Source organism: Pelodiscus sinensis, chromosome 8 (genome assembly GCF_052426305.1).
Source record: "Pelodiscus sinensis isolate ZL-2025 chromosome 8, ASM5242630v1, whole genome shotgun sequence".
In the NCBI taxonomy this organism is placed as follows: Eukaryota; Metazoa; Chordata; order Testudines; family Trionychidae; genus Pelodiscus; species Pelodiscus sinensis.
Window position 1 is genome coordinate 38,744,815 of NC_143059.1, and position 111,054 is coordinate 38,855,868.

Below are 111,054 nucleotides of genomic sequence, written 5' to 3' on the forward strand. Positions count from 1 at the left end.
ATTTTTATTTCGAAATAGGGTATTTCGAAATAGCAGCTGGATGCGATTACGCAAATGAAGCACGGGAAATTCAAATTCACGCTTCATTTGCTATTTCGCCTGTCTGTATTTGCATTCCTCTCTCGGAAGAGGAATGCAATGTAGACATACCCTGAATTTACTAAAATCTGCCTTCCTGAAATCCACTGTCTCTATTTTGCTATTCTCCCTTCTACCATTCCTTGGAATCATGAACTCTATGATTTCATGGTCACTTTCACCCAAGATGCCTTCCACTTTCAAATTTTCAACGAGTTCCTCCCTATTTTTTAAAATCAAATCAAGAACAGCTTCCCCCCAAAAGCTCTCAACCTTCTGAAATAAAAAATTGTCTCCAATGCAGTCCAAGAACTTATTGGATAATCTGTGCCCTGTGGTGTTAGTTTTTCAACAGATGTCTGGATAGTTGACGTCAGAGAGTAGTTATTAATGGTTCACAATCCTGCTGGAAAGGCATAACAAGTGGGGTTCCGCAGGGGTCTGTTTTGGGACCGGCTCTGTTCAATATCTTCATCAACGATTTAGATATTGGTATAGAAAGTATGCTTATTAAGTTTGCAGATGATACCAAGCTGGGAGGGGTTGTGACTAATCTGAAGGATAGGGTCATAATTCAAAATGACCTGGACAAATTGGAGAAATGGTCTAAGGTAAATAGGATGAAGTTTAATAAAGACAAATGCAAAGTGCTCCACTTAAGAAGGAACAATCAGTTTCATACATACAGAATGGGAAGCGACTGTCTGGGAAAGAGTACAGCAGAAAGGGATCTAGGGGTTATAGTGGACTACAAGTTGAATATGAGTCAGCAGTGTGATGCTGTTGCAAAGAAAGCAAACATGATTCTGGGATGCATTAACAGGTGTGTTGTGAGCAAGCCATGAAAAGTCATTCTTCCGCTCTACTTTGCGCTGATTAGGCCTCAATAGGAGTATTGTGTTCAGTTCTGGGCACCGCATTTCAAGAAAGATGTGGAGAAATTGGAGAGGGTCCAGAGAAGTGCAATGAGTATGATTAAAGGTCTAGAGAACATGATCTATGAGGGAAGACTGAAGGAACTGGGTTTGTTTAGTTTAGAAAAGAGAAGATTGAAGGGGGACATGGTAGCAGTTTTCAGATATCTAAAAGGGTGTCATAAGGAGGAGAGAGAAAACTAGTTCATCTTAGCCTCTGAGGATAGAACAAGAAGCAATGGGCTTAAACTGCAGCAAGTGAGGTTTAGGTTGGACATTAGGAAAAAGTTCCTAACTGTCAGGGTAGTCAAACACTGGAATAAATTGCCCAGGGAGGTTGTGGAATCTCTATCTCTGGAGATATTTAAGAGTAGGTTAGATAAATGTCTATCAGGGATGGTCTAGACAGTATTTGGTCCTGCCATGAGGGCAGGGGACTGGACTCAATGATCTCTTGAGGTCACTTCCAGTCCTAGTATTCTATGATTCTAAGTCCCCCATCACCACCAAATCCTGTATTTTGGATGATTTTGTTGTTTTAAAAAAGCCTCATCCACCTCTTGTGCGTGGGTAGGTGGTCTGTAGTAGATCCCTAGCATGACTTCACCCTTGTTTTTTACCCCTTTTAACTTAACCCAGAGACTCTTGACAAGTTTGTCTTCTATGTCCATCTCCACCTCATCCAATTGCATTCATTTTTAATATATAAGGCAACACCTGCTTCCTGTTTTCCCCACCTATTCTTGAGCAAGCTGTACCCTTCTATACCAATATTTCAATCGTGCGTATTATCCTACCAAGTCTCTGTGATACCAACTATGTCAAAGTTGGGTTGCTTTATTAACTCTTCAAGTTCTTCCTGCTTATTCCCCATACTTCTTGCATTTGTATGCCTGTATACTCATTTGATTTTGCCACCCTGTTCTGCCTTGTCCCTTCTCTATGTCTGCTATTATTGCCCATGCTCCCTCCCATTCTGACCCATCTCCCAGGTCTCCATGTTTTTCACTTACCTGTGGGCTTTGGTCACCTGTCCCTGTCAAACCTAGGTTAAAGCCCTCCTCACTAGGTTAGTGAGTCTGAATCCAAATACTCTCTTCACCTTTCTCGGAAGGTGAACCCCATCCCTGCTTAGCAGCCCTTCTTGGAACAGCATCCCGTGGTCGAGGAAGCCAAAGCCCTTCTGGTGACACCATCGTTGCAGCCAGGTATTCATCTCCAGAATGCACCTGTCTCTTCCTGGGTCCCTACCTTGGATAGGAAAGACTGAAGAGAACACCACCTGCACTCCAAATGACTTTACCCGTACCCCCAAAGCCTTGTAGTCACTCTTGATCCGCTCAAGGTCATATCATTTGTGCCCACATGGATGAGTAGCATGGGGTAGGAGACAGAGGACTAGATAATCCTTGACAATGCCTTTAACATCTCAGTTATGGGCTCCTGGCAGGCAGCATATCTCCCAAGATGTCATGTCAGGGCAATAGATGGGTGCCTCCATCCCCCTCAGAAGAGAGTCTTCAACTACTACTACTATACGTGTCATCCATGTAGCGGTGGCTGCAGACCTCCCAGCCTTGGGAATACAAGGCTTCTCCTCTTCTGCTTTGGTGGGTGATTCCTTATCTCCCGTATCCAGAACAGCATAACAGTTCGACAGTACCACGGTGGGAGGGTTGGGAGCAGGGGTGGAACACTGCCTGCTGCCAGAAGTGACCAGCTGCTAGTGTTCCACCTGTGACCAAGCCATCTCCTCCTCCATTAGTGGTGTGTCAGCAGTGTTTTGTGAAGAGACAGCTTCATCATCCACAGCTGTGTCCACATGAATACTCTCAAGGAATTCCTCATGGATTCGGATGTTCCTCAGCCTAGCTACCGCCTCTCGTAGCTCTCCACCTGCTTCCTGAGAGGTTCCACCAGCAGGCACCTTTCACATCAGATGGTCTCCCCATCCTGGATTTCCATAAGTGCTAATTGCAAGCCACAGTCCCTGCAAAACCACACCAGGATCTGTGTAGAGCCGTGGTCCCCAACACGGTGCCCGCGGGCGCCATGGCGCCCGCGGGGGCATTTGAATGTGCCCGCCAGGTGCTCGGGGCTGGCCTGGCCCCGGGCACATGGCGCACGGGCGCTTGTGGGGGGCGGGCGCGCGGTGCTTACGGGGGGAGCACCAGCCCCGCGCGTGTGGCGCTCTGAGGGGGGGAGCGCCAGGCGCGCGGCGCTCGGCAGGGGGGGTGCCGGCCCCGGGCGCGCGGCGCTTGAGGGTGGGGGCCCCGCCACCGGGCGCACACATGTCCCTGCCCCTTGGTGCCCAGCGGGCGAATGGCCACGCCCCCTGGCGCCCGACAACCTGAAAAGGTTGGGGACCACTGGTGTAGAGGCATCCATAGTCAGGTGGTCTGTCTGGCTACAGGCAGAGGCAACAGAAGCAGTGCTGGCACAGGTGTGGCAGGTCTTCCTTAACCATATTGGGACTCCCTCTGTCAAACTCCCTTTCAGACTCCCCCGTCTACAGCCCCCTGTCCACTTCGCTTCCCTGGTCACTCTGCATCTGACTTTTAAAGCCTGCTCACCTAGATTAGGCTTAACCCTTGTTAGCCACACAGGGAGGCTAATCCTGAGGCTGATCAAAAATAATCAATGGAATAGAAGATCAGACACTTACAGTCCCACAATCCCAACTGGCATAAGTAACAAATCACCTGCCACAGAAGTGAAACAGAAACAAAATGCAAACAAACAGCCTAGCAAACTCTCTAAGGCTATGTCTGGACTGCAAGCTTCTTTAGGAATAAGCTTTTCTGGAAGAAAAGCTTATTTTGAAAGAGAGCATGCAGACGCAAAAAATGCAACAAAATAACACTTGTATCCCTTCCCATGGGGGAAGACAGGGATAGGGGGTGGGGGTGAGTGGCAGATGCTCCTGTGCCTTGCCATAATGTCTCCAGGAATGGATGCTGCCCCAAGAGGGCAGGAATGCCCATGTATGACACTGCTGACGGTGTGAGTGTGTCTGTGTGTCCATGTCCCCAGCCTCCTTCTAGTGGTGGCTTGTGGAGGGAGGGTGTCCCACCCCAGTGTCATGAGTATGGCAGGCCTCTCCAGACACCCTGTGGCCAATAGCACAAGGGTCCTCTGGTGCAGCTTGTTGGGGCCGTCCCCCCTGGACTGTCATTCCACATGCACAGGCTTCTGTGCAATCCCCAGACTGCAAAGGTTGAGCAAGGACTGCACCCAGCCCTTCGCCTCCCGCTCCCTGCGTGCATATGGAACATGATGGCACTCACCTGATGTGGATTCCCCAGCATCAGATGATGCCTGGGACACATCCAGAGCACAGGGTGGCTCTTCCTCTTGTCTGGCTCTTCCTCTTCCTCTTCCTCTTCCTCCTCCTCATCTCTGTTTCCCGGCAGGGCCGGATGGAGTCATGGGTAAGCCAGGGCGCCAACCGATGAGGCGCGCCTGATGGCAGCTGTAAGGGGTGCGCAGCATCCCTTACAGCTGCCATCGGGAGCCTCGCACCCGGCTCCCTCAGCACCAGCCCGCCCGCATCCCCACGGCGCCGGCCAGCAGCGCCCTTCCCCCCACGGCTGTGGGGCCCTTCATGGCCCGACGCGCGCACCAGCAGCACTGACCAGGACAGGCTGGGCAGCGCATGTGCCATGAGCCCCGGGGGCAGGCCCGGGGATGTGCGCCAGCAGCCGTGGCCGGTGGGTGCATGCGCCGTGCACCCCCGGGGGCAGGCCAGCACTCCACAGGTGGGCCTGCGCATGCACCCTGCGCCCGGAGGCAATGCCACACACCCCGGGCCCAGGGCGCCAAAAGGGCTCGGGCCAGCCCTGTTCCCCGGGAGGGCGATGATGGGAGTCTCAAGCCCCCAGTCCACTTCCAGGGGGGAGGAGAGGGACTGCCCTGCCCCCCAGGATGCAGTCCAAGTCCGTGTAATAGGGGCAGGTGTGGGGTTCTGCCCCAGAGCAGGAGCTGTGCTCTCAGGTCCAGGTATATGCCTGGTGGAGCTCCTTCACTTTCATCTGCAGCCAGCCAGGCTCTCAACCATCCGGCCATAGATATCTGCATTCCTGTGTCTGGTTTGCCTCCTCGCCCCAGACCTCAATGAGGTCCAGGATCTCTGCACCAGACCAGGAAGGTGCACGCCTCTTTTGGGCCCCGCCAGGCTCCTGGGAGCATTGGAGGGATGGTGGGGATCGGCAGACCAGCTCAGATTTTGTCAAAATCCAGGCAGTGGCAGCTGCTGTGCGGCTCAGGGCTGTCAGGGCTTCCTGTGTGCCACAAACCCTTTCCCCTGAGGCTGCAGCTTTAAGGGCTCCAGGGGGAGAGGGAACTACAGCATTTGGCTGAGTGTAAAGAGAGCAGCCAGGAGGGCACCTTGGAGAGGGCTGGAGGCCCCTTATTTCAAAATAACTGCTGCTGCCCTATCTACACTTCCCCTATTTTGAAAAAGCTGTTTCGAAAGAGGCATAGAATGAGGTTTACCAATGCCAAAATAAGCCATCCGTTATTTCAAAATAATTTCGAAATAATGCTATTTTGAAATAACAGCTGTTATTCCTAATTAATTTTGCTGTGTAATCATACCTTTAGGCTCCTAATGGTTGGGATTCACACATTTATGTAAGTGTCAAGCTCCCATTGAAATCAAAAGGAGTTAAGTTCTTAAATACCTTTATGAATCCTACCCTAAGTTCTTCAGTCACTTGTGAAAATATAACTTAATTGCCCAAGTCACTCAGGACTTCCAACATTGAGCAAAGCAACTCATACATTCTTTCAAAATATGAACCTAAGTGACTTGTCGAAAGTGACACAAAGCCCTAGGAATAGAAACTGACTCCCAGTCCCTCCCACTGAGCCTTGTGTCTGTTTGATCCACTAGCTGCACATTTTTCCTCCATCTGTGCACTAATGGTTATATTTTAAACAAAGGGGAAACTTAAATTCTTTTATATTAGGAAGGGCAACCAGAACACTCTGAGCTATTACTGCCTTAGTCTGTAGCAGTTAAATCAATGGCATGAAAACAAATGCGAACAGTAGAAACAGATCCAAGTTCCTTAAGTTTCAGTTTCCCTGGCAGCGATTAGTTCAGCTTTACTTGTTTATATTGTTCAGAGAACAGAGCATAGGTTTCATTTTCTAGTTTCCATTTACTTCACTAAACTGCTGAGGAACAGCCCTGATCACATGATGCTAGAATGCATATAAAAAGGAAAGAAACAACAGCCACCATCAGCATCCCAGGCTAGTAAGAAAAAAAGACCAGGCTACATTATAACAGCTGACCAGCGAAGCAAGGCCATGAGGTAAGTAAACAACAGCAACTCTGAACTGCATCTATTTCATTGCAATCATAGAAATGTAGAGATAGAAAGAACATTAAGGTCATCCAATCATCTAGGAGTTCTCAATTAGGAATATGCATACTCCTGTGGGTACACAGTGGTGTGGAGGTATGTCAATTTATTTAGCTATTTCCCTCATATTGCAGCAGGATCCATAAAAAAGCACTAGTGAATTAATATAAACAAAACTTCGTACAGACAATGAGTTGTTTATACTGTTTTATCTATATGCTGAAATGTAAGAACAATATTTATATTCCAATTGATCTATTTTATATTTAAATGGTAAAAAGAGAAGTAAGCAGGTTTTTTTCAGTAATTTCTAATTCTTATGTTTGATTCTGTAAGTAAGTAGTTGTTAAGTGATGTGTAACTTGGGGTAAACAAGACAAATCAGACTCCTGAATGGGGTACAGTAATCTGTAAACCCTGAGACCCACTCTTCTAGTCCATCTGCCTGGGCTGAGGATTTGTGTTTTTCCTTCATATGAAAATTCTAAACTAGAATTTGAGTTTAAGTAACTAAGCAGGTATGGTACCAAATGCACTTAATTGTTTTACATGTTAATTCAAATGAGGTCTAGATTAAAGTGAGAGAATTGTTGTAAATTTAATTCTGTTATTTCCAGATGGTCAAGCCTCAGGCCCTCTACATTTTCATGGGTGGAATTTACATCCCCAAAACTTGTGCCTACAGTGTTCACTGTTGCTACAAGTACTTTAGGGCAGGGGTGGAGAACCAGCAGCCTGGGGGCCAGATCCAGCACCTGAGGCTGCCCTACCCAGCATCCGGGAGCTGGCACTGGCGATCCAGCCCTGTGGCCTGCCCCTTCCCCTCCCCCCTCCCCCCATGGAATGCCAGCACTGGCTCCCAGTTGCAAGGAGAGGGGGAGCTCTGAGCCTTGCAGACCAGAGTCAGGTACGCCAGGGCTGAATCTGACCCACAGGCTCCACTTGGTGGGGGGAAGGAAGCAGCTCCATATGCTTCTACTCCCTCCCCCCCCCCCCCCCATTCCTCCCAAGCTGGGGATACAGCAGTGTAGGAAATCACCACCAGGAGGCATTTCCTCTGCCTCCTGATTGTCTGTAATCATTGCCAATAGGAACAGCCAGGGGTGGTGCCTGGGAGCAATGGGGGATATGGAGCCATGTGCATTCCTGGGGAGCTGTGCCAGGAAAGTGCCTCCCCATCACCCAGACCTTGAACTCCCACCTGCTCCTGCAGCCCCTTCAACCAACTTCTGGGTATTTAAAGGCTTAAGGGAATTTCAGAGCTTTTTTTTTCCATTAATATTTTTAAAGACCAAACTCCAGACTTGCAATGAATCTGAAAGTAACGTTTAATGCTCAGAGAAAGGATCCAGGGACAGATAGGTGCAATATGAGAAAGCAAATAGTGAGGAGCAGAAACAAGGCACTGTGTGTGCCAGGATAAATTATCAGGCAGGAGTACTGACTAGTGCCAACTTGTTGAGAGTAAACCAATTTGTTCTTTTTCAAGTGATCTTCCCACATCTACTACTTATGAAATAAAGATAAGGAATGGAAAAGAAAGATCATTCATAGAAATGTATCCTCTTTTTCACATTTATCCATTGTTGTTGCTGGTTGTTAATACTTTTGACAATCTATTTCCTTGTCTATATATGGATTTAGGAGCGTACATTTTGGCACCTATTTTTAAAAATATTGGTCCCAACTTCCAGTTCTTTCATAAATCATTACCCTCTATCCACTCCCAGTATTCTCCTACCTTGGATGGCCCCCTTTCCCTTATCCCCAGAAAAAGGAAGATCTGAGCAGAGTGTCATGTAGTAGAAACTAGAGGCTCAGGCAAAGTAGTTTGGTATAATCTCCAGAGTATTCTTCAATGTTTATCCCTTTTCCCAGATCATTTATGAATATATTGAACAGCACTTGTCCTAGAACAGATCCCTCAGGGACACCACTGTTTACCTTTCTCCATTCTGAAAACTGACCATTTATTCCTTCCCTTTGTTCTCTATTTTAAACCAATTACTGATCCAGGAGAGGACCTCCCCTCTTATTCCATGACGTCTTATTTTACTTAATAGCCTCTAGTAAGGGGCCTTGTTAAAGAATTTCTGGAGATCTTGCCAGAGGAGGATGTGAAGACTAGGAATTTAACAGGGTTCAAAAGAGAGCTAGATAAATTCATGGAGGTTGGGTCCTTCGATGGCTATTAGCCAGGATGGGTAGGAATGGTGTCCCTAGCCTCCGTTTGTCAGAGGCTAGAAATGGATGACAGAAGAGGGATTCGCATGATGATTACATGTTCTGTTTACTTCCTCTGGGACATTTGGCATTGGCCACTGTTGGAAGGCAGGATACTGGACTATATAGGCCTTTGGCCTAACCCAGTATGGTCGTTCTTATGTTCTTAGCTAAATATATTATATCTACTGCATCACCCTTACCCACATGCTTGCTGATTTTCTCAAAGAATTCTAATAGATTAGTGAGGAATTATATTCCTTTACAAAACCCATGTTGATTGTTCCCCAATAAATCATGTTTAACTATGTGTCAGATAGCTCTGTTCTTTATAATTTCAACCAATTTGCCCAGTACTGAAAGTAAGCTTACCAGCCAATAATTGCTAGGATCACCTCTGGCAAATGGTTTATCCACTCCCCAAACTTGTCTGGAAAACACATTCAAGCTGTAACTTCAGCTTATGTTTAAAACTGTACATGGGGGCTACATCTAGACTGGCCCCTAATTCCGGAAAAGTCATGCAAAGCAGGTAAGTCAGAACAGGGAAATCCACGGGGGATTTAAATATCCCCTGCGGGATTTAAATAAACATGGCCACCGCTTTTTTTCCGGCTTGGGGAAAAGCCGGAAAAGAGCATCTAGACTGGCGCGATCCTCTGGAATAAAGCCCTTTTCTGAAGGATCTCTTATTCCGGCTTTTCCCCAAGCCGGAAAAAAAGCGGCGGCCATGTTTATTTAAATCCCGCAGGGATATTTAAATCCCCCGCAGATTTCCCTATTCTGACTTGCCTGCTTTGCATCCCTATTCCATAATAGGGGCCAGTCTAGACGTAGCCAGAGAGTAAAAACAATCCAATATGGACAAGAAAAAGCCATAAAGGAGAAACAATGTAAAACAGAATATCAACACTGGAAACATGAAATTAATATTATTATACTGTCAGATAAAAGTGATGTGAAACTGGAGATACAATGGAAAGAACATTATAAAGCAATATAATCATTCCCCAAAGAAGTATGGCAAACCCAGGAAATTCAGAGTTCCTTACGGAAGAAATCCAAATATGTTAAAATACGGAAATTCACATGTAAGGTACCTGAACTCTCTGTAATTTTTTGACATTTTTGTTTGATTGTCTTTTTTAGGCAAACACTGGCATTTGTTTACAAGCCCCAATATTATGTTGGCTTTTTTGTGTAATCTGACACTTTCATGAACTCCCTACATCTTTAATACTTGACATGGATTAACAGTAATGGAGTTAATATGCATAACCAATGGTGTTCAAATCTTCAGACCAGTGAGCTCCAGACCTTTGACTTCTCAAAGTATTGCTCTCTGGTTAGTGCCACTTGTGATGCATCCATTCTCTGAAGCACCGGTAGTGTTGTCATGATTGCTTCCTCTCTAGTTAAGATTGGCAATATTGCAAATTAAAAACAGAGCTGCAGAAAAGCAGAACAGAAAATAGATAAATTGTCCTTGGCGTACACATAGTTTTTATTTGAATCTCTTCTTCTCAAAGATTTAAACATGCTTCTATTTTTTCCCCTCTAGCAATATTTCCAAGAATTCTCTAAAAACTGTCTTGCTGCAACTTGAATGTCATTTTACGTGGACTTTGCTGAAGGATGATGTTGATCTTGATGATTTAGAGGAAACAATTTGTGCTCAGATTGAGTTTCTAATCACAAAATCCAAAATCACAAATTATAATCTCCTCTCTTATGTGAAACACATGAAAGGCAACAGCAAGGAAGCCCTGGAAAGTCTACAAAAAGCTGAAGAAGAAGTTCAAACAACTTATGGAGATGAGGTTGACAGGAAAAGTCTTGTTACCTGGGGGAACTATGCATGGGTCTATTACCATATGAACCAATTTCAAGAAGCTCAATCCTACATAGACAAAGTAGAAAGCAGCTGCAAAAAGTTGTCAAGTGCATCTCGTTATAAGATTCAGCTCCCTGAGATCTACTGTGAACAAGGGTGGGCACTATTAAAGTTTGGAGGAAAGTATTATGAAAGAGCAAAGAAATGCTTTGAGAAGGCACTGGAAGAAGAACCCAACCATCCAGAATTTAATTGTGGATATGCAATTGCTGTGTATCGCCTGGAAGATTTTTTTGCAAAAGGCTCTTCTGGTGAGGACTCCTCATTGGAACCTTTAAGACGTGCAGTAAGTCTGAATCCAAATGACACTTTTGTTATGGCACTGCTTGCACTGAAACTTCAGGACATAGACCAAGTTGAAGAAGGGGAAAAGTATATCAAAGAGGCATTGCAAAAAACCCCAAATCTTCCCTATTTATTGCGATATGCTGCAAAGTTTTACAGAAGAAAGGGACTAGTGGATAAATCTCTGGAGTATTTGAAAAAGGCATTGGAATTTACACCAACCTCTGGTTTCCTACATCATCAGATAGGTCTTTGCTACAGAACACAATTGTACCAAATGAAAAAGGCTACAAAATATCCACCTAAAGAACAGATGGAGCAATTGATTCGATTATGCATTTTTCATTTTAAAATGGTAGTGGAACAAAAATCTAAGTTTATGTATGCCCATATTGACCTTGCAATGATGTATGCAGAAAGAAATGAGTATCAAGAAGCGGAAGACATCTTTCAGAAAGTATTTAAGATGGAGAAACTTACTTGTGAAGAGAAGCAACAACTCCACTACCGCTATGGACGCTTCCAAGAATTTTACAAAAAATCTGACTCTGAGGCCATTAAACAATATACAAAAGGACTGAAAATTGAGAGAGACTCTCATGAAAGAAGCCTATGTAAATATGTTTTGAAAAAATTAATAGAACGGAGAATTCAGAAAGGCTGCGCAGATGCTCAGAATTTTGGTATTCTTGGATTCATTCACCAGCTGAATGGGGAGAAGCCTCAAGCAATTGAGTGTTATGAGAAAGCCCTGGCATTGGATCCTGATAATGAAGAATACTTGAGCGCTCTCTGTGAGATACGACTTTCCATCTAAAACTTTAACAGCCAGCAGAGAATCCATCTCTGTAGCTACCCAATATTTGTATTTTAAAAATTCTGTATAACTTCCTGCATTATTTTTATGGTAGCCTGAATTCCTCACTTATACAATACTTGCATTGGGACTAGGCCTATTGTTTGGACATTACTTGCTATCATGTTGGGAAGAATTTGTAATCCTACTTTACATCCTCTCTCACACCTGTGAGCTATATTTATGCTGATAACCAAGAAGTATCCTGCAGTGCATGAGGTGAAAGTTGGTAGCATCACTTGCTAGTGATCATGTAAAACCTGGAAAATGATGTTTTCTAACTTGCATATCGCCAAGTATTATGATTGAAGAAAGCCATCGACATAAACACGCAGTCCTGGGAAGACCTCGCAGCAGACCGCCCAAAGTGGAGGAGCACCCTGACCACACAGCTCAAGTCAGGCGAAACGAACATGATGCGTGCATCAGAAGAAAAGCGAGCCCGCAGGAAGTTACGCAACAACAACAGCCAGGGAACCACCTATAGCTGCAACTTCTGCGGCAAAGAATGCCTGTCCCGGATTGGCCTTTTCAGCCACCAACGACGCTGTCCCCGACGCTGTCCCAGACAATTCGACACGAACCAAGACGAGAACTAGGATACGTCATCCATGGTCAACTGACCGACGGAGGCCAACTTATGATTGAAGAAAACATATAATAGTAAATCTGTCTTTTGGTTCAATTTAAGATTTCTGTAGAGGTCTGTTTTTGTTTTCATTTATGCTCTTAGATACATAGCTTCAGCCTGACTCCTCAGAACATGTAGCACACTGGGGAAAAACAGGAGGGTTACAATTTATCAAGTGTATGTGAGTTGTGAGTTCACACTGTTTCAAGACATCGGATAATTCCAGCCTATAAGGGCAGGAAATAATAATGATATGCACTGGATATTACCAATGGGTTTTATAGTTTTGGACAAAGTGAATTTATATTGTTATTAAAATGCATACTTTGGAGCTATATTCAGAACTCAGTAAAGGTTGTGGATTTTTTGTGAGTTTGGGGAGGCTATAAACTTGCTTAATTGACTGTGTTTGTGGTAATTGTTTAACTGTGAAGAAAGAAGAGTCCTGCTTATATCTTTTTCCAATTAGACTCTGATAAACCATGTACTACTTTCACTTTGCTGCATTTTTGTAAATTATTAAACTGCATTGCATCAATTAAATCTTGATATAAAGGAGTTAAAGGAGAAGCTCGTACCTGATTGCCTAGTAACTAATAGCTAGTTTTAGTAGTTTTACTAAACTACTGAACTGTGCATAGAGAGCGTCTTTCTAGTTCCACTACATCCTACAATCTTGGGCATGTGCACATGGATAGAAGGTTGAGAGTCATGCACGGAGGAGGGGGTGACAGAGCACAGGGCCCATGCAAATGGGGACGGGCTGACAGCACATGGCACGGATGCATGAGAAGGGCAGTGACCAAACACGGGACATGCTCTAGAGCTATGGTCACCAACCCATTGATCGCGATCGACCGGTCAATCTTGGGGGCCCAACCAGTCGATCTCGAGGCTTTCGGGGGCCCTTCCTCACTGCCCTCCACCCCCAAGATGAATACCGCACTGATGCTACCTCCAGGGACAATGGAGGTAGCGTGGGCTTCCTGTGGGGTGGGGGGGAGTTCTTCAGCTGCGCGCCAGGTCCCGGAAGCGTGCAAGCCACTCTTCCTCCCCCCACAACAGCCGGCGCAGTACCTAAAACACTGGTCCATCATGCACTGGGGACTTTGTTCCCCTGCTGCCTTCCTGCGCGTGGGAGAGGGGGTGGTGGTCCGGGATTGCGCCTGCTCGGGCAGTGTGCGCTGCTGTGGGGAGTGGAGGAGCAAGGCATGTGCCGCCTGAGCAATTGGAGATGGCATGGTCTGGGACTCCTCCTCCGCTCCCACACGCAGGGAGGCAGCAGGGGAACAAAGTCCCCAGCATGCCAGCTCCAGGTGCTTGGGCAGCACACACTGCCTTGGGGAGCAGAGGAGCAATTGGGGCTGGTGTGGTCCGAGATTCCCCTTTCCCCCGCACCTCCCCCTGCAGGAAGGCATCAGGCATACAACAGACCAGCATTTCAGGTACCGCGCTGCTCTTTGGGGGACGGGGGAGCAGCCCATGCACTTTCTGGGCCTTGGAGCACAACTGCAGGATCCCCAGGTACCGGTCCCTGTCCCCTCCCCCTGCCCAGACCCCCACAAGTTCCCTGCCCCAGCACCCACCAGCACCCTGTCCCAACACTCCGACCCCTGCCCCAGCCCCAGCACCCACTGGCACCCTGTCCTCTGCCCCAGGCCACTGCCCTGGCACCCAGTCCCCTGCCCTGGCACCCTGCCCCCTGCCCTGGCACCCTGCCCTCTGCCCCAGGAACTACTGGCACTCTATCCCCTGCCCCAGTCCCCTGCCCTGGAATCTACAAGCACCCTGTCCCTACCAGCACAGTTGGGGCCACATTAGTGAGGCTTGAGGGGCTTGGAGGGGTTGTGTTTTTGTATCTCACTTGTGTGGCCCCAACTGACTTGTCTGTGGGTCAGTGACTCCAATTCAAAACAGGTTCCCCACCCCTCTCATTAATAAAGACAATGCTGAAAACTTTTGTGTTTGACATAATATTTTATTTCAAAATGAAGCCTGGCCAACAAGTCCCCAATTGGGGCCAAGCCCTCATCTGGCCACAGCATCATAACACTCCTGTACCCCCCACCCTGACCCCAAATCTGAGTCTATCATTCACTGAAACCCCCTGTCCTGAGTCTCTCACATTCCCAAACTCCTGTATCCCCACTTCCTCAGTCTTCTGCCACAACACTCCTGCACTATTCACACACTGCAGATCTGTGTCCTGAGCCCATCATACTCCCAACCTCCCTGCCCTGAGTCCCTCACACACCCCAACCCAAACTCCTGCACCCTCACAGCCACAACCCTGTGGCTTGCTCAGCACCCCAACCCTTGACCTGAACCCAACACTCCCCAGCCTGGAGCCCCCTCCCTGAGCCAGCATCCCCTTCTCCACATCCTCCTGCATCCAAATTCCCTCCCAGAGCTTGCACCTCTCACCCTTTCCCACACCTAAATCCCTCATTCCTACCCCAGAGCCCACACATCCTGTCTCAACCCAGTGAGGCTAGATTGCAGGAGTTTTTCTGGCAAACATGTTCTTTTGGCAGCCCCCGTATTCCTTGTTCCACAAGGAATGAGGGGGCTTCCAAAAGAAGGGGTTTTTCCAACAGTTGGCCCAGGCTAGACGGGCTAAATGTTGGAAAATTTCTTCCAACAGAAGGATCAAAAAAAAAAAAGCAGCAGGGTAACCATACCCTGAGAGTGTATAAGGGCCAGAGATAGCAAGTGATGGAGAGAAGGGGAACAGAGAGGGCGGGGCCTCAAGGAAGGGGTGGGGTTTTGGGAAGGGATGGGGTAGATCTTCGCTTGTCCTGACATTGAAAAGGTGATCTTGGGTGTAAAAGGGTTGGAGACCACTGCTCTAAAGAGACGGGAGTGACAGAAGACAGGTTGCTAAAAAAATGAAGATGTGGAATGTATTTCATCTTGTGATTGCAAAAAAGAACCTAATTGTTTTAAGTCTGATGGCCAAGGGGCAAAGCTTGTACAGTGTGACACTTATACATTCCACTACTGTGTCTTGGCCAATGGGATGACATGTGATGCTCCATATATAGAGCCCTGCACAGATACAAAATTTGTGTCCACATCTACAAAAATTAGCTACGGATATCTGCAGCCACAAATACAGGTACCTACAAATATAAAGTGGATATCCATGGATTTGTAGGGCTCTATCCATATAGATAACTGTAACGGGGTGGCGCCCCGCCACCTCCGTTCGTCCCTCAGTGTTCCCTGCTGCCTCTGCAGCGCTGACACAGCTGCGATTTCAATCCCCCATAGCCGGGGGGCTGGGATAGGGGGGTCCGGGCCCTCCCTCTCTCCCGGACCCCAGCCCAGGGCCCTAGGGTCAGGATCAGTTCGTCCTGCCCTGCTGGGGGGGGGTGCTGGCCCGCAACTCTCCAGCACGCTGGCTCCTTGCCCTGCCCTGGGCTACTTCCTATCTCCTCCCAGGGGTCACCCTGCCCTAATCCTGGTGTCCCCGCTCCGTCTCTCCCAGCCTCCGGCTCGTCTCTGGGCGTCCGAACCCTCCGCTGCTCACCCCGCTTCGCTCCCCCCCCACTGCTCTCCACCTTCCTCCTCCTGCTCTCCACCTTCCTCCCTCTCACCGGAGTCAGCCAGCTTTTTGAAATGCCCGCGACGGCGTGCGGACGTGATGACATCCCACACCATGTACGCAGGCTCCTCCTCCCTCACCCTTTGCCAGCTCCCGGTCAACAGGATCCCTGGGCGCGGCGGCTGAGCACGCACCGCATGTCACCCCCGGGTCTCGAGTCGCCCCGAAGAAGGTCAGGGCGACCGCTGGTTTAGTGCGGGGCAGGCTCGCCTCCCCGGGGGGGGCCGACCTGCTCCGTCACAATAACATACTACATTTCCAAAGCAAACCCCTTCAAGAGCATGTAGTGAAAGAAGCAAAAGCTATTTTATTATCTTCAATTTATAATATTTCTCTTAGATCGCAGGCAACAAAAAATGCAGTCAGCCTCCTAGTCATACCACCAAATAGCCACATAATTAAGTTCCCAAATCACTCATATCATTAAACAGTGCTTCACATAGTTATCAAGGCATAAATATTACTTATCAAGTATGAAAAACTCTGGTTTCAGAGGCGCACAGAGAATTCTCACTCGCTGCACTATGTATTGGCGGTGCGGCTGATCTCTGGGAAACCCAAATGAAGCCAAAGGGAATTTACAGTGTGATTCTGGGACATGAAAACTCCCTTTCTCAAAGAATCTCTCACAAAATTGAAAAAACCTTAAAAGCACAATGAATAGTCCTGTAGCACTTTAGAGACTAACAAAAAAATGTAGACGATACGAGCTTTCATGGGCTCATGATACCATCTATATTTTTTGTTAGTCTCGAAGGTGCTGCAGGACTATTCATTGTTTTATATGTTTTTTCTATTAGAGACAAACACGGCTACCCCTCTGAAGCTCACAAAATTGATGTTCTCCGTCCCACACCCACACGGGCATAAAGGAATAAGAGACATACTACACTTCCACAGCTTCTCACTGAAAAGCGAGAGGGAGGAGGCTTTTCTTGCTTTTTATAACTAAGGTTTCCTCCATTTCCATAAACAAAGGTGACTCAAAACAGGTGACAGAGATAGGGAAGGGACTCCTTGTGGAGAAAAGAAGGTGGGGAGGGGGAAGAGAGGGAAAGTGTGTCACATTCACATCCACAAAATAGTCTATCCCTCCACCACTTCTTTCCCTCTCCCAGTTTGAAAACTGCTGGGAACAAAAGCAGATGAAGCCAGGAACCACTGATTCTCTTGAGCATGATCCCTATCTTGTTTCACAGATAAGAGAATGAGATATTTCATACTAGTAACAATGTCTTCTGTTAAATCTTTTGTGCAGCTTTTTTACTGTGCAACAATGGTGGCATGGCTTCCACCTGAGCCATCCTGCTGGGGTATGAGGATGAAGGAGACAGCAGAGTAGTATTGAATGACCAGTCCTCCATCAGGCTGCCTTTTTACACTTGGAGGCTCCATTGGCTATAGTTCCTAGGGCTGTTGGTTCAGGAAGATTGTGTTCCTTTTTGCAGCTCCCCAAATTCCTGCTATGGGAGGAGTCAGTTTTCAGGAAACTTCTCAAGATGAGCCTGGAGGAAAGAAGAAGTAGGAATGCAGCTGTTTGTGGAGAAAGATCTTGGGCAGAAATTTCTACTGGAAGAAAATACAAGGCACCAAGTGCCTCTTAAATCTAGCAGAGAAAGACGTAACAAGAATCACATGCTAGAAGCTGGTGCTAGATCAGAGCTACTCAACACATGGCCCGCAGGCCATTTGTCTGTGGCCTGTGGGTGGGAGCCAAAACCAAAAAAGTAATCAATATAATGGTCTTCTGTTGATATGCGTTTTAGTAGTTAAAGTCCTGGACTGTCATTGGTCATTAAAAGTGCTGTCAGATGGATGGAAATTGGGTAAATATTGCATTTGTGTAATATCAGCAGAACTGACTTAAATGGGGCCTGTGTGTTGTGTAGTCTTCTCTTAATCTTTGTACTCATGCCCATCAGTGTGAAAGAAGCTATTTGCATACATATAAAACGACATTTAAAATGCAGCCCTCAGCAGTGCTGTGAGTATCATTGTGGCCCTCGGGGCTTCCAAAGTTGAGTAGCCCTGTGCTAGATCATTACAAATTAGCAATATGACACACATTTTTATAAGAATGTGAGTGATTTACCATTGGAGAACAGGGAAGTTATTGGGCTCAGTACAGGGCTAGTTGGGTTAAATGATATACCAGAGGTCAGCCTAAGAGATGATAAAATGATCACTTCTGGCCTTTAATTCCACGAATCTATGAATGGAAGCTGTACAAACCTCAAATGTATATCTAATTTTAAAGTATATAATCTTCACATTCATAGATATATTATAGGTCAATATTAACATTCTTGAAAGAGGAAAAAGTAACCAGCATTGAGGCAATGTTTACCAAAGCTCAGCTTAAATGGACAGATCTTGTTATCAGAATTGGTAAAGCTAGGCTCCTGAAAAAGCCTTCTATTATAACATGAACCTCAGAAAAGGCAGTAAATGTAAATACTTCAGAGACACTCTTAAGCAGAACCTCAAAGCATAAATCATAAATATAGATAACTTAGGCACAGCGCAGGAAGCACCCAAGTGGAGATCAATGATCAGTAAAGGTTCTAAACACTTTCAGAAAGACAGATACAAAAAACTAATTGAAAAAGTGGCCACACATCATGCCAAGTCTTCAGCAGTAGTCTACATATTCCTCTGTGAGCTTGTTTGTGACCTCACTCTTCACAGGTAGGACTATAAAACTATAAGGGCATGTCTATACTTATGAGAAGATTGACGCTCTGAAAGTCGATCTTCTAGAGTTCGATTTAGTGGGTCTAGTATAGACCCCCTACATCGAATGCTGATGGCAGTCCCCACCACTGCCCGGTACTACTCCTTCTAGTAAGGAAAGCTCACGGGAGCATGTGCGCCCGTTGGCCTCCCACTGTGTGGATGCTGCCACAGCTCAGGTTAGGGTAAGCCAGTTCCAGCTACACATTTTGTTGTGTATCCTAAGCTGACCTGACACACACAAGTTGCCACACTGTCATTGTTGAATACATTAGACAGCCATACATTTTATGTACAGCTAGTCATCAATGCAAAATAGTTTAAAATTTTACATCCTTCCAAAGAATTTCAGAATCTGAGCCATGTATTATTTCTATTACTATTTCTTAGTGCAAGCACTAGACTACATATATTTCTATCATCATGTAATTTAAATGAAGGACCACTAAGGTTGGTGGAAGAAGAAAAAACAAAACACAGGCCTTGCATAAGAAAGGTTATAACTTGTGTATTAACTTGTTTAAGTACTGGAATATGGTGCATATTTCAACAAATCTGCATCAATTTAAGGAGCTGTGGCTCTGTGACTGATTTTCTTGCCCACTAGGTGGTTCTGTTGCTTAGTTTTTTGCTGTCAGGCTGAGTGACTGAAATATAACTGGAAAAAGTGAAAGCTGCTCTGTGCAGATGTTGGGTCTGATACCTGAACAGAGCATGTTTGTTAGATTTATATCTTTAAACAAATAGAAAATCCCAGAAAAAAACATAAAAAATTGCATTTTTTATTTCACATCCTACTGCTTCTTCTCAGTAGGGCAATCTTGATGTAACTGTACTATGTAGCTATAGTACAGTAACTTAGAAAAGCTGGGAAAACCAAAATATGCTTTTTTTCCATCCAGACCTAGAATTTGTATGAATGGAGCCTCAGGCATTTTGCCTTTTTTTTATAAGGACAATGGGCCTCCCTTTAAGTCAGTAGTGATTTACTAGCTGAGAATCTGCCTCATTTCCTGTTACTCAGATACTTCTTGGGTATTCGTTCTCCAAGTGAAAATTTAAAAACACAAGCTTACAATCCTAACCTGAATTTGTGCTTTTTTTGCCTGTGCCCCCACTACTGAACTCCACTGAGCCTAGAACAGGTTAGGGGTGGGGTTTCAACACCATTGCTGGTAACATGGTTTTGCCAGTGGATACTGATTATGAGACATGGGGAAGGTGGACATGCACAGATCCATGGAGAGGGGTCTAATGCATCCCAGGGTGGCTAATGTGATTGCAGAGCCATTGGCCATTGTCTTTGAAAACTCATGGCAATTGGGGGAGGTCCTGGATGACTGGGAAAAGGCAAATGTAGTGCCCGTCTTTAAAAAGGGGAAGAAGGGCAATCCTGGGAACTACAGACCAATCAAGCCTCACATCAGTCCCCAGGAAAATCACGAATCCTCAGGGAATCCATTTTGAAGCATTTGAAGAGAAGAAAGCGATCAGGAACAGTCAACATGGATTTACGAAGGGCAAGTCATGTCCAACCCAGCTGATTGCCTTCTGTGACGAGGTAACTTGCTCTGTAGACATGGGGAAGATGGTGGACCAGGATATTCGTTAGCTTTGGCAAAGCTTTTGATACAGTCTCCCACAGCATTCTGGTCAGCAAGTTAAGGAAGTATGGAATGTCGGGCTCAATGAGCAGTGATCAAAGGCTCAAAGTCTGCCCAAGGGTTGGTTTTAGGGCCAGTTTTGTTCAACAGCTTTATTAATGACCTGGATGAGGAGATGGATTGAACCCTCAGCAAGTTCACAGACGTCACTAAACTATGGGGAGAGGTAGAAATGTTGGAAGGCGGGGATAGGGTCCAGAGTGACCGAGGCAAATTGGAGGATTGGGCCAAAAGAAATCTGATGAGGTTCAATAAGGATACGTGCAGTGTAGCCAGCACTGTTCCAGGCTGGGGGCCGAATGGCTAAGCAGCAGGTTGGCATAAAAGGACTGGGGGATTACAATGGATAAGAAGCTGGATATGAGTCAATAGTGTGCCCTTGTAGCCAAGAAGGCTAATGGCTTATTAGGGTGCATTAGGAGGAGCATTGCCAGCAGATCTAGAGAAGATCTAGAGCAACAAAAATGATAAAATGTCTAGAAAACATGACCTATGAGGGAAGACTGAATGAATTAGGCTTGTGTAGTTTAGAAAAGAGAAGACTGAGAGGGGACATGGTAGCAGTTTCCAAGTATCTAAAAGGGTGTCACAAGAATCATAGAATCATAGGACTGGAAGGGACCTCGAGAGGTTATCGAGTCCAGCCCCCCGCCCTCAAGGCAGGACACCATCCCTGACAGATGTCTATCTAACCTCTTCTTAAATATCTCCAGAGAGGGAGATTCCACCACCTCCCTTGGCAATTTATTCCAATATTTGACCCCCCTGACAGTTAGGAATTTTTTCCTAATGTCCAATCTAAACCTCCCCTGCTGCACTTTAAGCCCATTACCCCTTGTCCTGTCCTCAGAAACCAAGAAGAACAAATTTTCTCAGAGGAACAATGGTCTCAAATTGCAGTGGGGGAGTTCTATGTTGGATGTGAGGAAAAACTATTTCACTAGGATGGTGGTGAAGCACTGGAATGGGTTACTTAGGGAGGTGGCAGAATCTCCATCCCTAGAGGTTTTTAAGTCCTGGCTTGACAAAGCCCTGGCTGGGATGATTTAGTTGGGATTGGTCCTGCTTTGGGCAGGGGACTGGACTCAACCTCTTGAGGTCTCTTCCAACCCTATGATTCTATGATTTTAAACAGTTTCTGGACATTCACCTGTACATTCAGTTGTTTAGAGGAATGAGCATATACAGAACATAAAGTGGTAACTCTGTTAAGTGGATGAAAATATGAGCAAAACAAAAAGTTGTAGAAATTAATTTTAATGAACTAAAATACAAGAAAAGTAGCCAGCTTTAGTTTCATCAAAAAATAACAAGGCATCCCATGGCACTTTAAATTTATATGGGCATAAGCTTTTATGGATTGGAACCTAGTTGCACCTCACAAATTTAAGATGCCACAGGACTGTTAAGAGTATTTTACTTTTTATTTAGCCTAGAGTGAACACATAAGGCATCAGGTTGGTCAGGATGCCTCATTAATAGAATGGTTTTCTTAGAAGATTTTTTAAGTTTGGCAAACTAAATTCCATGGGTTTACATGCCAGAAAGCCACTATAGAGTATATTCACCAGATCATTTTGTTTGTATCTATACTAGGCTATGGGCAGGCAGAGTGATTATTAATTAATTATTAATAGAGATGGCAACTTTTTTTTCCAAACACAAAGGGTTTTTTTCATTGAGAAAGTGGCATTTTCTTGAAAATTATCTGTTTTCATAACAACAAAATTACTTTTTTAAATGTATGTTTTTCACTCAGCTTTTCATGACATTTTCATCCAGTTTATTTCAAGTTTGATAAACAAATTGATTAAAGTAATTGTGATAAAAACTGAAAAAGTAAAAATGGGTCAAATTCAAACCCCACTGAATGGAAACAACTTTGGTAGTTTTGGCTATTGTTCTTTCCTCCCCCCACCATATTTCAATCAGCTGAAATATTATTTTTATAAAGCATTATCAGTGTGGTCTTTTATGAACAATCAAGCATCCAGATCTCCGCTGGGGTGTGGCATTGAAGTCAATGGAACTATGCTGATTTGTACCAGCTGAGGGTCTTCTTATGGGTCACTTTTCAAGGAACATGCCATGGGCAGTAGGCAATGAAGGTAAGGGAAGGCACTGCCTACACAAACAGACATGGGTGGCCTCATCCCCCACGTTAGGCTCCCTCCTACCTGACTGCTCTTGGCCTAGCATGGTCACTGGAGTGGGGATGGCCAGTGGGAGGTCCGGCAGCACAGCCCAAGCTTCCCAGCTCTCCCCCACTTGGAGGCTAGTAAGGCTGGGGATGCATGACCACTCAGTGGATTGTGGCTATGCTACCTGGCAACCCAACGCTCTGGGGTGGGGAACACACTAGCCATGGGCAAGGACAAACTAGTGGCAACATTGGAGGGGCAGGAGATGGGACAGAAGCCAGCAGCTACAATGGGGGCTGGATAAGCTTCAGTGGGCACAGAAGGGGCAGGGCTGAGGGTCTAGCCTTCCCAAGCTAGCCATTCATCCACTGCCCATGGAGCTTGAAGTCTGTTAGAACATGCCTAAAGTTTGATGGGATGTCTTCAGGGAGAATTACTTTGAAAAGATCAATGAAAGACTAGGAGGCATATTTTCAGAAGACATGTAAAGAAAGACAGGGAGGATTGCTTGAACTATGAGTAGAGGGAACAAGTCACATGGGTAGGGATATGGCTGAAAGGCCAGCGGTGGAGAGAAGTTGCATTTGGGGCCGGATGATAGCAATGTAGCCATTCTGATTTGGCATATTTTATATCTCCTCCATTTCATACCTACACTAGACAATTGCTATTTATCTCCACGTGAGAAAGAACCAGTCTTCTACATATTGTGAATTAACAACACACACACACAATGGTGATTGTAAAAGCAAGCTTAATTTTAATTTAAATGTTCAAAGTTAGTGATTATTCCTGCATACTTTTTACTTATATAAGAGGCTTCCTTGAAGATAATGGAATTACTCACATTAGTAAGGATCCCTAATGTGAACAAGAGTGTACTGGACTATACCATTAATTTTATTAAATACTTCTTTACTGAACACAGAAAATGTTCCTTAGCACACATTTAGTTTTGCAAGCTAATCTCATGTACTAGTCTCCTAAAAAGCTGTGTTCTTAGAGTTCAGTCCATCAAACTATTATTCCATCAAGATTTACATTGCACTCTCCGGACATGTATAAGGTGCCAGTGCCAATCAACATGCTATAAAATTGCCACATACGCATACACACTTTTTTTTCCTACACCATTGAAAAAGGACAAGACAAAAGAAAATAAAAAATTAACACATGAAATATAGCAACATCTTTCAACTGATAAAGCACCAGATTCTGCTTTCTTACTCACATTGAGTAGTACCTTATTTGGTGAGCAGTTCCATTTATTATTACCTCACTAAATAAGTACATATTATCTGCCATTTACAAACACTTGTATGTATAGTAATCAAGCCCTGGTCTATACTAGGACTTTATTTTGAAATAACCCCCCTTAGTCCAAATTTATAAGCAGAGCCTCCACACTACCAAGCCTGTTATTTTGAAATAAGGGGCCTCTAATTTCACTAATTTCAAAATAGTTATTTCAAAATAACAGTGCTACTATTTCGAAATATTACTCCCCAGAGTAATTCGAATGAATTACTCTCCCAGTGTTTGCTCTAAGCTGAGGTAGTGTCTGCCTTGGACTAATTTTGAAGCTTCCCTGTAATGGAGACATGCTATTTTGATATTGTAAAATTGGGAGTTAAGTTGAATTTAGTGATTTTGAAATAGTTTCCTAATGTAGACATGACCCAAGAGATGTCAAGCTTCTCCAGAACAGAAGAAATGTGGGTTGTTCAAGGATAACATCATTCCCCAGTTTTGGGATAGAATCTGGAGAGGGACCTAAAAGACCAGGGTTCTATTCCTGCCTCTGATAGTAACAGTCATTTTACTTCTCTGTGCTTCCACAAACTCTTCAGGAAGGGGAGTGTTCCTGCTATGTGTTGGCACAGTGCTATTTAAATATCATTCTGATCACTGGGATTTTACCCCATTGGCTTATGCAGGAGCAGAATCAGACAGAAGATATGTTGAATGAAAGCTGATTTCTTGTGAGCAGTATGTGTTTTTATTTTGTCTCTGGCATAACAGTGCCAAGGCATGCTACTACATCCACTTATCTGCCACGATGCTGGTAAACAACACACACACAATGGTGATTGTAAAAGCAAGCTTAATTTTAATTTAAATGTTCAAAGTTAGTGATTATTCCTGCATACTTTTTACTTATATAAGAGGCTTCCTTGAAGATAATGGAATTACTCACATTAGTAATCGTGACTGTACTCTTTTCCAGAGTCAGTGTCTTTGAAAAGTTCCACTTACTGTTATAAAACATTGAAGATCTATCATACAAAAAATACTCTTATTTATTCCTATCAATGCATTTCCCCAATTTGTACTTCCCTATTTACATCCCCCAAACATACAAACAAAACAAATCAACAAGTCTGATGGAGAAAACATTTTATTTTTTCCTTAAAATACTAAAAATGGAGCTTGATCTTGCAAAGCCTTATTCAGGCAACTAGTTCTTACTCATGTGAGTAGTCCTATTTGTACTGCCAAAAAGAGTAACCCAACATAATCTGAAAGAAGGACTGGGGATTAAATCACCCAGCAACAAACATATTTTCCTAGCTCAATTTTCATACAAAACATGTTAATGTTTTTTATGACAGCTTGTGGGAATCTCTCCTGTAAGCAGAAGATGGGCAAATGAAAAGGGACAGAGTTAAGAAAAGTGTTATATTCTTACCTGAAAGTTTCCAAACTCTTTGATATGTAGGTGTTTTAAATTATATGATAGTTCTCTGAAAACAGCCCGTCAATGTGCCACAGTAGTTCAAAAACTGACAGAATGTAAGGAACCATGATGAAAGGAATAAATAATAAGAAAATATTATAATGCCATTATATAAATCCATGGTACCAGGCATCCCAGTATACAAGTTGCCCTGTTATACATCCATTCTGTACTAAAGTTGCTGACACTTGTAGGAACTGAAGCGTTATAAATCCTTCCATTCCGAACTCTTCATTTCAAAATAAAACAAAAAAACAATGTGCGCAAATGAAAGTCAGCCACTGGAAAAAAAATCTCCCCTTTAAGTTGTTTTGCTGTAAGTCCAAGTTTTTTGGAATGTATCTTGGACTTACAGCAAGGATAGCCTATATGCCCATACTTTGACTACTATGTGCAGTTCTGTTGTCCTGTCTCAAAAATAATATTAGTTTTGGAAAATGTACAGAGAAGGGCAACAAAAATGATTAGGGGTATGGAACAGCTTCCATACAAAGACAGATTATAAAGACTGGGGCCGGTTTACACTACAAGCTTAGGTTGACATGTTCAGTGTTAGGTCAAATTTATAACAAGTACGTCCACACTGTCTGGTCTTCCAGTTGACCTAAAAGACTTTTAAAATCGACCCCTGTATTCCACCTGACCAGAGGTGTAAAGCCTGAAGGGACATTCATGCCTCTAATTAAGGGCAGTATAAACACTGTGTATTGTAATTCATAAGTTACTGGCCTCCAGGTGGTGATCTAGCATGTGAACACTCTGGTGAGCAATTTGAATCCCAATGTTCTTTAGCCAGCTAAGCAGAAAAAGCCCCAGGAACTTTTGAATGTTCATTTCCCATTGGAGCAGCATGGAGAGTTCAACAGCACAGCTGAGCATGGATGCCCAGGATTGCAAACACCTCCAGCATGGTGCATTCAGGAGATAGTGGATCTTATTGCTGGGGTGGGGTCAGGGAGGGAAAAGAGAGAAGCTCTGTGCAAGCAGAGCTGTGAACCAGCAAAAGAAACACTGATATCTATGTCAAAATCACATATGGCATGGTGGATATGAGCTGGCTATACCAGGGACACACAACAATGCTGCATGAATTCAGAGAAGCTTATACACGCATACCACAGGATAAGACTGGTTCTGAGTCACAGACATGGGAGGCTGATGACATGAACCCATAACCACTTGCAACAATGTTTTCACCCTGTGAAGCACTGGGACCCTAGCCCAGAATTCCAATGTGCTGCAGGGACTGTGGGATAGATACCCACAGTGCATTACGCCTTGCGTTGACGCAAACCATTGCAGGGAGGATGTGCTCCACTGACCACAGCCACCTAGCGGGGATGTGCAAAATCATTTGTTAAATCTGAAAGGCAAAGTCGAATTAAATAAAATCAGCCTAATTTAGTAGTGTAGACATGCCCTGGGACTATTCATCTTAGAAAAAAAGATGACTAAAGGGTGATATGATAGAGGTCTATAAAATTATGAAAGGTATGGAGACAGAGAATCTGAGAGAGTTATTTACCCTTTGACATAACGTAAAAACTGGGCATCACCTGACGAAATTAATAGGCATCAGGTTTAAAACAAAACAAAGAAGTACTTCACACAGTGCACAATACTCTGTGAAATTTGTTGCCAGAGGATGTCATGAAGATGAAAACTATAACTAGGTTAAAATAATTAGATACATTCATGGAGGGTAGGTTGAGAAATGGCTATTACCCAAGATAGTCAGGATGGGATGCAACCCCATGCTGCAGATGTCTAAACTGCCAGAAATTGGGACTGGTCAACAGGGGATGGATCATTCAGTAATAATGCCCTATTCTGTTCATTCCCTCCAGAGTGGGGATGGGGAACCGTTTTTTTAAAATCAGGGGCCACTGACCCAAAGAAGAATCATTATGGGGCCACACAGCAGTGATAAGCAAAAACAAAACAAAACAAACCTAACTCATTCTCAAAACCCTCAGTGGCCTGGCCCAAAAGAAACCAACCACCCTCCCTCACTGCCATGGCTCCTGAAAAACAAAGAACCACAACCAAAGACACACTCAAGGTGCTGGGGCTCCCTTGCATCCAGCCGGCAGTGAGGCTCTGAGTCCCTCCCTCCCCCTGCAGTCTGCAGAGCCCGCGTTAGTGCTCTGGCCTCATGGAAGGGTGGTAGGGGGCTGAGACAGGAAGACTACAGCAGGGCTGGAGCATTAGCACCACTTGCCCCACTGCAGGGGAAAAGAGAAGCCCCAAGCCCCATTGCATGCTGGATCAAGAGAAGCCAGGGGGCGGATCTTGCCTGTGGGCCGTATGTTTCCCATCTCTGCCCCAAAATATCTGGCAGTGGTCACAGTCAGAAGACAAGATACTGAGCTGGATGGACCTTTAGTTGGCCCAGTATGGTCATTCTTACTTTTAAAAATGGCTCTTTTTGCTTAAGAGATGCCTGCTGTATCATACAGATTAAAACCTGAATCCTGCCTGAAATGTATTGTTTGGCAAGACTCCAGACATTTGAAACCAGATTTCAAGGTGTGACTTTCTCCACTTAATACTCATTTTTGTTTTCTTTTTACACTTGTAGCGACCTTTATAGTTCCTCTGCAGCAATTGTAATGCACTATTGAATAAACTGTAAAGAAAAGAAAAAGTACAAAATTACAAGCTTCTAAAGGAAAAAGGATTAAGTTAAAGGGCCAGATGACCACTTTGCATTGCACTACTGCATAAAGGGCCTACACAGGGTCACCTCCAAAAGAGTGATCCTTCAGTGACATGGAGCCAGCAAACCCCATCCTCCCTCTCTCCTGGCAGAGCAGCAAGGAGAAAGAAGACATGGCTTGGACATCTCTCTGCTATATGCAGATGTCTGGTCCTGTCTTCATTCCCTGGGCCCTTTGTAGCCTGTACATAGGGGCACCAAACTGCTGTAGTATAAGTAAGTGCAAAGATTATCTGTGCATACAATCCCCTATCTAAGCTGTGTGCAGCTAAATTCGACGGCATAATCAAGCTATTTATCTTTATGTAACACAGTACCCATAATAAATACCTTGTCAGAGTGCTAACAGTAAGGTCAAATTACATCTCAATATTTTAGACTGAAATATGCATGACAAATACATCTAGTCAATTCATGTTCTATTTATAAAAATAATAAAAAATATGGTGTTATATCCCTAAGGTATGTACTCTCAGCTCCTGGTTATCTATATCAGGTTTATAAACTATGATCATTTCCCTTCTCACATTTACAGAGGACCAGGAAATCATGGACTAACTACTGAAAAAATACTAATGTAGTGTTCTTTGGACTCTAATCAATTTAAGAAAAAAAAACCCCTACCATAACAATATACAGTATCAAAACAGAGACATGAGTGTGACCTTCATTTCAGAGTGTAGATGTCATCCCCCTGTTACATTTCAGAAACCTAGAAATGCACATTATTTAATAGATGAATGTATCAGTAATGTATCCCACATGCTACATTTAATCTATGGCTTTTCTGAAGCATTCCATTGTATTGTATTTTTCCAACACTATGAGCGTAAGTTAGCAGCAAATATCAGCTATTGTCTTCTTGCCCAAACAAGTCAAAAATAACTAGGGCCAGATCCTCACTTGGTGTGAATAGCTGATTCACGTCCATTTAGAGGAGATAGACCTCCCTAGGTTTGGGTCTGGTTTGGGTTGCATTAAAACCCTGAAAGGACAAACCAAACATACTGGGCTCCAAAGCCCAGCTGAGATGGCAATTGCAGATTTTCTTCCCATCTTCTCACAAAGTGATCAACAATAGGGGATAATATCTCAATTGCAGTACTACCCCAAGAAATACAGTCTCTGGGGACCTTTAAAGTGGGAGAGGGCAAACATCCTGTAGCAGGTATTTTCTGATTTTTTCCCAGCCAGGAGTCGAAAATACCAGACTCTCCGGGTCAATACAGGATACCTGGAAACCCTACACACACTCAGCAACTGGGCCCAGCTTCTCCTCCCCCATCCTCTGCTTACCTGGAGTAGGGAGGCAAGATGGCCACCCAGCCTGTTCTTAAAGGGGCCATGCTGGGTTTTTTTGCTCAACAACTTTGGTCTCCTCCCTTTTTTTTCCTCAATAGAATTTTTCCCCCGGTGGGTTTTTTTTTGGGGGGGGGGGTAGGGGAGAAGGCCTGTTTGGCATTTTTGGTTAAGCCATCTGGCAACCCTAGTTATGTGCAAAATTTAGCCACGCTGTAAAATTAAAGTTGCTTCAGAGATACTTTAAAATAATGTTCTAGATGGTCTAAAACACAACTGTCCAGCAGAATTCCCTAACAATTACATTGGCATCTGTAACAACAATTGTCAAACATTTGGCAAAGACCAATACGCTTAGAACTTCTTTTTGCTGGTCAGTCCACTGATAAACAAAACAGAATGCAGCACTGCATGAGCCCTGTTTTTAAAACAGTTTCAGTCTAAGTTCTGTTGTTCAGTTGTACTTTGACAGTCATGTAAATTACTTCTGGTCATGATCAATTACCTCAGTACATTCATCCTATTATCTCAGGAGCCAGCATTACTGACTCAGAAAACATTCTGCATACATCTTAACAGAACTCTCCTCATTTGTATCTAACTTTGCTTTATAGTTGTATCAACTGGTTTTTAACCTACAAAAATAGAGAAAAATCTAGTTGAAAGATGCCTTGTTTTTTTCTTTGCATTGGGAAAATATATCTTCACGAGTGTAGCATGTGCAGTCACATCTCTGTTAGGCATGGCTGTGCTGTAGACCAAAGCAGGGTGGCACTTGTCATCTGTTGCTGTAGCTATTTGCCTCAGTGGGCAATATTTCTACATCCTGATGGTCTAATTCTCCAGACACAGAATAAGCTATTGCTCCATTTGTCCAAATCTGCTGTTTTGTGTCAGTATTTCTGGTAAGTGACCTCAAATATGTCTTTTTGATTTTCTTTGCTATCCTGGCAAAGCACAGTAATGTTGAACTGAATATCATAGAAAATCCACACAGAATGAAAGATGCCGTGTAGCTGCCAGTTGTATCTACCAGCCAACCTATTGGAAAACAAATAATTTTTAAGGCATTGAACAGTTTACAAACCTGTTGTATAACATTCGTACTGCAGTTTTATCACATACACTGGTAATTAAGCGATAGGCATATACAGCTGACACATCAGTTAAAATACATTTTGCCTCTAGGGAAAGAAACAAATATCTTACATAATGATCTCATCTCGCTTAGCTCAAGTTTTTAGAGGCTTTTGTTCAGAACATAACCCCATCACAAAAGGACACTATTTTTCCCTCTAATCCTCTAAATACATCCTCTGAAAGCACTGATTTAGCTGACAGTTTGAAAATGTGCTCACAGCAATGGCAGTAAATGCTATTCTATGAATGAGGTCCCCAAACAGAAACATAGCCTGGGCTTGTGTAGCACTTGAAAAATTCTTTTTTTTTCCCCAGTGACAAATCCAATTAAAAAGCATCAAAAGCAGAGGTGAATTTGAATCTGGAATGTACAGCAAATACAAAATGAAAGACATACGTATACTGTACAATGGCTATTCAAGCAAGGTAATGTGAATGGTTGATCTTCCCACATCACCATCACTCAAACCTGATATAAATCCTTTCTGTGGAATGACCAGGACATCATTGTCCTAGTTCCTACTTCATATTTGAAGCCAGCTAAACTGACAGGAGATATAGTGTTCAGATATGGTGATGATCAGGGTTACTTCAGAACACAATTTAACAGACTATTGCCCAGTCATGCTAAAGAAATTCAACAATAAACCCCACTGCCTAATCCAAGCCCCATTTCCAGATGGAAAAAGCTCTCTGGACCCTAATGTCTGCAGAAGACTCTCCTATGATTAAAACTCAAGGGTTATTTAATTTTACAGCAAAAGAAACATTTTGGTGCTTTTTATATTGCTTAACTAAATGAAACAATTCAATAACAATGTGCTGCATTATTTCATTGCATGTCCCTTAATTTCTGTTTGTTTTTAGCATGCAGAATTCACTCCGTCAAAACAGGGCTTAAGTGGGACCCAAGTGGTGCGTAGGCCATGCCCTCTGCTCAGGGCTCAAGTGTACTCAAATGCTATTTGTTTATTTTCCTTTCTCTTTTCCATTATTTACTGCTAAGGCCCACGTGAATTTTACATTGAATTTAGAAAACAGCTAAGCCACAGGGATCTTTTCCTCACCAACACAATGAAAACATCAGAAAGAGGTTACTTTGATCAGTCACAAAGGAAGAGCACATTGAGACTGTGAATAATATTTGAAAATGTTATAGAAACACACAAACTAAGGAGCAAAGCCACACTAAAGGATGTGCACTTAATTACCGTGGGCTGCAAATATTATAGGGTGGGGCCAGCCCCGCATCACCCTGCCCAGATTCCATTCATCTGGTGCTTTGGGGCTGGAGGGCTTCAGTGGGGGAGAGGGAATGGGGAGCAGGGCCTTAGGCAGAAGGATGTTGCAGGCCAAGGGCTAAGGTCCCCATACCCGTGGTTCACTCACTGCCCGTTAACTACTAATCTTCCTTGTTCTCACCCAGCTTTGTTACCCCCTTTCCAAGATTGGAGGAGGACTGTTGTTTCTAATAGGAGCCAGATGCTCTCCTCTGCTTCAACTGTTTTCTTGTCTTACCAAAATTTGTCATGGATGCCTTTGTGGTGGGAGGGTCCCAGTGCTGGATGTACAATGATGCTGCCAGTGGCACCATGGAACTGGGACCAAGTTCAGAAGGGACCCTGGCCTGCTCTGAAACTGCTGCCGTTGGCTGGCTCCTCCCCGCACTGTCCATCACCTACTCCTCTCAGCCTGGCCCCTGGCAGGCTAACAGCTTCTCTCCTCATCCACTGGCTTCTCTCTGCCTTCTGACTGGACCCCCATGCACCTTTGGCTCCGGCCAATCTCCACTTCCCACCATATGTCTCCCTGGAGCTCAGCCATGTGGGACTGGTACAGGAGCCTGGCAAGTCTTTGCCAATTTGGGAGGTGGGCAGTGTGAGGGGCTTTGTTCAACTCCTCCACACAAGAGGGAGCCTGGCCAGGGCAGGCCTGGCCTGGCTGATCACACCATCTCCAAGGGGGCATGTCATTCCTACCTCTAGCAGCACTGGTGGCTCAGCCCAGCAGACATGTCCCAGAGGCCAGTAAGTGCAGCCAGGGCAGTGCATCGGGGAATGGGTTTCTGGAGTGCTTGAGTGCAAGTGCTGGGCTGCGAGAAAGCAGGGAAGATCTGTGTGTGGAGCATTAGGGACTGAGGTTCTGTGAGGGATGCTGGGCAATTGTAGGAGGGCTGTGGAGTCTTGGGCAGGGTGGTGATATGCAGGGCACTGTGCAATTGTGGCAGAGACTGGGGGAGGTGCTGGGCATAACAGATCCGGAGGCAGGTCTTTGGTGTCAGGCGGGTTGGGGGAGATGTGTGGCACAACATGGGGTATGTTGACAGCACAGGGCACTCCCAGCCTTTGTGCATCTAGCAACTGCTAGTTTGTAAATAGCACCCTCGCACTGGGCTGAGTGGAGCAGGGCCATCCCTGCCATGCCATGCCCCTGGCCAGCCCCTCAGTATGAGGACCAAACCTCCCATGCTATGCTCCATTGTCCCCCATAAGGACCCACAAATATGTTTGGCACAGGGCCCACAAGAGGTTAATCCAATCCTGGTCCCAAAGTCCAGAATGGCAGCCTGAGTCCAAACATCTACACAGCAATTGAACAGTCCCTTAGCCTAAACCCCACAAGCCCAGGTTAACTGGGATGGGCCAGCTGTGGGTTTTTAATTGCAGCGGAGACATACCCTGCGAGGGCCATGTTGTTAGGCCTATGGGGATGAATCTACATGGACGTCCTGACCTTCACTAGTGTCATATCAGGATTGTCTGTGGCTCTTCATGTCATTTGGGTGAATGTGATCACAAAAGGAGAGGTTGCATGATTCTAAGGAAAGGAAGGAGTCAGAGCAGTGGAATAGGGACAACTGACTTCAAAAAAGTAGACTTTACCATGCTCAGAGAACTGATAGGTAAGGTTCCATGGGAAGAAAATCTCAGGGGAAAAGGAGTTCTGGAGAGCTGGAAGTTTCAGGAAGAGTAATATTAAAGGGACAAGATCTAACTACCCCGATGTGCAGAAAGGGGCCATTATGGCTCCATGAGGAGTCATCAGTGACCTGAACATCAAACAGAATCCTGCTAAAAGTGGAAACAGGCACCTTGCTAAGGAGGGATACAAAATAATAGCACAAGCACATGGCAGGAGTGGGCAAAAAGTGGCCTGCGGGCTGACACAGTTCACCAAGGTTAGCCCCTGGCAAGCAGCCAGACACTGTTCACAGGCATGGCCATGGGCAGCTCCCATTGGCTGAGAATTGCTGTTTACCACCACGGGGATTGTAGGGAGTGGTACAGGCCAGGCCATCGCTTCCAGTAGCTCTCATTGGCTAGGAATGGAAAACCGCAGCCAACGGGAGCCGTGAGCAGCTGTACCTGGAGATGCTCAGGGAAACAAAGAATCTGGCAGTTCACCAGGGCCTAACCCCTGAGACGCGTGTCTGGCCTGTGAGCCACTTATTGCAATAGAAAGAGATTCTATCTATCTATCTATCTATCTATCTATCTATCTATCTATCTATCTATCTATCTATCTATCTATCTATCTATCTATCTATCTATCTATCTAACAGGAGAAAGATGAAGGACAGAGTAGGTTCTCTATTTAATGGGACTAGTGTGCTAACAATAGAGGACTTCAAGAAGGCTGATATATTTAATGCCTATTTTGCTTCAGTCTTCACTAAAAGGCAAACTTTGACCAGATACTTGACATAATAAATATTAACAAACAGGTGGAAAGAACACAAAGCAAAATAGGAAAAGATTAGGTTAAAGAAGGTTTATATTTAGATTTGGCTAAATGCAAACGAATACATCAAGGAACAAAGAATGTAAGCCATACTTGGGAATCATGTTAGATAATCAGCTGAACATGAATTCCCTGAGTGCCACTATACCCAATTAAAAAAAATGGCTAATGTGATACAGAAACAGAGGAATCTCAAGTAGTAGTAGAAAGGTTATTTTACCTCAGTATTTGACATTGTTTGACCACAGCTGGAATATTATGTCCAGTTTTGGTGCCCACAATTCAAGAAAGATACTGATAAATAGGAGAGGGATGAGAGAAGAGCCATGAGAATGATTAACAGATTAGAAAACTGTTTTATAAAGACAGATTCAAGAAGCTCTATCTATTTAGCTTAACAAAGAGAAGGTTAAGGGGTAACTTGGTTGACATTAGACATATTCAGATAGAAGTACTTTTTTAATAGTGAGGGTAATTAACCACTGGAATAATTTACTAAGTATTGTGGTAGATTCTTCCCTAATTTTTAAATCAAGATTGGGAGGTCTTGTTTTCTAAACTATATGGTCTAGGAATTATTTTGGGGAAGTTCTATGGTTTGTGTGATATAGGAGACTAGACTAGACAATTATAATGGCTGCTTCTGGCCTTGGAATCTATAAATCTAGATAAATTAGATACATTCAAGTCAGCAGGGCCTGACAAAATTAATGCAAGAGTATTGAGGAACTATCTGTGCAATCTCAGGACCATTAGCAATTATCTTTAAGAACTCATGGAGGATGAGTGAAGTCACAGAAGACTGGGGAAGGGCTAACACAACAGCGATCTATAAAAAGGAGAAGAAAGAGGACCTGGAGAATTGTGGTTAGACACTAGAGCAAAATATGAAACAGTTGATTTGTAAGTACCTAGATAACAGGATTATAAGGAATAGCTAACATGAATTTGTCAAGAACATATCTTGCCAAATCAACCTTATTTTCTTCTTTGACAAGACTAATGACCTTGTGGGAAGCGGGAGAGAAGTTGTAGATGTGATATGTGTTGGTTTTAGCAAGGTTTTTGACATAGCCTCACGTGACATTTTCATAAGCCAGCTAGGAGATGTGTGCTCAAGATTAAATTACTATAAAATGGGTGCAAAACTAATTGAAAGATGTTAATCAAAGAGAAGTTATAAATGTTTTTTGTCAAACTTGTGGGGTTCTTATTCTGTGTCCAATACTATTACATATTTTCATTAATGACATGGATAATGGAGTGGAGAGTGTGCTTAGAAAATTTGCAGATGACACCAAGCTGGAATTGCAAGCACTTTGGAGAACAGGAATAGAATTTGAAACAAATTTGGCAAATCGATCTGATTTCAACAAGAGATGTGCAAGGTATTCTACTGGCGAAGGAAAAAACAAAGGCTCAGTTATGAAATAGGGAATAACTGGCTAGGCACTAATACTGCTGGAAAGAATTTGAGAGTTATAGTGGATGACAAGCTGAATAAGAGTCAACAATGTTTTGCAATGGGGAAAAAAGGCTATTATGATTTTGGGCTGTATTAACAGAAGTGATATGTGTAAAACATGAGAGGTTAATTGTCCCACTGTTCAGTGCTGGTAAGCCCTTAGCTGGGGCCCTACCTCCAGCTGGGTGCCATGCTTGGAGAGATGAGCAACAAAAATGATCAAAGGTTTAGAAAACCAGACCTGTGAGGAGGGGGAAAAAGACTAACAGGGTCCTGGTACCAGTCCCCAAATATGTTAAAAGGCCTTTATGACAATGATGGTGATCAATTGTTCTCCGTGTCCACTGAGGCTAGGACCAAAAGTAATGGGCTTAATTTGCAGCAAGGGAGATTTTTGGTAGAGAGCAGAAAAAAATTTCTCACGATATGGGTATGCACTGGAATAGGCTTCCAAGGCAGGTTGTGGAACCCCCATCACTGGAGGTTTTTAACAACAGGTTGTTCAAACACCTGTCAGGGATGCTCTGGGTGTATATGGTCCTGCCTCAGCACAGGGGGCTAGACGAGCTGACCTCAGGTCCCTTCCAATGCTACATTTCTATGATTTTAGGATATGTATTTACAGCCTTTGATGCGTTTTTCCACAAAAGTGGATAATTTTGACAGCTGTACTTTAGTGATAGGCAACATTTTCTAGAACTTGATTTTTAATGACATTTTTCAGCTGTGTTTGAAGTGTCTATGAAACATATGGGAAAAAATTTCCACACAAAATTACCTCCCATGTTTGACCAATTCTAGATCACTAATAAACAGCTCTGCTTTTGTCAGAAAGAAAATCTGAGTGGTACAATATGAACAGTACAACAGAGTCATCTGTGAACTGACCTGCAATAGGTGGACTCACTAGGTAAGGGACTGCATGAAGAAAATACACTACACCTAGAGCTGATGATAAGGAAGCAGTTCCCACTACATCTGCTGTCACGACGGGGATCAGTGTAACATAGGCTCCATCAAAATACCCAAAAGTAAATGAGAATGGCACAAGCAAAGGGAAACTTTGGAGAACGGGAAGGAAGAGACAACAGAGGCCATCCATTCCCACAGCAAAGAGGTAGCAAACATGGCGGTACTTCTTCAGACACCTGTGGGATTTAAAAACAGGAAGGATACGTCAATTATGTACTTCTTTGCTTTTGTTCACTTCCAGATCTATTAATTCACCATTTGCTGTGTCCTGGGATATTTTCTGTGTTAATGTGCTCCCTGTCTTTTCTGTGCTGCACAGTTTTAATGTCCAGCTTAGCACATAGAGCTTTCTGAGTGCAAAACCTAGCCAGTTTTAAGGGTGTAAATACTGTGCTGGATTGACAATTCTGGATAATGACATTCTCCATCTATCCACCAAACATACTCTAGAGACAGCAGTGCAAGTTTTCCACCACTATGCATGTGCCTCAGTTTTCCTCAGGACTACCCTTGGTGGCGTGAAGGTAGTTCTACCTATGGGCCAATTCAACTCTTGGTCTCTGCTTTAAAACATTATCTTTAACATAAATTCTTCTGCATTTATATTTAATCTCACTAAGACTGTTCCCAATATTTTGCAGAAATAAAATACATGGCCTTCCTCCCCCTGCTCACTTTTACTGGTGTTAATAAGGACTGATACAATAATCCTAATGTTAAAAGTGGTGAAAGTGAGAGGAGGATCAAATCCACAATTTGCATTGATTCAAATATTCAATGTACTGAAAATGTATGATGACTGAAATGTCTCTACTGCCCCACTCACCTGATCTTCACCACCGGTATTAATGAAATTACATACAACAAAATGTCAAGATAAAGTAAAGGTAACAAAATGTAGGTAAGCACTAAAACATCAGGAAATGCAGAAGTTAGTATTCACATACAACCTTAACTCTGCCCTACTGTGCTTCAGCATTACAATACCGGGTCAGATCCTCCATCCCTTTTATGCCACTACAGCAGCATAAATGAAACAGAAAGGCAGAAGTAGTAGACTCACAGCCTCTACAGAGCAGGCTCAGAGGTAATACTTACTATGCACTGAACAATGAGTGACATTTACAATGTAGACAATGGCAACTTTAATCATTTCTAAAAATTCAAATTAAAAATGTAAGTTAACTCAAAGATGAAAAAATGAGCATTTCTTAACACTATATAAATACCATAAATTGAGCTCATCTATTGGAAAAATAATACAAGCCATTTGTAATACCCTCAAAATGTATGTTAGCAAGCTTTACACCCACTATCCCACACACAAAGCTTATAAGTAGTATGCTATCTATCATTACCTTCTGTCTGTCAACCATCCAAAGGTGATATTACCAATAATATCGATGACACCAAGTATGGACATAAGGAAGGCAGCCTGCTGATGACTCACCCCCACACTCAAAGCATAAGGCACTAGGTAGACAAAAAGAGGGCTACAGCCATATGCCATAAATAAAACAGACACTGCTAGCACCAGGAAGTTTGGCATCAGTAAGAAGTTGTATTCTTGCCAGGAACAACGACACAGACGTTCATGGGACCATGCTCTGATTAAAGGTGAACAGATGGAAAATTGCTTTAAGTCTTGCTTCTGTGCTTCTGAGACATATTCCTGTTCAAGAAACTCAGGAGGGTTTTTATGGTCCTCCTGAAGAGCAATAGGCCTCATCAGGGCACCACAGACACAGAGATTTAAAACAAAACCGCCCAGGATGAGTAAGGCTCCACGCCAGGAAAACTGTTCAATCAAGAGTTGGACCACAGGGGCCAGAATGAAGGTGCCGATTCCGCTCCCTGACATGGCTATCCCATATGCCAGGGCTTTTCTTTTGTTGAAATATTTGCCCACCATTGCTATGGCCGGAGAATAACAAAGTGCAAATCCAACTCCTAGGGGAAAAAAGTGGAATGAAGGCTGTTTAATACCGAATACAGGTAATAGGATATATCACAGTCAACCAAGTTACTCACTCCCATCAGCACTACTCATCAAGATGCACGTTGCAGATTATCACTATCAATTTCATGGCTGCGAAAAACATGTCATGGACCGTGAAATCAGCTGTGCCCCTTGAAATGTGACCTCCCCAAAATCAGCCAGGCTGGGGAGGGATTGGTCTTGTCCTTCTCCTGTGTGATTGTTATGGGGAGAGATCAGACTCACCTCCGTAGGCAGATTGGTACACCCTCTCTTCTGCACTGCAGCAGCCCCAGAGCTGGGCTCCAGACTGCCTCCCTCATAGCTCTGGTTGGGGCTCAGGGCACCCAAGCTCCTTCTTCCCCCTGGCTCCTTCCCAGGCTGCTGCTCCCTCCCCACCCCTGCAGCTCCAGATGGGGCTGGTCAGGCACCAACTGGGGCTTGGGGCTTCTACCTCCCATGGCACCTGCCTAGTCTTACAGAGCTTGGCTGGGGGTGCCAACCTGCAGCTTCCACCCAGTTCAGGGCTGCTCCTCTCACTATGGCTCTAATTCGGGCTTCGGATGTCCAAGCTTTGGGGCTCCCACTTCCTCTCTCCCCAGCTTCTGACCAGGCTGCTGCTGCTCCCTCCCCAGCCCTAAGGCTCCTGACAAGACTGCAGGTCACCTAGGCTAGTGTTGGGGATCTGGGACCTGAGCTTGGGACTGCCACCTCCTACAGCTCCTGCCTGCCTTGTGGAGGCCTCCCTGTGGCTCCAGCTGGGGCTTGGGCTGCCCAGGCTCAGGCTGCAATCCCCAACAGCTCCTGCCAGCCTCTGGGCTGCCCAGGCTTGGGGCTTCTGCCCCCTTCTGGCTCCTGCTGGGGCTTAGGGCTTCCATCCCTTGGCTTCTGCCTGTTAACATTTCTTCAAAGTGTCCAGGTCCTGCTGGCAGCAGTTCCAGGGCCCGGGCAGAACAGTCAATGACAGGGGAAGTGAGTTGTATGGGCCCATGGTGCCAGACACCACCCATGTCGGGCCCCCGGGGCCCAGCTCTACCAACGTTGGGGCTGGGTCTCTCCCCGGCCCTGTCTGCCACCTCTGCACACCTCCCCCAGAGTGTCCCTTGGCCCCACCTGCCAGCCCCGCAGACACCTCCTCTAGCTGCCCTATCTTACTTGCTCCCAGGCCCCCTGCACTCCCTCACCAGCTACTGACATTGCAGACTGTCTGTAAGGGGTTGGGCCCAGCAGCTGGCTGACTGCTGGGTCTGCTGAGGAAGGAGGGGAAGAGGCAAAAGGCAGCTCCCCCCAACCCCAGGGTATCTTGTCTGCTGAACCCAAAAGTTTGAGTTCCTCATCCCTGGCCTCACCCCAGAGCCCACAACCCCCACTAGAGGACTCACTCCCCCAACCCCAACTCTCTGTCCCACCTGTAAGCCCTTCCCATACCCTGAATCTCTTTGCTGCAGCCACACCCCAGAGACAGAGACAAAAACCCCGTCTGACCCTTACAAGGCAGGTGTGAGGGGGATGGTACCACCAAACATTCTGCAAACCTGATGCCTGGTCAATGGGCCCCCATGTATGCACAGCCATGCCCACACGGACGTGATCCACATGATATTTGGGCAGTAATTGCTCTGAGGGGGAATTTGAATGTGGGATGGGGTGAGGGGCTGGTTTCAGGGAGGAAGTTTGGAAGCAGAGTACAGGTCCTGGGCTGGGACAGAGGTTTGGGGTGCTAGAGAGGTCAGAGTGGAGGTGCTTTCCTAGGGCAATTCCCCAAATGCAACTATCACATCACTCTGGCAGTAGCTCATAGGCAGGTGGAGCTAAGAGATCTCCACATGTGGCTGCCAATGGATACTGCCCCCACAGCTCCCATTGGCTGCAGTTGCTGACCAATGGGAGATGCAGAGCTGGCACTCAGGGCAGGGGTAGTACACAGAGACCCCAACCCAGGTGCCACAGGAATGGTGCTGGCTCGTTGCTTCTGGGAACAGCATGGAGTAAAACTGCCTTAGTCATTCTGTGCTGGCAGCAGTGGTAGCTGGTGCTAGGGCTCTTCTAAATTGCCCCTCCACATGGGCAATTGCCCCCTTTGCCTCAATGTCTCCTATCAGTAAGCCTGCCCTGGACACAGGACTGAAGGGCTGCTGTGCTAATGCACCACTGGCCCTAATTAGCAGGTGGGGTGCTCCTAGCCATACTGGGGAGATCAGACCCACCTCCACCTCTGAGCTCCCTTCCAGCTACAGGAAACTCCACAACTGCTGCCTTTGGAGCTGGACTCTGTAGGCAACACAGAAGTGAGTACGGCAATTTTGCAACCCCTCTACAACAGCTTTAGGGCCTCCCCTGCCCCCACAATCTCCTTTTGGATCAGAACCCCCACGGCTACAACACCATGACATCTCAGATGTAAAAGTCTGAAATACTGAAACTGACCAATTTTAATACCCTGTGGCCATGAAATTGATCAGAGTTAGCTGTGACTTGGGTGGGGCCCTAATGATCACATTTTGCAGTTCTGTGAGTATGGGATAAAAACATGAAAAAACAAACCCAGAAACGCTGAGTCAAACAAATACCTAGAATTGAAACTCACTAATCTGTACCAATGCAGAGGCTCAGTGAGGACTGATAAGTTTTGTGTACGAACATGTCCCCAGGCTAGACAGGAGCATAACACTGTCGGCCAGTTATTAGTGCCTGGCCCCATACCCAGGCCTCACTGAGTGCCAGAGGATGATTCCCGCTTATATTGTGGGGGTCATTCCATCAGGCACATTTGTCCCACAGTCATTCCTCAGTGTTATGCTCAGCAACAAACCTAAACATTGATTTTCAGGGCAGATCTGAGCATTCGTAGATCTCTGAAGGATGGTGGAGGGACAATCTGTCTACTCCAAAATATTCTACACAAAACTTTCTTTGACAAGATGAAATTTTGCATTTCATCTGGCTGGAGCTGGGAGCAGTTTTAAGTCCCTGGGAAAAAGCCCTTATTCAAGGTGATATATCCACTTTCAGAACCAAGATTAATAAGGTTCAGAATAAAATGCCATTCCTATTTAGCAGATTAATTAGATTCAGCTGAGTAGCGAACAGTCATGAATTTTGCTACAAAGCTTCTAAGGACAGATGCACAAGAATCAGATGTTGGCATCAGTGCCAATGTTTTTGCAGACATTTCTGAATCAGGCACAGAAACGTACTCTAGGCATTTTGAAATAAATTGCACCCTAAGTTACACAAGTACCTCTCCATTGCCTTTGGGAGATTCTCAGCTGTAAGTGTAGCAGGCTACATGCTGGCCTGAAACATTACACCCTGTTAGCGGGTGCTGAGGGTGCTGGGAGAGGGCTAAATAGATTAAAGGAATGCACTGAGACCAGCAGCTTGTTACATCACCCAGACATAAGAGAGAGGAAGAGTACTAGGGTGTCTGGAGGCAGGACCTGTGGGTTTTTTGTGGGGGACGGGAAGGTGAACTGAACTTTATGTTCTCTTATTATTTCTTTGCAAATAAGGCCAAACCCCAGAAAGGGCAGTGAATTTTGACACTACAAAGTAAGTGTTGCTGTCTGGCCTCTAGGTTTTGGGTGAGCTACACCATCAGTACTACCAGCCCTATTATTAATCCATTTCTTCCCTGCTTACTCCTTGCAGACTAAATTTGCTGCTTGTGAAATGGACTGTCTACAACTTAGCGTACACTTCTTCATTGCAGTACTGATAACAGCTCTCGACAAGGAAGCCTCAGAGGCAGTAGGAGAGTATGTGACGTGGTGCTGTGGGTTACAAGGGACCTTTTTATTTGTTACAAACACATTGGACAAAGATTAACATTGTAATGCAGAAGCAACACACACTGTAACAAGGACATTTTTTTTCTTAGCAAATAAGCTGTTGGCAGCACAGAGTATAGTCATTCTACCAACTCAACGGCAGGGGACCAAGTACAAGGCTTATATCACCGTGGCTACCGTGGCAGTTTTAATGAGGCAGGAATCTCAGTATAACTATTGCAAACCTTTCTTTTGTGTACCAACTACAGAGAAGCAGGACAGACTGAGGGCATTCTTTTAACACTGGCTGAACTGAAAGGGAGGATGCATTAGCATAATGCATTCAACGGAGGATTTGTGCTTCTAACCTGAATGTAGAGCTGGCAGAAATAAGCTGTGCAATGGTGACTTAAGAAACCCTCATTTATTAATCATTATCTTGATTTAAATAACATGCAATAACCAGTGCAAAGCTCTGTCTGTCTTGACCTATCATTTATATTGCAACAAATCCCCAAAAACCTCAAACCAAAAGGAACAGTAACTTACCAACACAAACAAGCGAACAATTTTCTCTCTCACACTCCTATCCCCTGGGAAGTTTAACATTTGCTGCTAGGAAGGTCACTATAGCTGGGTCTATTTCAGATCAGGAGGAAGTACTAGAGGCCTGGAGCCCTCCAAGAGAATTCCCAACAAGCTTGCCACTCTTTTATAACAAGTGGGCTCTGGCTTGAGAGCCTCTGCTGACTGGCGCTGGGGCAGTGACAGTGGGACAGTGGTGATCCCCCAGGTGTTAAGATCATGGCTGAGGCAAACATTATGAATCCCTCCTACCTGTAAGCACGCCTAATGAAAAGTAGAGGTGTCCCAGGCTTGTAGCAAATGAGCTCAGGATCAGTCCGGCAGATGCAAGAAGTCCTCCAAGCATGATGCCCACTTGACACGATACATGGTTACTGATAAAACTTCCCAGTGGGGCTTCAAAAACAAGGAAGGCAGTTAGTGAGCAGCGTGCACGCCTCTGCACTTCACCACCGCAGGGTCCAGGCTTGGGCGCACCAGACAGCAACAAAACCAGACAGACAAGAGAAAAACATTGATCTGCTGCTGCAGCTAATTGGAATGACATTTCAGATTCACCTACCTCACATTGTGGTGGTGGTGACCTCCTCAAGAGCCCTTTCGAATGTTTCCCTTTTCCATTAAATCAGGCCAATAGCTATTTAAAATCAGTCAATACTATTATGAGACAAAGCTGTTTTTTCAAGTAATAGGGGCAAAGGAGGCAAAGCCAATAACTAGGTTAGGAGCATTTTGTTCATTAACATGTTGTTATGGCTGCAATAAACCTGCTAACTCTGGAATGTGTACTGCTACTCAATAGAAAGATGTCCCTTTTGCCTCATCATTGAAGGACTTAGAACATGTAAGTTGTACAAATTATATATATATATATATATATATATATATATATATATATATATATATATATATATATATATATATATATATATCATAGGAATAGGATGACCTAGAAATATTAAAGTTAAAATCCCTTCACACACGAAGAGCAGTGTGGAGTGTCAAAGTCCAGCTTCACCCATTGGAAGTACAAATCCTAGAAACCTTTGTGCTCTTCTCCCTACCTACTTACAATTCCCTTAGAATTTCAAGTAGAAAACTTTGTCCTCACATCTTTGCCTGTCAGATGTGGTGTACGTGGTACAGAGGTGTCTGGCAGCCTTTTAGGCCCCGATCCAGGAATGCAATAAATACAGGCAGACCACTTTCCCTGCAATATGGGGGGTAGAGGATCAGAACCTAACTTTGCATAGTATGTTGCAGATCTTTAAATGATATCCAAGAAGTTAGCAGTAAGTCCAGAACTGAATGAGGGTCCAGAGGAATGTTTCAGAAGAAAACACAAATGACATTCGCTCACAGAGAAGTTCAGTGAAGGGAGGCAGTGGTTGTGATTTGAACCAAAGGAACTAGGAAACACAGAGTCATATCTGAATTGTAACTACAAAATACTAGGCAAAATAAGTCCTAGTGGGAAATCTCTTAAACCATGATCTTTCCCATTAGATCTTTCCACAAAACAGTTCTTAAAACACACATCACTTCCCAATAAAATAGTCTGTTTCTTTTCAGTATCAGACAAAACGGTAGGAAGAAACCCCCTCCTTGCTGAACTTTACAGCAGGATACAGCTTGGACATACTATGCTCATTTGGCTACAAAACCAAATGTGTGGAACAAAAGCCAGCCTGAAAAGCCAGGAATTTTCCACATTGGCTCTGATGACTTGTGAATACACTGATATCAGGTGTCCCCTAGGACTAAAGAACAAACCAGTTTATTATTCAGAGAGGGCAATACCCACCACACAGCATTGTGGCACAGTCGGCAATGGAATGGATCCAAGCTGTTCGGGCGTAATCCTGAGCAAAGTATGTCTGGAACTCCACAAAGAAAATTGAGATGCATCTAGGAAAGAAAACACAAATACCGATCTGTTAAATTCAAGGCTAAACGGTACCTGGCTCGGGCCTGTTCCAAATCCTATGAAAGTCTGCGCAAAGATTCCCATTGACTTCCAAGAGAAATGCACTGGGTCATTAAACATCTGAAAAATGGAAACTATCTGGATGCACAGGAAATAATGACAAATGAAAATGTGGCACATGGGATGGATAGTTCATGTGGCTGGCTCACATCTGTCTAGCTGAACCAGAGAAGACCAAATGAGACAAGGACAGAGGAGTTACAGAATGGTCACCAAGTACGATTGCAATAGTCACAGTGGGATTAGTCAGATCAGGTTAATCCCTCAAGGACAAGGAAGACATTTCTTTTCACAAGGACAGACAATCCTTAAAAAGACAAACAATTCTCTTGCCCTCTTTTATTCTAACCTCCCATAAATGGTTTTCCTGTTCCTACACTCTCAGCCCCAAAGCGGAGGGCCCGCAGGGTCAGAGAGCACAGGGCACGCTGGCCTCACGGCGGCCTCCCTGCACTCACCAGCAGAGATGGGGGGAAGCGAAGCAATGCAGCTCCACTCCCCGGCTGCCAGCCTCATTGCTCTGCTTCCCACTGATGAGCACAGGGCAGTGGTGTCACCCCTGTCCTGAGTGAGGTGGCAGGAGAGGCTGCTTTGCTCTGCTTCCCCTCCTCCCTTCCCCCACTGCTGCCAGTGAGTGCAGGGGAGGTCTGAATCCTTGCTGTGGGCTCCTGGACCCCTACCCCTCATGCCCATGCTTTTGGAGGGGGGTCACGTACCTCCTTGCCATCCTCATATGTTGCCCTTGAGGCGAGGTAGCAAACATCTATCAACAGCCATTGTCCAGCAAGAGAGCATAATGCAATGACTTACCTGCATGAGTCCCTACCAGGGGAACTATTCAGTTTTCCCTGAGACTCAGACTAAATCTGCGCCAGTACTTTTCTGCACTGCAACTTTCTGCCTCTGGGGTGTGAAAAAACATCCCCCCTCCCAGTGCAACTCATTACTACTTCCCTTGTGGAGCTGATTGACACAGAACACTAGGAGAGCTCCCCCACACTTCTGCCTGGCCACACTTTCATTTTGAAGCCCTGCCAAGGCTGCTCTTTAATTTTGGAAGTGTAGAGAAAGCCTCAGCAATGCCCCAGATGTGCCTGGACATGTGATCGATCACCCAGCACATGGGACTGAGGGCATAAAAACCAAGCACAGGGGCCCATGCTTTGCCCTTCTCCTGCCCCTCCATGCTGCAAGCAGCAAGCACATTCTGAAGATTTCAACAAGAAGTGGCTTAGCTTTCCAAGGAGAAAGCCACCTACTATGGACTGCAATATCCAGTGGGGTGAGAGAAACTGCTTTATCCAGATGTTGCCCAGTCTAATAGGTTTTAGCGTTTCGACTGCGTGTTTATATTTTCTTTTGGTAACTACTCTGACATTTTGCCTAACATTTATAGCCACTTAAATTCTATCTTTGTAATTAATAAACTTCTTTTATTGTTTACCTTTACCAGTGAGTTGGTATGAAAAGCGCGGCAAATCTGCTCATGTTTTATAACCGCTGCTATATGTCCACTTTCTGCTGAGGAAGTGGTGAACCCATTAATAAATTAGATGGCGTAATCCTGAAGTACAGTGCTAGGTGCTAGAGGGATTTGGCTCTGGTGCTCTGGGAGCATTCAGGCAAGCTGGATGAGTGTTGGGCTCCACATGCGGTTGTGCTGAGTGATAACGTCGACGAGAGGGTTTGCTGATGACTGCTAGCAAGGCTCTGTAAGAGACAGCCCAGGCTGGAGAGAGTTAAGGTGGTACAGTTTTCTCACAGCCCCAGGCTGCACCCCAGGGGCAGTGTTCCCTCTAATTTCTCCCACCCCTGAGTGGAATGAATTTTCATTACAGGCACCAATATGGAGGTGACATGTGACATGGAGGTGATGTGCGATGCATCACCTTCGTATTGGTGCCCATAACAAAATTCATGGGGTAGGAGTGATCCCAAGAGGTCCTGAGTGTGGGAGGGGGCTCAGAGCTGGGGCAGAAGATTGGGGTGCAAGTGCACTGGCTGGGGGGTGAAGGTGAGGAGCTGCTAATGTGGGGAGGGGCTCAGGACTGCAAGAGAGGCTACAGGCTCTGGGTTCAGGGTGTGGGCTTTGGAATCAGGTCAGGAATGAGAGCAAGAGGGTGTTCAGTGCTGTGAGGGTTCAAAGTGGGGCAGAGGGTTGAGGTTTGGGCTTACCTGCATGGCTGCCTGCTGGGGACAGCAAGAAGGGGCCCTTTCCCCTGGCCACTGCAGCTCTGTGCTAGGGCTGTTGGGAAAAGGTTCCCTTCCCTGCTGTCCCCAGCAGCTTCAGGACTTAGGGAGAGATCTCTCTCCCCACAGCAGCTGTGAGCCCTTGCATGAGCTTAATGGGAACCTGAGCAGCATGTAACTTATGGGAAATTTACCCTAAGGAGATCCCAACAGAGGCATGTTTATGATGAAAACAGGAAAAGTTTATTAAATAAAGTGTAGAGGTCCAAGTGACAGAAAGCAGAAGTATTGGAAACAAATGGTTACTCACAAGTTAAAACCATAATATGCATTCTAGAACTTAGATCTATTTTCATATCTTAGAGCAATTTTTATCCAAAATACTTGCCTGTGATCGTCCATTGATGAGACAAGTCATGCTGGCAGCTTGCCTCCTCAGGAAAAAATATCCAGGGTGTCTGTTTGCATCCCCACATAGATCAGAACAATTCATTGTTCATATTTCACCAGCAGGTAGCATCCTGTTTGTTTATGTCTGTTTACTTTGTTATTGTAGATTTTGAAATTTCTTAATCAGCATCTGTCTCAGGATGCAAATAGGTCTCTCCTGAGACACACACTATACACAACAACTAAGCAGGGAGATAATTGTCTCTTCCCCCTGAACACCCTTCCTGAAAGGAAGCCATCCAAGACATGCCACATCCTGGTTATCTGCCTTAGGAATCTAATTTTCAGTCTAAGGATATAGCCCCTTAAATATTATCTGTGTATACTTTTTGCATGTTTAAAAGTCTCAGAGGGCTAGCCATGTTAGTCTGTAACTTTAAAAAACAATGAGGAGTCCTGGGGCACCTTAGAGACTAACAAATATATGTATATAATCAGGGCTCATTGAACCATGGCGAGCCCTGCTCGCCAGCTGCGCTGTCCGGCGATCTGCGCATGCACAAATCGCCTGAACCCGGCTCTTCTGGGTTGCAATCTAATCGCCACAGGCGAGTAGTTTGCATTATTTGTCGAGCCCTGTATATAATATCTCAAGACTCAAGATCATCTCATCTGAAGAAGTGGATTGTGCCCACGAAAGCTCATGATTATATATATTTGTTAGACTCTAAGGTGCCACAGGATTACTTGTATCTACTTTTTGCAGTGATTCTGATGGCTCAGTTGGCTACTGGCTCTCAGAAAAGGCACCCTATGCCAACCTTTAGTGAATTATTATTAGACACATATTTGACCTGGCAATCCATATAAAACTCTACGCACCTCCTGTCCCCTGAGTTGGCACCAAAGCATTTCTCAAGAGTAGGATGTTGGCCTGTCATTCTCCCTGGCAACCTGGAGGACCTAAGGGCTGCTCTTTGTCTGTCCCCTCCCTTTGACCTGTCCAGTTTGGGTGCTCCTGCCAGAAGTAAAAAATGCTGCCAGCATAGCTCTCCGCCACTGGATCACACTGGTCTTCCCATTGCTTCCCACTACATCTCTTTCCCTAGGGACTCACCTAGATGCAGTGGAATGTTTGCGTATGATCCTTAGAGCTATGCCAGAGAGTTTTAACTCCTGGCAGGACCACCCAAACAGGACAGATCAAAGGGACCAGATGAAAAGTAATTTATTGGTCAGGCCTGCTAATGGGAAATGGGGTTGCACAAAGGGGGTAGTTGCAGCAGCCAGAGCTCCAAGTCCCTTTGAATTGTTGCCTGAGTGAAGGACTATGGCTCCGAGGACTGGGGGGGAGGGGAGAATGCCGTGGTCCAGGAAGGCTAAGGGTTGACTGCGCTTGGCCCCACCCCTTCTGCTCTCAGCCACACCCCTTCTTGGGGCATGGAGCCAGACACCCCCCCACATACCTTGCCCCAGGGACTGTGGTGGCTGTCGGCTACTGGTCCTTCAGGGGAGAAGAGGAGAGGAGGGAGGGAAGGAGGGATTGAGCAATAGGCCAACAACCCATTCTTGTGAAGATAGCCAGTCCAGCAAACAACTTGATAGACAAGGATGGCAGAGTCTTTCAGCCCTAAGTGACTTCTGGTGGCACAAATTCATGCTTACAGAGACGTATAGATTTATAGACATGCTCACTGTAACTGAACAAAGGACCCAAAATGCTGGCTGATTAAGCAGTATAGGTGATGAACGGTTCTTTATCTACAGAAACTGATTCTGAGACCATATCTCCCTTTTAGGGGCTGCAAATACTTGTGGATGCATTGTGAACACAGAGACAAGAAGCCATTGGTTTAAAATCTGACCAAGAAGGTAGACTGTTTAAGTACAAATAGTAAACAAATTTTCCCACAGCTACACTCCTTCTCTATAGTGATCCAATTACTGTTAGACTTGATAGTATCATTTATCTAGATAACTCCTACTGCATATCAAACAATACAAGCTTTTGAAGCTAGCATCAATAAGACTCATGTGCATAGAATTAAGTGTGTGCATAACTGTCTGGAGGATTGGGCCTACGGCTCTGAGCCCACAATGAGCTCAGTGTGGACAGAGCCAAAGCCCCACTGATTTCAGCAGCCCAAGCTGCAGCAGAATATACACAGACATGTTTCTTCTTTCCTGAATCTGTAGCTTCAAAGCATAGGGTGTGTCTGCCATCTTTCCATATCACATGAAAGGACAAAGTTGACCTCGAAGATAAAATGTGTTTATGTATTACTAGGAGCATACTGCTAAGGAAAAACAATAAGAGTGTTGTTTGAATGAAAGCATCAGGAAGGATACAGAGACGCAGTGTCAATTCCAAATGTGGTCTTATAACATAGCCCCTTTCATGAGTTCTTCTGGCTGTACCCATGTCCAATCTCAGATTCACCATGGAATTCCAAAGTCGTCATTACTGCTCATGTGGCATCATACCACTAGCTAGTGGTGTTTTGTGATACGTCAAAATAAAACATCCACACACTTCCCATATCTGATGGAATATTTCAAGTTGATTAAATAAACAAAGTGTTGTTAGGTGGAATCCCTGCTCTATCCCCAATCGACTGGCTCTCAGTTCAAAGCCGTTTTTCTGATACATTCTAGGAAATGTAGCATCAATTAAGATCAGTTCTAGAATGCAAGTCAGGTATTTCACATGCAAAAAAGCAAACATTATAGGGACAAAGCAGCCTTTAGAAAAAACTTCTGCTGTTATATTGTTCATGTAGCTGTATTGAACCAACACTGACATGGCTATAAACAAGTGTTTATGAAACTTACCACACAATCCTTTCCTCAAGTCTGGCAGCTTTATTCAAAAAGAAATACATTAAAATAGGTAAGAAGAGTTGCAATTGTATCATATTGCCAGTTCAAAGGAGATCCATGTCTCCAATGTCTCTCTCACAGTGTGCTGCCTGTCTTTTATGTCCCTCATAACAGTCTACATGTTCATATCAACAGCTTGTCCTCCCATGTGTAGTAAACACCAGCAGTAGGAACCTTCTTGTCCCCAAAAATGTAGAAGAGGGTTTCAGAGTATGTTAGCCTCTTTTCTCTCTCCTATTTTTGAGGAAAATAGCAACAAATATTCCCTGCATATTTTGGATGCTGGAAGCACATATAGTGAAGGGTTTCTTTAGGTCATAGTTCTCACGCAGGATGGCTCTTGAAATGCTTGTGGAGAGCAAAGGAATTACATGACAGGTCAACTGGGCCCAAGAGTCAAACAAACCCACAGAAACTGTCCAAAACAAAACATATCACAGGAAGGTCAGAGAGGGACACAAGGCCTGGAAAGACCGTGACTACCTCCCTCTACTGGTCTCAACTGAACAACTCCAGCATGAAGTAACTGACTATGCCTACACAGCAGAGTTATTCCAAAATAAGAAAGAGCGTGTCTACACAGCAAGCCATTATTTTGAAATAATGTCAAGCTGGAGGACTTCTTACTCTGACTCCTGTAACCCTCATTTCAAGAGGAATAAGGGAATTTGAAGAAAGAATGTTCTTCCTTCGACTTCCTGCTGTGTAGGCAGCACCAAAAGCCAAGTTAAGCTATTTTTTACTTTAGCTCCACAATTGACATAGCTCAAGTCATGTAGCTTAATTTGACTTTTCCCCTGCTGTGTAGACGTGTCCTCTGATGGTACAGAATAGCAAGGGTGGTGATAGGAGTTCTTGGATGGAAAATAACAGCTGTCAGGGACTAGGCAGGATGAAAATTGGAGGGACCTTACTCTCTTAGCTGTCCCATCCCCCATTCAGATTTCAGTAGGCCTTTGAAAACAAAGCAGGTTAGAAGCACAGTAAAAAGCCCAGAGTTGATTCCTTAAGCTTCAACTATTGGCCATTACAAAGGATCTTTCTTTCTTTATATTTAGGAGAAAGAAAGAAAAGAAAGAACAGCCTGATAAGAAGCTATTTTACCTTGTTACAGCCCTAGTGCAGATAGTAACGAGGAAGCAGCCAACAACAATCATCCATCCCCAGCCTCCATCGGGAGGGGAGGATAGCAGCACTTTCTTTGGTGCTGCCATAGCTTTGATAGGGTTTCTTTGTTCTTCTTTCCAGATTCACTGTAAGAGACCGACTCCAGCTGACATGCAGAGCATGCATGGAATGTTACCTGGTACAAGGGTTATTTGCCATCTGAAACAGAAACACAGCAGGAAGAGAATAAGACTAAATTATCCTTCACCCAATCACTCTAAACTGCATTATTAAAGGGCAGAATATAGCTACTGTTTTATTGCAGAATGTGATGATTTATTTCTAACCACTGTGATTGTGTAACATACATTCTGTGCATTGTGAGAAGCAAATGACTTTGGGTCACATTCTGTTCTTATTTGCTCAGCTATAAATCAGGAGGAACTCCACTGATTTCAATTTACATTATATAATCAAGAGCGGAATGTGGTTCTATGTCTGAGAGAATTTCTATCTTTAGTATTTGTTTCTGAAATTACAGATAGCACATAATATCACAAAATCCAGTGATAACATATACAGGAAAAATCCTCAACTGTTTTAAATCTCTGTAACTCTTTTAACTTAGAACAACTCTGCTTACACTAACTGAAAAACTCTGATATCATTTCAATTAAATTTTAAAATTGCTTCCCTTATAATCACCTGTTTTCGCTCACATTAAATTTTCTGAAAACTCCACCTTCTGGGCAGAAAATTTCCACCTACATATTAAGGTGAATATCCCTGGATGGCTGAACTTTCTTGAGCTATAGATAAGTAGAATTCTCTCCATCCTCCCTCCTCTGAAAAATCCATTAATTTGAGTTATGATTTTTCTGCGTAAGAAGAAGCTTATGGGGAGGAATTCTTATCCATTCCCATGAAAATAGTCAACACAATTTCTGTTCACCACTTAAATCCCAATTAAGATTCAAAACAGGGTTTAAAGGCAACTCTAGCAGGGCTGGAACTCTACTCTAGACTAAATTCAACCCAAAGGGCTCAGCCCTACAACAAACTTGAATATGTAACTTAAGTCATGAGAGTAGCTTTCTTGACAGCTAGTTGCTCATGCAACACATGCTTTCAAGATTGGACCCATAGTGACTAGCTACTATGGTTTTCACCAACAACTACAATATAAGGCAGGGAGGGCTCCACATTCTGAGGCTAAGCCCCACTTATGTTCAGTTTCCTGCGCATGCAGCCTGGCTGTCTGGGCTGTTCCCCATCCCCAGATCCGGGCAAGATGACCACACAGAGTGGATGATTATTGGTAAAAGTGAGTTGCTTTGTTGCAAGGATTTTGGATTTTTTTCCTGAATGAAGTAAGACTTCAAACAAGCAAGCAAAACTGTCTGGTATGTGTTTCAATTTTGCTTGGAGAGAACCCTAAAATAGCACGGCTATACTGTCATATTGAAGATGCTGAACATACAACATTCACGCTGACAAGAATCACAGGCAGTCCCAGGAAATGTTAGCTGATAAAATTTGGAAGAAGACTTTGGGGCTCTTTCAAGGTACAGAGTGATAAGCAGCTATCACTATGATTAAATCTCTGATGAGCAATTAAATCTCAATTCACACAGTTCCTCAGTCAAACACTGCACAGAGGTTTGATGCCCAGAGCACAATGGCCACAATCCAGCAAAGTGCCAAAGTACATGCTTAACATTAGTTCTTCCAGATTTTGAATTGTAATATGGAAATGTGTGATCATCTGCAGTTTCAGGCTGTTATTTAATGCAAATGTGTATTAGAAAACCAATATTAAGCAATAAAATAATCCACAGAGAGGCTAAATCTGCATGTCACTACCATGCAAGAGCACAAATTAAACCACGTCCCTAAAAGATGTCTGCCGCAATTCCTGATGTTGATGGATTATTTTTCTATTTAAATATTTCTAAATAATTCAGAGCCATCAAGTTATACCCATTATTATACTATGGAAATGCCTGTTTGCATACTATTACACCCTCCTCCCTCGGACTGTTGGTCACACTCTCTTGTGTCTGGAACAACTAGGAGGAGCAATTGCCAACAAAGTCCCTCTGAGTCCTCATAACCCCGGGCTGGAACATGCTCAGTCACTCTGTGGGTGTATGTACAGTCTGGTCAGCATTAGACGCAATGAGGGAATGGACCTGCTTAATGAGGATAGAATCTGTGTAGATTTTAGCTGTTAATATTGATATTTGCACAGACCATGTGCAACCTGCAAGGCTTATAACTTGATCAGATTTGGGAGGATTTTCCTGGGGAAGACAATAGTCACATCCTTGACATAAAGGCATTCCCCCTGACAAATGTCAACTCCCTGCTCCAAAGCAACAAGGTGCTAGGGCATTTCAGGAACAGTCTCAATTTTTTAATCTGGTTTAAACATTGTGTATTTCCCTAGCTTCTTCCTCACCGACCGAGGGATTTTGGCTGAAAGTTTCAAAGAAAATTCAGCCTCAGACTGACAATTGGCATGGAAAAATTTAGCAAAAATAACTTAAGTTTTGTAAAGTTATGAGCAACTGGAAACAGAATCTTATAATTGGAAGTGTTGGAAAAGCCACTGCGATAGGCAGTGATACCAGCCCCACTTATCACAGAATAGAATCACATTCAGAAGAAAATGCTAAATTCCTCTCATTGACTTAAGCTATGTCTACACTGCAAGGAAAAGTCGGAAAAAGATACACAAATTGTGAACCATCAACATGGGGCCAAATTGTGGAAATAAGTCCTCTTTCAGAACATCCCTTCTTCCTCTCACCGAAAGGAATACAGGGATGCTGAAAGAACATGTCCGCTTTTTCGGAAACTGTTCTGAAAAAGCAGATGCATTTCTTGGACGTGGTAGAGCTTTTCCGGGATACCTTCGGTATCCCGGAAAAGCTCTGCAGTCTAGACATAGCCTCAGCTTCTTCCCAGCATGTTCTTCATATGGTTTTAGAATATATTCAGTGAACTAGTAAGTAACTTAAATATTGCTTCCTCTGTCCAATACATATTTATTTTGGCATAATGTCAATTTGATTCTTCAGTTAGAAAACTATCTGTTGATAAACAAATCCAAGGTTATTTTTCTAATTATGCCATGCAACTGAATTTCCTTGGGTGGTGGACTCTGCATGCTGTTTTGAAATACACTAATGAGGCAGGCAGCTGTGTGTGACCCTGTGCTCCTTTCCACCACTCCTACCTCTGTTCATGCTCTGATCTATTGCATTTTAGCTTACTCTAGACACTATACTTTTTGGTGCAGTGTCTTCTTTGTGTTTGTACAGCATCTAGCATGATATCACCATAATGCCAACCGGTCCAACTTATTGTTGTGGTAATACAAATAATGCAGACACAGTGAAACTGCTCTCAGGCATGGGCAAAGGGAGGAAGGGAAACTGCTCTCAGGAAGGGCAAAGGGAAAAGCTCACTAGAGAGTTTTGCACTTTAGAACATTTCTTGAGTAATTTTCATTCAGGCATGAAAATGAGTTGGCCTTCTAATGAGTTCACAGGAGGCTCCAGGGGAAAAGGTAGCAGAAATTCTGCTGATGTGTAAGAAAATTCTCAGCTACTCTGTTTGTCCAGAAGAGGAGTCACTGCTCAGTGAGCTGATTCTCAAATTAATACATTAGGCTCTAATCTAGCAAAATAAATTGCCTGTCAGTTATGTTACAGGTGTCGTCACTATCTCTGGATAGAAAGCAGCAGTTAGTAACAGCATTTTCCTCACTATATCTTCCCCGCCAGAGAAAGAAAAAGACAAGTTTGCTCAAAGGACACTGCCTCAGTGTTTCCCCTCATCAGGAGATCCCTCTGCTACATGATAAGAAGGCAACAAAATCCACTGCAACCTAGCAACTGGCCTTCACACATAACATGAGCCCACAACCTTTTGCAAAATGGCACATAGCCAATGAAGCACTCACTGCATCTTTCCATCCATCTGTCCTTCCACAGGAAAGATTTCGTTTTGTAAACACTACAATTCAATGACACCATGATATTGCAAATCGCTTTTGTGTTTCAGAAGATATGAGTGGAAATTAGAGAGTCCCTTTTTTTTCTTTTCCAGATCACCTCTTCAACACCAGTGCAGAATTTCTGATTAATAGTACTTCAGAAAATAGCTACCTCTCCCACTGCAGATTTTCAATGAGTCTAGGGCTCCTAGAGGGATATTTGATCTGTGATGGAGAAACAGACATGGGACTGGATTTTGCTCTCTACCAGGATAAAGCTAGAATAACTCTATTAAAGTCAATTATCCTTATCAACCACTGTAGATTTCCCCACTCTGAATTGATTCCCAGCTATCTGGCATTGCAGGCTTCCATAGAGCAATTGCCGCATGCTTCTTCGCTGTCATAGTGGGTGTCATTCTGGTATTCTTGTGCTTAAGGGTGGCAGAAAGCCATTCACAAACTTCCATAAAGTGACCATATGCATACAGAAGTTTTGCAGCCACTGCTGATCATCTCATAGTTGCATGACAATGCAGTCCCAACAGTCTATGCTTGTCTCATGGCACCAGACCGGCATATGACTGTGTCCAGAAGATCAAATGCCAGCGACATTTACCAGTTGCTCGACTCAGGTGCTTCACAAAATAATTATGGCCTCTCAAGATTCATTCTCATTCTGGCAGATCCTGGATACACTCTGGACATACTCCAGCATTAGGCAAATCATAATGCTTGGTGTTCAACAGGATTTGCAATGGATTCATGATTATGCTGCTATGGCATCTGCACAGACAACCAAGGGAAAAAAGGGTGCAAAAAGACTGTTTGCCATTGGTCTTAAGCAGAGGGGAGGGAAATGAGTGCATTATGGGACAGTGACAGCATGTACCAAGAGCCACGTGCTGCACAGTTTTGGTCTCAGTGTGCCCTGGGAGCATAACCTGGCATGCAAAGGCACTCAGGCAGTGTGGGACAGCTACCCACAATGCATTGTTCTCAAAATTGATGACAGCTACCCTAATGTGGACGTGCTACTTCGAACTATGTCAAATTCTTGCACAAAGTGGGGAAATGCACCATCGACATAACAAAATCGCATTCTAAAAAGTCAACTTTGACCTGATCTTATAATGTACTCATGGCCTTAGGTTCATTTATACTAGGCCCCCTTGGAAGAGTAGAAGGGGCCTTAAAATGAAAATAAAGTAAGGCACCTTTCCACTGCAAGAGCAGTGTAAAAGGGCCGTTGTGTTACTGAATATAATGGCAACCAGTAAGAATCTGGCCCATAATTTCTACATATGTTAAATAATACAGAAGGAAAGGCAATTTCCATGAGACACAGACTGAGTGGTAAAGGGATTCAGACAGTGTTTTGTCAGGAGAAAAATTCTGAGAAAACATTGAGTTTGTATATTCAGTAGTTGATAGTCACTGCACTATTTTAACTGTGGTGATTCACTGTAATTGGTCAGATAGTACATATGACTGCCTCCGAGCCCTGAATAGCTAGAGCACAATTCTCCTAGAATGAATGAATTTGCATGTGTGAATTTAAAATTTGTTTCCTGTGAATGGTAATGTAGATAACTTTGAAATTCAATTTCTGGGAATGAATGTTCATAGAAATGTGAATGCAAACTATAAAAGCAAAGCTAATGCAAAATTAGAGTGATCACAGCTTTTATGTGTGTAATATTCAACCAGTTCTAACAGGAATATTATCTTTCTAAGCAACTACTTTTTCCATTTTTACATACAATTTTCAATTCAGACTATGAGATCTAGTATAAATTTTTGGCATGCATGTGTTATATTAATGCATTAACCTCTTACTTGGATCCTCTTTGGCCTTTGTTCTCTCTTCTCCAGATATTCCATATTTTGTCAATAGTTGAAGAAAGGGAAAGGGTAGATGGGGAAAAAAGAGTAAAATATGGATGAAAAGCCCGGGCGGAATGGGTGGCAGAAAGAAGAAAGAATATGGAAAAGAAAAAAGAAAATATGTGATAAGGGCTATCAGGGCTAACTCATGGGACTTATATACAACTTAAGCTTACATATGATTCCTGCATGTCCCTTGAAACAGTTGTTTGCTCTAAAAGGATTTTTACTGATGCATATGGTTGCATATAAACTGCGCACCAAATTGAAGGTAGTGAGACAGACTGCTGGCTAAGCCAGAGCTCTGCCACTACAGCCTGGCTGAAAAGGCAGAGCAAGCCCAGGCCTGAAGGGTTAATGGAAGCAGCTCTGGGCCTCATAAGCCAGAGGGCTATATAAGGCATCCAGCGGGGGAAGGGAAGAGAAAAGAGCAATGGGAGGAGCCAGGAGGTGGCTGAGTATTGCCCCAGGCAGAAGGAGAGGCTCCTGAGTTTGCTGTAATCCAAAACTCTGTAAATAGACGGTGATGGGAACCTGACAATAAAAGGCACCAGAAAGGGTCTCTGGCTGATTCATGAACAAAGAAGGTGTCCCTGGGCAAGAGACCTGAGCGAGGACCTTGCCACACATGGTGTCAGAGGTGGGATTCAGCACTAACGAACGTGGTTGGCAGCCCAGGGATGGAGGATACCCTGCGGTGACTCGTCAAGCAGCAAGAACAAATGCAACAGGCCCTGCAAAGTTTCCAGCAGTCCCACCAGGCGGAGAGACAGGCCTTGCTAACCTGGCAGGCAGGGCAGCAGCAGCAAAGCCTGCAGGACTTTATTAAGGAGAAGAGAAAGGTACAGCAACAACTCCTTCAACAAGTGGTGAGTCCTGGGGGGATGGCACCTGACCACCAGGTCTGGGACTCTATAAAATGGGGCCAGCAGATGACCCAGATTCTTTTTTGGGGATGTTTAAGCAGATAGCCATGGGTGCTGCATGGGAGAGGGCTACCTGGGCCCTGCATCTGGCTCCCTACCTGGCAGGAGAGGCACAAGCGGCCTACGTGGCCTTGGGAGATGATCAAGCCTGCAACTATGAGGCAGTGAGAGTGGCCATTTTGGACCAGGTGGGTCTGTCCATGAAAAAATACCAGCAGAAGTTTCGGTCAGCTGGATGGACAGCAGCAGTGAGGCCTCGGGCGTTTGCCCAAAAGTTAATAGACTGATCAACCCGCTGGCTGAGACTGGGGGCACGGACAGTGCAAGAAATAATGGACTCACTCATACTCGAGCAGTTGCTGCAAGCCCTGTCAGAAAATATCCACGTGTGGGTCAGGTGCCACCAGCCTGACACAGTGGATGCAGCGGTCATGCTGGAGGAGCAATATACCAAGGTGGTGGTTCCCCAGAGAGGAGGCCGACCCTACTGGGACAAGGAATCAGAGAGGAAGCTGGAAGAGCCCCTTTCTGGGAAAGGCCCAGAGAGGAAGGAGGCACCCCAAGGAACACCTATGGGGGCTGGCACAATGTCTTGCTGGCAATGCAGAAGGGCTGGGCATAGGAAGCAGAAGTGCCCAGACAGTATGGACTGTGGGTACGCGGGGTTCTATGGGTTGACTCAGGCGGGAGGACCTGGTAAGAGGCAGAGTCTGTCCACTGTCCCGATACAGGTGGGGAGAAAGGCCCAGAGAGAGTTAACAGATTCCACATCAGCCCACTCACTAGTGCAGAAGGGGCTAGTGAGGCCACACTGGATGGTCCCTGGTGCACAGGTGATGCTAGAGGTCCTATCTAGTAGCCCAGGTGCCGCTGGAAGTGAGGGGCAGAATCCAGTGGAGGCAGGTAGGGGTAGCGGACTAGCTACCGTACCCTGTCTCCGGCTGTTTGTGGCAAAGAAGGTGTCCCAGGGCGAGGGGCCTGAGTGAGGACCTTGCCACAGGAGATAAAATAGCATGTTATTTTGTTGGGATCAGATTATCCAAATTGGTAAATATTTCACATGATATCAAGAATCTCCCTTCCTTTGTATCCTTAAATGTCTAGTATCATTTTTGGTTCTTTAGAAGGATAATTGGGGATCACTAAGAAAGGGATAGATAATAAGACAGAAAAATGTCATATTGCCTCTGTATACATCCATGGTATGCCCACATCTTGCATACTGATTAGGGGTGTGGAATGGCTTCCATATGAGGAGATTAGAAGTGTGAGAATGCACAACTGAATAGTCATGTAACTGCATCAAATTTTAGTGGTTACTCACAACTACTCAGAGTAGGGACCAGCAGAGCACTCCTGGTTCTACTCCTGGGGAAGCCCCCTGACACCCTATCAGAGGCAGCAGCATACGGTGACAGGCAAGAGAATCCACGAATGGAGCCAGTTTAAAAACCAGCTTCCCCCGCATACCGGCTCCCACCTGCTGCTCCGCGCTGCTGCCTCTGATACAGTGTGGGGTGGCAGCAGCCCCTGTCCATGGGGAGCTTGAACCCCCTCCATGCACAGGGACTGCTGCCATGGACCAGCCTCTGTCCATGGTGGGCCCAGACTTCCCGTGGATGGAGGCTGCTCCATGGGGTTCCAGAGCAGCCTCTGTCCACAGTGAGCTCAGATCCCCCATGGACATGAGCTGCTGCCGCGGAGCATCCTCTCTCCACAGTGAGCCTGGGCCTGTTGGGCCCACCTGTCTGCCCCCTCCAACCCCATGCTGCTACCTCTAATAGAGGCAGAAGCAGAAGAGGGAGAGACACTGGCTCCTGGCTCTGTAGGAGACAGCCGGGGGGCAGGCAGGTCCGTGGAGCTGGCACATGTGGAGAGCCGTCTCCCCATGTGTATCAGGTTGTGTCTGCCCCCCTCCCCCTCTGCACTGCTGCTTCTCTATCAGGAATGCATTTAGTCGACAAGATTAACCGATAAGCCTGCGCTTTTTGGTTAATCACGTAGTTGTCTACATATTGACCTCTCTAGAGAAGACTTTACTAAAAAATAACTCCTGAAAAGACAGTTTGCAGATGATCATGCACACTAGCTTCTTTAATTAAGATAATAAAAATGGCCATATTGGGTCAGACTCAAGGTCCATACAGCTATAAGACTGATCTTGAAAAAGAGATGACTAAGGGGGGATATGAGAGAGGTCTATAAAATCATGATTGGTATGGAGAATGTAAGTAAGGAAGTGTTATTTTATTCCTTCCTATAACAAGAACTAGGGGTCACCAAATGAAATTAACAGTCATGAGGTTTAAAACAAAGAAAAGGAAATATGTCTTCACACAATGTATAGTCAAATGATGCTGTGAAGGCCAAGACTATAAAAGGGTTCAAAAAAGATCTAGATAAATTCATGGAGGAGATGTTCTTCAATGGCTATTAGCCAGGGGCATGTGTACACTAGAAAATTATTTTGAAATAATAATTCGCAAAATACTATTTTGTAATAAGCTTATTTGCTGAGGAAAGCAGGAGTACAGATTTTGAAACAACCAGCCTGTTTTGAAATAATGGGCTTGGTAGCATGGATACTCCGCTTAGTATTTTGAAATGAGAGAGAGTATTTCAAAATAACTCCCTAGTGTAGACCAGGATGGGTAGAAATGGTTTCCCTCACTTCTCTTTGACAGATGCTAAGACTGGGTGACTGGGGAAAGATCACTTGATGATGACCTGTTCTATTCATTCCCTCCAGGACAGCTGGCATTGGCTACTTATGGAGAACAGGACACTGGGCTAGATGGACCTTAGGTCCCACCCAGTATGGCCATTTTTAGGTTCTTAGTTATAGATGCTAGTGTACATGATAATCTGCAAACTGTCTCTAAGACCATTTTAAAAACAGCCATGGTCCCTTGATCTGTATTTGTCATCTGAAGAAATGGGCTGTGCTCATGGAAGGTCATGATACTATTTATATATTTTTGTTCATCTCTGAGGTGCTACAGGACCATTATTTTTTTTTAATTTATTTAGAGACTAACATGGCTACTCTGTCTTTTTAAGAGTTGTTTTTAAGTAGTAAAAGAGGAGAAAACATTGGAGAACACAAGCGCATAGTCAAATGAATTATTGTGAAATAGCACCAATTCTGGCCTCTCTTTTCTTTTTTTTTTAAATGACAATTGCTCATCTCTAATGTTATTAAAATTAGAGGTTTGGCAGTCAGCTAGATTCTAACTTGTCCTTTAATGCATGGGAAACAAATACCCTTTAGTTCTGAGATTTAAAGGTATTTTTATTCTAATATATTTTCTCCAATTAAGAAATGAGACATTCCATTTTGCAACCTTGCTTAACTATTTAACCCAATAAGAACAGCTAGTTTTGATAAGTAGCCTCTGAGGGAATAAATAATTCTTAGTTTATTATTTGCCTTGTTTAAAACAACTGAAAATCTTTGTGCCACTGCCCAAATGTCTCAGATTTCTTCTCCACATAGAACTATGTCTGTCTAATCTTTAGACTATCCAGTTGTTGATGCTCTTCTGAGATAACATGTGGAGTTTACACATCCTCACACAGGTTGCTCAATTAACATCCCCACAGGCACCAGTAATTCTGAGGATTACACTAAGGCACAAGGTTGTTCCTCCAACTTCTAAGATACCACAAGGGAAGCAATGAAGGTGTTACAAAAGGTCATTGCAAATAATAATTTCTCTAGTGATTTTTGTCAAAAACAAAATCTTGGCTAGATTACTAGTCACCACAACAGCACTGAAATGTGACATACTAATAACTGCGCTTGTCCAGCTCACATTCCTTATCTCATGGTACCTTTGGGAAATATTTAGCCCTACATCACCTCATTTTTATCAGATATTCATCCACACTATGCATTACTAAGTTTCTAACTAGGTAGTATCCATCAGATTGGTAGAAAAGATTTAAGCTGAAATGAGTGGTGCACTAGACAAGCTTATACTGCTATTAAGAAGTGTTAAGAGTGAATTCAGTCACCTATTTTTCTCAATCAAAGGGTACGTCTACACAGCAGGACTAAGTCCAAACTAAGCTATACAACTTGAGCTACGTCAACTGTGTAGCTTAAGTCGAAATAGCTTATTTCAGCTTTTGGCGCTATATACGCAGCAGTAAGTCTGAAAAAGAGCACTCTTCCTCCTACTTCCCTTTATCCTTGTAAAATAAGGGTTACAGGAGTCAGAGTAAGAAGTCCTCTGGCTGGACAGTGTGACGTTATGTTGAAATAACTGCTTGTGTGTAGACGCAGACTATGTTACTTTGGAATAACATGAGTTATTCCAAAATAAAGCTGCTGTATAGATGTACCCAAACACATTGTTTTGGGATATGTGCAGGCTACACTGATACAGCCTGAGTTTGAGACATACCTTACTTATATCTGGGGTCTCAGATTATGGGCCTCATTCTCCATTCAGCGCAGCCATTCCACCCTATTCTGACGAAGATATGGTTCAACAATAGCCATAGCAGCTATTTGAATAAAAAACTGCATTTTAAAAGACGACAACACTTGCTTTGCATGCATACTACCCCCCACTGTTGCCATGCATGCTGAATTCTTACTATAGATAGCCTTGGTACATGCATTTGAAAGCACATTTACCCTCCACTCAAGGTTGCAATAAGTCTTTGATATTTGTTTCACTTTATCAACAAAAACATATTCAGACAATTTTAAATCTGAGACTCTGTAAATCTTTAATCTGCTTGCTGGCCTGTAATGATGGACTTCTACACAAAAGAAAATATTTTAAAAAGTATATCCTAGTAGTTCCAGAAAGCCCCAGATCAGGGGGCCTCCCTGAGTCAGGCATTGTACAAACATACAATAAAAACAGTCCCTGCTCTAAAGAGCTTCTGTCTTAATAGAAAAAGACAGATAAGATAGGGAGGAGGAAGGATGCAGCGTATCAACAGAGCAAACAGGATGATGGGTCACAAACATGTTCTTCCATTGGTTAGCTGTCCACTTATATGTTGTGAAAGATGGTGTGAGCAGGAGAAGAGGGTAGGCATGAAGTATTAGAAGCACGAAACAGGAGAAGAACTGGCAATATGGAAAGGAAGAAAAAGCAAGAGGAGAAGGTAGAGGGCAGAGAGAGTAAATTTACAGCAGAGACAGAGGTTGTGAGTGGGATGGAGTTGGAAAAGCGACCAATCAACAAGGAGAGCAAAGGTCTAGACTCAAAATGCAAGAAAATAAAAATTGTAAACTAAAATGTATAGTGTAACTTGAATACTGCTATGGACCGATCCTGTATGGGGACAAGAATGGGAGAACCCTTATAGCCATTGATTTGAATGGGACTTGTAAGAGCATAAGGGTTCACTCGCATTGGTCCCTTTGCAGAACTTAGGTTGTGACATCTTATGAGATCAGACACTTAGTATATGACTACAGGCCATAACAGAAGGAATCGGTATAGTCTGCTGAGTCCATAGGATGCAAATTAAAAATTAGTCAACTTTAGAAATCATCTAAGGGTCTTGCAAAACCAGCAGTCTGACAGTGGTGGTTTATGGTGAAAGATCAAACAAAATTATCATCCTTGTGGTCATTTAATGTGGTTTCCTCCGATAAAATACTGGCTAAGGTCATCCTCGTGGTGTTCAGGTTTCACTACACATTTATATGATAGAATACAACAAGCAATAAGGAGAATTCAGAAGAAAATTAAACTAGTCTGTGACTCCTTAGTGCAAGTTCCAGCCTGGAAGTAGTAGTTATAGCCAAATTATACTAAACTCACCTGGAAGTACAGATTTCTGATTGAAATCCTGTCTGAATTTTAAATCTATGTTATGTACCACTGTAATGACAGTATATAAGGCTAAATGCTCCACTTAAATACATTGATTTAAAAGAGAGGAGAATTTGGATCTTCAGAATGCATTCTCACAGTAAGATTATTCTATGATCATGCACGTTACATCATGCTTACTGACTGGAAAGAGAACTCTTCTAAGGGCATATCTAAACTACATCTCTCTTTCAAAAGAGGGATGTAAATTAGGCAGATTGTAAATGAAGCGGGGATTTAAATATCCCATGCTTCATTAGCATAATCGCATCACAGCGTTCTTTAAAAAAAAAAAACCTTTTTTGAAAGTTCCTGTACTCCTCCAAAAAAGTGTTTTTTCCTCAAAAGAACGTCTAGACAGCGGTTTCACTTTTGAAATACTCTTTTTCGAAAGAACACTGTGATGCGATTATGCAAATGAAGCACGGGATACTTAAATCCCCGCTTCATTTTCACTTAAAAACTGCCTAGTTTACATCCCTCTTTTGAAAGAGGGACATAGTTTAGATATAGCCTAAGTCTAATTGGAAGCCAGCACATAATGGACTTTTAAAAGGGTGAGCATTTTAACAATAGATTTTTGTAGATTTCTACAGTGGATCTGGAACAAAGCAATTCCTATTACTAATAAACATCTTTCTGGAATACTATTGAGTTTTGACAATTGAAGTTATTTGGTTCCAATATCTGTGTGAAAGAAAAAGGTTTAGGAACTCTGACACAAATTCTCATGTACACTGATGTCAATCCCAAGTGTCTTTAATGGATTTATTGCAAATTACTCCACTGGAATTGAGGACAGAATTTGGCCCTATGCTCATTTCATTCTAATAGCCCATTACATTTCTACAGTCAATAAAAATCTAATTAAAATTTGAGGAACTGCCCACCAGGAGATTCAAAGCTTTTATTGTATTGTGACCTCAATCCTGATTTATTAATACAAATATAAAACTAATGAAGAAAGTCATCTTAGGCTAAATCCTACTCTAGAGTTCATGTCTATAGTTTGCACTGACTTTAGGGCTGTCCTACTCACTATATTGTATGATAAATGTAGTTCAGCAGTGAGACCCTTAGAATTCTGGCATGGGTGGGGTTTTTTTTAATTTTAATAAATCAGTGGTGAACTACACATTTAGTATTCAGGAAGATGCTGGCTCAGGGGTACAGCAGTCATCACAGGGGTCATATGCCTTCTCCACTGCTAACTATTATTTCTTGATATTTATGTTTAATATACCATCTGAATTAACTTTTTATTTTTGAATGTGGAATATTTCTTAAAACTACCAACTTATATATTGATTCCACAATTGTACTTTATTTGGGGATTATGTCTGAAATTTGCCTTTGTTTAATACTGTTATATTTTAGACATCAAACAAAACACTTCTCTTTTACAATTGATCATCTAAATACGTGGCGATCAGGCCCACTGACAGGGTGGGCAAAGGGGACAATTATCCTGGGCCTGGAGATTCAAAGTGGACCCTTTGAATTGCCACCAGAGCGCCACTCTGCATGGCTCTGAGGGCTGCAAGAGCCACGCACCACAATCTGGGCTATGCCAAGGACTGACTGATGGCGGCCCCGCCCCTTCCACCTGAAGTCCTGCCCCTTCTGGGAGTGCAAAGCCACCTACACCTTAGCCTGGGACCCACAGTAGCTATGAGCTGTGTTGGTGGTGGTACTTCAGTTTTTAATTTTCTTAATTTCCCTAATTGTTCCGGAAATCAAATTCACTCCTTTGGATTGGGCTTTCATCAACTTCCCCTTATGCCTTTAAGCAGATGTGAACTTTTCAGTTTAATTGCTTGCACACACATAAAAAGCTTTTTGCTCCAGTGGGGATTTCAGTGGACACTTTTCTAGCATTACACTCTTCCATCTTGCCGAAACATGAGAGAGAATTCTGCTGTACTATTGCAATGGGACACATAGAAATATGATGTTTTTGTCAAGGCATTTGGTGGTTTAATATGACTAAATTATTTCCGTCCATTGATGCAAACCAATTTTGTCACTGAGAGCCCTAAAATGATCCAAACGTTGTTCTTCCTTTGTGTTAGTTGGGGATGGTCTAGTAAGGATAAGAACTGTAGCCAAGAAGCTCATCTCACCATTCAGTCAAGGAAGTTTTTTCAATGCCTATTCAGCCCTAGCTATGTGGAGAGTATGACGTTATGTAGCTAAAAAGATATGTGCCTTGAAAAAACAGCAATACTGCCAATTTTCAAGCCCCAATTCTGAAGTGAGAGCAACACAGCTGGACACTTTCAACTGTGACCCCATTGTAGGATCAGAGCTTTGGGAGATGAAGCCAACAATTCTGCAGGTTTATGGGAGCTTTGTTTCTCATATCTGAAATAATCATAAATATGGGAGGTGCCAAGTAAGCACTAATCAAGGCTGCAAGAAGTTAAGATGGCCTCACCTAGAAACCTAATTTGTGTATTTTAGAAAATGTACTTGTATTTTGAGTTCCTCTCATTTTCCATCTGATACTTTTTCATCCCTTCTGTATGTGGAGTTGTTTTTATCAAATTATGAAAGTCTGAGTTGGTCAGTAATGTCTTTCTATATACTCGAAATATTTCCCTAATACACATATAATTCAAATGTATTACTTTGTCAGAATACTCTTAGAAAATCTCAGTCCTAGCTAGAGAACATACAGAATCTTTTTTGATTCGACTTTCCATAAAAGACATTCCTTCTGTTTTCAGGAAAGTTTCATTTTCTTGTCTTAAGTAAGTTGGGCTTCTTCAAATAACCCACTTCTCCATTTTTTTAAACTTTTACAATGTACATTTTGAAGATGTTCTCTGAGGTTGGTGTTAATCCCACAGATCCAAAAATCTCTGGTGTAAATTTAGGTGCTTTGTAAATTAGTCATTCCAGCAACATGAGCAATAACAGGAAGATTTTCTAGAATGAACTTAATTAACAATAAGTTCATTTGAACATTATTTAAAATGTTAAATTTTGTGACATAAATGGAGGTACAGCAGGTTTTCTGAGTGTAAAATATGTTTCATTTCAATCATCCCATTTTATAAGGAAAGTGCTAGAAGCCGCATCTCTGGCATACTTGAGTACTAGATTGGACAAAACCATGGAGACTGCCTGAAACAATCCTATACAGGGAGGGAAATAATCTAATTGTTACTTTCCATCTTGTGATAATGTTATAATTCAAAAAGCTCCTTTAGTGCCTGCAGCACATCAGGCTGTGATCTTCTCTGATCTCGTAAACAAAGACAGGTTAAACCTAGCTAGTAAATATATGGGAGACCACAGGAAACACATGCTACAGGAAGCAGGGTTGAAGATTCAATAGACTGAACTCTACCTTCTAAAAGGCAGTGCTGAATCAGTGCCCTAGTAAGATGAGTGCACAGTGTGGCTGCACAGAGATGTCATATTTTGGATGTGATATTCAATTATTGACCCCTTGTGTCATTAAAATTTTTTCACAATAGAGCATTCTCCTTGGTAACCTGGCCACTTGCAGCTGAGGAACTCAGATTCTGCTTACATAAAAATCTCCATTATTTCAGTTGTTAAAGTATTTTTCCCCTGTAGTAGTGCACAAGTGTCACTCTCTGCCGTTGTAAAGTTACAGACTTCCACACTGCAGGCAGCTGTATGTCAGTGTAGGTGAAATGATTCCTAAGCCATGTGGTTCCCGATAGGTGTTCATTCTTTTGGTAGAGTACCTGAAAATTCCAAGTTCTCGATCAGTCTGGACTTAATTAGAATCATATCTGTCTAAAGAATCAAACTGCAATACATTATTTGTGGCTCCTTGTATTTCTTTTAATAGATATTGGAAAACTCAGGGAAAAAGAAATGTGGAAATAACAGTATCAATGCAGGAAGGAAATGTCACACACTAAAATGGAAGAGAAGGAAACAGGTGGAGATCAAAAGAAAAGGCTCTTTGTTTTCCTTAGAAAACAGCCTCTGAAGAGGAAGAACCTATTAGTCTCTAAGCACAATGTGAAACTAGTAAAAACTTTAATCAGTTCACAAGTTATAGTTTAATCTCTTAAAGAAATTATATACCACAAGTTAAAGAACAACAGACAAGCCTGGAATAAATAGGCACATTCCCAGGCTCAATGTCCTGCTTTGTCTTAATTCATATTGAAACTAGTTTCTCATTAAGCAGTGTGCGCACGCTTCCCCAGAGACCAGATGCAGTCCGGGGCTTTGGGGCTTCCCCACCCTCCGCAAGAAGCTGGCGCTGGCTCCAATCTTGCGGGGGCCTGATGCTGGATTGCCAGCATGGGCTGGGGTCAGGGTGGCTGTGGGGCGAGGTTCAGGGAAATGGGCGAGGCGAGAGTAGGTGGGTGAGTGACCCCGGGGTCTGCAGCCCTGATGGGGGTGGGGTCGACGGTGCCCTCACCTTTCTGCAAGGAACCCAGGCACCCAGGGGCCAATGTGACTTTGGGGTAGAGGGACCCTCCCCCCCCACACACACACGTTTTCCTCTCCCCTCAGCTGCCACCGCCCAGCCCCATAGCTGCAGCCGTCACCCTTACTCATGCCCCAGCACTTACTCGCGTGCCAGACAGAACTCCCCTCATCACCATGCCTCAGCCCAGCTCTAGCCTTCCCCTGGAGCAGCTCTGGCCCCTGGAGCAGCCCAGCCATGAAGCAGCTACTGGCCATGCAGCCCCACAGGTCAGGCCGCATGGCTACCTCAGAGCAGGAACCGGGCCCTTGGTGAGGCTGCTCCAGCAGGGACAGCCTCACCATGACCCGGTTCCAGCCGCAGCATATGGAGCAGCCACTGGCCACGCAGCCCCACCAGCCAGACCATGTGCCACTCAAAATTGGCTCACATGCCACTTATGGCACGTGTGCCATACATTGCCAACCCGTCCTACAGTGTGCCCAAAGAGCACTTCAGCTTGTAAGCTATCAAACTCAGCTGCTAACAGAACGCTACTTCTGATGAGGGAGGGACATCTGGCTTTCATTGGGGACTGGCTGACAGGAAGTCCCACAGCAGTGTTTCACATCAAGGGAATTTATAAATCTGTAACAAATGGGAATGCTTGAAGAAATAACCGCACATGAAAAGGGAGGGTTAGCCCAACATACAAAAAACACTAGCCCAGATAATAGCTAGGTTAGATGCACAGAACTAAAGAACTAGAACAAAGAACTGCATCCGTGATGCTAAAACTGATATGTGCAAATGGAAACCTGTGATTTTATATAAAAAGAGATTGAATTACGTCAGCACTCAGGAGACCAGAAACAGAGAGAAAGATTGCATCACGTTTTTTATTTAGCATTATAAGCTACACTGAAACAGGAAAGAGAGCCATACAAGCACAGCTGAGCGAGACAAAGAAGAGATAGTGAGTCAATAAACTATGAGGCAGCAGTCTTAGACCTTGTCTACACTTACCAACATGATCGATCTACTACTTCAGCTACACAAATAGCACAGCTGAAATCAACATACTCACTGTGGCGTCTTGCATGTGGTGAACTGCTCTCCTGTTGACTACTCTTCTCATCTTGGTGGAGTACCAGCATCGATGAGCGTGTGCTTGGAGATCAATTTATTGTATCTAAACATGCAATAAATAGATGGCTAGTAGATTGATCATAGTAGCTTCAATCCACCGCATAGTGTAGACAAAGTCTTAGAGATTAGAGAATCATCTTTTAAGAAGATAAGGGAGTAATGATATAACAGTGCCTGTGAATTGTCAAATTTAAAAGGTGTGAAAAGACAAAGGGAGAAAGAGACAGCAACTATCTATGGATACGTCTACATTTGCTCCCTAGTTCGGACTAGGGATGCAAATGCAAATGAGCAAAGTAGCTAATGAAGCCAGGATTTAAATATCCCGCGCTCCAGTAGCATGATCTCGCCAGCGCGCTAGTTTGAATCACAGCTGATTCAAACCAGGAAGTGCACACCAGGATGCATTAGTGCAAACCAAAGCCCTTGGTTCGAACTAACATTACTCCTCAAAAAATGACTTATATACAACAAATATAACTTATTTCAAGACTAAACTTGATAAATGTATGGAGGATTGTAGAACATAATATATATGGAGATATACCTATCTCATAGAACTGGAAGGTATCTTGAGAGATCATTGAGTCTAGTCCCCTGCCCTCACGACAAGACCAAGTACCATCCCTGACCCATTTGCCCCAGATCCCTAAATGAATCATAGAACCATAGAGCTGGAAGAGACCTCAGGAGGTCATCAAGTCCAGCCCCCTGCTCTAGGCCGGGCCAATCCCAACTAAATCAACCCAGCCAGGGCTTTGGCCGCCTCAAGAATTGGCCTCACAACCCTGGGTTTAGCAGGCCCAAACCACTGAATTAGCCCTCCCCCACAGAATGAGCATTATATGGCTCATCCACAACTGCTAGTAGCAAAGATCTCTAATAGCTAGAGATGGGACAGTAGATGGGAAGGGCTCTGAGTTATTGCAGAGAATTCTTTCTTGGTGTCTATCTGGTGTCAGGGTCTCACCCACATGATCAGGGTCTAACCAATCACTATACTTGGGATTGGGAAGGAATTTCCTCCTAAGTCACAGTGGCAGGATCTCTGGGCAGCTTTCACCTTCAGAACAATGTAGGCAATTAGAAATTGTTGGGGATTAAAGGGAGAGAAAGAAAGAATCTGAAGCTGCACTTAATTGGACAAGAAATAGGAGCAGAGCCGGATGAATTGTTCATTGTGAACAATATATTTATTGGCTCTGTCCTTGTTTTCTGTTCATGAATTGTCCACAAACAGATTGGGATTTGTATTAACTTGTTTGTTCATAATATTTTGCCAAATTGATTTTTAGGAATGTCACTTGCTGTTTTGAACTAGAGCAAATGGTGGGTTCTCTAATAATTTGAATTCTTTAAATAATGACTTGAGGATGTCAGTAACTCAGCCAGAGGTTAGGAGTGGGTTCTGTTGCCTGCAATCTGCTGGAGGTCACACAAGATGATCATGATGTTCCTTCTGGCTTTCAAGTCTATGAGACTCCTACAGCTAATGTTAACCGGATGGTTAGCCTCGTCATTTGTCAGCCTGTGAACTCAGGAGCACAGAAACAATAGAGAATAAGAAGCATCAAACTCCTAAGGGACTCAATCCCTTATCCTATTATTCTACTCAGTCTAGTTAGCTAGTTTCCATTACCAATAACCATTATTAAGTTAATCTCTTTAATCTGAACTATTTTAATACATAAGACATGAATGATGCAGAAGACAGAGATTCTAGCAGAAAAAAGTTTAGCTGGAAAAAACATAAAAGATAATATTCCTAAAAATTGATTGTGTCCAATTAAGTTAAATTCTTCCCCTGAATACACAATACCCCAGTGACTGCTTCAGGAAACACTCCTGTTCATACAACTAAATTCATCCCATCAGAGAAGAGAACTACCTGTAGTACTATGTAATTTATATGAGCAATCGCATGACTAAATTCTCAATACTGAATATCTGAAAAAACTTAAGACAGTTTTCATATAAACCAGGGGCACATATATTGTATGTTCATGAACACTGTTTGGAAAAATATTATGAACAAACAAGTTAATACAAATCCCAATCTGTTTATGGACAATTCGTGAACATAAAACAAACACAGAGCCAATAAATATATTGTTTACAATAAATACCTCATCCAGCTCTGATCTTATTTCTTGTCCAATTAAGTGCAGCTTCAGTTTCTTTCTCCCTTTCCCCATAAGTCCCAACAATTTCTAACTGCCTTTCTTGTTTGCAATGTGGGAAAATATTGTAGACATCTCTAGCTATGAACATTCTCTTTGAACCGAGTTCTTATTAGGTTGAAAGCCTTAACTGATTTATTATTAAAAAGTTCACCAGCAAATGAATTATGCATCACAATTTAGGCATGTTTTAAAAGCCAGTGGGCGATTTTCTGCTCTTATTTATGCATGAACTATGACCTCCACCTACCTACCTGCATGCTGTTTGTGGAGATATGGATTATTTCTGAACAGTTTAATTACAAATTGAAGAGTCATTCCCAAGAGGCTATGCTTCAGGGCGTCTTAGACTTTTGACCCAAATGTGGTAATATATAGAATGCCATGAGAACTAGACAGCTATCAATGCTCCTTGTCTTGTGTAAGTATGCTACATACAGTATGTATGTGTGTCTTTGGACAGCCAGCTCCTTGAGGCAAGGACTGCATGTTTTGTGAGATTTAAACTTATATACTTCACTAGATGTAAACTGCCACATTGATCTGTAAAGGAACTGCCTTCCTCTGCTTCTGAAGCAAGTAGCCTCCCTTTTTCATCCTTACAATCAATCCTTCAAATACACTCCTGATGTTTGACACTATCTCACAAAGCCTTCTGATGTTATTCTCCTTGACAGAATGTCTGCACCCTGAGGGTATGTCTACACTACCTCGCTAGTTCGAACTAGCGGGGTAATGTAGGCATACCGCACTTGCAAATGAAGCCCGGGATTTGAATTTCCCGGGCTTCATTTGCATAAGCGGGGAGCCGCCATTTTTAAAACCCCGCTGGTTCGAACCCCGTGCAGCGCGGCTACACAGGGCTCAAACTAGGTAGTTCGGACTAGGATTCCTATTCCGAACTACCGGTGGAACGAGGTGTACCGGTAGTTCGGAATAGGAATCCTAGTCCGAACTACCTAGTTCGAGCCCCGTGTAGCCGCACTGCACGGGGTTCGAACCAGCGGGGTTTTAAAAATGGCGGCTCCCCGCTTATGCAAATGAAGCCCGGGAAATTCAAATCCCGGGCTTCATTTGCAAGTGCGGTATGCCTACATTACCCTGCTAGTTCGAACTAGCGGGGTAGTGTAGACATACCCATATATACTTCGGTTTTAAATAATGTCTTAGAACAGATTTCAAGGAACCACTCTTTGATGTATTGGTAAAGTGCTTCATATACTCACTGTATTCTATAAATCATTGCAAAAGGGATTACTCCTTCAGCTGGCTAACTAAATGGCAACCCTATATTCCAGGTTATCTGAAGTGCTTCCTGGGATTTACTCTCTCAACAAAGCAGTAATCAGTAAGTTGTGCCCAGGCACAAGGAATATTCCTAGCCTGTGGACCCTGCTCCATCAAAGTTCAGGGCAGGATCTCTTTCCCAGCCCTGCTTGCCACTGTCATACACTCCCCCAGTGTCACCCCACAGGCAATTTAAAATGCACCCCAGTCTCCCACCAGCTCCCAAACTCCCGCCCAGAGCCTGCACCCTTCACTCCCTCCTGTACCCCATCCCCTGCTCCGGCCAGTGCCTACACCCAGCCTCCAGCCCAGAGCCCGATCCCTCACTCTTCCTGCTCCCAAGTTCCCTTCCAGAGCTTGCACCCTGCACCCCAATCCTCCACCTCAGTTCAGACCCTGCACCCAAACTCCCTCTCAGAGCCTTAGGCAAGGCTGAGGAAGGGAGTTTGAGTAGGGGCGGGATGTGGACTCTGGGGATTGTGGGCCCCTCACCACCAAAATGTCTGCAAACCTGCTATCTCTGCCCAAAGTGCAGCACAAACAAAAGCGATGTGGTTTTATATCAACTCTCAATGACTATCCATTCGTTAATTTCTCCATCACCCAACAAGCTGTGTTGTATAACTCCGTTAGTTCATTTTAACTTGCTACTGCAGCAGGATAACTGAAATTAAAACAAACAGGATAAAATCCAACCACAGGTAAAAGGAGAGAGAGCAGGGGTGGCCCATGACCATAGGCCGACTCGACCATCGCCTAAGGTGCCACCTTCAACAGGGCACCCGGGGTGCCCGATGGTATCACGGGGCGCCCGAGGTGTCCGATGATGATGTCACTCCATTGACGGCTGTGCAGGTGGGGGCATCAATTGCACGTTCCGCCTGGGGTGCCAGCTGCCACAGACCCCCTCAGGTCACTCTTGACAGAGAGTGACTCCAAATACCAGAGAGAGTGGGGTAGTGGTGGACCAGCAACCAACAATAACACTGCATTTGAGATTCTCTCTTGCCCCTGCATCAAACAGTCACTGTAGAGTTTCCACATCTGGATCCTTATCCAACCTGAAATGTGGATACAATATTTCAAACCTAGGAGTTTGAATTGTGCACTACTGGATGAAAGAATGTCATCCAAGGGCACCGTGCTTGTTTCTACAGGAAATAGGCTCTTGTTGGTGTGCACAGTCATGTCTCTGTTATGCAGTGTTGCCCTGCCAATTTATATCTGAGCCATGCAAAAACCAAAACCAAACTGAGACAATGTAATTGTTCTCCAATTACATCCTGTTTTGAATGCTGAGCATTTTCACATTTTTAAGGTAGAAGACAGTGTCTATGTAGTGCAATGACACACCAGGCACATTTTTGCTCTTTAAAGGTGCTTTTTTTTCCATGCTGCAATGCTGCAAACAGTACACTCTTCACTTGGGCAGATTCCTTACTCTCATCAAATCCTAGAGAGTCTCTGGTTCCCCTGCTGCTTTCAGATATGAATGTGACCCAGGCATAAAGAAACAGATGGAAAGCGACTGAAATGATAGACAGAGGAATTAGCAAATTTAAGCCCCAGTTCAACAGTAATCTCTTCTTTTACACCAAACAAGTGGGGCTTCTGGGAACCTCGTATCAGTCTCTGATGTGCAGAAGTTGCTTAATTTAGTATGAATCAGGCCCTTGCAGAGTGGAATTAGACACTTCCTCAGCTGGTTTTCATTTCATGTGTCTTCCTAGAGGAATTATTTTAAACCTCTATTGCCAGTTAAAAACATAGATGTACTCTTGTCTGTCATCTGTCAATGTACTGATGTGATTTGTTTTTATTTGCATTGTGCCATAGCTGAACATGGTGCACCCCAGGCTTCTTAGCTAAAAGAGACCGCTATTCTAATTAAACAAAAGCATCACAAAATGACAAAACATGGCCTGCACTGAAATGAGGAACTCTGTTGGCTGACGCAGAGGGGAGAGTGTCTGGAAGATTAAAGTAAAGACAAGCTTTTCTCCAAAGAGCACACTGGATTGACTGAGTAGAACAGGCAGTTCTACCTTTCTTTGGTGGATTCACTTTAAAGGGTTTATGGAAGAAAGCTATTTTAAGAAATGGTTTCTATGAGGGCAAGTTGGCCAGCTAATCGAAGAAGTTCTCCAGGCATTTGATGCAGGATGGAAGATGACACAATGATGAAAGTAGAAAGACTGGCTTTGTGAAAAATGAAAATATCCTGTCTTCTGGAAAAACCGAATGTGCTAATACAAACAGCTCTGGTCTCCACAAATGAGAGCAATTAGTGAAGAGAAACAGAAAAATCAGCACAGTTGGGAATCTGTTCCCTGAGCTTTAATAAAAGCCATCACACTGCAAAATGAAAAGTTATTCCTGGTGACTGAAAAGTAGCCCTTTGGCCTCATTAAACTCAGCATTGTTAATGCCTTTCACAAACTTGTAATCATTTATTTAGTACCCACAGTGCACTAGGCCTTTCAGAGACAAGACGCAATATACGGTCCTGGCCTGGAAAGGTTGCTGGTCAATCATGTGAGGGAAGTGATCAATAGCCAGTAACTGATTGGGTAGTGACATTTTAGTGTTGGGATTTTTTTCTAATGTTCTTAGTAATTAAAGTTTCCTTTCACCTGCTTGGTTACTGATTCCTTGAGGGGCAGGCTAAGGCACAGGCCTATAGGAAGAAGCATGTTGAATGAGAGACTTCAAGGAGATACACAAGCACAAAGCACCCAGAGTTCCAATGTATGCTGGGGGAAGAGCATTCCAGGGAATGCCAGTGCAGCACACAGGGGCTATGTCTACACTGGCGGGTTCTTGCACAAGAATGGCTATTCTTCCGCAGAGCGTCCACACTGCCCGTCCACTCTTGCGCAAGAAGATTTACAGTAAAGCATCGTAAGAGAGGGCTTCTTGCGCAAGAGCTACGCTCTTTTCTAACAAGTATAAGCTCTCTTGCGCAGGAGCTCTTGCACAAGAAGGCAATGTGGACATGTGGCAGGAGTTTCTTGCGCAAGAAAGTCCTTTGGCTAAAATGGCCATCAGAGCTTTCTTGCTCAAGAGAGCGTCCACATTGCCATGGATGCTCTTGTGCAAAAGCACATGGCAGTGTGGACATGTTCTTGCGCAAGAGTTCTTGCACAAGAACCCTTGCACAAGATGTTCTTCCACAAGAACCTGCTAGTGTAGACATAGCCAGGAGGTGTTCGGACAGTTGCAGGCCAAGAGAGTGGGGAGCAATCATTACCAGGGCCAGCCTTAAGCCGCTTCAGCTGATTCAGGCCCCGCACCTAAGGGGGCCCTGCACTCTGCACCCGGAGGTCAGCTCCCTCAGCTCGGCCAGCTGGGTTCCCCGCCCTTACCTGCGCATGCTGCCAGTAATGAAAAAGCAGCAGCGCACGCGGTTTAGAGTCCGGCCCCGCAGAAGGCAGATGGTAGGGGAGGGGGAAACTAGGAGGAGGTGTGGGAGAGGAAGAGGCTTGGGGGGAGGGGGAAGAAAGGGGAAGGCACCAAGGGACAGGCTGGAGGAGAGACAAATGCCAGGGGGCCAAGTACAGACAATGAGGGAAAGGGCAGGAGGGGAGGTGTCAGTGCAAGGGGGGACAGGGTGATGCTGAGAGAGTAGAGGAGAGGACAGGAGAAGGGCTTTGGAGGATGGAGGGGGAGGTGCTGGGAGAAGGCTTGAAAGGAGAGGTGGGCATGAGGAAGGTGGGGATGGAGCAAGGCATGTGTGAGGGCACAGGGTCATGAGGGGAACGGGAGCAGAGAGTGGTGAGGGGATGGGCATCAGGGAAAAAGGAGGCAGGGTCAGTGAGGGAAGGGGGAGGCACCAGGAGGGTGCAGGGGTAAGGGAAGGTACCGGTACCAGGGGATTCTGGGGGTGAAGCAGAAGGGCAGACACCTGCAGAGAAGGGACCAGCACCAGAGGAGAGAGGCAGGGCAGGTGTATAGAGGGAGGTGTTAGAAGAGGGGTAGCTCACATGATCAGAGTGGGGCTACTGGAAGAGTGGGCACAGGGGGGAGAGAAGGGCTGGTGGAGGGGAGCAGGTCGTAGAAGACCTGAGGGCAGTGAGAAGGGCAGGAGTCAGGACAGCAGAGGATGGTAAGGAGTTTGGGGGCAGCAGGCACCAGGGGAGATGATGGAGCAAGGAGAGGAGACATGGCAGCAGAGAGAAAAGGGAAAGGTTCATAAAATATTTATTAATAACTTGGTATGCTGCCCACGGCCAGTTTGTTTGCGCCCTGCGGTGCAGTTTGGGTTTATGTGGGGATCAACACGTGGCTGGCGAGTGGGAGCCAAAACAAAAAAGTAGTCAGTGTAATGATCTTCTGTTGATATGCGTTTTAGTAGTTAAATTCTTGGACTGTCATTGCTCATGAAAAATGCTGTCACATGGGTAGAAATTGGGTAAATATTGCATTTTATCAAAATATCAGCAGAACTGACTTAAATGGGGCCTGTGTGTTGTGTAGTTTTGTCTTAATCTTTGTATTCATGCCTGTCAGTGTGAGAGAAGCTATTTGTATATATTTGCTTGCACATGCAACCACACTTAAGTTGAGGCCCTCAGCATGTTCTGTAAGTATCAGTGTGGCCCCTGGGGCTTTCAAAGTTGAGTCGCCCTAGCTCATCCCTGACAGGTGTCTGTCTAACCTGGTTTTAAATATCTGCAATTTAAGCCCATTGCTTCTCATCCTAACCTCAGAGGCCAAGCAGAACAATTTTTCTTCCTCCTCCTTATGATACTCTTTTAGATACTTGAAAGCTGCTCTCATGTCCCTTTTTGGTCTTCTCTTTTCCAAGGTAAACAAGGCCAATTTATTCAGCCTTGCCTCATATCTCATGTTCTCTATGTAAGCAGGGGAATGATCCCGCTATTGTGGGGAACTTTCCTGGCTTCTATACCACCCCGGTGAAATGAACCAGCGAAAGGATCTGAGTCCCCGCTCCCACTTCCTTTACCCCACGGCTCCCTGTTCCTGAGGGCTCCCCCTCCACTCTCCTGAGTAACAGAGCCCTTGAAACCCCAACAAGGCTGGGCCCAGGTTTCCTGGGGCTTAATCCCTGACCTTGTAGTCACTAGGGGCAGGAGTTAGAGTGTCCCCACTCCGAGGTGCTCTCTTTACACTGCAGGCCTTCTTGGCCCAGTGATCACTTCATAAGGTTCAAAGCAAATATAATTTATTAAACAACAACTGATTAAAGAGAAAAGAATAAGAAAAAATGAGAATGGTTAAATGAGAACACACAGTCCTGCTCTGTAGCACAGGGACATCAAAACAGCAGTCTGCAGAGTGTAAGGACAGTCCACAGTCTCTTTCTTAGAGGCCCTGGATATGCTGCAGGGGGGCTACAGGCTGGACACGCTAGCTCTGGTAGTGACCACACAGTCTCAAGCTCAAAGTGGCCAGACCCCTCTCCCAGTCCAGAGCCTTTCCCCACACTTTGCTGGTCCCAGGTGCTCACCACATCCAGCTGCAGGCTGTGCTGCTTGGCCAGTTCCAGCTCCTTGTGCTGCTTCTCTGTTCCTTTTGGCTCTCTGAGCGCTGCCAGTCTGCTGCTCAACACAGGGTCTGCATTCCTTGAGCTGTGTGTGCCTGGCTCTGCTGCTGTAAAAACTGCCCCTCAGCACAGCTTGCACTCCTCTTAGCAGTCTCTCAGCTCTCTGTTCCTTTTACAGGACTTCTTCTGCACACAGCTTGCACTGCTCTCCCAGCTCTCTCCTTGTTCAGAGAGACCCAGAACAACCCCTGCTCACAGGGAGGACGGGGCCTGGCCTCTCACTGTCCTCACTGGCCTGTCCAACCTGTCAATCAGGCTGAGCTGGAGTGTTGGCAGCCATGTTCATGCAAATGCCGCGGAGGATATTTAAATCCCCCGCTGCATTTGCAATTCCGAAGTGTCTCATTAGCATCCCTTTTCCGGAAAAGGGTGCCAATGTAGACACAGCCCCAGTGTTTAAAGGCAGAGCTGACTAGAATCAATTGAGAGTCCTTGTCTTCTCAGTGATCGCTTGAGCAAAAATCATTGATAAAATCTTGTATAGACTAACCTTGGACTCAACATGCAGGCAATGTGTTGAAGGAGAGTGCAAAGGAGGCAATGGTGGTGAGGTACCATATTACCTAGTGAAATCATTGGTGCTGAAATCACTAAGGACTGGAATTTGACCACAGAACTGACACTTCCTTAACAAAGACTCCGTTTTTGCTATTTAAAAAGTAAATCAATGTAACAGAAAACTGCAACGCTCTCTGGTAACTTTTTAAAAATCAAACTTTAAACTTTATTGAAAAAATTGGATAGTTTGCAATTGAAAATATTTGACCTACACTTAAGGCAACCGATTTAATTTTGTGTAAAATTTTGCATAATAAAGGATGGCATTTTTTTTGAAAATGTTCAACTATATTGATATACATTTTGATCAGATCTACTTCTGATGTAATATTTGTGTGTGGTTGTGGTTTGTTGTGTGTGTGTGTGAGTGTGTGTGTGTGTGTGTGTGTTTTGCTCAACAAAAAATCCTGGGGAGGGAGCCCCGCCAAAACAGTTCAAATTGGGCCCCGCACTTCCTAAAGCCAGCCCTGACCACTACTTGGTCCCCTGACCAGAGCTGGAAACTTGGCCTGGCAAATTTGGCTTTTGTCCCATCAGGACAGAGGTGTGGCTCAGCCAAAATGGAGTGGTGTTGCGACCTTGTATGCCAAGTTGCAATGCTATACATGCAGGCATGGACTGGCCACCCTTCCAACATCATGACTTCATGCATCAGACCTGGCCCAGCTTCCCCTTCCCCAAGATGGATACAGGCTGACTTGGAACAACAAGATTTAAATTATGGAAAATACTCTAAGTTGCACTTTCACAGTATTTCTGCATTTTCTCAGGATGATCTTTCCGTAGCACTTAATTATACATTAAAAATTAAAAATCTGTATTAAAAATCTAGAGGCAGTATAGCACATGCCTCTGCAAACTCCAATGCTTATTAGCACAGCAGAAACCAAATTTAAAATACCTTAGGGTTATTTGAGATCTTTCAGTGATGGTGGGTTTACACCATTTTACTCTCCTTGACTTTCTTGTTTATACCAATACAAGTTCAAGTAGAATTGGGCTCCAAAACTACACTTTCCATCAACCTGAAAAACAGTTTTATCATACAGTTTTATCATAGGTGAAAATATTCACCTATTTTCCCCCATAAAAATATAACTTCTTTCAGTCTCTTAATTCATCTAAATATACTAAATTTGTTTCCCCATGGAGAGAGTAATAAGAAAAAGTAAAACACAGTTTCTTATGTACATTTCTGTTTCTTTCTTTCATTTCTATAACTTAATAAGATGGAGTTCATAATAAAAATCAATAAAAACTACCTTATAATAAAACAAAAGAAAAAGTAGAAAAGAAAAGGGGCATACTACAAGGCTGCGTCTAGACTGGCATGATTTTGCGCAAATACTTTTAATGGAAAAGTTTTTCCGTTAAAAGTATTTGCGCAAAAAAGCATCTATACTGGCATGTGCCTTTGCAGACAAGATTTGCTTTGGCGCAAAAGCATCCGTGCCAGTGTAGATGCTCTCTTGCGCAAGAAAGCTCCGATGGCCATTTTAGCCATTGGGCTTTCTTGGGCAAGAAATTAACGTGGTTGTCTACACTGGCCCTCTTGTGCAAGAATACTTGTGCAAGAATACTTGTGCAAGAGGGCTTATCCCTGAGCGGGAGCGTCGGAGTATTTGCACAAGAACCACTGATTTTGTACATTACAAAGTCAGTGTTCTTGCACAAATACTCACGGCTAGTGTAGACAGGCGGCAAGATTTTGTGCAAAAGCAGTTGCTTTTGCACAAAATTATGCCAGTCTAGATGCAGCCCAATAGTAAAAGGCAGGTAACATCATTGCCTCAAAAGGACACTAACAAACTCTTCAGCTACCATCCTCCACATACATTATTCCACCTTCTAACAGCATCAAACAGTTTGATGTGTGAATCTAAAGAAGGGAGGCACAGGTAAATAATCATGACACATAAAAGGAGAGAAATGAAAGCATTGTTTGGTTTGTTTCAAGTGCTATGGAGCAGAAGAGCAGAGTACACCACTTTAGAGAGAACCTTGCAAGCAAGACAGTTCAGTGCACAGGCTTTGCAGCTGAAATAAACTCTTAAATGGCATCATTTACTGCATGACAGGCAACTAATCAGGTTTAAGGGGGATAAGCAAACTGATTTTAATAAAATCATACACACCTTGTGATTTCATTTTCCAAAGCAGTTCTACAACTCTCAGCTGCAGCACAGGTCTGGCAGGTAGCAGAGGCTTTTGAGACTCCAACAGCAGGCATTTATTTTGGCTAAGTTATCTTGCTGCTGAGCTAAGATTTACTGCCTCTGAAGTTTGCACAACTCCTAAGTCTACAGGTAATGAGTGAGGGATTTGGCTTCGACTATTGAAGGAGAGAGTATTAAAGATACTTCTTTGGTATATTTGGATTTTGCAGGGCACTGTAACATGCAGCCTGAGTTATCTGATCTCAGGTATCATTCACAGTTATCTAGATACCTATCTAGTCCAATTCATCTGATAAAGCAGGTTTTGCCCACAAAAGCTCATGATTCTATATATTTTGGTTAGTCTCTAAGGTGCCACGGGACCACTCGTTTTTAAAGTTACGGACTAGTATGGGAAGTAAATGTGCGCACCATTTGTTCTATATAGTATCGACCCCTTCTTAGTGAAACAAAAAGTGTGGATGTGTCTTGTTACTCCAAAAGGAAGAATAACCCTAACACTCTAATATTTTATTATATCAAATAACTATAATTATAATCTCCCTCCTAAGTATCAAATTCACTACCTGTTAGAAAAGTACAGCAGGGATGACAAGATGTCTCTTGAACTTAAATGAAATAGTAAGAAGTGCCACAGTTCTACAATCCCTGTAAATTGCCCCTAAATACAGTATAACTCCCAATCTTGAGAACAATGAAATGTAAGCGGTGTTTTTCATTGATACCCACTCAGAACACCACAGAAACCACCTCTGATGTTACTGTTTTGTAAGATGCTACAGTAGGATTATTATGCAGAAACAATATATGTATCAGGCCAGGGTGGGAATAGGGATTTTAAAATACTGACTTAAAAGCAACACACTTTTATTCCAGCTGGAAACTGTAAGCTGCTGTGTCTCACTAACTTTTCAATCTCCCTTATATAAACAGAGCAGGCTGCTAAATTAAAACCTGGCTAGTTGCATAACGAGTATGTAAAAATTAAACAGCGTGTCCACAGACCACTCAGGGCACACAGCATAACATTCACATATGTTAGCGATACATATTGTCGCAAGGTAACTGAGCCTGCTTTTAACTATGCTTAGAGCAGTGTTTCCCAACTGGTGCTCTGGGGAACCCTGGGGTTCCGCAACGCAAAACTAGGGGTTCCGCGAGGAGCCGGCACTCCCCCACCTCCGCTGAAAGAGAGAGAGATAGCTAACCAGCAGAGGCATGGGCAGCAAGTTGTATGGGCTCATGGTACCCATGCTCCACCAATATTTGGAACTGGAGCGGGCCCCGGTCCCCCCATGCATCTCCCACCCTGGTCCCAGACTGTCTCTCCCCTGTCCCCATCCCCGCCGTGCGCAACCTACACTGAGCTCCCCCTTGCTGGCTGCTGCTGCCCTGCATGGCGCGCTAAAACCAGTAGACGGAGAGATGCCCGGGTGTGTTGTAACGTCACTGCCCAGGATTTTAAAACTGCTGGGTGTTGTGTTGCACCGTATGGCTGAGTTGCGGGTTCAGAGTCCAGGGATGGAGTGCAGAATCCAGCCCCACAAAGTGGAAGGCAGAAGGTAGGGGAAGGGGAAGGGCTGGGAGAGGAAGGGGTTTGTGCGGAGGGGGAAGGGAGAGGGGGCAGAGAGGGGAAGGCACCAAAGGGACAGGGTAGAAGAGAGACAAATGCCAAGGGGCCAAGTGCAGACAATGAGGAAAAAGGCAGGAGGGGAGGTGTCAGTGGGAGGGGGGACAGGGTGATGCTGGGAGGGGAGAGGGTAAGGGCATTGGGGACTAGAGGGGGGATGGAGAGGTGCTGGGAGAAGGCTTGAAAGAAGGGGTGGGCATGAGGAAGGCAGGGATGGAGCAAGTCATGTGTGAGGGTACAGAGGGCATGAGGGGCATGAGGGGAATGGGGGAAGAGAGTGGTGAGGGGTTGAGCATCAGGGAAAGAGGGGAAAGGAGGTAGGAGCAGTGAGGGAAGGGGGAGGCAACAGGAGGGTGCAGGAGTAAGAGAAGGTGCAAGTGCCAGGAGAGTCTGGGGGTGAAGCAGAAGGTCAGACACCTGCAGGGAGGGACCACCATCAGAGGAGAAAGGCAGGGCAGGTGTGTAGAAGGAGGTGTTAGAAGAGGGAATGAGGAGGGGTGGCTCACATGATCAGAGTGGGGCTACTGGAGGAGTGGGCACAGGGAGGAGAGAAGGGCTGGTGGAGGGAGGCAGGTTGCAGGAGGGCTGAGGACAGTGAGAAGGGCAGGAGTCAGGACAGCAGAGGAGGGTGAGGAGTTGGGAGGCAGCAGGCACCAGGGGAGCTGATGGAACAAGGGGAGGAGACATGGCAGCGGACAGAAAAGGTAAAGGTTTAAAAATATTTATTAATAACTTGGGTGCCACAGTGGCACATCCAAACAAGCCACATGAACTCAGTACTGGTGCACAACACAAAATTCATTTTGCTCATGTGAGGAAACTCTTAGGCTATGTCTACACTGGTGGTTTCTTGTGCAAGAACACGTCCACACTGCCATGTGTGAGCTGTGCTTTTGCACAAGAGCATCTATGGCAATGTGGATGCTCTCTTGCCTGAGAACGTGCCGATGGCCATTTTAGCCATAGGGCTTTCTTGTGCAAGAAATTCATGTTGCCTGTCTACACTGGCCACTTAGGCAAGAACAGTTGCACAAAAGAGCTTATTCCTGAGCAGGAGCATCATAGTTCTTGAGCAAGAAGCCCTTATTTCATACATGAGAACGTCAGTGTACTTGCGCAAGAACACACGGCCAGTGTAGACAGGAAGCAAGTTTTTGCGCAAGAGCGGCAGCTTTGGCGCAAGATCATGCCAGTGTAGACACAGCCAAGGGCAGGGAGGGAGGGAGGGAGGCAGGGGCAGGGAATCAGCGCTGGCTCAGCATGTCTGCATGGTTTGGGGGAAGGTGCAGGGAAATTGAGCTCAGCTGGGTTGCAGAGTGGGGAGGTCCGGGGAGCTGGGCTGGGCTGACGGGTGTGTGCGTGTGTGTGGAGCTCAGAGCTCAGTTTCGCTGCAGGAGGAGGGAGGTGCCGGGAACCGGAGCTAGACTCACGGGGAGGGAGGGGCAGGGAATCGGCTCTTGGTTCAGCAGTTTTGCAGGGCTTGGGGGAGGTGCAGGGAAACGGGGCTCAGCAGTCCTGTGGGGGAGGCATGAAGGGAACCAGTGCAGGGCTCAGCTGGGCTGAGGTGGATGTAGGAGGGCATATGGAACAGATGGGCAGCTCAGCTGGGCTGTGGGGGCTGCAAGGAACTGGTGCTGTGCTCCTTTGGATTGTGGGGGATGGTTTTGGGGGAGGTGCAGGGAACCAGCGGGGTGGGCAGCTCATTTGGGTTGCAGGGGAATAGAGGTGTAAGAAGCCTAGTGGGGAGGAGGGGGGGCAGAAACCAGGAGCCCTGAAATGACCTCCCCTGGTCCAAAAATCCCTCATCTGGGACCAGTCAGGTCCAGAGGGTGCCAGTTCGAAGAGATCCAACTCCTACCCAAGTCCCCTCCTTGCACCCTCCGTCGTAGCCAGACACCCTACCCCAATCTGCTCCTGTTCCCTCCCCCTGGCCAGACACCCTATATCAGTGGTCCCCAACACGGTGCCCACGGGCGCCATGGCGCCCACCGGGCCATTTATGTGCGCCTGCGGAGCAATCTGGGCTAGCCCCGCCCCGGGCGTGCGGCAGGTGCCTGCCCCGGGCGCACCACACAGGCCGGTGCCAGCCCCGGGTGCGTGGTGCGGGCTCTGGCCCTGGGTGCACCGCACATGCTGGTGCCGGCCCCGGGCACGCAGCCCCTGCCCGGGGTCGCAGCACATGCTGGTGCCGGCCCCGGGTGTGCAGCGCATGCTTGGCCCTGCCTCCTTATGCCCAGCGCGTGAGCGGCCCCACCCCCATGCGCCCGGCAGCCCCAAAACGTTGGGGACCACTGCCCTACATCCAGACTGCTTCTGCACCCTACCTCCCACCCAGACATTGCCTCCTTCCGCCCCCCCACCTCCCTCTCAGATCCTGCACCCCATCCCTATCCTGCTCCTTGGCAGCCCTGCCATCCACCCTAGCACCTAGCACCACCCTGTCCCTGGCCCCGACACCCTGCCTCACACCCCAGGACTCAGCACCACCCTGGCCCTGACCCTGACCCTGACCCTGGCCCCGGCCCCAGCACCCTGCCATCCACGCTAGCACCCAGCAGCACCCTGTTCCTTGTCCCAGCACCCTGCCAGTCACCCTAGTGACCAGCAGGACCATGTCCCTGACCCCAGCACCCCGCCACGTGCCTGCCCCAGCACCCTGCCACCCGAGCCAGCATCCTTCACCCAGCAGCACCCTCTCCTCCTCCTCAGCCCCAGCACCCACTTTCACTCTGTCCCTTGCTCCCACCAGCACATTTGGGACCACATTCAAGTATCTATAAGGGTGTTACAAGGAGGAGGGAGAAAAATCGGCCCTTGGTTGGTTCCTTCAACACTTGTACCAGGTAGTTATCCCCAACATTCTCCAAAAAACTTCCTGGATTGCCTGTGTATTGTTGTATTGGTCTCATATCAGATGTCAGGGTGATTAAAGTCCTCCATGGGAACCAGGGCTATTATTCTATGATTCAATGATTCTATGATAAGAATGACTTCTTGTGTCTTGCTCACTACACTCCTGTTAATGCATCCCAGAATGATGTTTGCTTTTTTTGCAACAGCATCACAGTGTTGACTCATATTTAGCTTGTGGTCCACTATGACCCCTTTCTACAGTACTACTTCCTAGACAGTCACTTCCCATTCTGTATGTGTGAAACTGATTGTTCCTTCCTAAGTGACCAAAGGGCAACCAGCAACCAGCACCCCCCCGTTTGCCATGGCGCATGCTCAGTGACGCCATGCGCATGCGCCGTGGCACCACGGCGCATGCGCAGGGCTTTTTGAAGCGCGGGGCCCGGGGTGGCTGCCCCGTTCACCCTGCCCTATATCCGCCCCTGTTCCCTGGCACAGAAGTTAAACTGACTGGTCTGTAGTTTCCTGGGTTGTTCTTATTTCCCTTTTCATAGATGGGCACTATATTTGCCCTTTTCCAGTCTTCTGGAATCTCTCCCAACTTCCATGACTTTTCAAAGATGATAGTTAAAGGCTCACATATCTCCTCTATGAGCTCCTTGAGTATTCTAGATTGCATGTCATTAGGCCTTGGGACTTGAAGACATCTAACTTTTCTAAGTCATTTTTAACTTTTTTTTTTTATTTTAACTTCTAAACCTTACCCCATTTCCACTGGCATTCACTATTTTATGATGAGCAATCCCATTCCAAGTACATCTCATTTTCCTGGCACAACAAAAGCCTCACCTTACTTTCAATTATGATAAAGGAAGCTACATACCGAATTTGGTGGTCCTAGCTCTTACTGTTTAGGAATACTTGAACAGGCAGACAGACACACTCTCTCAAATATATAGTAGATAATATAAAGGAACAGTAAAATAATGTCTGAAATAAAATAGTGAAGAAAAGGTAATGAATTGATAACATTACACACTATTTTTGTGAAAAGTAGCATTGTAATGATTATGTTACATTAATACCAACAAAATGACTTACAATGAAGGCATAACAGACCTATTAGGAGCAAAATGTAATCCTGCTACAATTCATTAAGCATTAAAGGAAATGTTATTTCACTGACTTTCCAGGAACAGACATACAATACATAGGTGTGCACACAGGGTGTCTTGGGTTTGCCCAGGCACACCGTAATGTCTCGGGCCGGCTAGCCTGAGCCATTTTTTAGCCCTGGGCCCCACCCGGCCCGGCAGCACCACGCGGCCTGGCAGCACAGCGCGGCAGCCCTGAGGCATCTGGGAATGCCCCCACCCAGCACGGCAGCACAGCGCAGTGCTCCTGAGGTGCCCGGGAGCACCCCTGCCCAGCACGGCAGCACGGCGTGGTGCCCTTGAGGCTCCCGGGAGCACCCCTGCCCAGCATGGCAGCCCCATGCAGCACCCCTGAGGCATCTGGGGGAGCCCTCATCCGGCCCGGCAGCACGGCGCAGTGCCCTTGAGGTGCCCGGGAGTGCCCCCGCCTGGCCCGGCAGTACGGCGCGGTGACCCTGAGGCACCCGGGAGCACCTCCACCCAGCCCGGCAGCACTGCGCGGTGCCCCTGAGGTGCCCCAGGCTAGGGCCCGTCTGGCCTGTAGCTTGGATTGGCTCTGACTCCAGCCCTGCAAATAGGAAGGCAGAAGCTGAAGGTAAGGTAAGGGAGGGGATGGGAGGGGAAGGGGGAAAAAAGAGGAAGGAGTGGCAGAGGAAGGGGCTTGTGTTGAGGGGAGGGGGCAGGTCAGGAGAAGAAAGGGGAAGGCACCAAGGGACAAGGGTGCAGGAGAGACAAATGCTGGGGTGCCAAGTGCAGACAATGAGGAAAAGGGCAGGAGGGGAGGTATCAGTAGGAGGGGGGACAGGGTGATGCTGGGAGAGGAGAGGGTAAAGGCATTCGGGGTTAGAGGGGGAAGGGAGAGGTGCTGGGAGAAGGCTTGAAAGAAGGGGTGGGCATGAGGAAGGTGGGGATGGAACAAGGCATGTGTGAGGGCACGGGCATGAGGGGAATGGGGGCAGAGGGTGGTGAGGGGGTGGGCACCAGGGAAAAAGGGGGCAGGGGCAGTGAGGGAAAGGGGAAGCACCAGGAGATTGCAGGGCTAAGGGAAGGTGCAGGTGCCAGGGTATTCAGAGGGTGAAGCAGAAGGGCAGACAACTGCAGAGGAGGGACCAGCACCAGAGGAGAGAGGCAAGGGAGATGTTAGGAGAGGGGATGAAGAGGGGTAGCTCACATGATCAGAGTGGGGCTACTGGAGGAGTGGGCACAGGGGGGTAGAGAAGGGCTGGTGGAGGGGGGGCAGGTCTCAGGAAGGCTGAGGGCAGTGAGAAGGGCAGGAGTCAGGACAGCAGAGGAGGATGAGGGGCTGGGGGGCAGCAGGCACCAGGGGAGCTGATGGAGCAAGGGGAGGAGAAATGGCAGCAGAGGGAAAAGGTAAAGGTTTATGAGATATTTATTAATAACTCGGGTGCCACAGTGGCACATCCAAACAAGCCACATGAACTCAGTACTGATGCACAACACAAAATTCATTCTGCTCATGGGAAGAAACTGAAGGAACACTTCCCCCAGCCTCTCCACCCCCAAGTTAATGTCACACACATTGGGTTAATGCAGTTGCAGGATAGTTGCATGGGGGAGTTTGTGGGGGCCAAATTAATCTCTGTTGGTAGGAGGATGGTGGGAAAAGTCCTTAGAGGGTGTCACATGACACCTTTTACTTCTGATTATGTGCCCATCTTGCCCCCAGAGTGTTACCTCCAGAGGTGTGGCCAATGGGAGTTAGGAGGTGTGGCCAATGGGGATCAGGAGCGTGGTTAACAGGGGTCAGGGGTGTGGCTAATGGGGGTCAAAGTACATTTTAAAAAAAATCTTTGGGTGCACACCCTAATGAAATATGCTGCACACACCTATTATACAACAACAAATACAAAGTGGTTGCTCCAACTAGCTTGTTAATTTGATAAAATCAATGCAGTCAAAGTTATCATGCAAACATACTTGAATTCATAACAAATGTTTCATTAAGAGTCTACATTCTGGAAATCAAACAACTTTAAAGTAAACTAATGGCAAATTAATAAAAAATACTAGTTCAGCCAACACTCATTATAGGTATTCTTATTTTACTTGTTTGTTTTTAGTTGAATTAGTAAGTGTATTATTGATATATAAATACAAGTAAATAATTATTTAAAAGCTTTAGTGTAAGAGCCATTTATTGTTGATGTAGATACCAATTTTTCATCCATGCAGGCCTCTACTTTATTTTATAGTGTAGGTACATTTGAAAATATTTGCACATGTATATTGCTTCATACTTCTGCATTTGCTCAGTCCTGTATGATGCTTAACCACCCATAGCACTGAAGACCTCACAACAGGACTGGGCCCCAAGTCACCATTTTTATTTTTATGTTTTTAATATAAGAACATAAGAATCACCAGACTGGGTCAGAGCAATGGTCCATCCACCCAATATCCTGTCTACCGACAGTGGGCAATACCAGATGCCCTAGAGGGAGGAGACACAACAGGTAATCCTCACATGATCCCTCCACTATCACCCACCTCCAGAGAAACAGAGGCTAGAGACTCCATTCTCTATCAAGGATTATGGGTCACATCTAGCAATCATCATCACACAATTACTTCCATTAATAAAGACCAAGTGCATCACTAAGGTTTTGCATGATCAAGTCTTTAGGTAGTGGACGGACAGAAAGACAATTAATCCTCTGCACACAGTACACAGGCATAACTCATGCTGCAAATGCTCTAATGTTTATTTTTATATTTGAAAAAATTATTTCCAAAAAAATTCAGAACAATATTTTCACACAGGAATCACAAGGAATCAGAAAATTACATTCTGTGATGCCATCTGGGAATTTGGACAGTTTAATCATTTTTTGATTGTCACTCATAGTTAATCATACTGATGCAGTATAAAGTAAAAAACTGAAAAAAAATATGTTTTTGAAATCGGATCAGTCATAGCTTTTGTGGTTGGCAAAGTAGAGGGAATATGAAGATAATTCACTTGGTTAAGATACTTGTGTGATACAAATACTGGACCACATGACAACTTTTCTGTAAGTTTGTCTTACTATGTTTTAGTCAGCAACAAAAATGTAAACATGGTCGAGCTGGACAAAAAAATGGACTCAATTTTTGTGTGTGAAAGTTTCATTGCACTTTTTCGGTTGAAATGGTTTGAGTTTTGAAATGTTCCTACAAGCTTGAGAGTGCACTAGAAAATGGAATGATTTTCACACCATTTTTACGAAATATGCCAATTTTAGTATAAAATTTTTCCACGGTTCCAAAGATTTTAACCATCTCTAAAATAATCACGTTTATAATTCTATACCACACTGCATCAAACTATTTCCATAGATGCAGGTCTCTCACAACACACTGTCTCTAAAGTCTCAGCCATACCATTCGTTATAGGAGGATAGTGATAGAGATGCAGCCGTGTTAGTCTGGTGTAGCTGAAACAAAAGACAGAACTATGTAGAATAGTGATAGAAATGTAGCCATGTTAGTCTGGTGTAGCTAAAACAAAATACAGGACTATGTAGCACTTTAAAGACTAACAAGATGGTTTATTAGATGATGAGCTTTCGTGGGCTAGACCCACTTCCTCAGATCAAATAGTGGAAGAAAATAGTCACAGCCATATCCCCTCCTCCCCCCCGCACCCCGCATCACCTTTCTGTTCTGAAATGTGATTTGTCCTTTTCATATGTGTTCACTTTTTTTAATTGTATCCTTTGGTATATATGGCTGTGACTATTTTCTTCCACTATTTGATCTGAGGAAGTGGGTCTGGCCCACGAAAGCTCTTCATCTAATAAACCATCTTGTTAGTCTTTAAAGTGCTACATAGACCTGTATTTTGTTTTAGAACTATGTAGCACTTTAAAGACTTAACAAGATGGTTTATTAGGTGATGTCTGACAGACAGGCAAAGGATGCCAACTTGTTACTCTCGCACGGAGTTTGTGCTACTGTGGAGGACAACTCTACTTGGGATGAGTAACACAGCCTGACCCTAAAGCAGCAGCCCTGTTCCCACTAAATTCACCGGGTGTTTTGCCTTTGACTGCCAGGGGAGAAAGCTGGAGTCCTACTGTAGCAGTTTTGCAAACCCTTTCCCAGCCACTTGAAACTCTTCTTAGCAGGTAAAGTTTAAATTCCTAGCTCTACTTGCTGCCATCCCTTTGCCTCACAGTAATGCTCACTGGGTTGCTTTGATTCCTGCCCTTTGCTCTAACAGCCCCCTCTGGGGGCTCCGGTCCGCCTCGCCTCGCCCAGGTAACAACCCGTCCTTCTTCCCGAGACTGTTACTTACAACCAAGAAAAAACCACTTTCCCTGGAAGTTTCCTAGCTAATCTAAAGCGCGGCATTTGGAAACCGCCTTTGCACCTTGGATGTCTCCTCCGGCTAAGGGACTGGCCGCCTAACAACATGACCAGGGCGGAAAGACAAGAGAAAAACTCGCTTGTCATTTTTCACAGAGGGAGCCTAGTCGGTGTCAGCAAAAACAACAAGGAGTTCGGCAGCTCCTTAAAGGCCAACACAGTTATTAGGACATAAGTTCAATCATCCGAGGAAGCCAACTGTCTCCCCAAAGCTTATGCGCTAACGTGTTTGTTTTTAAGGTGTCACTGGATTCCTTGTTGTTTTTTCTCTTGCCATTATACAAGCAACAACTCAATTAAATTCCTTTCCTGTTCTTCTTCCATCCCTCACCAACAGAACCTCTTTTCCCACATCGCACCCCTCAGCACACACCCCGCTAGATCCCCAACACCCCCCCCTTTTCTCCCATCACACCCCGCTAGCCCCCAGATCCCCAACCCCCCCACACACATACACACCTTTTCTCTCATAACACCCCTCAGCACACACCCCGCTAGACCCGACCCCCAACACACACACCCCTTTTTTCCATCACACCCCTCAACACACACCCCGCTAGACCTGACCCCCACACACACACACCCCTTTTCTCCCATCACACCCCTCAACACACACCCCGCTAGCCTGCAGACCTCCAACACACACACACACACACACCCCTTTTCCCCCATCACACCCCTCAGCAACACACCCCGGTCGCCAGCAGGGCTGGTGGGCGCTGCAGCACACATCATGCCAGCCCCCCACCCTCCATACCCGTCTCCTCCCCGCCTCCCAGGTCCCTTCTCATCTCCTATCGCAGCCCCATGCGCCCCAAAGCCCCGCGCCCCTTGCTCCTCCACTGCGCCCCGGCAGGCGCGCGCACTCACCTGGCCCTTCGCTCGCTCGCCGCCCGCCCAGCGCTGCGAGCCCCTAGCCCACCGGGCACCGGGGAGGGGCACTTACCTCGCGGGGACTGCCGCCGCCGCAGGGCGACTGGGCTGCCGCAGCGCTGAACAGCCCCGCCTGATCCGAGACGCCTTGGCTCCGGGGAAGAGCGGGTCACGGGCACATGCAGCCTCGGGATCGGGGCTGCCCGAGGCGTTCAGCTTCTGCTGGTGCAGCTCCGTGGTGTGCAAGGGAAGCCACAGCACCCGCGGCAAAGTTACAGCGAAATCCTGGCCCCTAGATCTCTGGAATCGGATTACACAAACTCCCTGCCCTCTGCTTGCTTTCCATGGGACACCTTAAACACAAGCTGGGCTGAAAAGAGCTAAATCTGATCTGGATTGTCTCCCAGGGTAAAGGAGCTTTCTGGAATGAGAGGCTAGTGTGTTAGTTTGTGCTTCCGGCAGGATTCAAGTAATGCTTCTCCTCGATTCAATTAAATACTCGGATCTTGAAGAATTAACCTACAAAGCCAGCAAATGTTGGGAAAACGGGCGTCCTTCCTGTACCTTGGGTGCCACTTTAGGAAGCTTGTAAAGTATCAGAGAAATTCCTGTGGATTTTAACATCCAGAATCTGTCCAGATGAGCTGGTTCGTCTACACATATCTGTAGTCACAACAGTGATTGTCACTTTACAACATCTGTCAGGTCAGCTTCACTAATCCAGGGAAGAGCTGAAATGCCAGGTGCTGATTACTAGAATTTAACGTCTGACAAAGAATTCTGGGAATTCTACAGGTAAATCTCTGCCACATTGGAAACTGTAGAATGAACCCCCAAAACTGAACTTCACTCAGAATTATTCCAAGCCATTGTCCTGACATGACCTGTTGGCCAGTGAAGGGGAAGTGCTAGAGACAGGTGGGAGTGAAAGCAAACAGATAGTTGGGATTAATACAGGGAAGTGAATTATGCCTGGGCTGTTCAGGCCGTGTCTGGACTAAGATTTATGGTGTGATGTTAACCCTTTTATCTGAAGCCATTTTAGTGCCAGTTAAAGCAGGGTGCTTTGATTACAATAAACTTCAAAAAATGTATTGTACATGCCAACATCGTATGTTGAATCTAGTCTAAACAAGGCCTGTATTCAGCACAATGAAATCCTATCTTCTGGAGGCAAAAAAGTGTTTTTCGATCCTATTTCCTCATCTGAGCTAGCTTGACTTGATTAAGCCATGATTAAGCCGTGACTTGATAACACCTATGCAGACAGCGTCATTTGAACTGGTCACACTGAAGCCTACCAACCAGCTCTAAATACTGTAAAAGATACATCCACACTAAGAAAAAGAAGTGTGCAAAGGGCAGGGATTCCTGTACACTGGATAACACATGATAAAATCATAGGCGTGTGCATGGGGTGTGCCTGGTGTGCCCAGGCACACCCTAATGTTTCAAAGGGTTGCCCTGGTGCACTGGGGAACAGACGCTGTGCAGGGTTTGCTACGCATGCGTGGCTAAAACCGGCGGATCTTAGGACCCCACGGAAACAGGCGGCAGGGAGCAGGATCAAGAGAGGTCAATTTAAACTCTGGGCGGGAAGGCAGGTGGTGTGCCTACCCCTGGGCAGGGGAGGGAAGCAGTGAGGCTAGACCGGGGGTTGGCTCGGGATCAGCACTGCTGGGTGGGGGGAGCAGCGCGGCGGGAGTCAGGGTGAGGGGGCCTGGGGTCAGGGGCAGCGTGGTTGGGCTCAGGGCGGAGGGGCTCAGGGTGGAGGGGCCTGGGGTTGGGGGCAGGGCAGCTGGGCTCGGGGTCGGGGGCAGGGCGGCTAGCCCAGGGCAATGAGGCTGGCCTGGGGAAGGTAGGGGAGGGGGCAGAGCACCTGGTCTGAGAAGGGGGGGTTGGGGACAGCACGGCTGGCCCCTGCCCCCCCAGAGCTGCCTCCCAGCCCCCTCTTTCTCCCTGCCAACCCCATGTTCCTCAACCCCCTCCCTCCCCCAGCTCTGCTTCCTGCACCTCCTTCCTCCCGGCCAGCCCTGTGACCCCTGACTCCCCCGCCAGCTCTGCTTCCCACCCTTCCTTCTTCCTGGCCAGCCCCCACCCCACCCACTAGAGGCTCCCAGTGCGGATTGCACCCCACCTTCCAGTTATTCCCGCCGCCACCACCAGGCTTCAGTCTGGCACCCAGCCAGAAAACCAGGAAATACCAGACATTGCATATATTTTCTGGATTTTTTTTTACCGGACAGAGGGCCCAAAAACAGGACTGTCTGGTAGAAAACCGGACACGTGGCAACCCTACGAGTCGGACCTGGTGCAGGTACCAAGTGATGGGAAGTCTGCTGGAACTTTGGGAACCAGAGACTGTGGTGTGGGGGTTTGTGGCCCAAAAGGGGGCTGAGAAACCTAATAGACAGAGTAGGGGGAGCACCAGAAGGGTGACAGGCAGGGTGACCCTAGAACTCTGTTACAGACCAGCTGGCGGCTGCTGGAGGAGGAGGGAAAAATAGGGAGAAAGGGTCAGAGAGGAAGGGGCTTGTACCGAGAGGAGGGTGGCAGGTCAGGAGAAGAAAGGAGAAGGCACCAAGGGACAGAGAGGAGGAGAGAGACAAATGCCAGGGGGCCAAGTGCAGACAATGAGGAAAAGGGCAGGAGGGAAAGTGTCAGTGAGAGGGGGGACAGGATGATGCTAGGAGAGGAGAGGGGAAGGGCTTTGGGAGGCTAGAGGGGAGAAGGGGAGGTGCCGGGAGAAGACTTGAAAGAAGGGGTGGGCATGAGGAAGGCAGGGATGGAGCAAGGCATGTGTGAGGGCAAAGGGGAATGAGGAGAATGGGGGCAGAAGGTGGTGAGGGAGTAGGCATCAGGGAAAAAGAGGGCAAAGGGGGCAATGGCAGTGATGGAAGGGGAAGGCACCAGGAGGGTGCAGGGGTAAGGGAAGGTACAGGTGCCAGGGGATTCTGGGGGTGAAGCAGAAGGGCAGACACCTGCAAGGGAGGGACCAGCACCAGAGGAGAGAGGCAGGGCAGGTGTGTAGTGGGAGGTGTTAGGAGAGGGGATGAGGAGGGGTAGCTCACATGATCAGAGTGGAGCTACTGGAGGAGTGGGCACAGGGGGGGAGAGAAGGGCTGGTGGAGGGGGGGCAGGCCTCAGGAAGGCTGAGGACAGCAGAGGAGGGTGAGTGGTTGGGGTGCAGCAGGCACCAGGGGAGCTGATGGAGCAAGGGGAGGAGACATGGCAGCAGAGGGAAAGGGTAGAGGTTTATAAGATACGTATTAATAACTTGGGTGCCATAGTGGCACATCCAAACAAGCAGCATGAACTCAGTACTGGTGCACAACACAAAATGTATTGTGCTCATGGAAGGAAACTCTTAGAGGGGACAGTCCTCCCAACCTCTCCACTCCCCCGCTCTGAAACCACTAAACCCAATGGAAAGACTCCCGTCAATGTGATGGGCCCAAGATTCAAGCACTTGGAACAACATGTTCAAATGCAAGCAGCCTTTTTGTTGTTCTAAAGAAGATAAACAGCTGCAAGCTGAATCCTGCATACAGATTTTTCAAACATAATTTGGGCCCTCTCTGCCCTACATAGGCATTAAAAATCCCATGGCCCTTACTGTTGGAATAGGGCAAAGTAGAACTAACTTTCCTTCCTAGGATGCTGCTCTGTGTGCTGAGTGCTGTGGGATATCTGTCTTTCATCCCGCACCTGGCCCCCCTGCCGGCAGTGCTGTATGTAGTTTGCAAAAAGCAAGTGCAAATCTCCCATTGACTTCAGTGGTGCAGAAGCAGGACTTAGGAATTGAGTGATGTTATGTATTAATTACACTGCTTCTTCAGAGTAAAGGCCAAATCCAGATCCCTATATCCAGCCCAAGTAACTGTGGTAGGTGCTGGGCAGGAGTGTAGCAGGAAAGATTCTTCTCCCCAAATCATAGATCTACTCTGAAGAGGAGGGCAGCTTATTTGTCTTCCAGCCTTAACAATATGTCCTGCCTTCACCTAACAGTGAACTCTATGTCAGGACATACAGGGTACTCCTCTGGAGTGGGGCTCTGCATTGCACGGCACGTGAGGAGGTGCTGCCTGCCTACCTCTTCCCTTGAACTGAGGAATCACCCCAATTCTGCTGCCATGAAGTGCCAGGCTGAGGCTAGATTTGTCTCAAGCACAGAGCTGATAGGGAGTAATTTTAAAAACGTGTAAATACAACGGTTACATTCTTGGTGACGTTCAGATTATTCTGGTTACTGATCTTAAGCAAAAACCTGGTAATGTTTTCTTAGTGATAAAAGGACTTTCCACATAAGGAAATCACAATTTAGTAGCAGAGCTAATATAATGTGAGAGCACTCTTCTAGCGGGTTTCCAGCTTTTTAATACTGGAACGTGAGGAATGCTTGATTACAGTTGGAGATGCTCTTCTTAGATTGGTCTGCAGCTCAAGAGTTAGGAATTCTATCCCCGTTTTACTACAGCTTCCTTTGTTTCTTTCAGGAAATCATTTAGACAGTGCCTTAACAGCCCTTTGTCCTCTGGGGCAGTGTTTCTGGTCGCCCTGCTAACTGGTCACCCCCGTGTTTACTTGTCAGTGCCATGGCCACAGAGCCTCGGGGCTCCCATTGGCTCCAATTTGCCATTTGCAACCAAGGGGAGCCGTGGGAAGTGGCATGAGCTGGGCCACCACTTCCTGCGGCTCCCCTTGGCTTCAAACGGCAAACCAGAGCCAATGGGAACCATGAGGCTCCGTGGCCACAGCGCTGGTAAGTAAACACACCGGTATGGCCAGTTAGCTGGTTTCTCAAAGTGGTTTCACAGACTACTTCAAGAAACACTGCTTTATGGCAACAGCAATGGTGGTGATGCAGAACAGCAGCTGGCATTTTATTTGTGTATACAAGACACAGTCCTCAACCTCATACAACAGGGATAATAATGTTTTCGTACCTCTCCAGCGTGTTGTAAGATTACTGTTAGATATGAAGTGGTAAGTGCCATAGAAAAACGTATCTTACTATATATTTTAGAAATGTGCATGTCTGTCTATCTGTGAGTCCGTTTGTTCAAGAATTCCTCCTAAACAGTAAGAGCTAGAACCAGCAAATTTGGTATGCATCTTCCTCTTATCAAAACTTAAATCAAGGTAAGAGTTTAGTTGTGCCAAGATAATAGGATGTGCCTGGAATTTGATTGTTTCTCATCAAATGAAAAGGGAGGGATCTGGCAGGAGGGAGCTATACTGCAGAATGACCACAGGGGGCAGTAAGGGGCCAAGCCTGTGAACCAAGACAGCTATAACCACATTGGGCCGGCAGGGGTGGAGAAAGGGACAGCTATTCACTACACATTTCAGAGAGTTTGTCTCTTTATATCTGTCTCCCAAGTGAGAGCTGCAATGGCCATGGATAGGCACTTCTCACCTGGCCCCAAGCTGCTGCAGTGAGGGAAGGCTGGGGTTGTCCTCTCTCCCCAGAGTAGCCTGCATACTAAACCCTTTATCTCTAGCCCCACCCCAGAACAATGATTTCAATGAAGAAAAACAAAATTTGAGTTAAAGATCTGAGCAGCACCCAGAAAATCTTCTAGTACATAAATATATTCATAACTGAATAAATAAAACAACACTGCAGGGATTGGGAATACAGACATTTTGTAATGCAGCTACATTCTGCTGTACTGGAACATGACTATTTAACAAATCATGTAACTTGTTAACATCATGCTTAATTTTTGTGTATATATAGTGGCCAGTAATAGTAAGGGCTGAGTTATGATTGGCTATACTAATATAAATGACTTCATTGAGTCATTTGGAACTGGAAGAATTCTCTGTGCTAATAAAAATGTTGAAGGGTCTTGTCCCACATTCATGTCGGACAGGCTTCCCTTTGTTATACATGGTCATTTTGTGCCTGTGCATTTTGCTTGTTGCTATATGCGAGAAGTGGTGGATTGGGATGTTATGAAGCAGTCTGACATGCAAAAACGGAAATGTAATTCACTTGGATCCCTTCGCTGCTCCAGGGCTCTTTGTGTGATCTAATTAACTTTTAATATTTTTTTCTGTCAAAGAAACATTCCTTTACCTAGACTACTTGGCTGTGAAGACTAAATGCATTTCCTGGCATGTCATTTTTTGGCTCTTGTTTAGGTTTGTGTCCACAGGTGATAGATAGACCATGAAACTTTCACGTTTAAAGCAGCATGATGCAACACCTAATGAACAGAAGTCATGATACTAGAAATTGCCAGATGCAGGACGTGAATGATTTCACACCATTTTTAGTGGACAGTAAAATGGGAGCTGTTCACCAGGATTAACCCCTGGTGGGTCTCTGCAGGTATGGGTGCTTGCAGCAACCCTTGACCGCAAATCACTGTGCTCAGCTAATGGGAGTAGCAGGAAGCAGTGTGGCCCAGGACACCGCTTCCCACAGCTCCATGGGTCAGGAATGGCAATCAGTGCTCAATGGGAGGTGCAAGCACCTGTACCTGCAGAGGCACAAACAAATATAATAGTGGCAACCCACCAGGAGCTAACTCTGGGGAACCAGATCCAGCCCACAAGCTGGTATTTGCCCCTCCTTGTTGTAGTATGTAATATTACTAGCTGTCTCATACAGTGAATGCTAATGTTTCACCTACAACAATTAATTTTTGGTAAACTCAAAGTAGTGCAGCATCATCACTCTCTTCTAGCCGCAAAAATCTCATAAAATCAGGCCAGGATTAAGGGAGCTATTTTAATGGTGCATTTAGGCCAGCATTTTAATAAGTGGCCACTGATTTCAGGTACCTCCATTTTCGGATGCCCAGCTTTGAGACTAGTTTTCACAGATGCTGAGCACCACAATTCCATTTGAAGTCAATGGGTGTTGTGGGTAGGGATGTTAAATATCAGTTACTTGAATAGTCGAGTAACCTCATGAATTCTTATTGATGACTCAACTATTCTATAGTCCCTGGGGGTAGGGCCAGCAGCCAGTGTGCTCCAGCCCCACTCCCAAGGAGCCCTCTGTCACTCCCCGCTGTTGCCTCTGCAGCAGAGGCAGCAGCACAAGGTGCCAGGTGGGAGCTGGTCCACAAGGGGAGCCAGCTCCCTTCATGGAATGGCTGCCTATTACCTTGTGTTGCTGCCTCTGATAACGAAGCATTAGCTCAGGGTTGCAGCAGCCCATGTCTGGGGGGGCGGGCTGAGCTCCTGGACCCAGCATGAGCTGAAACTGAATCAAGCTGCCTACCCGCCTGGCTCCTAATACACTTTAAATGCAGAGCCGCAGCAGGGGTCAGTCCCAGACCCATTGCAAGGCAGGACTGAGCCAGGCTGCTGGCTAGCCTGCAGAAAAATTTACTGGCTGGGGGGTGGGGGGAAAAAGGGAAATGCATGTAGTCTATAGCATTAACCTATACGCTTTTGTTTATTGGTTAATCAGTTAATCAACTACACAATTACAACCGTAGTTGAGGGTCCACAACATCTCTGAAAGTTAGGGCCAAAGTCTCAGGCTAGACATCCATAAACAAAGTTCCCGCTGCATGTAAAACCCATGCTCCTTGGAACATGTAAGGAGCTATGAATTAAATTTAAGACCAATAAGGAAAAGTTCTTATGACCAAATTCTGTAGTTTCGCTCAGCTATTCATGGGACGTTGTAGGAGATCAGATGATAGTGTAAATCCAACACCAGAACATGCTGGCTCCTCAAAAATACATTCATGCATAAGTTACATCTCCAGCTCCATTAGCTACATTTAGATAAAATGTTTGTTTTGTATGCAAAACTTGGAAAAATAAAGTTTAGGGGAGAGATGTCCCTAGTATAGAATTAAGATGACAATTTGTGGTAGCTGAAATCTTGATTAAAGGGAAAAAATATGAGAAATTAACAAAATTTAATATGTACCTTCCCATGATGAGGGATTAGAAATCACTGCATCTCTCTTCAGGGTTAGAGGTGTATTTTATATACATCTCAGCACCACTTTCCTGCACCGCTGAAAGAGTTAAGTATTAGAGCCTTTTAGATCCATTATATAGCTAGATCCATTTTTAATATTAGTTTAACAAAAAGATCTGTTTTCTTTCAGTAATTGGTACCAGCTTCCACACTTTAAAATCACACATGAGAAAGTACAGAAGTGATCTCTTACTTACTCTGTATTAGCATGAATACCAAAAATCCTGAAAGGGAAACCCTTTAAGGTATTGTCTGCACTAGGAAAATGCGTCTTGTTAAAAACTGTTCACTAACATGATGTTTGCCCTTATTGTGGACAAGGACAATCATGCTTAGACATGAGTTAGATGTTTGTTGTCAATGCTGGGTCCACACTGTGCTCTCCCACTAAAATCCCCTGAATGAACTCCTCCCCTAAAATTAACCATGATCACATGACTATCTACAGGGGACCCACAGACCTGCCCAGCCCTTGGACAAGGTGTGTGAGAGGTGGTGCTTCTCCTTATTCCCAGAGGGGATGGGGCTGCAGGCAGACAGGACAGAGTTGGAAGTAGCCAGCCCTCAGAGCCACCCAAAGCAGGAGCTAGGAGCCCTAGGCCCTTTTAAATCACCAGGCTCCAGGGTAGTTGCCCCCTTTTCTCTCCCCCTGCATTGATGGCCTGATTAACATGTCTGTAAATATGATTTGTTCATGTCTGCCTGGGGGGCTAAGTCACCATTAACAACCTTCAATGTATAACACATCAGCTAAAACATTTTCTAACATGAAAAGTTTTCCCAAGTTAGATGCAGCATTCCTCATGTCAAAAAGGACAAGTAGGCATCAGTTCCAAATCACAAAACACAGATTTGAGGAGAACTATGTTCCCCCTAATGATACTGTTGCTCATTCCTTGGTTAGGACCTTATCATATCAGGTACTGAGCACCTCCCAGGATGTAGGATCAAGAGCTGCTCATCACATTTCAAGACTGCCCCGTAAAGAACAATCCCAGGCCATGGGTTTCCAATCAGTTAACTCCAGATTAAAGGCTAGCTAGGTTTTACTTTGTACTAGGGGTGTAAAATCATTTTAATTGGTTAAATAATATGTTTAACCAGTTAACTAATGGGAGGCGGGTGCTCCAGTTAAATACTCACATCCCTGCTTTGTACTATTTAAGGTTGGCAGCAAGGGCACTGCCGCTGCCTTTTGCTCGTCCTTGGGGGGGCACACGCGCACGCACACGCGCACACACACACACACACACACCCCTTTACCCTGCATAAGAAATAACATGACACTACAGGTACAAAGGCAAGATTTTGCTTGGTTGTTACAGAATATAGGTATATAAAGATGAAGGCCTGAAACATAAGCCCACGTATCACAGGCTGGGTATGAAGCCTGAGGCCTAGACAGCAATGGTCAAGACTTTGCTAATATAAAGCACAGTCAAACTGTGAGCAAGAGGTAGGCCCTGCTCACAGAAATTGACAAGAACAGGACTGATATTACAGAAACACCATACGTAAGAGGCACTAGGCACAGGCTGGAAGTACATTCCAGAGGGGTCATAATGGAACACCTTGTTAAGAAACATCTCGGTACCAACACCCCCACATGTATACATATAACAAGAACATACTGACCCAGGTTCAAGAGTGATGTGTAACTCGTTTGTACCCACATATAAAAGCATTCCCCAAAGAGTTATCTTTGTCTAGCCAAGGGAACAATGCCGAATCCATAATATTGACTAAGCTAGTCTGTTGTCATGGGTACATATGCATAGTGACTTAGCAGTGAGACTGTTCACTGAGAACTATTACGGTACTTCACTTGGCAATAAACCTGTCTGGGTGCTTTCATTCCTTACCTGATTTGTGCTCTCTGGGAGCTCTGTCAGAGTCTGTCGTGCTGACTAATTGTGCATGGTTAACATGTAGACAGAGGAACACACACACACACACACACACACACACACACACACACACATGCAGCTGAAAGTTTATCATCAACAGAACAGAAGACCTGTCAGGAATCCATTGGGAACATCTGACTGACAGCAGCAAGGACCCCTCTCCCTTCACCTGGACTTTATAAACATGAGGCAAAATCATAGTTCCACTGCTGAGGACAAAGAAAGACCTACTCCTTCCCTGTTCCCTAGTGGGTGTGCAGTACGCAATGGGAGGGGAGATGGAGGTGCAGCCATGGCCCTCTCCATGCTCCACACCAGTTTACACAGTTGGTGCCATAGTAAAGTTCAATGTTAATCTTAGTTCATAGATGGATAAACAGAGATTCTTCCTAGGTCTCTGGTTTTCGGTCTGTAAAATGTTGATAATGCTAATTAGCAACCTTCCTCTGAGAAGTACCCATCAACTGGCCCTCTGCCTCTGCACAGGGCAAAGCTACCACGCTGTACAAAGGGATACATAAGGACACAGAGGATGGAGAGGATACATAGGTAGAACCCTGCAAACCCATGGAGATCCACGGCTCAGTTTTGCAGATACAGATATGGGTACAAAGTTTGTATCTAGAACTTCACAAATTTGCAGACATCCCCTTTATATCAGCTGGTATCTACATCCACGGAGAGCACCACACCTGCCCTAGACAGCCCTCCGTGCTGCCCAGAGCACTCTGTGTGGTGCCCCAGCAGCAATTCAAGGACCTGGGGCTCCAGGTGCCACTGCTGCTGCACTAGCAACAGCCAGGAGCTCTGGGCCCTTTTATATCTCCAGACCCTGGGGCAATTGCACCTCCCCATTAGCAGGCCTGACATAGGGGTACACAGGGAAACAGTCACATAGGGATTCCTAGGAATAAATTGGGACACAAGGATACAAAAGAACACAAAGGGATAATTAGGCTACATAGGTATGGATAGATACACAGGGATATATAGCTATACATACAGATAGCTAGCTACATAGCTAGGGGATGACAGGGTTCATAGAGATAGGCATATGCAGTCTCTCTCCGAGTTATGAACGAGTTACGGACCAAACACTTGGCCGTAACTTGATCCGTTCATAACTCGGACCTCATTGAGTTACACGCGACCGCGCTGTTCATAAGCGCGGGTCGCGTTTGTAACTCGAGGACCGCCTTTAGAACCGCTCCATGGGAGCTTTGGTCATAAGTGTGAACGGTCATAACTCAGCTGTTCGCAACTCGGGGAGCGGCTGTATTGGGATACATTGGGGTAGACAGGATAAAGAGGTATAAATAGGATCTATTGGGATACACAGGGATAGACAGTTTACATAGGGATCAATAGGACAGATTGGATACATAGCATACCTGGGGATACAAAGGATGGATAGGATAGACAGGATGAATGGGACACATAGTACACATAGGGATACAAGGATACTGAGGAGAGATAGCATACGTAGGGAATCAAGGATACAAATGGATACATGTGCATACAAAGGATACATCCGTAAGGGAGGAAGTGTGCCTGAAAGACAATCTTGCAATGAATATTCTGGGACTAGCTACCAGACTGCCACTCATTACTAAAAGATTAGCATTTCAAGTGACTGAAATACATCACATCATACAAAATGCACTGGCAAAAGAAATGTCATGCTGGTCCCTAAACAACCTTTCACTCTGCTCTGGGAGAGCAGAGAGGGATGGGGAAGCGCATGTCAGATTCACCCTTCTCTGGTCTCAGCATTTAACCAGCATGAAGAACTAAAACCCGGAGTGCTGGTGCCATCTACTGGTAAAAGTGGAAGACTGACATAGCTGAACAGCCATATCACCATGGTATTTATGTGAGGAGGAGGAGAAAGAAGAGGGTTTAGGTGTCATAGTTCCATCCACAGAAAAAATGATACAAGACCCGAGAGCTGGCAGTGAGCATGAATCAGTGTTTCCATTTGTAGCAACAACTTTTCACCCAGTTTTTCCACTACACAATCACATCAGAGAAAGATTCCATCTTTTCCCTGCTGTACACAGACCCACCTTTGCAATTTTGCATGAGATGTTAATTTTATGCTGAAGAGGATCCCTCCCTTCTCTGAGCACTTGGTGAAAGAGGATTTGCATTGCTCCCACCTGGGAATGAGCAAGGCATTTTACACAATACTTGGGTGACATATACCAGTCACCATTATACACCTGAAACCTAAAGCCTTCCCTTGCTGAAAAATATTCATAGTTGTAACACTAAACCATATCTCTTTGGTATCCCATCCTATCTCTTGCTGGTACGTGAACTATATAGCCTCTAGATGCCGTAAGCTCACACTGCATGCAGGGAGTGGATGGATCTGAAATTTTCCTTCCCTTGATAGGTAAATCAAGCCTGAATAGGCTGTTATGGACTGAGGAGCACTTCACTGGGGTGGTTGTTTACTGTTCTTTATAAAAAAAAAAAGTGAGTAGACCCCAGTCCATTTCCTAGGGGCAATTATCCATGTCACTAAACTACCACACCTGGCAATCTTCATGGCAAGCAAAACGGAAAAGTCAAGGTTGGAATAGTAACAGAAACTAAACTATTCTCTTTCCTCCAAAAGGCAGGCTAAAGCAAACAGGTAGTGAGGGGGGAGGTTGCTCCTCCCTAGTTGTTTTATGGATAAAGGGGTTTCAGCCTCTGGATCTGTCTCCAACAATAACATAAAAACTATCATACTTGTCAGACCTTCTAGACCACTATTCTGTCTCCCACCAGCGGCCGCTTCCAGGAATAAGCAATTGTCAAGTGATCTATCCCCAGTCTTTCCCAAGCTTCTGGTACTCCACGCTCCACTCCTGGCTATCCTGACTAATGGAAGTGTCCTCCATGAACTGATCTAATTCTTTTTGAACCCCATCATAGTTTTGGCTTTCACAACATTGCTTGGCATTCAGCTCCACAAGTTGTGTGTTGTCTAAAGAAGCTCTTCCATATATATGCTTGTTTTAAACCTTCTGCCTATTAATTTCATTGGGTGACTCCTGGTTCTTGTTGTAAAGAAGAGGTAAAAAATAATTCCTTCTTCACTTTCTTCACACCGATCACAATGTTACAGATCTCTATCATAACCTTGGTCATTTCTTTTCCAAGAGGAAAAGACCCAGTGTTTACTAACTTCACAACTTATGAAGCTGCTCATTATACAACGTTCTCACTCAATTATTCCCCTATCACCACATACACTGATGTCAGGAGGCATCCTTCTTGCCCCAACTTAGTAAAGGATCGAATAATTACAGATGTGAGCTTGCTAGACTGCAGGGAAAAGGCATGTGGGGTGTAAATAGAATAAACATCTTAAAAATGTCACCAACACTGAGGTTTAATTGATATTACTGTTTAGATTTCTCCAGGAAACTACAATGTCTTCAGTTATTTGCTTTGTCACAAACTTTTGTTAGAAAGATTTCTTCTCAGCCACCTAGTCAGTGGGGCTGTAACAATTTTTAGGATGGGGGTGTTAAGCTGCACCCCCCATTACAGCTGTCCATGCCCTCACTGCACCAAGTGGGGCCACAGCTGGGGGTGGTTGCCAAGCTCCGGTCGTAGGCCAGGAATGGAACCAAATGACTGGTGGCCAAGAGCCCAAGGCTGTGGCAGAGCCCCTGGGGCCAGTGGCTGGGCTCCCAGGCAGTGGCAGTGGGGTGGGCGTTCTGGACCCTAAGGCCAGCAGTTGGAACCCCAGGCAAGGTGCCAGCCACCAGGACCCCGGATGGCAGCAATGCCCCGGAGTGTGGGGTCATGCTGCATGCCATTGCATTCCTACTTCTTGTGCCTATGCACCTAGTAATAGAGAGAGGTGTTAAATAAATAGCATTTGAGATTCCAAAACTCTGCCTGGAGAAAGCTGATTAAGGCTCCCTGAAAGAAAGTCAACTTACACTTTTGCTTCTTCATTCAGACCTAAGTCCAAGTCACCCACAAGGATCCATTCCTTAGAAAAATGGCAACTTTTCATAGTTCCAGCTCTGACAATGGAGGAAAATCATGGTAGAACACCACAGGAAACTACAGAGGGCCAGCAGCCCTTGCCTATCTGAAAATGAGGGATGAAAATGAGCACCTGTCAGGTGCTTGTACACAAACACAAGAAACCTGGGAAACAAACAGGAAGATTTGGAAGTCATGATGCAGTCAAGGAACTCTGATAAAACTGGAACAACAGAGACTTGGTAGGGTAACTCACATGACTGGAGCACTGTCAGCAGGGCTGTCCCTAGGGGGGTGCAGTGCCAGGGCAATCACCTCTCCTCATGCCAGGTGTGGGACCCAGGGCAACCCCCTTTTCCCAGGTCATTCCTCTTCCTGCCCCACTTCTCCCCCACACCCTACCTCTACTCTAACCCTTCTCCTAACCTCTGCCCTGGCTCCACCCCCACCTCTGCCAGCTCCTGCTCAACCGCCCTTCCTCCAGAAGCCCCCTCCAGAAAGCAACATGAGCTGGGGCATTACCTCGGTGGCCTGGTGTGGGGCAACAGCAGGGGCACTCACCACAGCAGCAGGAGCTGGAGTGACCCAGGAGCTGTTCTACTCTCCCCTCCTCCACGCCTGCACTGCCCATTTTCCAGTCCGCTGCGCTCCTCTTCACCGCAGCAGTGGGAAGCGGAGTGCTGCGGCCTGGCCCCAGCCTGCTGTACTCTCCCGAGCCCTGCATCGCTCGGGGAAGCAGAGTGCAGCGGGCTGGGGTGCTCTACTTCCCGCCACTCCGGTGAAGTGGAGCAACCCAGCTGGTAGAGGGCAGGAGTGGCGTGGACTGTTGCGTCTGAAATCTGAAGTAGGAACATCGCTGTTTATTCTGTCACCGGTTCAACTCTATACATCACTCTGCTTCCCAAGCACCTGCCACTGCAGTGAGTGCAGAGGGGAGGTCAATCCCTGCTGCTGCCCACATCCAGGCCATCTTGGGCTCCACAGGCTCCCATCATTGTGGGGCACCATCCCATCCATAGGATGGTTGGGATGGCCACTGCAGGGCCCTCTCAAAGCACAGGGACCAAGGCAGCTACTCCAAACATCCTATGAAAGGGGCTGCTCTGTCATGGAAAGGTGTTAACTGTTCAGGAAGGACAGTTTGGGGAGAACAGGTAGAGGAGCTGCACTGTATGAGAGAGAGGAGTGTGATTGCCCAATGCTCCAGTTCAAAACTGGAGAAAAGTCTGTTCAGAGTCTTTGGGTTAAGATGAGAACAAGAGTGGTGTGACAGTGGGCATCTGCTATAGACCACCAGACAGGAAGACGAGGCTTTCTTCAGACAACTAACAGAAATTTCCCGATCACAGGCTCTGCTTACAGCACCCAGTGCCAGGGCACCTCTCTCATGCACCCCCAGCTTGTTCCAACCAGCTAATAGTAGAAATTAGTTGATGACATGTGACATCTTTAAATATATGGCTTCTCTAGCTCTCATCTAGTACTATGGAGGCAGGAGAAAGTGTCGGGCACACAGTTTCTACAGTTCATATTACCTTGTTTTTCCTCTGGATATAAAGGCTCTTTGCATATTTAAATGACAGCCCCTCAATGAGGGACTAACAAATCTGAAGTAGGGAAATAGCTGTTTATTCTGTCACCAGCTCAACTCTATATGGTTTTCCTCTCCTAAAATGCAACTATGACCTGCCAAAAATCACTTGAGACTATCCCAATGATCATCTCAAAGGAACATGAATGCTAAGAACAGCTGGGGCAGCCTTACCAAAACTGAAGCATCAAACACGTATTACTGTCCTACAAGAAATCATAGACATGTACTGCCATTAGAATGGAACCCTATATATCCTTCTCATAAGAAGCAGTTAAGACTTAGGCTTAGTACTTCTCCTTTCCCTTGCCATTCTTTGAAGTCAATAATAACTTCTATCCAATATTGTAATCAGAGCTCTTTATTATTGAAACTAGGTTTCAGAGGGATAGCCATGTTAGTCTGTTTCAGCAAAAACAACAAGGAGTCTATTGGCACTTTAAAGACCAACACATTTATTAGGATATTAGGGCATAAGCTTTTGTGAGCTACACTTCCTCAGACGCTGAAGCCGAAAAGACAAAAAGAAAAAAAGGGTACAGAGATGGGAGTGTTTCAATAGTGATAATTAAATCAGAATGGATGTGACTCATCTCCAACAATGGTGAGAAGGTGAGGTCCAGGTTGAGATTGATGGTGGGGTGAAACCTGTTGAAATCCTGGAGGAATTCTTCAGGGAACTTTTTCCCATCAGTTCAGATAATGAAGATGTTGTGAGGAAGCAAAAGTAGAGGAGAGGCACTTGTGGATGGGAGCTGAGGAAGTGTTGTTCTAAGTCAGCCATAAAAATGTTGGTGTACTGTGGAGCCATCTGGGCACCCATGGCAGTGCCTCTGATTTGAAGGTATAAATCATCTCCAAATCACCAGTCCATACAGATAATCCACTTCCTGAACACTACAGTACAAATAACTGGTGGTCACACAAGTACCACTCTGTATTGGAAACCTACTGACCACTATACTTACATGCCTCAAGCTTTCGTCCAGAACACATCCTATGATCCACTGTCTACAGACAAGTCCTAAGACACAACCACATTTGCTCTTCCTGAAAAGTAATAGGTGTAATGGCATTGCGCAAGAGGATTTTTCTTGCGCAAGAAGAGGCAGTGTAGACACTCCTTCTTGAGCAAGAGCCTCTTCTGAAAAAAATGGTGGCTCATTAGGTATGCAAATGAGGCTTGGCAATATTCCACGCTTAGCCTCATTTGCATATTACTCGTACAAGAAGCTGCAAGTCTAGGCATAGCCATGGAGTGGTTCTCGCACAAAAGGTAATTTCCCATTCAGATATTCTCATCTCATCACTGTTGGAGATGACTCACATCCATTCTGATTAGCACTGATGTCACATTCCCATCTCTCTATCCTTTTTTTCCCCTCTCTCTTTTTCTCTTCAGCATATGAGAAAGTGAGGTGTTTCTCACGAAAGCTTATGCTCTAATACATTTGTTAGTCTTTAAAGCGCCACCAGACTCTTTATGGTTATTATTAAAACTGCACTTAGGATTATCGCTCACCCTAGGAAGTAATGAGGCATGGACTTGACCTTCCTTAAAATGGCCATTAATCAGAAGAGAAACAGCAAACATCCCACCCCTCACTTTTTTTTTTTTAATAAAAGTAGCCATTATAAAGTGGGGCTCACATTGCTTGGTATTTCTCTAGAGCAGGGAAAGTGAGGGTGGGATTAGAAGAAACAAAATACTGGTGTAAAACTAAGGACTTGCCCGTGTTGTTCATTTTACCTATGAATTATGACTTTAGAGCATAGGTGGGAAAACTTAAATTACATACATAGGTTTCTTTTAAGAGATCCAGATCTGTTGGTGATGCTCTCCTACTAGTGAACACCGCATAAATGTTTTGGAGAGAAAAGGTAGGCAAGAATATTTTTCATTGGACCAACTTCTATTCTCTCACCAGCCGAAGTTGGTCCAATAAAAGATATTATGTTACCCGCCCTTTGTTTCTCTAAAATCCAAGGACCAACAGGGCTACAATAACACAATAGCTAAATATTTTCCCATGAAATATTGCAATCTGTGGGCCAGAGGATTAATTATACTTTGTTAAGACATTAAAAATCAGAATAAGACAGTGTCCCCTTTGATGCACAGTGGCAGCTCCACATCCCCAACCTTGAAGTCACACTGGGAGAAGAATGTGCCAACCTCCAGTTTCTGGTAGAGGCTGGAGTATCGGAATGCACAGGTGTCGTGTGCCCTCCCCAGCTACCCAACGAAAACGTCTGTGAACTGGCCACGGTAGTCGACCAAGGCCAGCCTGCAGGACCATCGAGAAATATCCCTTCCTGTTGATGTACTGGGTGGCTCGATGTTCTGGGGCCTGGATGGAGATGTGGGTTCCATCTATGGGCCTCCTGCAGTTGGGGAAGCCCAGAGCAGCAAATCTGGCCACGATGGGGTCCAGGTCTCCCAGGCGGATGACCCTGCAGAGGAGGACTGAGTTTATGGCCCTCACCACCTGCAGGAGACAGACACAAAACAGAGAATCAAAGGGGGTGCCTGAGCCCTTGGGAGGTCCCTGAGCTCCCTCCTTCCACCCCGCAAAAACATCCCAGGAGCCATACCCTTTGAGGCCAACCTGCTCCTCCTCCCCCCCCCACAGGGCTGTGGGTGGACAGGACTGCAGAACCCCCAGAGGACGAGGCTTCCCCCCCACTGCGAGCCAACCCCCTGCAACCTTCAACCTCCCTCTTTTCCCAGGGTTCCCCTTTCCAGTACTCCCACCCCCTTCAGGGACTGCAGCCTGAGAGGGCCTTACCTCCATGGAGTGCCCCAATGGTGGACTTTCCCATGCCAAACTGGTTGCCCACAGCCTGGTAACTGTCTGAAGTGGCGAGTTTCTAGACGGCGACGGCAACCCACTTCTCCAGGGGGATGGCAGGTCACGTCCAGGTGTCCCATCGCTGGAGGGCAAGGGCGAGCCAGGCACACAACTCCATGAAGGTTGCCTTCCTCATTTGGAAGTTGTGGCACCACTGCTTGTCGTCCGACCGCTCCATCACCAGCCAGTCCCACTAGTCGGAACTGGTGTCCAGCCTCCAGAAACTTCTGTTTACCATGTGGTGCAGTTGCAAGGGCATTGCTCCCGCACACAGGCAGAGGAGCTCAATGATGAGTTTTGAGGCGAGCTCCTGCAGGGCCATGAAGGCAGCCTGCGCAAAGTGCTGTGGAAACTGCAGCATGGCAGTGTGGGGCCATTGCATTCTCAGAGGCAGCTCTGACTCCATGGCTAGGGATGTGCTGTCGTGTCCAAAAGCTGGGCAACCAGAGCACGCACTGCAAATGCTTTGCTGTACTTGGGAGAGGTAGGCAAGCAAGCAGCAGAAGCTGAGAAATGACTGTCCAGGTGGGATCCCTTTAA

At 45.3% G+C, this 111,054-nt stretch overlaps 2 protein-coding genes across 4 annotated transcripts; one reads left to right on the forward strand and one right to left on the reverse strand.

The window, feature by feature from the left end:
- Nucleotides 1-6,108: 6,108 nt before the first annotated feature.
- Nucleotides 6,109-12,811, forward strand: LOC102455962 (interferon-induced protein with tetratricopeptide repeats 5). Its single transcript, XM_025183839.3, has 2 exons — nt 6,109-6,313; nt 10,149-12,811. The coding sequence occupies exons 1-2, from the start codon at nt 6,309-6,311 to the stop codon at nt 11,581-11,583; spliced, it is 1,440 nt and encodes a 479-aa protein (XP_025039624.2). The 5' UTR covers nt 6,109-6,308; the 3' UTR covers nt 11,584-12,811.
- An 11,967-nt stretch (nt 12,812-24,778) lies between these two features.
- SLC16A12 (solute carrier family 16 member 12) lies at nt 24,779-93,018 on the reverse strand. 3 transcript variants are annotated; one of them, XM_075935107.2, is made up of 8 exons: nt 92,288-93,018; nt 69,507-69,611; nt 51,356-51,577; nt 44,609-44,712; nt 43,057-43,200; nt 37,830-38,421; nt 36,388-36,647; nt 24,779-30,194 (listed from the first exon to the last, which is right to left on the reverse strand). In XM_075935107.2, exons 3-8 carry the CDS (start codon nt 51,463-51,465, stop codon nt 29,932-29,934), a joined length of 1,473 nt encoding a protein of 490 aa, XP_075791222.2. In that variant the 5' UTR covers nt 51,466-51,577; nt 69,507-69,611; nt 92,288-93,018; the 3' UTR covers nt 24,779-29,931. The 3 variants fall into 3 exon arrangements, with proteins under 3 accessions (XP_075791222.2, XP_075791230.2, XP_075791221.2); XM_075935115.2 differs by having other exon boundaries at nt 46,236-51,577; nt 92,288-93,017; XM_075935106.2 differs by lacking the exon at nt 69,507-69,611.
- Nucleotides 93,019-111,054: the final 18,036 nt, after the last annotated feature.

Bases quoted from the DNA above. Each gene is read 5' to 3' on its own strand.
- SLC16A12 (XM_075935106.2), bottom strand. From the start codon at position 51,465: ATGGCAGCACCAAAGAAAGTGCTGCTATCCTCCCCTCCCGATGGAGGC. The intron at 38,422-43,056 runs GTAGGAGGGATT...TTTTTCCCCTAG, and splicing joins TTCATTAGGCGTGCTTACAG to GAGTTGGATTTGCACTTTGT. The intron at 36,648-37,829 runs GTAATGATAGAT...TAAATCCCACAG, and splicing joins GGATGGTTGACAGACAGAAG to GTGTCTGAAGAAGTACCGCC.